The sequence below is a fragment of the Ptychodera flava genome, chromosome 10, assembly GCF_041260155.1.
Source record: "Ptychodera flava strain L36383 chromosome 10, AS_Pfla_20210202, whole genome shotgun sequence".
NCBI classification, from domain to species: domain Eukaryota; kingdom Metazoa; phylum Hemichordata; class Enteropneusta; family Ptychoderidae; genus Ptychodera; species Ptychodera flava.
Genome location: NC_091937.1, coordinates 7,509,396 through 7,633,459, shown reverse-complemented (window position 1 = coordinate 7,633,459; position 124,064 = coordinate 7,509,396). Strand labels below are relative to the sequence as shown.

Here is a 124,064-nt window from a genome sequence, read left to right as displayed (position 1 = left end):
ACATGCCCGAAGATTTGATAAAAATGAAATCGATCATATTCAGATGATTTTGATGACATAAAGAACGCCACTGATCGAAAAGAAGAGAAATTCAAGAAGGATGCAACAAGTGTGTCCCACGGTCTTTGTCTAAAGAAAAAAAAACATGTCCTTGACATATCTCTCAATCTTAAGAATTGAAGTTACATCATGAAGACGTATGACCATGCGATACTTGACAATACCAAATGCAACCTACTCAATAATTAAACACATCCTCAACGTAATTGGAAAGTGCTTCTCCCCAATGTCATTTGATGTAGTCTAGTAAAACCTACCGGTAATATGCATGGATAATCGTAGACTTGGTTAAAGTCTGTCATTTGTGAATGTTTGCTATAAGGGTGAACGTGATAATTTGTCTGCTATTTTCATGTGAAACACGTGAGTGGGGGAGCGCAATGAGTGAGGTGAACGCTATACAGCGGAGTTTCTTCCGGAATTATGGTGAATCCAACAGAAACTAACTCACTACTGCGCAGACTCAAAGGTATCGCGTTTCATCGCTGAGAAAACCTCTGGCCTGGGCTGCCAATTCCAAATAGGTTTGTATAAAATAGGTTTGTATGAAATAGGAGAGATGCAAGAGAAACTAGAAAAATGATTTTATTTTTGAAAATTCACCGACTTGAACAAAGTTTAAGATAGTTGAAAAAACAAACAAAAGGCAGGGTTCGACCCGTGTGCCGCGGCGCGTATGGGACAATACGCCCTAATATCTCTTGTGCATTATCCAAAATTTTAAAATGGCGGCTTCACCGAAACCGGTGACGGCAGCCGAAGCAGCCTCATATAAACGAAGGGATGCAAACAAGGTCATCGCCCAAGTCTTGCAATGACTGGGAAAGCAATAGAACTGATGAAATATGAACATGCATCAAATGCTGACTTTGCTGCATATTTAACCGACATCATTTCGAATTTCAGGAAAGAGGCAATATTTATCAACAAGAAAGTCGTGCTGCCGCAGACGGGACGACCCCCTTCCCTTAAAGCCTACAGATACAATGGTCAGTCTAATACACATTACATTTGGCAATCAACAGAAAGGAAAGAACCGAAAGCGAAGAATAAGTAAATCGCACTGAGTTCAATCAACATTTTAGTAAATGCATGAAGACCAACAGCGGAAAACACCAGCATTTGCCACGTAGGGTTTCAAAACTACACAAGATTTTCTCAAATGCTGCGAAATTAAGTTAAACGTGCATACTAAATATAACCTTAAATTCCCCCAAAGCCTGTGAGTTCATTGCAATCGTAATGGAGTGAATTGAAGGTTTGAGCACAGCCCCCTCCCCTCCTCCCTGCATGGGTGGAGGGACTGTGGTGTGGGCAGTGAGGATCGCCAAAACCCACGCTTGGAGAGGCAACATTACTACCGCGTACGTCCAAGAAGAGTCACAGAAAATGCTGAGGGAATAATGTGCTAGTCTGGGAGCAGTATCAACAAATCAGGCAATAAAAGGGTCATCGAACATAAATAAGCGCCCTCGATGGAGAATATAAAAGTAATAAGTCAACTCTGAAGTTCCAATCAAGCTAAAGGCGTCATCTACACTGCTACAGTTAGACGTGTTTGACGTCGATAATAAGAAGCTGTACATCTGTACAACTTAACTGACCACGTGTTTTATAGTGACTTGTAAGCCCGTTGGGCTGGATGACCTCTCATAATGTATGACTTATAATCAGTTTACTTTGTATTAGTGATGTCATAAGTCACTATAATAAACAAATCTACTACTTCTACTATTAGTATTCAATTTATGAACCTCTTCATCCGAACAGTAAACTTAGTCTACTGCTAGCTACCATACTAAACTAGAGATTCTATTGTACGAGGGGCTTTCATGTCATCTCTTACGAAAACTATTGCTTTGAAAATACGTGTCAGTAACATGCACCGCCAAAAGACACATACCTTAGGAGAACTTTGATTCACTGAAATCTTTAAATTTCTGAATTCTTCAATTCTGTGTGTATATTCTCAAAAACAATGCAGAAGCTGCTTCTACCCTTGTCTCCCAGTTTCTATGGTAAATGTCGATTGTTGTTTTATTCTTCATATTGAATCGAAATTATTTATCACAGTTCCCTTTAATGGGGACTTTATAAAACTCCACCATGCAAATTCAGTTTGTGTAAAGAATAATTTTATTGAACAGTTTTGCGAACGTTTAATCATTTCAAGATATGTGTATCAAACCTTAAACTAATCAGCGACCATTTAATGAGGGAAACAAATCAGAACCTATTCATAACTTTACTCAAACTTCCTTTTTTCGTTGTGGATAAACAAGCCAAAAGCTGTAAATATTTTTACTTATATGACACACCTATGTTTGTCTAGATCTTGTAATTGAACAGCTGTATTATAATTCATTCGTGAATGCTCCATATAACGTGACCACAAACGTAACAGAGCAGTTCGGATCTGAGGCTTTATTTGATGTGCGTCAGGCATCAGAGTTGTACGGAATAATTGAACTGCGTGACAAGGACGCAAACCAAATCTGACACCAGCCTTTACCTGACCAGAGTTAAAGTCTATCGCTTAGTTAATCTGTTTCATCATAGCTAATATCAAGTGCCATCTGTCATTTAGAGGTCACATAAATACAGACTTTAACAGACTGAGACCAGATTTTACAAAATCAAACAGGTCAGACGTATCGGGCCGCTGGTTGTAAACGGCAGATACACTCAAGGCGAAGTAAAAATTCCTGCTGGTGAGTAAACACCCTCCGACATTACTGTGTTAAACTTATGGCCGTTCAATCTTTGTGCACTAAGTATTTGAGCTTAAATATTTTCAAGAAGCAACAAACATCCAATGTGCTTGATAACTTAAAACATGAGCTTCGATTTTAGTATGTCACTGGACTATAGTTACTCAGTCTATGCATTGCGTGCCATACTTTACAGAGGAATTTTTAGCCGAATAAAATGTGCAGATAACGCACTTCGACCGGTGTAACTCTTATGCATATTGGTGCGACATTGAATGTCTAGACTTAAAAACATTGTCTCCGCATGGTATTATTTCTTTCACATTCAATTGCAACATGGCCAAAATCATAACAAAAGCCTTGGCTTGCTATCAACAGATATAAAATGACATTGTATCTATTTAGTATTCCACAATGGCACTCTTCTGACTTCTGTGCGCTCTCTAATACAAACAACATCTAGACAACATAACTTAAAGGGAGGAGGTCGTCGGAACTGCGCCTGTGCGACTTTCTTGTTGACAATTTTAGTATTTTGAACATCTTTTCTGTGTGTCTGATAAAAAGACTTAAAGGGGTATAGTCATCGGAACTGCGCTCAAAGGTCGTATGGGACCCATACGACCAATGGCAACAGTGTATCCAAGGTACTCTTGTGATTGATGAAAGTAAAAACATGTCTGTCATAATCTACACCGTATTGCAGCTATGATGATAAGGTGCATCTAGATATCGTGCATGAAATACATTGTTTATAAACAATAAACTCGCACAGGCGCAGTTCCGACGACTGTTTCCCTTTAATGAGCGCGTAACGTTAGTGCCATTAAACTGTTTATGGAACTCTTACGAAGCAAAACCCAATAACGTTGATAAACAGAATAAGTTATCATAAGTACGTCCCCTTCTTGTCTGTAGATGGTATGTCAGGAGTCGCATTTAATTTTTTAGATTGACTAAATATTTCAGAAAATGTTACTATTGAGAAGAGGACTTGCTGAGGTTCTCGTTAGATAACTTCTGCTTTAAACGGCGGTCGGTATGGTGTATTATGTTTGTTGATATTTCTAATCTGTGTTGAAATTGAGAAATTTGAAGATAGCTGAATTTGAAAATGAGTTTATTCAGTCTTGTCAATAGTGCAATGCGAAACCTCAAAGGGACAAACTCGCTCTTTTAGATATTTGTTTTCATGAATTTTGTTTGATATTACAAGTATAATTTATGTTGTTTGACTTCTTGAAACATGCTGAAATACTGGTCATCTGTTCACAACCTCAACTCTGCCTGCAGCAAGACAAGATTATACATTCCGCGAAACATTTCACGGTCTGTACCAAAAAATCCACTCACACAGTACAAGATCCTCATCTGCTGAACATACACTATTACATGGAATTTAGACATCATGCAAGATTTTGAAAGGAGATCTTGATTGGTGGTGCTTTTTCTTACATTCTGACATCGTTCACTTGTCAGAGGAAAACAATCTGGAATAGGTAAAATCTATTTAGTCTGGGGGTCACAAACGAAATCATCTGTTTAAATTCAGCAAAGCATATTGTGACACTTTTGCAGTTATGTACCGTCGTCATTTTGTACACTGAGTGACTTTGAGCAAGTATTCCATGTTTTCTTCAACATCACAAAAAAGTCAAAAACAGCGACTTGTCTGTTCAAGAAAAAAGGCTCTTTTCGCCCAATTTTTCTTTTCATAATTTCGCTTGTTGATTATGATAAATTTTTTTAAATATTTTTCGACTTTCAGCGGTGACCTGGCGACTAAATGCATTCATTGTGAAACGACAAATGTTTCCTTCTGTTCTGTTTGTTTTGCTTTGTCTTGGGGAGTTAGTGCTCTGTTTTCTATCTTTTCTTTCTTTTCGGATATTGAACTTTGTTACTTTGTCACTGGAAGTAATGTCAATGGTCTTCTGCATCAGAAAAATTAGTGAATCTTAAAACAGAAAAACACGATATCGTTGCGGAAGGTGTAAAAACTACTTGAACCAATGATCAGTACCGGGTGTACAATATAACCAAACATTTGGCCGCGACAATTGTATTTTTCAAGTATTATCTCGAAGTAATGTTTCAATATTCAATAATTTCAAACCAAAGCGCCATGTCATCTCCGCTGCCAGTATCACAGACAGCTTGTCAAACGGTTGAATATCCCTGACTTAGAAACACAGAGCCTAAGGTTTTTGCGTAGTGATGGCAATTGATAATAAAACTGTCGAAAAACTGACATTATCAACCCGCGATAAAGTACCATGAAAAAATCTGTTTATTCAAGGCAGTGCATTACTTGTAGTACCATGGCCTACAGGTCAAGTCGGAAGTTGGTACCTGTGCACGTATTCCGCAATTCGTGATCTGACCTGCTCATAATGCTCAAAAAGGGAAGTACGGGGTGTGTTCTATTTCAGACTAAACACTGGTGTGACAGATAGAGGCTATTAGTAAACAATTTTCATGTGGGATACAATGAACATGTCATTTTATGTGTTGATCTTTAAACTTATTTCAAAGAAACGTCATTTTCTGTTCTGTTCTCTGTCACTGACGATGTATACTGAAATTTTCTCATGCTTGTAAGGCCAAAAAATATGTGTGTTCCGATAACATACCTCCGATGATTAGGGAAGATAAGTAAATATGTGTGTTTCCGATAACATACCTCCGATGATTAGGGAAGATAAGTAGGGCGATTTTTTATTTTACATTTGTTGTCTAAGACGCACAAATGACGGTAAAGATTAGAGAATTTTTTCGGAATCATTCGGAAACAAGTAATGTCTTAGGTTCGGAGGGTTCTCTAGGGTCGATTGTGTTACTGAAACACACGTATTTTTTGTCTTACAAGTTTGTTGGACGTGAACATGGCATATTTAACCAAACTGGTATATACTTAACAGAACCATGCTCTTCCCATCACGGTCTGTGCAAGAACTGAGGACTAGCGTTCTTATACTGACTCGGTTATTTAAGCAATAAAGCACACCCGGCGATGGTATACCACGAGATTTTGACCCGTTCACGACATATATGCACGGGTGATAGCGAGTGCATGTATGGAGTGAACTGGTCAAAATCGAGTTACATACCGTCACTGGGTGTGATTTATTGCCTCTATCATAACAGTATATTGAAATTCCGGCATGGAACGTCAGAAAAGGATTTTTGCTCTTGCCGAAAGCTCGTGCGTGTACCAACAGTGGTATATTGTGAATATACCACGGTTCTTTTCACGTGTCGACTGATCAGATCGCTGCACTTGGTATTATACTTATTATATTACCATGCCCTGACCCTAACATTTTAATTGGTCGAGCTGAACCACGTGACTGACCACAAATACACAGTGATGGTTTGTTTACATGCCCGTGAATATGAAAAGTAATATTAACATCGTAACTTTACAGCTAAAACGTAAATTGCGATTTGTACAGGGATCATAATCAATCACTTGTCAGCCTTTTTCCCTAATTTTTTTACAGCGCGCGTGACCGTTCGTCAAGTATTCCACAAGTTCTGAGCCCCGTTGCCTTTCGCGTGGGAAGTTTTCGTAAATTTTAAGGGTTTTCATTGGTTCGTTGATAACATAACGGAAATAAAAAACTCCGCCCTGACCATTAACGTTTATCTATGGGCTCGGACGAGAGGAAAGCCAAATTAACGGGCTCGGCAAGCCCGTTAATTTTGGGTGATATTATATATGGTCCTAATCAGTATTGTTTCAGCGGCCCTTTTCTGCTAGAAAAGTATTTAGAGAGAGGCAAATAGTTTTGCCTATGCTAACTTTAAGTTAATACTACTGGTAAAAACTGGCTGTGACCATACATTTTAATGCTGTGTAATTTATCTATTACTGTACGGATCTCGGAGTCAATTTTCGTACGGGTACAGGCATGACATATCTATAAAACCCCTTTCCTCAGGGCAATACTAATTTATTTATTATTGACACGTGAGCGCTGTAAGGAATGTTTGAAACAGTACCTCTACACTATTTCTAACTGAAAAACATTCAAGAGATGTGAAAGGGCGGATATTGGCTTTTTTGTTGGCTAAGATTCATAAATTACGGTGAAGATTAAAGACTTTGGTCAAAATATTTCAAAAATGCGAAATACGCATGATTGTGTCCAGTTTCACAAAACTGCAGACTATTTACGACTGAAAAGCATACCCAGGAGATATTAGTGGGCAGAGATTGGCTTTTCCGCGTTCAACAGCCATGTCTTACTCTAGTGTCAAGAAAGACTCGTTGAAACGAAATATACTTTAGTGAAGTGCAATGATATTGGTGTAATGTGCTATTCGAGAGACTAGTTTTTTGTTCAAGTTCATAATACTTTAGAGAATGTTAAGTCAATTTTCTACAATCGCTTTTACTGTTCCTACACAATATCTTCATATTTCAGTCGAAAATGGCAAGTCGTCACCTTTTTCTGGGCTTATTTATTGTTATACTCTGGCATAGCGCATGGGGATATCAAGCAGATCGGCTTTGTTTAAATTTGAAAGAAGAAACAAAAACATACGATCGTGATGGTAAGTAAACCTTTTAAAATCAAAAAATGGATAATTTCACAATCAGAGTCCTTAGTCCATAGCGTTACAATTCACTGTCTGACTAGGAGGATATTATTATCACATGTGTGCTGTAATAATAATATCGTGTAGCAATTATGACCTTTCCAGTAAACGTTCTACGACGGAAATCATTCTTTCGATTTACATGTACCAGTCTTTAAGGTAATATGCACCTCGAAAGTGAAAGACTTAAACTTTTGCTCAAACTTTCCTCAGTGAAACTTTCTACCATTCTCTTACTAAAGCAAGAATAAAAATCAGGGGTCACCATGCAAACTTTGGTCCTAGAGAGACAAATAATTTGTGATTTCTCAATATTTGAAATTCAAAATGGCCGCCATCCCTGTGTTAACTCTATGGAGAAAAAATGAATTTTCGAATTTCGAAAAACTAAGCCATGGAAAAGTTTTCTTTCACCAAGAGCTTTAAAATGAACCCCCACAAGTGTTATATAAGAAGAGAATTGGTAAAGTTTGAGTGTCCGGATTTCTGTCTCTGAGGTGCATTCTACCTTAACATGTTAAGCCTTTTGGGTGAAAAGATTTGCCTCTTATCGCTCTTTACTTTGGGATTTACAAAATGATTATCCTGTATAACTGATATATCGCATGCAGAGCTCCCTCCCCCCCTCTCCCTCTCTCTCTCTCTCTCTCTCTCTCTCTCTCTCTCTCTCTCTCTCTCTCTCTCTCTCTCTCTCTCTCTCTCCATATTTTCTAACCAACTTGAGCATTCTATGTTACAGTAATTACTGTTGAACTTGACTACAAATTTGTGTGACGCAAATAGAGAAAACTGAAGGTGGCCAGTTAAATTGACGTGACCTGTAAAGCTCATGTCAAAAACCTAAACAATTAAAAATTCGAAGATTGATGTTCGATTTATAAGTTTTCTTACAAGCCTCTTTAACAACAAACCTAACCTGCTCCGTTTCTATGAACAATTTCACATAACAACTGATTAAATACTTATTTTGATTATTTTCAGATATACTTTTGATTGGAGACAACACCCCAAAAATAATCAAAACTTTCGATGCTAGAACGTATTGGCGATGTTCCCATCAAAGCAAATCAGAAATCGCAAGGCAGCTAGCGATTCTTTCTAAATTTTCACTGTTTGAACTTATCCGCAACCACATACAAAAACATACCATGTCTAGGAATAAAGATTTACTCAAGGGTTACTGGATAGGCTGTAATAGCGAAGACAACGTCGAGAAATGCCATTTCACATGGATTGACGGCATACAAGTTAAAATAAGCCAATCAACGTTGGCTACTGATACGGAAGAGAGTCAAAATTGTGACAGTAATCTAAAGTCAACATACTCACCAACATCACCACCCCTGTCGTCGTCACTGTCACCGCTATCGACGTCATTGTCGTCACCATCGTCGCCACCGTCGTCATCTTCGTTGTCGTCGTCGTCGTCATCATCATCATCAACATCATCAACATCATCAACATCGACATCATCATCATCATCATCATCATCATCATCATCATCAACATCACCGTCATCATTACCACCCCCAGCATGTTCAACATCATCAGATTCGTCACCATCATGTTCACAATCATCATCATCAGAAGAAGAAACGATCGGGAAGAAGAAGAAGCGGGGGGAAATGCAAAAGAAGAACAGGGAGGAGAAGGAGATGAAGAGAAAAGATACGAATCAACAGAAGAAAGGGAACAAAGACATACGGTTGAAGCGACCAACCCCATGGTTTGCTGTCGTATGCGGTTCGTAAACACAATTTTCAATATCGAATTCGGAAACTAAAACGTTGGTAGCAAGGCCACTGAATTTTAAGGTGATTACATGGTTTGATGAGAAATAAAGCCAGCAACATTTATTCGTATGCTGAGACTATGAAACACGTGAAGAAGTATGTCAGACGTTTAAACTTGGTTTTCGTGACAAGTCAATGATGAATGTTTAACCTTGGCCGAACTGATATTTATCTTAAATGACTCATATTCTCACAGGAATGTACAATCTGGGAGAGATCAAAGTACTTGTTTCGAGATGGAAGACGTTGACTACTCAGAATCGATCCTCAAGCCTTTCATCTGTCAATTCCGTGAGTTAAAACTTTACTCCCGCAATCATAGAATGTTCCCATACACAAAGCAATTTGGGAACTTATTACTCGTGCAAGCAGTCATTTCTTTTCACGTTTGTTTTATTCCAATGTCATTGTTCATTATTCGACAATTGATCGTTATCTTGAAGTTTATCAGTGTTTTGCATCATCATCATCATCATCATCATCATCATCTCCGAAATTCCAATTATTACCTCACTCAGGTTATGCTACAACGCGTATAGCGTCGCCGAAAACAAAGTGCCCGGCTGAGATCACTTCGGACCACAACGTCCTTACTTATTGGCAAAGTACTGTTGAATGTGAGGATGCAAATCAGACATGTCCCTATGGGAACAAAACCGGCGGCATGGCATGGAGGAAATGGTTTGTATTACCTTAATCCCCAACACGTAATAATCAAACAATCATGTAATACTAAACCAATATAACCACGCGTATGATTAAACATTACAACATTGTACTGAGCTAGTGTTACATATTTTGCCCGGCGCCATTACATATAAGGCTAGTGTTTAATAATTGGATGGTCATTGTAAACGTTAGGATGAGACAGATAAGAAGGAGAAACTGACTTGAGGAGTATGACTTTGCGTAAAGTGTACCTAGCGAACTCTTCAGATCTGGAGAAAATTATCAAATTATTGTACAATTTCAACAGAGCCACTCCTTGCATCTGAGATAGACAAACAAAAATGTATAAACATATCGTTGGTTGTCGAGAGTCTGAAGATGATGTAAAATGTCTTACGCTATTGCTTTTACAGCTTGTCTTATTAATGTTGCAATTACTTTTATCATATACCCATGCCAATATCGCTGGATCTCGGTGAAGTAAAATATAATGATAAACGTTATCAATATTGTGAGTGTTCACAAACTATATTTACAACTTACAAGTCAACAAAGTAAACAAAAACAAAATGGATGCCGCTCTCCGTCTATACGACGTTTGCAATATAACGATTTGAAGGGCTTTAAGGTACAAGGATATTTTGTGACAGTGTGACGTCGCGATACCTGTTGACGTCACGATGACTCTCAATGTAAACAAACAAAATGGTCGCCACGCTTCACTCCTAACGACGATCTTGCGCGATCGAAATCGGGAGGATTTTGAAGTAAAGGAGAGATTTAGAGGAATATCGATTGTAGCACTATATATTGAACAATAAATAGTTCTTTCAGTGTGACTATTGTTAGGTTCCATTATCTTTTCTTATGGTATTCGGTTAGATGCGTGAAGTTAATGAGTGAAGCCTGTTCACATAAATAGTTTCATATTAATGCGCAGCGGGATAAAAGTAGAGACAAACAAATTATGATATTTCCCCAATTGTTAAAATTCTGAGCATGTGTATAATATAAATTTGTTATCAGCAAATATCGTCTGTTCTTTCAGTTGTATCAGCATTTTTCGTGTTTACACTAACGCTGATACGATACAGGATCAAGCGATGTTGGGTATGTAATAACCTCAAAAAATCAAACCGTATATCGTGAATCCTTCGCCGACAGTCAACGTAACGGCGAGTGGGGTATGGCGAACACGTCGGCATGTACACCGCGAAGAGAGTCAACCATAGAGGAACGCCTGAATCATTTGGTTAACATCACTATTCCTCCAGGTAAGAAATTGCACATGCGCACATGAACGTGCGCTAGTGTATCCGCGTATTCGAGCTCGCATTTACCATACAGTGTCGAATACAACATATCATTCATACGTTTGTCTGTAAGCTCTCACTTGGTATTTTTGGGCATAGTCCGTGACCAGCTTTACAATTCTCACTCAGTATCAACAATCGCTAAGGAAATTAGCGTCATATGTATAAAGATTATTATATGGTAACATGAGAGTAGCTAACACAAGCAGGGAACTTGAATTTAATCCTTCGTTTTCGTCGAAATGTTAAACAAACCTTGGTGATAAGTCCCTACCTCTTATGCTTTTGCAGGGCAAGCTAAGAAGGTTGCCGAACAATTGGCCAACATCACCTCTGAAGCGGAACATTTTGGGGAGAATGACGTCACACTTTCTGTTGACGTCATAGATAACATTTTAGAAAGTGAAACAGACGGGACCGAGATTGGGGTAGCTGAAGATGTGCTTCTCAGTGTCGATAATTTGCTACACGTCGATCACGGAGTCTTGGTTGCCAGTCAACAAAATGAAAATGCTGCTGCAAGGCAACAATGATAATAATGTTTAATTCTAATATCAAGGCTACAGCCTAAAACAGAATTTTATACATTTACTTAGAGAATTGTTGATGAAAGGAGCGGGAATATTGTCACATAAATTGTGTCAACAGTGTACTAGAGCTCCTACAGTTTTCGCCAAATTTTCCTTTCCCCAACTATGTCAATCTTTCTTATCCTGCTTTAAGTTTCAGTAAATTGTTGGGAATTTGTTTGCTGGTAGTCAATAATTTTTTTGGGGGGAGAGGCTTGTTTTTGTTTTTGTTTTATTTTGTTCCCTGTTTTTCATGAGAAGCAAGATCATTGTCGATGTTTAAATACAAGTAAGTGATATACTGTAATGAATCATACTCAACTTACACAAATACAGAAATGAAACTGTAAAATATATATTCGTATCATCCACTAGAGCTGACACATATGTTTACAATGTACCATAAAACAATGTCACTTGCTCATCAACTTCTATCGTGTTTACCTTTCGACAATCAAGTAACCACTATCCATTAGATTAAAATTTACCTTTCACTAAAGTGAAAAATCCTTTTATCTTTCATATCCCTCAGACTCATCGAATCTGTGGAGAAACTATCTTTGATTGTGAACTTTTTAAATGATTCCATGGATACTGGAAACCAGTCTGTAACCATACAAACAGAAAACATCGCAATGACCTTAGCAGAGATAAATACTGAATCGTTTACCGGACTCAAGTTCCGTCACTCATCAGGCAAAGTAAGTTATGTTTCTAAAGGTTTACTCGACATGAACAATTGTGATTGGTACTGAGACCTTCTAGACAACGAATTTTCCTCAAAAACTGAGCTCGTAACTCCATTAAAGTATTATAAATATTTCTAAAAGTTTATATATTGGAACATGTTTCGATTTGCACTTGGCATCATTGTTCATGTGAGAGAGAATTTAGATAATTTCTATAATATTTTTCTTTCCCCTGAACAAACACGGCGATGTTTCTGGTCAAAAACAGCACAATAGTTGTCAACATTATCAAGTCAAAAAGGATGTGTCATATCGCGTTATCTGCCCTAGATCTTTTGTTACGCTCAGAAAGGCGTTAGAGCGGGGGAAATTGTCATGACATAAAATACGAACTATAGCCTTAAATGAAAATCACAGACGTTTTGCATGATTGATACAGCAACTTTTTAACATGTAAATTTCGACTGGAGCGTTGTACAGGGGAAGGAAAAATGCGTGTCAGAGATTATTTAATTTACTGTCATGTGATCCTAATGCAGACAATAATTACAAAATAAATTTAACGGTATTAACCAATATCCAGGCTTTCAGAAAACTTATACTATATTAAGTGCACAAATTCAGTGAGAATGAAATGATAATTAGAAGGGCCAAATACTTGTCCTAGAACCTTAACTCGAAGAATCTTCGTAATATACTGACGACCTCCCTCCCCCTCCTCCGCCATCTACAATTTTATATACTCAAACATTGTTTGTTGTCGAACTTGTATCCATGGGACAGGTAGAGTAGAAAAAGTTTGGAGGTTAAGGTGCGAAATGATTACACTGTGACATATTTCGCTTTTCCTGGATCATCAGTGGTCATGGTTTTAATGTGACTGCTGACTCATGGCCCTAAGAAAATATTCCAACAAGCTGCTAATTATACGTAACTTGATAATGACTTACAATACAAACTAGTGCCACACACTGAGCTAATCAGTACTTCTTTCCTAACTAATAGGTGATATCAAAGTGGGCCTTGATCGAGCGACAGGTCACTGTACTTCACATAAACACGGGGAATTTAGACCAGTTTACAGGTTCCTTAAAATGTGGTTTTACGAGTTAATGTCGTGATCATTTACTATAACAGAATTAAATTGATGAGGGATTATGCTTTGCTGCAAAGCACGAACAAGAAAACGGAATAACTTGCATTCGAGAACACTCCCTGGCTGAAAAGAGGACGAAGTTAGCCTTTGTAAACACAAAACGTAGGTAAAACATTTTGGCACTCTTTTTTCCTTGTACTGATCCAGAGTGAACTATCGAGAGGAACTGAGCCTAAAGACGTCATCGAGGAGACAGAATCATCAATCCAATTACCGATATCACTGCTTGATGGATTAGAACCAAAGGAGCGAGCTCAGGTCAACCGAGTACAATTTGTCGTTCACAAATTGAATACTCTCTTTAAGGTTAGTAGATTCTGAAACTGAAATGCCATAGATGTGATCATTTGTTTTGTATATTCTCTTTGCATGTATATTGGTGTGTTACTTCAACTGTACAAGTTAGGTAGAACTGTGTTTCCAATGATCGCAGACTTAATTTGTTTCCGCAATTTCAAATCAACAAGTCTTGCCTATAACATCTGCAGGCTGTTGACATTAATGGTACGCTAGCCAGATTCAGTCCTGTCATCGCAGCCAGCATTGGGGAGCTGAAAATCACCAACTTAAGGGACCCCGTCAAAATCCAAATACCACGTGATAATACGGTGAGTTTATTTATTAGCGTCTTTTGTGTTTTTATGTGTTCTTGTAGTCAAAGTGAAATCGAGTGTGTGACTAAAAGAGAAGGTCAAACAGCTATCTACTATGCGGATCTATGATAAGAAAATCCATACGTTGCTAGGAAAATGTTCAAATAATGTTGTTAGGAGTTTTACTTGTACTTACCGATAGTACAACAGAGAAGTTTTGTGAAATAATTAGTAATTACACATAAATATCCCACAGGTTGTCAACTCTACTTTTTATAATGTCAGCTGTGTGTTTTGGAACACTGGAAAAGAAGGTAAGATATTTTCTCTCTCTCTCTCTCTCTCTCTCTCTCTCTCTCTCTCTCTCTCTCTCGTTCAACCGATAAAACAATCAGTGTTATTTGTAATATTATAAACTTTTGGGCGACTACACAACTCGAAATATTAAGTTTTGATATTGTTTTGCGATTCGAACGGTAGTTAGGTTCTCATGATAGTTAGAAGAATTATATAATATATTGTGTTTCCAAAGTTAATAGCTTTCGAATTTTCGACACGGTTTAAGTTGATGACTTATAACATACAGGAATAATTAAATATAGAAATAATTAAATATTTGAAGAATTTGGTGCCATTTCTTGCTTTGGGTCAAAACAACTTTAACTATGAAAGCACTAGACAGTGACTAACCAGGAAAGACTGACTTTATTAGTCCCCACGGACACCGTCCGGGGGGACTTATAGGTTTGGTCATGTCCGTGCGTGCGTGCGTGCGTCCGTGCGTGCGTGCGTGCGTCCGTCCGTCCGTCCGTTCACGCAGATATCTCAGAGATGCCTGGAGCGATTTCATTCAAACTTGGTACAAGGATTACTTCATATGTCATACAGATGCACGTCAATTTGTTTTGTGATACGATCCAATATGGCCGCCAGGCGGCTATTTTATTACGATTTTTTCATGTACAGAGCCATAACTCAGGCATGTTCCAACCGATTTTATTCAAAGTTGGTACAAGGACATTGACCAATGTCATACAGATGCACGTCAATTTGTTTTGTGATACAATCCAATATGGCCGCCAGGCGGCCATTTTATTACGAATTTTTCATGTACAGAGCCATTACTCAGGCATGTTTCGACCGATTTTATTCAGAGTTGGTACAAGGACATTGACCAATGTCATAGATATGCACATCAATTTGTTTTGTGATACAATCCAATATGGCCGCCAGGCGGCCATTTTATACGATTTTTTCATGTACAGAGCCATTACTCAGGCATGTTTTGACCGATTTTATTCAGAGTTGGTACAAGGACATTGACCAATGTCATAGATATGCATGTCAATTTGTTTTGTGATACGATCCAATATGGCCGCCAGGCGGCCATTTTATTACGATTTTTTCATGTACAGAGCCATAACTCAGGCACGTTTCAACCGATTTTATTCAAAGTTGGTACAAGCTTATTGACAAATGTCATAGCTGTGCACGGCAATTTGTTTTGTGATACGATCCAAAATGGCTGCTGTGCGGCCATTTTATTACGATTTTTTCATGTACAGAGCCATAACTCAGGCACGTTTCAACCGATTTTATTCAAAGTTGGTACAAGGACATTGACCTATGTCATACAAATGCACGTCAATCTGTTTGTGATACGATCCAATATGGCCGCCAGGCGGCCATTTTATTACGATTTTTTCATGTACAGAGCCTAACTCAGGCATATCCGCATGTTTTGACCAATTTTATATAAAGTTGGTACAAGGACATCGACCCATGTCATAGCTATGCACATCAATTTGTTTTGTGATGCGATCAAATATAGCCACTGTGCGACCATTTTGTTACGATTTTTTTCATGTCCTGAACCATAACTCAGACATGTATCAAGCGAATTCATTCAAAAGTATTTTTATCACAGACCTAATGAAGAGGACTCTATCCTCTTTGAGGACCTGTAATCAAAATACTGATTAACAAGTGGGGACTGTGTCATCAACGATGACTTGTTATTTAAGAAATTGTGATATAATTTGGATATTGAAATCTTCGAGGCCTAATTTTCTCGAAACGTATCTCCCGGATTGCCTTAGAAATTCATTTACGGGTATTTTAGGGTGACTTAGTGTTCATTTCATTAAATACCCATGAACTTTTGCATTATTCAAATTTTCTGGACCAAATTCTTTTTTCAAATATACCCTCATTTCTAAATTTTCTGGCGTGATAAGTTTCCTATTTTGTACAGCAAACTTTATCATCTAATGAGATCAGTCTCGTTGGCACTATATTCAATGCATTAGCACTGTCATTTTCTGACAAACTGCAAAGTATGAGTTCATTTTGTGGTTTCGTTTCTCCTCATGCTGACATATTTTCTTCATATTAAAAAACCAATATAACTCCATAAACCATGCGAAAGGTCAGTCCGATCTGTTTATCGTAGAATGCACTTCGGAAAGAGATGGTCGGCCCATCAATATTGTTCAATTCTTTTGGGGTCTTCTGGTCGCTCATTTTAAAGCTCTTCCTGTGAGAAAAAAAAGAATTTAGAACAGAGGCTTTTGCATTCAAATGTGAAAACAACACCAAGTCAGATGCCATATAGAGAAAAATTACGCACTGCAATCTACAGGAATAAAAGAAATGATTTTAACTTTTTCACCTAATTGGCTTTGAATTATCAGTAAGACTTAGTTTCTGCCCAATATATTTCACAACAGATCAGTAAACGATTACAATATCCAATGCGTCACCGCTCTAGTATCGTAAGAATTATCCCTGGTACTATTTCACTTGCATACAATACTTCAGTAGAGTTAGAAGTACTGATAAACCAAGACAAGATATCGTTATCCTATATACAGTCTCCTACTTTTCCTTTTAGACGCTAGTGGTGGTTGGTCTGAAGAAGGCTGTGAGGTTTCATTGAACGGTACAGATGGCGAGGGAACTGAAAGTAACACTACAGTTTGTGAATGCAATCATCTGACGAACTTTGCTCTCCTTGTGGTGAGTTAAATTTGAAACCAATGCTTCAGCATGTATGGTATCCAATCTATGCTAAAAGTTATTACTTTATATTTTACTATTCTGAATTCAATTTTACAACTCAACATTTCTCTCGACTATCTTTATTCCTATTCTATACTCAATTTGCAACTCGACTTCTATGTCGTTTTCTATATTCAACTCTGAATTCAATTCTACAACTCAACATTTCTCTCGACTATCTTTTATCCTATTCTATACTCAATTTTACAGCTTGACTTTGTATATTTCTTTCTACGTTCTATTTTACATTCTGCTACTCTCCGTAATTCCACGCTTTCACAATTCAATATCATATTTCACAGTCCAACATTATCACTCTCCGTTATACTCTTATAAATTTCATTTTACAACACAACATAAGTAATTCCCATTTTGCTTCCCGAAACGCCACGTTGCACTTGTCATAATGGTTGAATCTGATGACTGCATATACGCGTAAGAAGAATTCAATCTCAGAGAATTGGAATTCTTCATGTTAGAGCGACCTCAGTCGATTAGAGTTGGCTTTACAGAAAGTCCGACAAGGACTCAGATTCAGACGCAGATCATATAAGTTAAGGGAATCCCTAGAACCTTATTCCATAGCTCTTCTGATGACGTGCTTTTATTTTGTTATCACATTTGTTATGTTTATGATTTTCATAATTTTTTTGTGAGTTCACTTTCCCAGAACAAACTAGGGAATATGGACTGAAACTATAGCTGGCCGATCTGACGTGCTGTTATCGATCCGAGATTTGTGTAAACCGTAGACCCTTTTGCACCAGTCAATTTGCAAGCCCCCTCCCGATCGGATAAAGCGGGTCATTTAACCTCATTAACAGTTACTGACTAAGCCTTCCGCATGTCGGATGGGTTTTTTTTGCTAAAATGTATAATTTCCTTTGAATGAAATATATTTCATACCCGCTTCCTCTTTTAGAACATCTATGATAATGACGTCGACCAAACCAATCAGAAAGCCTTATCGATAATTTCTCTCATCGGTTGTGTGATATCCTTACTTGCTTTGGCTGTCACACTTGTCAGTATCATCGTCTACAGGTGAGTGGACCATGATGCCTCGGTGTAATATGTCTGGTATCCTGGAAATCAGTTCAGTTATTGACACATGTTACACTTGCATACAAGCATACTTTCTGACACTTGCTACGGGATATCCAAACGTTCTTTCTTTCAACTCTAATTTCAAATCGTACTTTAAAAAACTTGACACTTCATGCACATAATTTGTAATGGTGTAGTTTTAGTGCAAGGTCTCTTTTTGTGTAGCGTACTCTGTGAACAAAGTACGAATCAAAATATTCGAAGTACGAAATAAAAAAATTAATGACTGTGACATTCATTTTGCAAGCTGAACTATCTCAGTAAATCCAATGCCTCTATAGATATACATGCGGTAACATCATAGCTAAGCACCGAATCGATAAGATGACATAGATACCTATATCTATTTGTCCACGTTTGCATTAGTTCCAAAACAAATTGGACATCGCCGAGTTTTTTCCACTTTTACGCCCATTTGCGGAAAGAAGTATGCTCGTATCCAATGAAACAATTTTATATTCAACTATATAACTATAACCGTCACTTCTCATGTATACCATTTAAAAGGTTGTTCAGAAATTGTTAGTGGCTCGGCTGGTCATTTCATTCCAATATATGGAAAGATTATCCGTCATCAGAACCACGAGCATGATTTTACTTCCATTTTCTATTATCACAGATTGATGTTGCTTTCCCAAACTATTCTCGTAGTTGTCGTGGATTTTAAAATTGATCCGTTGCCTGAGTCTGCCCCTATTTTTAAACGTTCAATTTAGGCCTATTCGTGAACAAGACTTTGACAGCAGATGTCAACATGACATTTAATGTCAATGTTACTCCAACAAGGAAAACGATGATATGAGAAAGTCCAAAACCTAACTCCTTACGGAAGGGCGCCCTCCATCGACAGACCTTTTTGTCGAAGTAGATCCTTTGCCATGCATTTGAATGACTGTCATAGTTATTTTCCTTGTAATGAATTAAAATTACTTTTTAAAACTTTTTAATCATTCTTTTCAGGAAAAAGAAAAATAAAGCTACCAAAATCCTGATCAGTTTATGTTCATCCCTCTTCATGGCGTTGTTGATGTTCCTGATTGGTGCATTATTTGTTTATTTTGGACCGAGAATACCTGGTATTTGTGCCACCATTGCTGTTTTACAACACTATTTCCTGTTGGCTGTCTTTTTCTGGATGGCGCTTGAAGCGGCGTACTTGTATCTTCAGCTGGTCAAAGTGTTTGAAAAGTACATCACGCATTTCATGGTCAAGTTTAGCCTGATTGGTTGGGGTAAGGCTTTGAGATTAGGAAACAACTCTCATTGTATACCTATCAGCATAAACTTTATATTACACATTTAAAGTAAAACTTCGTTTGAAGTATACAACTTATATTTTTTCTCGGAAATTATCATATAACTATCAATTCTGTTTTTGAGTCAATGCAAGTTATTTTGCAATCTCCAGGCCTCTCTCCGGCAGACTTTGGAAGAGAGGTAATTCAGATAAGCTGTTCATTTATTTAGTTTTCTCGGACACCTGAGATGAAAAAATGGAACTATTTTAATCATCCAATGAGGGCGTGATGTATTTCCATACTTACATATGTTCTATTAAGGTGGTCCTATTCCATTTACACCGTTAATGTTAAAATCACGAAAAAGACATCTTGTTTTTCTCTGATACGGGATATCTTATGCTTCTTATGTCTGCATTCGCTGTTACAAATTTACACCATGTATACATTGTCATATTGCGAAAGTTCGTCGGATAATAATTATGCTTTGGTTGCATAGCGATGGAATACGTATAGATAGTGGTACAACGGGAAGCATGAACTTGCTGTAACAATGTACCAGAAAAGAAGTGGTTTTTGACCCGAATAGGTATACATTTAATAGCTTAACAAATGGTGAAAGATCGTAATTTACAAATAATATCACTTTCAACGAGTCTTCCCTTTTAGTTTAAAGCGTTGTCGTTCATTTTCTTGGATTGTAGGCGTTCCCCTTATTGTCGTAGTCATTGTCCTTGCTGTAGGTGTAGACAACTATGGATACATGTATGACGACAGGATGTGAGTAGTATTATAATTTACGAGTTACTTAATATTTTCTATCGACTGATTGGTCAAGTTCAAGCACCTGCTTCTCCATATTCTGGTTGATTAGTCGACTGAGTGACAGGTTGTGTTTCTGAGACCTCCTTACTGCTCTATTCGGTGTTTTGATGGTGGCAGTGAAGCGATTCATACTTTAGTATATTGTTATCCTACTAAAGGAAACCTATGGACTCAGCATTTATTCGACAACTGTAACTCTGAGAAATCATGTCATGAATGAATTCCCCATGAAACTTCAGTTTGCTAGAGTTAGAATGAACATTAAGCACCATAGTTTGACGAATGAAGCATTTCATGGTTTTGATGTTTTATCAATTTGAAAGTAAATTTTCTCTTTTAAAATGATAGCAGTGTGCGGTCAAAATATGCTATGTGGCTACGATTAAGTAAATTCATAAAGCTGTCAATAGCAAAGGAAACACAATCATAGTAATTTTTGATTTCGTTGGTGGTAGGTAATGGCGGGCAAGCGTTTTAATGATCGTGCTGAATCCCTGGAATAACAACTTTCCTCCGTAACTTATGTTTAAAATTTAAGTTTTGCAAGTTTCAGTGAGCAAAGCGACATGAATAGTTGCTCACATAATGTAAATTAGTACAATATTATATTAAGTTTCACTGCTGAATATGTTCCGAAATTTACTTTAATTCCAGTTGCTGGTTGTCACAGTACGCCTTCTACGGTGCATTCTTGGTTCCTTTCGGCGTAGTTCTCATCTTCAACAGTGTCATCTTCTGTCTTGTCATTTATCAAATATGTGGACTCAACTCCAGAGCGATGACTTCTGGTGATCGATTCAGTATTCAAGCACAGTTGAAGGCAGCTATCGCGTTTATGGTATTGCTAGGTCTGACCTGGACATTCGCCATATTTGCTATCAGTGAAGCCAGCCTCGTTTTCATGTATCTATTCGCAATATTCAACTGCCTTCAGGGATTGTTCATATTCGTATTCCACTGCGCGTTGAAGACAGACATCCAAAATGGTTGGAAGAGGACTTTCTGTGGACAAGACAAAGCTCCTTACGAATCAAACGGTGTGTAAAACATTGGTTTTCCGCCCTAAAGTTCTCATATGATTGTATATATCATAAATTGCTTTCATAACTTTTCTTTGTGTGACCACCAGATTCTGGCTAGATACGTAAGAATCAAGTGACAAGACACTGAGACCGCGTATTGTCACCTCATGTACAACCACATAATGAGAACATTGCTGTGAGATCTTCCCATTTCTCACGCGATTAATAAGAATACATAGTCTTCAAATTTTGCTTGGATTGTTTATGTTTTTTGCAGAGAGTAACGGGACATCTTCCACTGGCATTCAAAGTGCTGCCAACAAATATCTAGTCAAGGACACTGAAAGCAAAAACATCTAAAGTCAGGTAAGTTTTGATATTGGAAACTGATCGAGACATATTCATTCAGCCATTCCACGTTACCGTAAAACGATTCGAAATAGCTACATTATGTGCCAGTTTTAGTGTAAGAAAATTTTTTCACCAAGCGATTGCGAATGTCAACGTCATAAACGAAGACAATGACGATCATTGTTATCATTTACTGGTCGTGATGTTCGAAAAGGGAGAGCGAAGTAGCAAAGTGTTTGGCTGTGTTTTACTTTTTCCCTTCTTTCGTTTTCTTTCTTCTCTATAATTTTCTGTCTGTTTCTCATCTCCGATTTCTTCGAAAAGCTTTGATTCCCTTTTTCTCAGACACAGCAAAATGTCATACCAATAGAAATACTGTCGTACACGATCAGTTAGCAAACTCCGCCATTGCCTTAAACCCAGATTCGTACCTTTTTCTAGCTCGAAAAATTATCCCTCTTTTAAACAGATAATGACGACTAAACAAACTTTTTTTAATTTGAACTCTCTGCTTTCCAGATATGTCGACGACAACGTGAGAGATTTGGCGTTGTCTTGATAACACCAACGTAACCAGTAGAACACTCTCAAACGCGAGACAAGCGTAACATAAACCGAGACCAGAAGATAAGCTCCTGAAACACCGAAATGAGGAACAATTCGTCTGTATTCATGATATTTTAAACAAACAGAAAGAAGAAATACACTCTGTATTAGAAATCTATCTTTAGACGAAGGGACAGAAGAACCCGTGGTGTTGAAGCAATTATGAACAGTCAACCTTACGAAGTTTCACCACGAGATCATGCTTATATCTTTTAGTTATAGAATAACAAAAAAACATAGCAATTATCTTCTCATTGCAGATGACTGAGTTATGTCGCTGTCTGACGAACACACTAACAGAATCTGACAACCAGTACCTCGTATAGATGGCATTGTTGCAATGTACCATAAACCGCGACACTGTGCATGTTTGCATTTTAAATCAACAGTATCTGATATACCCTTGTGTTTTTTCCACACTGCATATGGTGCATATCTGATAACATTTAAGACCAATTTATGTTCTTATTTCCTAGTATTTTGTCTGCTTATACACTGCAAGATCCGAGGTGCAAACTTTTTATAGACTACCCCTTCGCTACGTATTTAGGTGTTGCGATTGTAGCGAAGGCTAGGAAAAGAAGTCTAATTACAGTGAAATATATCAATGCGCAGCCTATTTTAGATGGGACTATTTTCACATAGAGAGTCTGGTATGGAACAGCTCGGTCTTGCCATCGATTTACATATCGTGAATAATTATGCCTTTAAGAAGAGAAAGAAAGTTGAGAGTAGTAAAAGAGAGAGGGTCATCGGAACTTCGTTTAAAGGACCAGGGACCCCTACAAATAATATAAGAACTATACTAGGGTACGTTGGTGATTGATGATAATTTTCAAGATATGTTGAGGTGATGCATGTAGATATTAAGTATGGAATAGAACAGTAAAGTTGTAAAAGAGCAGTCGCGTCGTTACTCGCCAGAGAGACACCCATCTTGTAGCGTAGTTAAGAACGTGTAGCGAGGTGTAACCAAGTGTAGGAGTAAAATTTTGTGAAAATTGGAGAAGGGGGTGTAGCGGACGTAACGAAGTGTAGCGAGGTGTTAGGGGCTGTAAGATGGTCACTTTTTACTCGCCAGAGAGACACCCATCTTGTAGCGTAGTTAAGAACGTGTAGCGAGGTGTAACCAAGTCTAGGAGTAAAATTTTGTGAAAATTGGAGAAGGGGGTGTAGCGGACGTAACGAAGTGTAGCGAGGTGTAATAGGCTGTAAGATGGTCACTTTTTACTCGCCAGAGAGACACCCATCTTGTAGCGTAGTTAAGAACGTGTAGCGAGGTGTAACCAAGTCTAGGAGTAAAATTTTGTGAAAATTGGAGAAGGGGGTGTAGCGGACGTAACGAAGTGTAGCGAGGTGTAATAGGCTGTAAGATGGTCACTTTTTACTCGCCAGAGAGACACCCACCTGTAGCGTAGTTAAGAACGTGTAGCGAGGTGTAACCAAGTTAGGAGCCTAAAATTTTGTGAAAATTGGAGAAGGGGTGTAGCGGACGTAACGAAGTGTAGCGAGGTGTTAGGGGCTGTAAGATGGTCACTTTTTACTCGCCAGAGAGACACCCATCTTGTAGCGTAGTTAAGAACGTGTAGCGAGGTGTAACCAAGTCTAGGAGTAAAATTTTGTGAAAATTGGAGAAGGGGGTGTAGCGGACGTAACGAAGTGTAGCGAGGTGTTAGGGGCTGTAAGATGGTCACTTTTACTCGCCAGAGAGACACCCATCTTGTAGCGTAGTTAAGAACGTGTAGCGAGGTGTAACCAAGTCTAGGAGTAAAATTTTGTGAAAATTGGAGAAGGGGGTGTAGCGGACGTAACGAAGTGTAGCGAGGTGTAATAGGCTGTAAGATGGTCACTTTTTACTCGCCAGAGAGACACCCATCTTGTAGCGTAGTTAAGAACGTGTAGCGAGGTGTAACCAAGTCTAGGAGTAAAATTTTGTGAAAATTGGAGAGGGGGTGTAGCGGACGTAACGAAGTGTAGCGAGGTGTTAGGGGCTGTAAGATGGTCACTTTTTACTCGCCAGAGAGACACCCATCTTGTAGCGTAGTTAAGAACGTGTAGCGAGGTGTAACCAAGTCTAGGAGTAAAATTTTGTGAAAATTGGAGAAGGGGGTGTAGCGGACGTAACGAAGTGTAGCGAGGTGTAATAGGCTGTAAGATGGTCACTTTTTACTCGCCAGAGAGACACCCATCTTGTAGCGTAGTTAAGAACGTGTAGCGAGGTGTAACCAAGTGTAGGAGTAAAATTTTGTGAAAATTGGAGAAGGGGGTGTAGCGGACGTAACGAAGTGTAGCGAGGTGTAATAGGCTGTAAGATGGTCACTTTTTACTCGCCAGAGAGACACCCATCCTTGTAGCGTAGTTAAGAACGTGTAGCGAGGTGTAACCAAGTCTAGGAGCCTAAAATTTTGTGAAAATTGGAGAAGGGGGTGTAGCGGACGTAACGAAGTGTAGCGAGGTGTTAGGGGCTGTAAGATGGTCACTTTTTACTCGCCAGAGAGACACCCATCTTGTAGCGTAGTTAAGAACGTGTAGCGAGGTGTAACCAAGTCTAGGAGTAAAATTTTGTGAAAATTGGAGAAGGGGGTGTAGCGGACGTAACGAAGTGTAGCGAGGTGTTAGGCTGTAAGATGGTCACTTTTTACTCGCCAGAGAGACACCCATCTTGTAGCGTAGTTAAGAACGTGTAGCGAGGTGTAACCAAGTGTAGGAGTAAAATTTTGTGAAAATTGGAGAAGGGGGTGTAGCGGACGTAACGAAGTGTAGCGAGGTGTAAAGGGCTGTAAGATGGTCACTTTTTACTCGCCAGAGAGACACCAATCTTGTAGCGTAGTTAAGAACGTGTAGCGAGGTGTAACCAAGTCTAGGAGTAAAATTTGTGAAAATTGGAGAAGGGGGTGTAGCGAACGTAACGAAGTGTAGCGAGGTGTAAGGGGCTGTAAGATGGTCACTTCATTGAGGGAGAGGGGGTTTAAGAATGTAGCTGCGTTTTCATGATGTTAATTCAAGTAATACAACAAAAAGTTACAGAGTGTTGTTAAAAATGTTTACAAAATTACTCGAACATATTTAATTTGAAAAATTGTCACTTGTATAGTGCCCTGTAGCCTCTATAGAGAACCTTTCAGATTATTCAAATAACAGAAAATTCCCCAAAACGTCATTCTTTCTTCTTCGACCTAAACCCTCGATCTTAGGTAAATTCTGTAACCTTCGTACGGAGCTATTTAACCTCTCGAAGGCATGGCACTGTGAAGCTCACCGAGCACTCGCACATGCGTAATTATTAACAAAAACACTTCATATAGTACGCAAATACAAACACAGCAACTAACTTATACATCGGTAAATTGTGAAATAGATAGCCTTCCGACTGTAAGTGCATAAATTGGTTCTTAAGTATCGATGCCCTTACATTATCAGGAAGAGCATTTTCAATAAGGCATATTTTTGTCAGAAAACACTGATAGTTTCATCAAAATTTGTGACATAGAGCAGCTTTTGAAAAGGATATTATTGTATTATTGCTCTGTGACAGTGATTAACTTGAAGAGGATAAAATCATCAAAGTAAACCGCGTATTTAAAGAAATGGCGTCTTTATCAAGAACAACAAGTGGAACTGAATTAAAGCGCAGTGGTCGTCGCACTGCGCATGCTCCTGAGGGGTCCCCCCCCCCCCCCCCCTGTTGACAACATATCCGAGAATGCCGCATGAGGTTACGGGTTGATTATTATGTTTGCGATATTGTCGATAATATGGCGGCTGATTTGTCACAAGCATACCACCTTTCCAAATCTAACACGCAATAAAAGGTCAATTAATCTGAGTTAAATATCTTCTGAATATTGAACAGTAATTACACGCTGGATTGAGATCACATTTGATCATGATTTCCTTGAATCAGTTGAACGGGCCTCGCTCGAGCCATGGAGCTGAGTGTATGTCAACGCGGTGACCTTCTCCATTATCGAAGCAACAACACCTCCCTTGTGCTGCTCTGGCTTGCCGATCATGGTCTTGAGTGTAATATTTGTGTTTAGGCATTGTGCTTGTTCCTGGTCTTCATATATATACAATGTTGATCATTTTAGTGATGCATTTTTACTGTGCTGTACATAGCATTGTGTACAACCAGCGTGACCGCGTGATCAAACCCATTTGTTCACTGTGACTGCGTGCAGTAAACTCGGCGACATAATGTGCAGAGTGTCTCAATGTTCGTAGCCTTACATGAGTTCATAGATAGAAATACACCACTGAAGTTCGTTTCCGATCTCAATATTTTACTATTGCATGATGTTGAGTCTTACAAAGGCGTTAACAAAGTGAGGGACCGCCCCCATCTCACTCCAATTGAAGTTGGCAAGACTTCTGTTTACAAACATTTATGTTTATCAACAAAAAAATCGCGCACGGGCAGCGCGACGACCACTGCGCTTTAAATTTCCTAAATACCACTCATACGTCATGAATCGGCTCTTCAATATATTTCATTTGCAATTTACTCAAACAATGACGATGAGAATGCAACATCGACGATGGACAGAGAGACAGACACTGAACAAATTAGGAAAATACATGTACAGCTGTTTTGCAGTAAAACAACGAAAACATCAAGAAGCCTCAGATCAGAGTGCCATGCACCAAAAGATGAAACTTCTCTATAAAATCATAAACATTGCGGAAGGTGGTACACGGATCGGTATTAGCTGTTCAGTGTTTCCTTACCTGCTCAGTGTCTGTTTTCTCTGAAACAACAGCACTCAATAGCTTGAAATTTAATTTTGTACATGCAGGTTTGGTCTATGACAGTTTTTCTGAGATATTAATGTTATAGCTCAAGAATATGAAATTGAGTTCGAACAAGAAAAGAATTAATAAAAAAAGCCAAAACTACCCGACCAAGATTTGTTTACATTTTCCCAAAATATAGCCTTACTGGGTGGCAAACCTAAGTTGTTTAAGGAAAAGCCAAGTTGATCAATTGGTATACAAATAAACATAGGGAGTGATCGCTCTATGACTTTAAAATTTTGTCATTTATTTTTATGTTGTTGTTGTGCTAGTTTGCTGAACCAAGTTGATGACATAACTAATAGGCAATGGTTCTACTCCGGAATAAAAAGGACGCGATGTGTTCTACAGACTCAGTACGCCCAAATAATCACGTGATGCCGGTACAAACAAGCCCACATGTGTACTAACGCGTATGGAAATACACGCACGTCTATGCGCGTTTGCGCACATGGCTTTGTTTGTACCGTGGTCGATTCGAATTCCGGGTTTGGCCTATTGTACAAACATAATCCTAATAGTAATAAAAAATTCTAAAATAAGAAAGTATTTTCGTCGTATGAGCAAACTGTCGTTGCAAACAGCATTTTCATCTTTTTGGTCCAAAAAATTTAGTTTGATCCTGAAAGGGGCTGAAAACATACTCAATTCCGTACAACTTGAAATTATAAAGGTGGGTTGATCATGTCAAATGAGGGAATGGAAGGGATAGGAACAGGAATACCCGTGGTGTGCCGAATATGACTCCGTTCTACGACTAGGGCGATGTTCGGCCTCTGAAATAAACCATTCCATAGACAGATTGAAATATATGTGAGATGACAACTTTCACACCTCGGGTAGCATTCATTGATTAACCGATCGACCGGTAAGTATAGGGTTGACCAGCTTCTTTGATAATGAGTCATGCTGTCGAGCGTCTGCAATGTCGCATTTGTCGTAGAAAAGGCGATACAATCTATACAAATAGAAAAAAGAAATTAGGCTAATCATCAATTTTCAAACGTTTCTTCACGTTGATGAAGCGCGCTTTGGCCCTTTTCGAAATGAACAAGTTTTCAACGCCGGTGAAACTATGAGAAATTGGTAAAAACTCTTGTGAAGATGGTACTTTGCGGACAGTCAGTATTTTCATATACAAATGTCATTGTAAATGATAGTTATCTTAGAAAAGTGTCTATTTTCATTGATGTTAGGTAACTTGTGTGATGCCGATCACCTTTCAAAACTGCAGGTGGGAATGGCGACTGCAACCTTATTTCCAATTTGCCATTTTCCGACTTCCTATTTGAGTTTAGGAGTGGTCTATGCTAAGAAGAGGCGGAGCACGAGACGAGTTATCATGACAACTAGATTGATGTCTAAGCATTCCGCGAATATTACGATTAAGCTAATCACAATTTCATGAATGTTTCATCGTTACATTCCTGGCACTTCGCCACCTAATTATGAATCAGCCTATTCCCGACAGTGTACATATTTGGAAGTATATCCGATATAAATGAAAGGATTGACATGATTTGAATTGTTCATTTTCGCCACCGGTATGCTCATGCAACTTCTCCGGTGCAAATTAATATATGAAGTTGATCAACGGACCGCGCTCTATCATTTCGTTTAAAATACTAGCGCTCCTTTCGTACCTTATTACTGTGATGAGGGAACTAATAAATTGTACATATTTTAGAAATATATTTTTTACTATAACCCAAATGGGATTCGAACCCCCACACACTCACGGCAACATCGCCTAGCTGCTAGGCCTCACACAAAACCAGTCGGCTACCGTTTCCAAGAACATTAATTTAAATAATTTTATTCAGCCACAGGAAGTTTTTCCTATATCTTGAAATGCCATGACGGTCAAGATATTTAACATCGGGACTGTAAAGATGTTCACCTTGACTGAGTTCCTGCTGCTCCTCCCGGTTTACGTTGAACCGTTGGCTGTCGAAATTGAGATGCCAACACTCCGCTGTTATCATCTGCTGAGCCGTAATATCCACTAAAAAATCAAATCTGCGAAAGTTGAAACATTAATTGACTTGCGGGAGGTCAGACTTGTAGTCAAAACGAATGACACCACACTAGATCCAAGCACACCTGATAGCCACCACACTGGTTGATAATATTAGTGATATATGTCAACGTCACTGTTTGGTTCATTGTTTTGATTGATTTCGAGGTGTCCATTATTTACGTTCCGAGGGAATTCCAGTAGACCACGCCTAAACTCTAATAGAAATTAGGATATGGTTGACTTTTGGAAAGTAAGAAAATAATCAGGTGTTAGCTAAGCAGCATTTTGAAAAAGATATGATTTTCAAATATTGAATGAAGTTTTCCAAGCAAAATTCTGATTTGCCGCAATGTACCATCCTCACCAGTCCTTTTCCCTATTTCTCACACTTTAACTTGTGGCAAAATTTAATATATTTAGAAAAAGGCTGAAATGCTCTTCATCTGCTCGCCTAAAATATTTTAAATTAAATTTTGATAATTACCCTTCATTTTATTTTTTAATTGAATAGCTACATTAGAAAATGAACTCACTGCAAAGTTCCACGGATTCGATACTCGGCGCGCTTGCCCTTTTTCTTTCTTTCGTTTAACACGATACACAGTAAACCGGCCGTTACAATTTCATTTGCACTTTTAAATGGTTTTCAAACCTATACACTCAGAGTCTAGTCTTGCGTTTAGCCGAGCGTTGTCAGTGGGTTAGAAAAACGAAGTATGTCTCCGTTCTTTCGAGTTGACAAGCAACCTTGCTATTTTAGTTGTACAATAAAACGGCTTTTGTTCCGTTTTTTCATGTAAGATTTACACCTTCAGATACGCATCGTGTGTAAGGGATAAGGCGAATATAATATTTCGTTTCTTGCGTTATTCAAGTTGGAGGATATGGCCCCAATGTTTTCGCCCATAAAAGCGTCAATGTTTCTGTAACGTTGGCTCAAGCAACGAGTTTTCATTCATCTGTTCAACTGTCAGGACTCAATGGGTTTATTTATAGAATGAAATGCGTCTATTTCCTTTGTAAATTCATGGAACCTCACTTGAGATTATTCTTGTTACAGAAGAGGAATAGGAGAAAGATGGACTAATGCAACTTTTAATTTCCTACTGTACTTATTTATTGTTGTACTGTTACAGTATGGGAAATAAACGACGTACTGTTATACAAACTTGAGAAGAGAGCTGGGAGGGTTATATTGGTAGTACATGTTACGGTGTCTTCTCGCTTCCTTCTTTCACGTCAATGGGCTATCTATGGATTTACTTATTAATTATTTTGTCGCTGTTCAGACATTTAAAATAATGAATGGTTTTTCACCTGATTATTTACAGTTTCCGCGTTTTTAGATGTATCATTTCAATACTCGAAGTTCTGGCAACGCTGATTTGTACATTCCAACTTTTCAGACAGCAGCTAGATATGTAGTTTGTACTTCTACAATTGGATATAGTATTCCTTCGTCTATGTAGGAATACCGAAAGTTTGCCACAGTTCAAAGCGCAGTTACGTAGTTTTGTAAATGATAAGTTTAAGAAAAAGGCTTCGATTAGATTTCATTTGTTATTGTTAACTTTTGTATTTTATATTAAATAAAGTCAAATTTTGTATTTTCCTTATTTTTGCACTCGGAAGTCTCTGATGTAAATTATGATTTCAAATGGCAGAAATGTAAAATATGTAACTATTTACAACCTTGATACACATAAACATCGATCTCGTCATCCCTAGAGAGAGAGAGAGAGAGAGAGAGAGAGAGAGAGAGAGAGAGAGAGAGAGAGAGAGAGAATTGAAAAGCCTATGGAATGTACTTGTTGGAGACCAAACCTGCTAAAATCACCTTCAGCTTTGCTATTTCAATACCAAATACAGTTTTAAATTACCATAGAAAATGCTTACTAAATAACCACATTGTATACTCTATGTTCCTGAAGGTATAAAATAAGAACAAGTTTTTTCACAGTATTTATTAATTTTGTTCACGTCATCACAATCTGAATATATAATGGTACTGAACTCAATGGAACTTCATGCCAAATTTCAACCAGCATCGGAAGTGATTGTTGTAGGGATATTTTTACCAAGATCGACAAAGAAAAATAATAAAAATATCAGAATTGTTTATCTCATTCTAACATGCAATGTATGTATGACAACATTTGTAGGGATTTACAAACCTAATTTCCAATCAATACAAGGAACTATTTCTGTATTTTTTCCCGTCAAAAATTCCGAAAAAAACTTCACAAAACACAAATTGAAGATATTTCTCTGAAGCTAGAGCCTCTTATGTTATATAGAGAACTTTTTGTGACATATGTGTTGATGAAGGAGGACATCTTTGACAACCATGCCAGGCTAGCCTGACCAAAAATGGCAAAAATAGCTGCAAAAATACTGATTACATATGTCATCATAATTTTGACATATTAAAATAATCGCAATCATACCAATCCAAGATCATCCATGGGAATATGTCTACTGAATATCAAAGTTATCAGACGAGTACTTTTTGAGAAACAATTATTTAAACCAAAAATGACAAAAATTTTCCCCAAAATACAAAATTGTGGATATCATCAGACTTTCAATACATCACATTTCGATTAAGCTTATGAACCATTATACCAAATATCAAAGCTATCATATGAGTAGTTTTTTGACCAAAAATTTTGAGAAAATGCCCAAATATTACCAACAAGAGAATTTCACTACAATTTGGATAAACTTGACTATAGTCATCCAATGGAACATGGATACCAACTTTCAAAGCAATCGGACAAGCCGTCTCAGGGAAATTTTTTTGACTAAACACTGAAAAAAAGCAAGTCATTGACAATGACATAGTCCCCACTTGTAATAGGAGTATTAGTCTTGATGGGGCAGGGAAATGTGGTCATTAAGAAGTATCACTGGAGTGTATATGTTGAGATCTATGGGCACATAGGTCTATGTCGTTGTTCCCAATTTGAAACACATGAGGCATGTCTAAGTTGTGGTTCTAAATCGGGAAAAAAGATCAGACCTCTAGCTGTATTGGCCAGCCAAGAATGGCATATGTGCATAATAAATGAGGTACAAGATGTGACATCTGAAGGTCTAACATCCTATCAAAATTGGAGGGTATAGAACTTGTATATATATATATATATATATATATATATATATATATATATATATATATATATATATATATATATAAATATGTAATCAAGGTCAAAGGTCATCGAGGTCACGTGACATTTTCAAAAAAAATTGTATTGCTAATTAATCCCTACATACCAAAAATCAGACCTCTAGCTCTATTCGCTTGCCCAGAATTAGATATGTGCATAATTAATGAGGTACAGTATGTGCCGTCATAAGGTCTCCCATCATACCAAATATGAAGGGTGTACCACGTGTGGTTACTGAGTTATGGACAAATATGTATATTCAGGTCAAAGGTCATTGAGGTCACATGACATTTTGTCAAAAAAATTGTATTGCTAAGTTATCCCTTTATACCAAAAATCAGACATCCAGCTCTATTGGCTCGCTCAAAATTAGATATGCACATAATTAATGAGGTACAATAGGTGGCGTCATAAGGTGTCCCATCACACCATATATGAAGGGTGTAGCACTTGTGGTTACTACGTTATGGACAAATATGTATATTTCAGGTCAAAGGTCACTGAGGTCACGTGACATTTTGTCAAAATATCCGAGATAACTGCGTGAACGGATGGACGAACAGATGGAGGAACGGACTGACATGACCCAATCTATAAGCCCCCTTGACTTCATCCAGGGGGACTAAAAACTGTGTCACTCCATCCTTTTTGCAATATGAATACGATGAGAAATGGAGTTTTAAACAAAAAAGTCCTCTAACACGGCCAAATTTGATCGCATTGTGAAACAAATCGACGTGCATCTGTATGGGGTAGGGTACTGTCCTTGTGCAAAGTTTGAAAGAAATTGACCAGGGCATGTCTGAGATATCTGCGTTAACAGACGGACGCACAGACGGACGGACGGACGCACTGACAGACTGACGGACAGACATGACCCAATCTAAAAGTCCCCCGGACTTCGTCCGTGGGGACTAATAACCCCCAAAAATGCAAACATACATATTTCACCTCAATTTGTACACTCCTTACTCTGTAACTTACTTAGTATACCTAAAGGAACCTGCGTACACCACGTTTCAACCCAATATGACCTAAGGTTACAGAGTTTTAGCAAGCTGCCGCATTTTTCCTTTATTCCCCTAATTTGCATATTTTGGCACTGACATTTGAACATATTCTCAACTACACCCCGGTGCACCTGTACTTGAAATGCTAAGATGGTAGGTGCTGCGGTTTAGGAGTTTCTAATCTTAATTGACATACATACAACACACACACACGCACACACACACGCACGCACCCAAACACACATACAGACATACATACATACTTACATACACAGATATGCAAATGAACTGATTCATCTTATAAGATAGCCTCTCACTGATTTTGTACATATACCAAATGTGAGGTAAAAATGTTTCTGTTTCCTGAAAACCATGGCTTTCTGAAAATCTTAGAGAAATTGCAATAAATTTGCCTGTTTCCATTGAAAAATTCAACAAGTGAAATTCCACACTGAAAGATCTACATCTGTACATCATTTTTTAGGAACTGTGCTGTGACGTGTTATCAAATTTGATGCAGTATTTCTTAACGTATTACGCTTATAAGTAAATTTCATTAAATATGCAAATTAGACCTTAATTATCATGATACTGATAAATGTCTTTGCACACTATTACAGGACTAGATTTTGTAAACTTTGCAGAATTTCTATACACATCTTAATTATGAAAATTCATCAAATATGCAAATTAGCAATTAATTGACTTAACACTGCTAAATGCCATTGCACACTATGGTGGTCCTGGGAGATCAACATCTGTACCACATTAGTCAAATTTGATGCAGGATTCCTTACATTACACTTATCATAAATATTCATTAAATATGCAAATTTGCAATAAATTGACAAAATACTGATGTAAATCTTTGTCTGTTATCAGAGTTGTGTGACAACACCAGTACTAAATTTCATCACCATCTTTCTAGAAACCTAGCTTTTTCAAAATTCACTAATCATGCAATTTAGTACTAATTATTCACGCCACGCCAAAAACAATGGTTTTGCATATGTATTTCATAGTTTTATGTCCTTGTACCAAGTATGAAAAGAATTGGCTCAGGCATGTCTGAGATACCTGCATGCACAAATGCACAGACTCATGCAACCATAAGTCCCTCACTGAACTTACCTCCGTGGGGACTAAATGTGTGTACACAATGCAACAAGACCTCTAATATTGATATTTCTTTGAAAAAATATCATATAGAAAATGTATTTTTACTGTACATAGAAAGATAACTGATATTTTTTTTGGAGAATATACATTTTCATGACACGTAAACGTTTACTTAAATTTTTCTTGAAAACATTAATGCTTTCTATGATAAAATATGCATAATATCTCTGACACATTGAAATTGGTGGGATTCAAGATTGATCAACTTGCCATTTGGCACAGTGTATGAATGTGATATTCAAGATGGCTTACATCTATTTGAATAATACATGACAATACATTTTAAAAAACACTAGAGAAATTAACACATACCCGTAGATCATCCTACGATATGACAGAGACAGAAATACATGTTATGCTGTATAAAAGCTTGTTAGGAGGTTTATTTACCATTAAAATATCTGTATTACATTGTAAAAGAGTGATACACAATCAACCAAGTGTTCTTACATATGCAGGCCTTGGAAAAAACTAACATATATTTTCCTTAATTACAAAGGTTACAAATGCAATGTAATTTGAACTACTGGAGGAATCAATTAAATCTTACATACGTGAGGAAGTTTCAAGTATACATGTACATCAGTGTACAGCTGATACAATGTCAATCCTGCCAATTGGGGATGAGATCATTATCCCATGTAAATCAGCATGCAGTATTGTGATAAAAGTCTTTACTGTGTAACAAGAGAATTTCACAATACACAGCTTTAATACTTGGCTGCATATTTTTACAGGCATACCAATGGGAACATAAAGCCTAAGACTGACCATTGTACATAATCTGAAATATTCTGAGGAAAATGATGCATCATACCTATAGCTGCATAAAACAGGTTCACAAAGTTTTCTATTCTCAAATATGTTGCTTTTAACCAACTGAACTGGGGTCCACTAGACCTATTCAAAGTATTGGTTGTTATGTTGTAAAGTTGGTTGTAAAGTGACCTAGTGACTGACAGAGCCCTGCTGTGGAGTCCAGAGAATAACTATGTGTGACAAATTTGTTGGTATAGTACCTGTCGGTTTCAGTGAGTGTTTTTCCAAGGATTTGGAAAGGTGGGACACTGTGATCTATGATGGTTAAATGGGGGGGGGGGGGGGTCACTGAGTGAGTGAAGCACAGCAAAGTCACTGAGGAAGAAATGTAGTGGAGGGCTTTTTCCAATTGACAATTGATGTCATGAATACATTCATTTCTAAACAACATGGAAACTGTCTTTTAATGGTTTGTGACATATTGGTAGCATTAAAAGTTCTCATTTGTAAGCAAGTGAATGGCAGCGGATAGAGCTCAACTAGTACTGTGTTATGTAGAGTGTAGAGACTATTTCTGACACTTATTGATGAAGAGGGTGGAAATCTTTGCTAGCTCATTTCAGGACAGCTGTAAAAATTCACAATGTCACATTAAGATCATCCCTAAGAACATGTCTGCCAAATATCAAAGCTATCAGATGAGTAACTTTTGAAACACAAATATTTTGAACAAAAATGGCAAAAATTGACCAAAAAATACGAAAATTGAAGATTTCATCAAATTTCAATATATCACACTAAGACAACCCCTAGGAACCTGTATACCTAATATCAAAGGCATCAGACAAGTACTTTTTGAGAAACACATTTTTTGACCAAAAATGGCAAAAAATAGCACCAAAAAACAAAATTGCAGATTTCGTCATATATTCAATATATCATATTAAGTTTATCTGTAGGAACCTGTATACCAAATATCAAAGCTGTCAGATGAGCGGTTTTGATGAAATAAAGTTTTGACCAAAATGACAAAAAAATTCCTTAAAAATACAGATTTGCACATATCATCACAATTTGAACAAATCTAAGTTGGGCTATCCCTTGGGATCTGTATATTAAATAATAAAGCTGTCTGACCAGCGGTTATGAAGAAGAAGATTTTTACCAAAAACGCCTTTTTGGCACTAATTTGGATATTTTCAACAAGATCAAAAAATTGAAAAAATCGGTTTCTCAAAATCATATAAATCATCTACACAACAAATATCAAATCAGTAAGTATGGCGGTTCTCAAGATATTTGAGAGGACGGACGCCTCACAATTAGACATACATACATACATAAAAGACAGACGCCGGACGGATACCCATCCCAATAGCTTCTATAGACTATAGTAGCTAAAAATAAGCTCATTCACACTAACTGCAGAGCTAAAATAGAATTTAATCATTTGATTCCATGTCTGTTCTTTTTAAAGTTATATTCCTTGAATACAAGTAAACAAGTACTGATAACATATATACTTGTAAATATCTATTTTTCATAAGCTTGTCAGACTGCTAAAGGTGTGCTTGTGATTTTCTGATAACATGAATTTTTACTTATTGCAAGCAATAGTTTTGATCTCCAAAGCAAGTTTCAGATGTAGTTTTGAGCTTTTGCTCTTGATAATGGAATGGGACTTCATGTACTGTATTCACGAGTTAGTCCAATTTGCAATAATCTGCAACATAAATCTCTGTACCCTGTCCACAAGTTGACATTGCCTGAAATCCATATCGCACAAGCTTGAAGATATATCTCCTTGGAAATCTCTTGTTTACAGCCGGGGGGGGGGGGGGGGGGGGGGGGATCAGAGGAATGTGAAGGGGGTCACTCAAAATATTGATAAGGGGGGGGGGGGTTACTCAAAATGTGAGAGAAAGAAGGTGCAAAATGTATTGAAACATGTACCTCTCAGATTGCACCACTTCACACATCAATTTCTACAAATTTTTACTCAGTAAAATTACACATTGAAACACCCCTGAGATTACGCCAAACTGCACCAATGCACACTACAATTTCTCAAATTTTTCCATGCAAGGGAGAGGAGCAAGCCCATCGGACACTTTCCCCATCAGCCTTCCGCATGTTCTTCAATCAGTACTTTCAAAGTCTACCCTATCAGATATCCCAGTGAGGACCCTGTTATGATACCCATCCATATTAAACAATACTGTATGTAGTTGTATACTGGTTATAGTGTGACCTTTGACATCTATGTTTTGTTGTTGTGACTTTGAATTTCATTTTGTTGGTTTCACCTTTTTCAACCGTCATGAGATAACCAATGATTATCTAGCAGGGTACACTAGGATTTGAATGGTCTTTACTATTGCTGTATTTATGTAAATTATAGAAATACATGTATTGAAATTTAAGTTTTCAAAAGTGAGTGTGGGGGGGGGGGGTCAGTCAAAATTTCCATGTAAGAGAAAGGGGTTACTCAAATTCATCATGGTTTGGGGGGGGGGGGCGGGTACTTGAAATTTTAGAGTTTCCGACAAAATTCCTCCAACATCCCCCCCCCCCCCCCCCCCCCCCCCCCCCCCAGGCTGTAAATAATGACAGCTCCCAATGAAATTTGGGCTGCAGTGTAGCTGTATCTTTTGATGAATTTTTCACAATTTTTTTAATATCAACTCTAGTTTCTTGTTCTTCTTCTGAAAGCTTACTGGGAAACAAAGTACCTATATATATCATACATGTGCACATTGCAATGTTATTGACCAGTATATGTAAATCTGGGTCCTGATTGACATGTACACCTCTGGAGCAGAAAAAGTGATAATGGAATGTTTATAAACAATCATCACAAGTGACAATTACCTACAGGTTTGTTATTATTACAGAGATCACCATGATACTGAGGGGAGGCATGAAATAATAATTGTGTTTTCTCAGTGCTCTGAAAGTTGAATTTTTCCTCTCTTTGAGCTGGACTACCTAAACAGTTCAGTGTACAAGCTGCAATATGATGATGCTTAGTATGCGGGTTATATCTGTTAAGTTGCCCACTGTTTGTCTGTGGTAGGTGTAGTGGCCTTTAGGAGTTTTTGATCCTAACATACATGTACATACAATCTGTGTGCTGAGCAGTGTAAGGGTTCACGTCTGTCCACCATACTGACTAATAGGAAATCCTCTACCAATGGAGGTGCAATCCCACTGTCTTCATCTTGAGAAAACTGTCCCTGGTAGCTGGTTCCTTTCTTTGCGTGGTAAAATGCTGCCTTAAAGTCGGTTTTGGATTTATCTTGCTTCCTCTTCTGCATGGATATACACACCTGTTCCCTAACATAGTAATAATAATAAACTCATGGAAGACAATCATGGACCAATCATGGAACATAAAACATATAATTTCTCTTCACAAAAAGTTAGTTTATTTGTGTGTTAAATATCAAAGAATTCTTGTGTAAAAAAACAAATAAATTTATTTTCTCTCCGCTATATACATATTTCTCTAACGTAGACATCTCAACCACACCGTTTTCTTCTTGCTCAACCAATGTCCTGCTCAGTTTAAGAATGAGAATTGCTGTAACATGTATGCTGTGTATAGTATCTGGATGGATTAGTGTTAAGCTGATGCACCTACATAGTTGCTGCTGGCAATGTCAATTAAATACAGAAATGTATCAGTGAACCTGTGTTTCTAATTAGTATTCTTGTAATCGTAAACATGCTAGCTATATAAAGACAATTAAAATACAGAAATGTATCAGTGAACCTGTGTTTCTAATTAGTATTCTTGTAATTCGTAAACATGCTAGCTATATAAAGACAACTAATATAAAACACTTTGTGCAAGTTACAAGATACCAGTTCCAGCACATCTTTCAACAACCACTTGTGTATATATACTTGGGAGTAAGGACTGAAAAGGAAAAAACTTACCTGTTGTTTGATCATTTCCATTCATCTTTCATTGTAAATGTCATGGCAAAGTCCTATTCAAAGCCCTCCACTTTGTTCTTTACTGCTCTTTGTCAAGGCAATGGTATTTCTCATCCTTGACATTGCAGCATTCACTGCTGATCCTGAATTGTAAACAGATAGACTCATGATTACTAACTCTTTAAATGACAATGATAACCTGAATGATTAAAATACATTTGATGATGGGATGTTAATGAATTTCAAACACTCATAATGTCCTTAACCCTAATGATGATAAGCATTACACACATGTAAACATTCTAAATAAGATGACCCAGGTCTATCCACAATACAATTACTCAGCATCGCAGGTGACCCCGGTCAACCATCAACAAATACATGTACACGCTATGGAGATGATCCTGGGCAATCCAGAATACAAATACAGGTACACATTATTGAAGATGACCCAGGCCTATCCTGAATACAATTACAAATAAAGGTACAGTGTTTTTATTGAAGATGACCCAGGCCTTTCCTGAATACAATACAATAAAATACAGGTAAACATTAATTGTTGAAGATGACCCAGGCCTATCCTGAATACAATACAATAAAATACAGGTAAACATTAATTGTTGAAGATGACCCAGGCCTATCATGAATACAAATACAGATACACATTATTGAAGATGATACAGGCCTATCCTGAATACAATACAGGTACAGATTGTTTGTATTGATGATAGACATTGGTCATCTCCCATTATGTATTCTACATAGGCCTGAGTCAGCTTACATGTACATACTGTGTGCATGTATGCGTATTGTGGATTGGCCTAGGTCATCTTCCGTTGCATATATTATGTGTATTTTGGATATGTCTGTGCCATCTTCCATACCATGTGAATGCATTTGGATTGAGGATAGCCCTGGGACATATTCCATATCGTGTGCATGTAGGCCTGGGTCATCTTCCATACCGTGTACATGTATTTGTGGATAGGCAGCGGTCACCTTCTGTCATGATGTGTACCAGTACTGAGTAACACTGTATTGTGGATAGGCATAGGTCATAATATTTGCATGAAGATATTGCCCAGGATATTGTCCAGTTGAATGTTTACCATGCTGAACAACAAGCAGCACACTGCGACATGCTAAGTCGTGTTCGATTACAAGTAAGCAAAAACGATAATTGCACAGGTTGTCCGCAGAGTTGCAGGGTAAGACTAGTTACAAAAAATGAGTGTACCAGGAATAGTTTGCTGAATTTCCATGGCTAGTGTTTGAATAAGAGACGAATCAGTTTTTTTTTTCTGTAAGACATCAAGTGGCCATTATAGGAAAAAAATTGTGAGACTGGAACGAGAGTGACGCTTTCTCACAATTGGTGAGAATCTCTTAATTGCCATTCTCACTGCTATCGGTGAGAATAGTTTAATTCTCACCATTGAGCACTGAGAAATGCACTTCTTGATGAGATAATAGATTCTCACCGATGGGAATGGAAATTCTCTCTAAGCACTGTGAGAATGGTAATTTTTACAGTGAGAATCAACCAGACTAATCATTCACTGGTGAGAATCAACCAGACTCATTGTTCACTTGCGAGAATTAACCACATTGTTTCACACCAGTGAACAACAAGTCTGATTCTCACCAATGAATGGTGAGTCTGGTTCATTCTCAGCTTAAAAATTACCATTCTCACAGTGCTTAGTGAGAATTTCCATTCTAACTGGTGAGAATCTATTATCTCACCAAAGAGTACATTTCTCACTACTCATCGGTGAGAACTTTTGAATTCTCACTGGTAGCTGTGAGAATTGACAAGAGATTCTCACAAATTGCAGGAAAGCGTCACTTTCTCTCTCCAGTCTCGCAATTTATTCCTATACACCCAGTTTGATTTTGAAATTAAAGCATTCATTGTTTGGACTACCAATAGAAAGAGGCGACTGTTTACACCTAGTGTACAAAATGTGATTATCTGCAGTACACCTTCTCAAAGTGAACAGTTGGTTTAAAAATTAGACTCTGTGATTGGAGAACTGAAAGCACTTGATGACTGAGGCAGAAGGGAAAGGGTAGAAAGGAAACATCTTGAAGTTACCCTGTAAATAATGCAATACTTATGATACGTCTTGATACATTTACAAAAGTGCAAGTCACATAAGTGTGAAGCACACGGGAAATAAAATTTGTTGTGAATCCTATAAAGAAAGCAGTTTGTTCCATAAAAAAATAGTTGTTTATTTTCATTGCCACTAGCTATCTGTGGTTCAGGATGGTCCTACTTAAATTTGAAAATCACAAATGTCCCATGGACCTGGTAATGTATTACTTTGAATGGAAATGATTATGGGACCAGTTTAATGTCATATTGTTACTGTAGCAACTGATAGGACCTGAGTATACAGCTGTCAGTTGGCCAAAATCACAGATGAAATTATATGTAATTTGGATGGCTATAGTTCTAGCTAGTCAACGTTGGTCTCAATTAGCCAGAATGGCTTAGTGGTAAATTTAGCCAGTGGAAACACTGAACAGGATATATGTAAGTACAAACCTGTGCCACAGCAAGGACCCACTGCCTTAGGAAAGTAAATATATTGATGAAAAACTCCCTCAATTCCATGGGTTTTTGCACTGCATTGATGACAACACCACCATCTCTGTTCAGTGTTGGCTGTTTGCATAGCCACACACTGTGTATTTGCTTTGCAATGGAGGATGGTATTGTCACCATGTTGTTTTCACCAGGTTGTCAGACCAGTATCCAATGACAATGGGACGCACTGCCTCAGTAAGGGATCTCGAATCTGACTGGGTGAAAAGAAAACATTAACAAGGATGTAATGTAAATATTATCTCCTGCACATTGCTGAAATTACTTTACACATCAGTTCATCCTAAAACATGGCTTTTTATATTCATTAAGATAAGAAAACTTGATTGTTTATGACTTCTGTAATTTTAATTAAACCTTTCATCACTGGTATAACTTTGCACCAAACCCATTGTAATCACTGATGATTGTGCACCTTTTTAAAGAAAACTATAATGTAGGTCAAGACGTGCATTCAAGCAAGTAGCAATAAATTCATTTATACATTTATTTCAAGGGAAGACCTGGAACAGGCTCCATAAAATATACATAAAAATATGAATGCATGAAGTACAATAAAACAATAAACAACACACAACAAACTATGTGAAACTATTAAAAATATGTACAAATTTAGGCATGACATTCTGACCAGGCATCTGAAACTTTGACAAGATAATGTGTTGTCAATGGCAGGGTTGGAAATGCACACATCAAAGTAGCCATACATCTTTGAAGAGCCAAGTACCTAAAAACATTGAGTTTTATACTGTGAGTCTAAAAAACAGTGCGAGTTCTAGTATTTGTAGTTTACTGAGGAACATCAAAATAACATGAAACATGATTGGGGACAATCATACATATTATTAAAATATTCATATAAAAATATAGTATATAAAAACAATCTTCGATGATAAAGAGGCTAAAGGTTAAAACGCTTGCAGAATTCTTCATAATTATTTCAGCTGTTAGGATGCTATGTTTGAAACAAAGGAACTTCATGAATTTCATTTGCACTTGCTCAATTTTTTCCTGTTGATTTTTTGCCAAGGAGACTACAGTACAGACACATATTCTAAAATACTTACATGTATTATATAAGTTATGTACAGAGCGTCAAGGGAGTTGATGTTGAAGAAAGAACTACAACTCCGCCAAATATAACCGAGCATGCGAAAATCTTAACTGATAATGAACAAGATGTGCAGGAAATTAAAAATAAAAAATGACTAAAAATTTAAAACAAAAAACAAATCTTACCTGATGAAGGATTTGTAAAAGATCAGTTGTCAATCTTTTGATTCTTGTTCCTTCTACGTTCCACATACATATACCTCTGAGGCTTTACGACCAGGTTACATGAGGTATACTAACAGCTGTAGACAAATGTCAATGAATACAATTAGAATCTTGAGATAGTCCTATTTCTCACTGTCTGTACAATGGATACTCAACTTTATAATCATGGATATGTGTCAAAAGATTAGTAAAATCATATACTCATTCATTATGTATTACCATGCCACAAATACACAGTAATCATGGTTTGCTTTTATGTCCGTGAATATGAATAATAATGCTAACATTGAAACTTTTCAGCAAAAATGTAAATAGTCAATTGTACAACGATCATAATCAATCACAAAACAAAATGAAGTGCTTGTGGGCCAAATTATACACTTTTTAAAAAATCTCCAGATTTGCCAATTTTTAGGGTGGGCATGACTGTGCATCAATGCTTATTACATGCCTTGATGTGGGTGCAAATCAGTGAATTGATTTGAAAAGGAACATCCGGGGAGTTAGCGGGTCGGTGAACATAATGTACTGACCGGTTTTAATGGTTACCCGGGCAAGTGAAGCCCTTCAACGTTTTTAACATCCAAGTAGACACTTAATGATAGATGTAAATATACATGTGCACACTTCTATTTTGACTTTTGTTAAAATCCTTTCGATGCTGGTCGATAATGGTAAAATGTGTTTGAAAATGTCCTGCATATATACGCATGTAACTAAATGTGATACAGCATTTATAACCATGAAGATATTGTTGCCTGAATACATGGGTTTATGTGCCCTCGCAGCAGGTTGATAATATCATGGAAATAACAGACTCTGCTCTGACCATTAATATTTATCTATAGGCTTTGGCAAGACTGAAAGCCAAAATAAGCATGCTCGCCAAGCCTTGTTAATTTTGGACTTTCCTCTTGCCCTTGGCCATAAATTAATGATAATGGTCAGGGCTTCTCCCATTTTTTCTATTAATTTCATTTATTAAGGGTTAAAATAAGTGTGATAAGGCCATTTGTGTACAAGAAATTAAATTTTGGAATTTCAGCAAATGCACTTTCATGTATGTACACAAGGCTGCCAAAGGAACAAGGAACAATTTTTTTCCAATACAAAACTGACAACATTTTTGCACTCTTTAGACTTTCGCCAAGTCTGTGGGCATGTAAATATCAAAAATGAATACATTGAAGCAATGAACTTCGCAGACTGGCAGGCTAGGTGGTTGGCTGGTGCTCAGATAGTGGGGTGAATGCCATTCCCTACAGACTTGTGAACCTTGCAGGGTTTCAGTAGCTATAAATAACTCATATAACATCAGGTAATAAATATGCATGACTAATCTTAATCTTAATCAAGCATAATTTTCCAACTCATTTAAAGTTGGAATAGAGAAGAATAGTGAGTATAAATATGCTTTCAGAATTTTTAAAACAGTCTTGTGAATCTTTCTAAACATGGGGGATATTTTTGCCTTCCCTGGGGAATCGCAGCGGTACAATTACAGCGCTTGTCTTTTTAGTGTGGAGTTTCAGGGTTTAGCACACACGGTTTCTTGACTGTAACGTACAAGTTGTTGTACTCCGACACATAACATCAAAGGATGCGTCGATTGCCGCACGTTCTCTTATCATGCAGAATGTTACGGAGCTATAACACTGTAGCAGAACTTTTACCTAAGAGTGACAGTAATCTTTCCCGATACAGGCGTATGATTGGTTCAAACCTTCGCAGTCTCGGTCAAACACACCGGAAGACTATTCCATTTAACACCAAGGGATGTGATTTGCACTAAAGGGCGTGATTTTTACCGGGAATATTAAAATAGCCTAAATGCAAAAATTGAAACTATTTGTTATGAAATTGAACACTCACTCAGTGTAGCCAGGTTTGACTTCCATAACGGAAACCACCTGTGTATTCAGTGTTCATCAAAACTTGCACTTGAAAACTTGTTTCCGCCAACTTTGCTCTCTGAGAGCAGCGGCGCAGATAGGCAGGCACAGATTGAACTCATTGCAATAAACAAGCATGAGTCTAGTACGTACCAAGTCCAAGTCCAATACAGGTGAAAACGCAGACAATTTTACACAACCCTTTGGACTCGTACCACGATTCCTAATTAACAGACGTTTGCATGGATGTGGCTAAGAAGTTTGTGCACTGGCATCTCTGCTACACGAATAAAGTGCGCCGCGTACCGTGCGGGTAAATTTGACATATGTGTTTTGGTTATTTTTCATCGGGGGGGGGGGGGGGGGTCATCAAATTTTTCGTCTGACAAAGGGGGGGATCATCTTTTTTCACGAAAAATGCAGGGGGTCCATATTTTTTGAACACCGGCGACAAATTTCGACAAGATTTTGCCGGCCCCCAAGGCCGTAAAAACTGAACGGTCGCTAACGGAGGGCTTCTCAGATTTGATGGCTTCTATGAACTCAACTTCAACGTCCAGTAACACACTTTGTCGACCACGGCGATAGATTCTAGGGGATTTACTGAACCAGTCTTGCAAAAATGTACCCAAATCTTCTTTTAATAATAATACGGTCGTTGCTGCCAATCGCAATTCCTTCGCTGTTTGTACATATGATCCACGAGGTACAAAACCAGTCGCCTGATCACCACCTATCTCCTCTATTTCGTGAACTACTTATTGCCGGAGATCACTGCTGGTTGCCTTTCCACGGGTGTAGGTTCTTCCCCGTGTATTTTGCATTATTTCAATAGATTACTCCAAGGCGATAGCTATACGAAGATACGACGATCAAACGTGGGTCCTTTTCTGTTCAGACCGACAGTTGTGACCGTTAAAACAAATCGCTTAAATTTGCATGCAACAACACTGCACTGTGCGGCATTCTCAGACGAAGACAGAAATGAAAACGTGTCGTCTGTCTTGGATAAAATGTTGCATTTCCGTCTGGTATTTCTTTGTGTCGACCTGTAAACCTTGGCTGTGCCAAACAAAAAATCCGTGTGTGCCAAACCCTGAAACTCCACACTAAAATGACAAGCGCTGTACTTCATAATGAATCATGGTAATCTCCAGTCGTATGAAGTATCAGTAAATTTCACAATTGCAATCACCTTCCCTGATTTTTGTACCCATCACAGCTCTGCTCGGCTCCATACCCAAACCGGGTATTTGATTCCGCTCTTGCTGAAAATTGTAATTTTTCAATAACATTGTTTCCAGAGAATGTTATCGTAGGAATTATAACAAAAGATGATTCATTCACTGGCAATTTTTAGTAATTCTGGGTAAGAAATACATATATGATTGCAGAAGATGGCATAGAATACCAAGGATTCGACAATTTACAATAAGGGTATATGCAAGAAAGAATAACGGTAGAAAAACATTATTTTAGATTCAGCGGTGAGAATAAGAACAGATTCTCACTAATTGCGAGAAAGCGTCATTTTCTCGCTCGAGTCTCACAATTTTTCCCTATGATGCTGTACGTGTTTAGGCTTACAGACCACAGACGTTCTGTTGAGTGGATAGTTTGTAAAAGTGGAGTTTCCGCTACGTTCCGACGTTCTCCTCCGTAGCCTTATCACCATTTGAAGAAAAGGCTACAGAACAGAACGTCCGAACGTAGCATAAACTACACTTTTACAAACTACCCACTCAACAGAACGTCTGTGTTACAGACAAGCTGCAGTACAGTACTCAGTAGCTCGCGCTCGAGGTATTTGGGTCGGACGGCAAAACGTGACCTCGAGCCACTGTGCAGTTACACACACTGCCACACCAGCAGTGCCACGCAGAGCTAAAGCGGCAGCATACTGATACCATGGAGGTAGATATACTTACGTGGAAGAGAGGACTTCACCAGTCGACGAAAATACGTGATCATCAGCTGCTCCCCTACAATGGTGAGACTTGGCTGCAGTACGATGTACGGCTGAGTCGCCCCACGATGTAACAAACACAACTCATACGCGATCGCGTGGCCGCGCATTGAAGTGACTTGGGGATTCCTCGTACAGCCTCCGGTCACCTGGGTGACCCAGGCCTGGGGGTGACCGGGCGTTTGTGACAATAGGGCCGCTTTACACAGGCATATCCTTCCATGACAAGCAATCAAGTACGCCATTCATGGCTTTATTTTGACAATACATCAAAGAAACTCGATGTACAAATTTTACAGAATGCTTTATAAAATATAAACCAACACTCCTAACACATTACGCTTTCAAGTGTAGTGTTAATTTAGCTTCGCTACACTTCGCGACACTTGTTCTCATTTGCATACAACTTCCCACCTCCTTTCTTGAATTAGATGGTATTTTGTCTGCTTATACTCATCTAAAGCTTAAAAGTTTTACTGCAGTGGACGTGGAATAATTTTACTGATTATTTGCTTATTTTCGATTAATTTTAATAGTTTTAGGCATGTATTTGTCTTACATAATAAGAGTTATAAAATGTGTTGATTTTCTGACATTGAACTTCACAGAGGGATACGAGTGTAACCGCAGCTCGTCGATGTGATATTTGGAAGTTGCGATCGAGCTAGGGTGTTCGTGTTGGTATGACTGTATATTCTCACATACATGCCCGACTATTTGATAACAGTGAAATCGATCACATGCGGATTATGGTTTTGATGTCCTATAAAGAATACCACAGGTAGCAAAGAAGAGAAATTCAAGAAGGATATTTAGATATTATTCCCTAATATTTTTTCTTCGTTCAGCGAAGGAAAATACGAGTGACGTAATGACCGTGTCACCACTAGTCGAAGACGAGTGGTGACACGGTCATTATGTCACTCGTATTTTCCTTCGCTGAACGAAGAAAAATATTAGGGAATAATATACTTATCACATGCACAAACCAAGAATTCGTTGTTTTTGCAAAATAAAGTAAGTTTTCCATGACGATTCCGCGTTTAAACTTTTGAACTACTTTAGGAATAAATATCAGTACGCCGTGCACAAGTTGTCAATCATTTCCAGTCGTCCGTCGTGTGCGTTAGCGCTAACGTTCGTTCGTGTGTGGAGCAAATGACAGCTCTCGGTCTACACGTAGGCTACCTTCCGCAAAGTTATTCTCCATTTCAAAGATAGCATAGTCCTAGAAATTTATCACAGACGAAGATACGCTATTTTTCGGGAACAAATATCGACTGAATCTCGACGGCGCGAACACTGTAAACGTCGCCCGCCTGACCCTGTTTGCAATGCGTACGGAACCCACGGTATACGCGACCAGCTTCGAGTTCGTTGTTTCCGCAAATTATTCACGTAATCTTCGGAATATACAGGCGATACACTCTTGTGTTTACATCGATCGTTCGGATTAGTAATGTCGTAGTCTGTGAAAATATCGATTTCATTACATGACTTTTGATCGTGGGAGAAACATCGGCCGCCATGTTGTTTGTTTACATATTTACGAGCACACCGAAGATCGACAAAAAAAAGGTCCGACGCACCGAAATTGATGACATAGACGCGGGTTGTCGTGACGTAGAACGACCAGAGAATAAATCCCGTATTTTTTGTTCGGAGACGACAAACTTGGCTTGTGCATGTGATAAAACAAAGGTGTCTCACTGTCTTGGTCTGAAAAAAACAAACGAACAAACAAAAGGGTCGTGAACTTCCTTGACATAACTTTCAATCGCAAGAATGGAAATTACAACATGCATGACCATACGATACTTGTCTACACGAAATCCAACCATCCTTTCTTCAATAAGTAAAGACATTTTCTATATAATTGGAAAGCGCTTCTCTTCAATATCAAGTGATGTAGTCTTGTCCAACCATGCATAGACACATGTAATCGTAGAAAACAAATGAAAGGCAGTGGTCGTCAGCGCGTATGACACCCATACAATGGGTCTGCTGCGATGTATAACATATTTCAAATATCTCTTGTGCATATCCAAAATTTTAAAATGGCGGCTTCACCGATACCGGTGACGGCGGCCGAACCAACCAAATATAAGCGAAGGGACGTAGCTAAAGTTTATTCGCCCAAGTCTTGCAGTGATTGGAAAGCTACAGAACTGATGAACTATGAACATACATCAAATACTGAATTTGATTCACATTTGCTCGACATTCATCGCAAATTCCTGGTAGGAGGCTATGTTCTTCAACAAGAAAGTCGCGTAGCTGCGGACAGGACGACCCCCTTCCTTTAAAGTGTGTGGATAAAATGTTCAGTTCAATAAACATATGTTGAGCAATCAACAGTACGTAAAGAACAAAAATCGAAGAACAAATAAACCACACTGAGTTCAATCAACATTTTAGTGACTGAGTGAAGACGATAGCGGAAAACACCTTTTTCATTTACTGGATCAGCATTTGCCACGTAGGTTTCAAAACTACACGAGATTTTCTTAATTGCCTTGAAATTAAGTTACACTTGCATGGGAAATAGAACCTTAACTTCCCAAAAGCCTGTGAGTTAATTGCAATCTTAACAGAGTGAATTGAAGGTTTGGGCACAGTCCCTCCTCCTCCCTAGGCGGGGGACTTTGATTTGGGCTTCGGAAGACTCTGCCGCGTTGATAATGACGATCACCAAAACCTACGCTTGGAGAGGCAACATTACTACCGCGTACGTCCAAGAAGAGTCACAGAAAATGCTGAGGGAGTAATGTGCAAGTCTAGGCTAGTATCAACAAATCAGGAAACAAAAGGGCCATAGAACATAAGCAAAGTGCCCTCGATGATGAATATAGAGGTAATAAGTCAACTACACAGCTACAGTTACATGTGTCTGACGTCAATAATAAGAGGCTGTACATCTGCAAACTGACTACATGTTTATAATACTCTATGCAAATCATGTAGAGAATTTCCGAAACACAGCCTATGATAATTGTACACACATACACTGTATCAAAGTACATGGATGTAAAATCTAATGACTAACCATTCAACATCAAGGTTGATCCAATCGACAGCAAACATTTCTGCCAAACTTTAGCAAAGAAATGCAATGTTTTTCTAGTTGGGAAACTAATTTACTTATCGAGCTTCCTCTCGGACAACCATCAGAAATAATATGACTAAACGAGGAAACATGAGACTTTAGCAAAAAATTGTCTGCCTATCTGACGATCGAGTGTGTGAAACTCGAGTAACAGGTAACAATTATACTTGATTTGTTCTCATTTAGTGATATAACCCTGTGACCCTGCATCGAGCAACTGAATACTGGCATTAAGTGATTTACTGAGGTCAGGCGTTATAAACTCAAACATACGGGTTAGGAAACGACAATCAAAAAACTCTTTAATGTAATTGAATGCCCCTTAACTCACATACTAGTAAATTGTGGCCTTGTCATCGATGCACACGTAATTCCACTAAATTTGTAGAGGTAAAATAGACATTTAAGTCTCGGAGAGAAGGCGTCGATTTGTCCGACGACAGTAGAGATACTTAGTCTTTGCTTCTAATAATAATAAAGAAAGAGGAAGTCAAGTGCAGATGTTGATATTCAAAGGCTTGACTTTATACAGAACGTAAACATGAAAACTGGAGGCTCTTTACAACATTACTTTTAAACACTATATGATATACATATATACATATATATGTGTGTGTATGTGTGTGTGTGTGTTGTGGGTGTGTGTATGTATGTATGTATGTATGTATGTATGTATGTATGTATGTATGTATGTATGTATGTATGTATGTATGTATGTATGTATGTCGGAAATCTTCACATTTCTCAATGTCAGTATGGCAGAGCGATTTACGGTAAAAATTGATAACAAGGATTTAGGCGTTACTCAAAGTTTCACGCTATCACTAGACGATGACAATCATCATAATTATCTACTTCCAAAAGGAAAAAAACACATTCATCGCATTATAAGTTTCTTAATCTTACTCAGAGATGTGAATATCTTGATCAAGAAACATCTGCTATATGAACTCATCTGATCTGTCTTCTAAAGCTGATTTAAAGCTTAAGAGTTGAAGGTATCGGTACAATCTTAAAGGGGAGGTCACTTTTGTTTTGGATTTTCTCGTGCAGACCGTAATGAGTAAACGTCTTTACATTTAAAGATCCAAGGCAATAATTACAATAACAGAACTACTACTAAAAGATATCACATAATCACGATTTGTGTTCAATTTGTCTTCATTTATTCTATGGGATTGCTGACAGTAATTTTCAACGCATGAAGAGTCACAATTCAACCAACTTGACTCACGATACTGGTATTTTCATAAATTGCAAAAGAACCACATGTCAATTTGCTATTAACAATTAAAGTTTCTAAACCATTAATTCGAAAGATAACAGGGAAAACCAAGATAGAAAATTTATGAATTACTCAATACCTTGGAAGCAGCAAAGGCACTCTATTTAAAGTACGGACAATTTAAGAAAACAGAAAGAATGCATAGTCAGCGTAACTGACGTTTATTCCTAAATTATCATGAAAAACACAGCGTTAAACTAGTGTTGTCTTAGCTCTCCTTTAAGGGAGGGTAGCTGTAATTTCTGACAATACTTAATATTTGTCATTTTTTTTCTGTATTATCAACCAGTATCTTGTACTCTCTTAACCTTTTCATCCACATTTACCTCTGTAGAGGTCCACCATGACGATGAAAGGGTTAAAGGTACATTGCAATGCCCAGTGTTAAATTTCTTGAAATAGCATGCATATGTACTGGTGAAAAATGAATTGTCAGTCCAGGTAAAAATTCATGTATGAGCAATAACACAACACTTCATGCATACGTATGTATACTATATTGACAAGCTGAAGTGTGGGCAATAATCACTGGTACCTTAAAGGTATACAGTCATTATGCCCATATATGGTCAAAGGGGCGTTCCTTGGTACTCAAAATGCCCATGTGAGGGCGCTGTTTTTAAAAAGCGGCCACCCGCTGAAAATCTGTAATTGGTTAGCTTTTCTCTTTCCATGGTAACTGTAGCAAAATTGGAACAGGTTACAGTATGCCTTTAAGCCAACTTGTGTTAGGGAATGTGATCCAGAGATCTTGAAACTTTTCACGCATGCTCCTCTTATCGCTGGTCAAAGTTCGAAGTCTTAACCTAGCAGTTGCATGCCCACGAACTTCGCCATTGAGCATTGGCCAAGTATAGTAGTTTTTAGAAGAAGATATATGGCCATAATAGAGTATATCCGGGAAAATCGTAATCTTAACTGATAATAATCATTCTAAATTCACAAAAACGTTCGAAAATCCCCGATTGCACATTCAATATTCAACACACACCAGTCGAATAAAACCGACCAGTGAACGTCATCGTGTGTATGTTAGCTTATCACGTCTTCCCTATATTGTATGATAAAGAAGGCAAACATGACCTGAAATGCCCTGCGATTGTTGCAGCCAAACAATGTTTCTCTGCTGGTATGCAGGAGTAAACAGGCGTCAGAGTCATGAGGTACTCGACCCACGCCAATCAATCTTGATCTAAAAACAGACACAAGCCTTCCTCTGATGTAAAGTATATCAGCAAGTTGAGCTGTATAGCGCTAATCTTACGGTCATGTCTCCAAAAGTCTCGTCCGTCATCTGTCATTGAGACGTTTTAAATACCAAAACTTACAAACTAGCTCTTGGCCGTCATCAGCAAAGTCAGACGTATAACGGATCTCAGGCTAGTAAACGTGATAATCAACTTGAAGGCACGGTAAAATTCCTTCAGGTAAGTGATCGCTTTTTTACTTATACTTGTACACTTTCTAAAGAAACAGGAAGTCAAGTTACATGGTTGTAACGAGAAAAAGACATCTTTACATTCGATAAACCTTTCGGACGTTATGCGCCCTTTCCTCGCTTAAACAAACGATGTTTACTGACATTACGTATTAAAATACTCCCAAAATGAGCACAAGGCTACAAATGCAAGCCCCTGATGATCCTGTGCAAATTCACTGAAGCATCAGTGATATTATTTCATGTGCGACTCTGTCTGGATTTAGCGTAGGAAGATAATTCTGTGTAACAGAATCACTATGCAGAAGTACCAGCGGAAAAATTATGTGTTTACAATCCCATCAGCGAGGATTCCGGTTTTCAGTCAATCTTTGTTGCGTTGATTAAATATGCCTTGCTGTCGGACTTGTACCCGGAACCACTCTCGCTCGGTCAGGGAACTTCATTATTCACGGGGAGGGGCGGTACAATGCAAGAAACGTACGAAATGTAGAATTTTAAAGTATTCATCGTAAAAATATGACCCCCCCCCCTTAGTTCATCGATTGAGACATGTGACCATAGATCAAAATTATTGATCTGAATTATTTAATGAAAAATATTATAACGAAGTTATGATGTGCCATCAAGACGTGGCGCTGGAATCAAAGAGCACAACTGTACAACTTTGCACTATGGACACTATCTGTAGCTTAAGGCTATTTTTTCAGAATTATTTTGGTCTACTCCCCACATAATCCTAAAATATAGATAGTAAACATACCCTCCACATGTTGTTCTGTGCAAATCAATTTGAATGCAATTTTGAACAATAACAATGCTACTTGCACATATACTGCCTTTGTTGAAAACCTAAACTGTGACGCACCCTAATGTTCCAGGATAAGTATTGGACAATTCCAAGCAATAAATTCTCTGCAAAAACTTGAGCCTGTAACCCCATTAATGTAAAGTCTAGATATTGGCAGTGCTGTGATTTGTACTCCGTAACTACTATTTACACAAGGATCACGTGACTGTCAATGTGTTTTCTAAAAATCGGTTCCTACCTTCCCCTGTACAAACACTGTGGCCTCTCAGGTCTAAATTTAAACTAATGATTGACAACGTATTAAACTCAAAAACAGTGCCCTAGATTTATTTTATCTATCTCAGGTTTTTGTTACACTCTTACATAATATAGTATAAACTAGGGATCAACCAACTGTCGGAAAATTGTCGCATCATAGCAAAATATCCTCAACAAATATCTTTCAATCACGCAAAATTGCCATGCAAGCATGCGCCGAAAAGGTCGACAATCATGAAGAGGTAATATGGACGTCGCTTACATATAGAACACAGGTGAATTTTCTGGCACTTGGCAGAGAACAGTCCGCCAGGATATAATTGTATATACTCTGCAGAATGTATTGCATTCTTTTCCAAATAGTTTCTTAGGATCTGCATTTCTAACACTTTCAGAAAATCGGAGATGAGTAAACCTCAATCGCTGACACTGGTAATTCTTAGATAGATTTTGAGTACGTGTAAATATTCAGTTAGCAATTGAAACTGGTAAGAAAGCCTGGATATTCATACTGAAGCCGCCAGCGAATAACCTTATCATCAAGGATCGTCCTCATAACTCCTCGCTTACTAGGAAACTCTGGCACCAAAGTTATTGATTGCATACCTTGGGTACCGGGAATGATGGTAATTTGGCCATGCTACCGCCAAACACTAGGGTTAAACTGATAAATTCAACTCAAGTTAGACATTATTGGTTTATGCCTGCGGGCTATTTGAATTAAACTGACTCAGTACATTGTATTTGGCATGACTGCCTTCAGTGCTTTTAGGTTTCATTATGTTGGCATGGACGTCCATTCGTCGCTGTGATAGTAGAGGCTGGTATGATAAAAATCAGAGAACTAAGCATACATATCTTAAGTTTATCACATTTGTACTGTATGATGTTTGAGCCAAACGTGACCCCAGATGGCTCGCAATTGTTACTGCCGGATAGTGTCAACATCTGTTGATACCAACATAAATACTTGACATGAGTCATAATATATGTCATAATTATGCGCGTCATTCGATTTTGATCAAAATGTTGATATATATTAGTAGTGATCAGCCAGCCTTTACATTTGAGTATTCTGCCAACTTTAGCTGTATCTTATAAATCTTACGTCAAACTCTACAATTACTCAAAGTTTGATCGTCTTAGATCTGCCATTATTTATCCACACCGTACAGACATATCAGATCACTGGTTGGTAGACGAGAGATAATCATCAACTCAATAAGTAATTAGCCACCTCTATCCCAAAACTCAAAAAACAAGTACTTTGTCACTTACAGTCATGCCAAATACAATGTACAGAGTCACTTTAATTCAAATGGCCTGCAAGCACAAAGCAATAATGTCTCTAACTTGAGTTGAATTTAACTGTAGTGTTATAAGTATACAACATGCACAGAAAGTAAACGTAATATATTGGCAGCTGTCCATGATCTTTCCTGTATAATTATATGACAAACATTTCAATTTCTGTTATTTTAAATTACTTCTCATTTCAGTAAAGATGATCAACAAGTACCGATGTGTGGGCCTATTCATCGTCTTACTTCACGATTTTCTACTTGGAGTAAAGCAGAATTGCCCCGATCATAGCATTTACGATTGTAATGGTAAGACTCTTAATGAGAATGAATTTTCTCAAAGTGCACTTCACGCACATTTAATTTGATTGCAGAATTTGTACACATTGCTGAATTGTATACTTACATTTGCAACTCACTGCCGCTATGTTTTACTCCTCACTGGAAATTTTTCCTCCTAAAACGGTCAATTTTGTTATCAAAGTGTTGTGCTACTTTTAAAAGTGTCGTCATTATGAAATATGAACAGTATGAAACATGAAAGGCTAATAACTGATAACAGACCATAGATTTGACAACAAAGGTTCTTTCTTTCAGATGTACTGTGGATTGGGAACGATTTATTTCAGATTATTACTAATAGAAGTATGAACTGGATTAGCGCCCAAACTCACTGCGAGTGTATGTACAAAGCCAGTTTTGATATTGTCGGCCATCTGGCGAATCTCTCTGAACCTTCACTCTTTAACATTGTGAGGCAACACTTAATGAACAACACTAAGTACACTGATATCACTGACATCGATGGCTACTGGATAGGATGTAGGAACGATACAACAAAGGATTTTAAACGGCTGGACGGGACAGATCTTCCGATAAATGATCCAGCATGGTTTCCTGACCAGCCAGATTACAGTAATCAAGACTGTCTATCACAGGCATCAGACACCTGTGAAGATGTATGCTGCTTAATGTGGTACGTATCCGTATTCTCATGAAATTTTGAATCCACGAAATCGAAATAATAATTAATGTACGTCAGTGTGTCGTTATGATTTGACAAGAGCTCACGTCAGCCGTATTATAAAATGAATTGTGACATCCTCATCCAAATTTCTGTATATATCATATAAGAGTTGATTGACTCAAACAAGCGCTTCCACACTTCGGAAAATATTTTCCTTGATAAGTTTGAATCACCACTTGCGCACACGCACACTCTAGAGAATGTAATCGAAGATGACGGTGTCGTCTGCGAGAATACTGATCTATCGTATTCGGTGTTCATTCCCCTCCCGGCCTATGAATCTCTGAATAAAAGGCTGTATACTCCCGTCTATTGTCTCACCCGACAAACTGTTTTTTGGGTGACTCACAGGCCTTCAGGGAAAGAGACATGCTTTTGTCCTGAAAGCAGATCAACATATGCACATTACACAAGTGCTAAAACTACATAAAGAGGAAAAAGCGGAAGCTATGATATGACTTTAAAATACTATTTTTGATAGGGTTTCAAACGACGGGTCAGCGACATATCTTTTTTCGTGCACATATAATACGCCTTTTTCATAACAGCATTTTGAATTTTCTTCTTTTAGGCCCCACTTTTCTTCTTTACTCTTGAATTTTCATGTGAAAAGTAAGCCGTATCCGTGATTTAATGTCCCCTCACTGTTATTACTCAAGAACACATACGTAGCCAAGAAGTTGAAACAAGCTTTACAAATACATCTTCAGGGCTCGATGATTTTCAACTTTTTTCAGTGTGGTGACTGAGCATGGCATCTTTGAAATTCATATCACTCCCCTTTCTTATAGGAATAAAAACGGGAGCCTTTATTATAATTTGAAGATAGCTGATACGAAGTGTGAAAAGCAGAACATGCTATTCATCTGCCAGTTTTGTAAGTCATCAACATTGTTCACATATTTTAAATGTCACAATAAATTGTGTTGCCCTATGCGCTTTATTCCCCTGATAATTTGAAAAATAAAACCTTTTAGAGTATCTTTCACGTAGTGTCTTGAAATTCAAAGGTCAGTTTCTTTAATCACCTTATTTCTTAACGAAATACATCTATAGATGATTATGATCTGTGATTTCTATTTTACAACAATACGGACCATCTCAGCTTACCACCGGTGAGAGAACTTTAACCAAGTTTTACTATGATAAACAAGACTTTTGAATCATAGCAATGACCCATATCACCAGTTAAAATGTTAAGGTTTTAATCAGTCGTTGGCATTTCACGAGTCATTCTGTCTGTTTCGCTTCTTGGTTGCTTTACTTAGCAAATGGATGGAAGGTCGATCACCTACGTGACTGTTCAGAAGTTGATTGGCCACCGAAACCGGAGAAATGCCAGGCTCAGTTTATTTCAGGCGACTACGGGATCATACATTGGCCGGCTACAATGTATGGGGAAACAGCTGAGAGAAGATGTCCCTACAGCAAAGGCAATGATTACAAAGCATGGAGACATTGGTAAGCTTTGATTGTTGCAAACGACAAACATCTTGCATTTGAAAATAGAAAGTTTCTGTTAGGGTTGTTCCCGCCTCGGAAGTGAAAGACTTAAACTTTTGCTCAAATTTTTCTCAATGTATCTTTCAACCACACTATTACCAGGTCAATAATAAAAGATCGGGGTCACCGTGCAAAGTTTGATGCTAGAGATATATACCTGACATTTAAAGATATTTGAAATTCAAAATTGCCCACCATCCCTTGCTAACTCTATGGGGAAGAATACAGTTTTCAATTTTCGAAAAGCGAAGACCGTCACGGTAAACATTTTTCTTACGCAAAGAGCTTTAATGTGAACCCAACAAACAATAGATCAGAAAAGAAATTGTATAAATTTCAGAATCCGAATGTCTGTCCCCGAGGAGCATTCTACCTTAAAAAGAAACTCATGGCTCCAGAACAAGACGAGTACACTATTACTGGTTTTAATATCCGACATCAGACATGTAAATCCATGTCTATGAGTTGGGCTTAAATTAAATCTTCATAAACTACAATGATAAATCATTTGTTTTGAGATTAGAATACTTCAGTCAAGCAGCTCCTATCCATCGAGGAAATTCACGTCAAAGATTAATCGACTGTCGTCGTCGGTCTCTTGTAGTTCGTTGCTTCGTTGCTCCGAGTTTACTCAGTCTGAAAAGAGTCAGGTAATATCTTAACGTCATTTTTCCTTCAGTGGATTGACACCGTCTGGCGTTGCATGGGGGGAGGCTAACACGTCATCATGTACTGCACGGCGTCAGGCTGATCGACGAGACCACTTAAATAATCTAGCTAACACCACCATTCTGCCGGGTAAGTTCATTTAAAACAGATCAACAGATATCCGTACGCCCAAATTACGCTTATTTTTTATGCGTAACTCGCAAATTTTCGTTCGCGAGTTAGAACTCTACGAAATCATTTGGTATGTCCCATATACTGCCAGGTGTTTGTCTACTTGAGTCTTTTGATGCAAGTTCACTAAACGAACTTTGCCTACATACTTAAAGGGACAAAATCGGCCATTTTTCATGAATTTTGTTTGATACGATACTACTTACATTGTTTGACATGTTGAAAGATACTGAATGAATGGGTGACCCCGATTTTAGACAAATTAAATAAAACCATCGCGAAAGTGAATTAATGGTCATGACCATTTATTCATTTTCGCAAATGTTTAGTCTATCGTGTCCAAAACCGGGGTCGAATATATGCATGGTCACCCATTCATTTAGTATCTTTCAACATGTCAAACAATGTAAGTAGTATCTCGTATCAAACAAAATTCATGAAAAATGGCCGACTTTGTCCCTTTGATGTTACTAACTCTCTTGTTGTCATAAATGCCGTTTTAGTATAGTTCAGTATAGAGTTTGAATGCCAATGTTATTGGTATTATGAATACCGAGATTAATTGGTATATTCTAAACCTTCAAGGGTGACAAAACCACTTACAGTACCTGTCCCCTTTGTTTCAGGATATGCGAAGAAAGTCGCCGAACAACTGACAAACCTCACCTCCGAAGCGGACAGTTTCGAAGAGCATGACGTCACGCTTTCGGTTGATGTCATCGATAATATCTTAGAAAGTGAAGTAAACGGCACAGAAATCGACGTAGCCGAATATGTACTTCTGAGTGTCGATAATTTGCTACACGTCGATCACGAAGTCTTGGTTGCCAGTCAACAAAATGAAAATACTGCTTCAAGGTAATGATCGAAGGATACTGCCAACACAGAGATTTTTCTCTAGAAAACTGCGGACCGATTTTAATCAATCCATTCACTGAGAAACGAACCCGTGACTAGGACGAAATTTATATCATTCACAAACTGGAGAGTTATGCTTTTGCATCTACTTTTGGAAAGGAACGTTTTGCAATATTTCTATATTTGAGTTTGTCTGAATCTTAATTATTTTCTAATGCAAGGAATCTGACAAGAATCGTCTTTACTTTGACGAAGAGTTAAGTACTGTGCCATGGATAAATAAACTGTGGCAAAATACACATGTCGAAGAAGGTGGTGCATGTCATTTCAGATTAAAGCAATTTACTGATTTAACTAAAAGGTTATTCGCTCAACTCTTATAAAAGATGAATCTGTTGGCGAGTTTGAGGATAGTCAAGTTTTGTATATTCAACCGATCGATGCTTATCTACGGAATTGCTATGTTAATGAGAATTATGATTCTCTATAGATAGACTGTCTCTCTAACACACAACATAACTACATGGTCTTTTTACTTTCCCGAGCAGAAGACTGGTATAGAGGAGTTTGACGCAACTTGTTTCTTATTGCCCTCTTTTTCAGACTCATTGAATCCGTAGAGAAACTGTCTTTGATTGTAAACTTTGTCAATGATTCGATGGAGTCAGGAAACCAGTCTGTATCCATAGAAACGGCGAATATCGCAATGACCTTGGCAGAGATAAATTCTGATTCCTTTGCCGGTTTGAACTTTCGCTTCTCAGCAGGGAAAGTAAGTCATGATTTTGGAGCTCCACTTCAAAAGCACGCCCCTTCAATAGACGTGACACATTAATCATATATAGCCCTAGAGACCTACCCAAGTATTTCACATTAAACAAACCTGGTTTCCAGTATCATAGGTACCCATGCCATACTTGAATAACAACTTCGGAGATGAGAGACAATATGTGTAGAACGCCATTGGATTTCGTATTTCGCCATGTTTTCATCACTTTGCTTTCGCTAGGCAATTAATTGTATGATGTTGGTTGAAACGTACATTTTTGTTTGCTCAAAGAATTCTAGTTTTAAATCTGCTCTCACAACGGCACAACTGACTCAGTCAAGAAAATACTTTCCAAACAGATACTATGCGAAATAAGAATTTATGGAATGAGAAATAAAAATTCACATGATGACAAAATATGACAATGTACATTCAAGGACAACGTCTTGCAGTAATGTGGATAAATGTACTAAGAAACATGAAAATTGTGGAGTGGGGATTTCTCTTTAGAGTTTTCTTCGTATGACAGAGATTTTTTGTTATCTGACACTTTCTACTGATTCTGATCTAGAACAAGCTGTCGAGAGAAACGAAACCAGATGACGTCATTGGGGAGACTGAATCATCCATTCACTTACCGATATCACTGCTTGATGGATTAGAACCAGACGAACGATCTCAGGTCAATCGAGTACAATTTGTCGTTCATAAATTGAATACTCTCTTTAAGGTAGGTGAAAACGACTTGCTATACTCTTTTGTATATTTTGACACAGTTTTCTTTGTGTAGGGCTCTTGATGTGTTTTGAGGGTCAATTTTCTGATTGATATCTGCAACTTAAATCCAAATTCAATAATCTAATCGAAAGTTCAGGAAATATTATGTCTGCACTGCCGACTAAAGCAAATGTTTCGCATTTTAATAATACCAAATTATTACTACCCGATAACGTCCGCAGGCTGTTGACATTAACGGTACACACGCCGGGTTCAGTCCTGTCATCGCAGCCAGTATTGGAGAGCTTAAAATCACCAACTTAAGGGACCCTGTGAGAATCCACATAGCACGTAATAACACGGTAGGAAGATTTATTGGCGTTGTGTTTGTTTTGTCATTATCGTTGCTGTTAATGACGTCATCGTTGAATCTGAGTCGATGCTACCTTCCGAATACACCTTCTGAGAGACAAAGACAATTTTGCACTTTGCAATCAATAACGATTACATGTGACAAATACTGGCGTCGCTGTGCTGCCATAGTGTTATCAAAATTCCCAATTTGCGTTAAGGTAGTATGCGCCTGGAAAGTAAAGGACTTGACCTTTTGTTCAAACTTTCCTGAATGAAACTTTCAACCATTCTCTTACCAAATCAACAAATAAAAATCTTGGGTCACCGTGCAAAGTTTGGAACTAGCGAAACAAATAACCCAACATTTTGCGATATTTGAAATTCAACCTGGCCGCCATTCCTATTTTAACTTTGGAAAAACCATGACGGTGAAAGTTTTTCTTTCTCCAAAAGCTTTAAAGTGAGCCCCCACAAGTTGTAGATCAGTAAAAGAATTGTAGAAATTTGAGAGTCCGACTATCTGTCTCAGAGGCGCGTTCTACCTTAACAACAAAGAGCAAAATGATGATCTTATGATTGCTGACGGTGGTACCCATATTCTACAGGTTGTCAACTCTGCCCGGTACAATGTCAGCTGTGCCTTTTGGGACTTTAACCTTGGAGGTAAGCGATTTATGTCATACAATCGCACGTATGATAAATCCCTGGCATACTTTCTGAACGCGATTGTTCTAAGCATATCTTAAAATCGACGTGTGTCAAAACTTTTATTAGATACGGTAGATATACATATACCGCTACTTCTGCATTTCTTGATGTGGGTTTCCATAACGACGAGGATATTCTTAATAAGTGCTGTCAAACTGTGACGAACGTTCGTTCTATATACAGCACTTAAAATTTCACTGAGCTATCGAGTTCGCAACAGTTTTCAATCCTAAGCTTGTTTAATCCCAAAGAGTTATGATACGTCTAAAATAACATGTGTCAACGCTTAAAAACTAGAATGGAGCTTTACTATACATCTTGTTTTGCCGATGTAAAGACATAACGTCAAATTACCGAGGCATAATATACAATATGAAGATTCTATCATTTGTTCTTTAGCTTGCTGATCGTGCTTGTTTGTTTCAAAAAACGGAATACCCAGCTTTGAAACTTGGACCGGGACAACCTACCATTATAGACGTATCATTGTTAACAACTGTACATACATACGATTAGTCGGGTTGTTCTGTTTTCCCATACAAATATTGCTTTCACGGAAAAACAAAGATGGCTGTAAGATAGCAGTAAACTATGACTATCTTCAGCAAAAGAATAGACTCATATTCTTGCCTATAGATGGCGCTGGTGCTTGGTCTGTAGAAGGCTGTGAGGTTTTGTCGGACGGTACAGATGGCAAGGGAACTGAAAGTAACACTACAGTTTGTGAATGTAATCATCTGACGAACTTTGCTCTTCTTGTGGTGAGTCAAATTCAAAACACCAATCTTTTTTGTTACTGAACATGTTAGTTTGGCAGGCACGTAGATACGTCTATATAGTACGTTATAAAGATGTCTTCAACAGATGATTTCCGTGATCGACTGGATAACCTTTCAACTCTATCTGCACATCGTGCAATGACGTGGAGTAGCACCCTAACTGTGTTTGCACTGTAATGTGGTCTGTATTAGAAGTGTTTTTCGAGATAGTTTACTGTTTGAACAAGGGTGAAATTAGACGGCATGACTTTCCGAATATCTGAAACTTACATAACATTTCTGTTATGATCATAAACATTACAATTTTTATACCTGTATTAGAATATCTACAATAATGACATCGACCAAGCCAACCAGAAAGCGTTATCGATAATTTCCTACATCGGTTGTGGAATATCTTTACTGGCGTTGGCTGTTACACTCGTCTGTGTTATCGTCTACAGGTAAGTGAACGTCTATGGTCAGCCACGGTGTTCGTGTGGCCTATCGACATTCTGAAAATCGGATGAATAATGGAAACATGTTACATGGGAAAGCATGAGTAAAGTACCGACAGTTCATATCAAGCATACTTAAATTTCCTTCGAACTTGATCTACCAGAGAAATTAAAATTTCGCTTCTCGCTCAAGGTTCAGGGCACATAGCGCCAAGTCGCACTGAATGCTGTGGTACGGTCGCTCTACTTCAAAACTGAAATTTGTTACTTCGACTCTACTCTATATCCTTCATGTCTCACGTATGTCCTCTTACGTCATGAAAAGATAGATGGAGCCATATCGAGGCATTGAAAGGATTAAAGGAGCATATTAGTTGACGTTATTCTCATAACCTTTCCCAGTTTCAGTGATATCAACAGATAATTGCGCAGTGAACATCTTGACTTGAATGCTTACAATCGATAGCAGCGAAGTTTTCTGACTCTAAACACACTTTGTGCACTATTTCCTAACCACAAAATGAAAACAGGTAACTTTTCACGCTCTGAAATACCAGAGAAAAGTTAACAATATATACTATGCTTTATGATAAAGGTTATATTTTAATCTTTTTCATCACATTTCAGGAAAAAGAAAAATAAAGCCACAAAACTCCTAATCAGTTTATGTTCTGCCCTTGCGATGGCGCTGTTGATGTTCCTGATTGGTGCATTGTTTGTTGACCTTGGACCGAGAATACCTGGTATTTGTGCCACCATTGCTGTTTTACAACATTATTTCCTATTGGCTGTCTTGCTGTGGATGGCACTCGAAGCAACGTATCTGTATCTGAAATTGGTCAAAGTTTTCGAGAACTACATCAAGAACTTCATGGTCAAGTTCAGTCTGATTGGTTGGGGTAAGATGAGTAAAGATTGAATGACAGATCGTAGACCAAAATATCAGAATCAGAATGTTCTCTCACACGTTCGATCATCCGGCACAAACTTGGTTCTCCTTTCTTTGTGCATTGTATCAACACAAAAATAACCAAGGGAATTGAGATTTAAAACTTCATGGAATGTTTGAAAAACTATTCCCGATGTTTATTTCAATTGTTGCAACCCGCCACCACACGCCACGGTGCGGCTGTTTTATCGATTTCCTTAATCTATTCTGTATATCTTTAACCATTTCACTGCCAGGTTATTTTTATCAAACATTAGTCACGTGAAACTCACGATATATTTATTTTGATATTTCGTCAACAGTATAAATATTTGAGTAAGTTACAGTTGATAGTTTACATACCCTGATGACAAACGAAACTGATAGCGCCAAAGAGGAAATGTTTTAGCTCTACTTCGATTACTGAGTGCAAAGTCGCACTAACTATGTGTGTTAGGGCAACTGCATGGAAATCATACGCACTGCCAATACTCAATCACCATTCTGATTTTGTTTGAAATGCTGTTCTTCAAGAACTTGTCCGCAGTTAAAATTTTAACGATCAAATTTCAACTATTTATAATTTGAACCAAAATATGGCTAGTAGAGTTTCCCCAGTACAAAATGGTTATAAGGGTAGGGAAAAAAAGTAGGTCAAACGTAATGGGTATCCTTTTTATCGTCCTTTTGTTTAAATTATAGGTAGTCCTCTTATCATCGTGATTATAGTCCTGTCCGTTGATGTGAAAAACTACGGATACATGTACGAGAAGAGGATGTGAGTAATGCCATATGTCACGTGAATGCAATTTTTGAGAAATCAATTGAATAGGCTGATCGATCGATCCATTACATGTTTCCCTGTTTCACAATAAATTAGTAGAGTACTTTATTATTAATGAATGCTTGATTGATTGCTTGATTGATTGATTGATTGATTGATTGACTGACTCATTGTTGGTTGATGGAGTGATTAATTGATTGATTAATAAATTGACAGGCAGGCTGATCTCTAATCGACAACCGCGTCGACAGCGTTGAGTGGATTAGCAATGTAATGACTGCAGTGCAATAAATATGTTCATCTATATGCAGTTTTTAGAATGTTGAACTCCATTACTTTTATCTTTCGTAAGTGACATGCCTTAGCAGGTCTTATTAAACGCCTGAGGTTAGAATTAAACGATAGTTGTATTATTTTTTATGTTTCTTTCACAATTAAGAATTCTCCTTGATCTTTTATTTTTCCAGTTGCTGGTTGTCACAGAACGCCTTCTACGGTGCATTCTTGGTTCCTTTCGGAGTAATCCTTATCTTTAACACTGTCATTTACTGTCTTGTCATTTATCAAATATGTGGACTAAACTCCAAGGCGATGACTGCGAGCGAAAGATTCAACATTCAAGCACAGTTGAGGGCGGCTATCGGGTTGATGGTGTTGCTCGGTCTGACCTGGACATTCGCCATATTTGCTATCAGTGAAGCCAGCCTCGTTTTCATGTATCTATTCGCAATATTCAACTGCCTTCAGGGATTGTTCATATTCGTATTCCACTGCGCGTTGAAGACAGACATCCAAAATGGTTGGAAGAGGACTTTCTGTGGACAAGAGAAAGCTCCTTACGGATCAAAGGGTAAGATTGCAAGCATGAAAATTCTATCACCATTCTAAATAACGGGCAACAGACGTACATGTAAAGTTTTCACATGCCTGTGAAATTCACCATTAAATGACCACAGATTTTGTAGAAAAATAAGAACAGAGTGACTAGCCACTGATGAGGGCACGTATCTTACTGTAATCTACAACAAAAGAGAACACATCCAGGGTACAATTTGCATTTCTCATTACATAAACAATTAGATAAAAATATTGAGTTTGTTGATGTTGTGTATTTCTTTCGCAGAGAGTAACGCTGGCATTCGCAGCGTTGGCCACAAATATCTGGGCAAAGATGCAGAAAGTAAACACATCCTGAAGTCAGGTACGTTTTGAAAGTAAAACGGGGCGATACACCTCTACGTCATTACATATTTAGGTATAAGACTTTTATCTCGTAAATTCTTCATCGTGATCAGCTAACAACCATCTTGAAATCAGCATCGCAATTTGTTGAACGTGTAACTACGGCAGTGATAAATTAAATTATCAACACACTTGTTGTGGTTTGAAAAGGAAACGCAAAAATTGCAAAAAAGTAGCTTGTTTTCATTTATTTTATTCTGTTTTATTTTCTTTTTATTTCTACCTACATATCTACCTATCTATCTATTTATCTACCTATCTATCTTTCCTTCTTTTCGCTCCTTGCTTTTATTTTATACTCTTTTACGATTTACGCAAGCCTCTTTTCTTGAAAAAAATTGGCCCTCGGATAAAATAATATTTTCTTGGTCTGTTCGTTAACTTTACAAATTAAGCCAAACTCCTGAAAAGAGCCTAATTTCTTAATTAGCAGTCAATAACGTTTATGTGAAGAGTTGCTTGATTTTCTGTCTGTCTTCTTTCAGACTCCGACTCTACGACGACAATCTGAGAGTTTCGGCGTTGTCTTTGTGACTCAAAACTAGAAAGTTACTGCTAGCAAGCATATTTACACAGACCTGAAGATGTTTATTCTTCCTCAAGACAATGCACCCATAACGAAGAAAAATGGAATATACACACAATACATAGTAACACTGATGAAATACTTAGTCCACTTGTGCAAATTTAATACGCCCTTGACTTTGGAAACGTACATATACATATTCAGTGACCACTGTTATTACCCATGTGTGACCTCATGTCTTAGTATTTTTGGTTGCGCCCATTACTTCAACGTTCAATTGTTTTTGTTATGTTAACGAGGAAATACCTTTCGTCACAGTTTTTTATTTATTTGTCTTTATTTATCAATCTCGATAACTCCATAGTTTTGAAAACCTCTTTTCATGAAGGTCGAGACACATAACATGTATCAAGGACAATTATATGCTGTACATTTACAATATTTAAGAGACATGAAAATTCTTTAAGTCGACAATAAAGCCTCGAAAAGTACACCAAAAGGATTTTTGTTGTTATTATTCATTTGTTTCTCTTTTTTTAACTGGGCTCTTCGTTTGCGTGATCTTCTGTTCAAACACGAATGGAAATGACTATTAAGGTTACAGAAACGGTTCTTGCTAAAATTGTTATCAAACTCAGAGGACGAAGAGTTTATAACTGTAATCATTATTGTCTGCGTTTCCGTTTTTTCCTTTCTGGTGATGTGGAAATTCATTCGGTAACGGCCGGTGACGTCATTGCAGTTCATTCATAAAATCTCTCAAAAAAGAAGAGAAAATTAAGGTGGGGGTTAAAAATTTTGTAAGTCAGATAACCAGAAACACAGGATGTTTAAGGAGACCTATGGGCAAACATGACCTCAAATGACCTGCCACTGTTACTGCTGAACAATGACCGAGTGCCGGATGCAAATAAAGAGACGTCAAGAGTCATGAAAGACTCCATTCACGTGATCGGATCAAAAATAGACATTAATTGAAGCGTGTCGCCGGTTTAACTTGTATCGCTGAAATCGTACGTCAGATTCTCAAATACTCGGGTGAAACTTGCCATTAAGACCTTACACATACACAACTCTAAGTGACAGAGAACTGAAATTGCCAGCTCAAACTTCAAACGTATCGGCCTCGTGTTGAACGAAAGACTCCGTCACATTCTGTCGGGTAAGTGATCGTCCATACACTATTTTTACCTACACATCGCGGTCACGCCATCACTTTCAACGGAATTGAGCTTCACCCTTGGAAGGTTTCGTTAAGCATGTGTCATACACTGTTCACATAATAAATGTCACTGTTCGGCGGTTTACGTCCTGCCTTATCACTTATATGGAACACTGCCTCCACATAGGAGGGGCACAGTGTGTGGATAATATCTATGACAAACCGTATACTGACATTCTGAACGATGTATTCTACGAAGTGAGGACCTCAAATGACCCTGCACAGATCAAGTGTAAGTTCAGTGAAATTTCTGCAAGTTAGTACGTGTAACATTGCATGGCTTAAGCTAATGGGAAGTCCATAGTGTGTCACTGCAAAAAAGAACGGCAATGTATGTATGAAAGGACCATGGTGCTATTTCGGTAACAAAATTATGTATTTACAGCCTATGATATATACATTCATTTCTTTAGCACTTATTTTTTTGTCGATATGTTTGTCAGAATCTGTGGCTTGAACCCGGAACAAATCTCGTTCGGCATAATTCCAAAATATTTGTACAACTCATCCGTTGCTCCTAACACACACGACGCAGCGGTAAATTTAGTGACGTTATAAGTTACGGTGATTGTTCTGGCTCTTAATTACAGCCCCACTAGCTGCCAAATTCAATTTTATGCATAATTTTTATGATTTTTATTTTCAAACCAAAGTTGGTTCGTGTAAATGTGCTAACTGAAGAACATGAATAGAAGTATCAATGCTCACTGATTTGGACCATGCCTACACGTTTTACCAGGCTGAATAACGAACGGCTAATAAAATGCCCCCCCCCCCCTGGAAAAGTACAAAAAAACAGTATTTCCTGCACATACACATCGTGATCTTAAAACAAACAAGCATGATGCCATTTACTTGAATGCACAACACACGATGGCCAACATTTTGTTGCTGTAATATTTATTTTCTCTGTCGTATGATGATGTATTTGAAAATGGCCGGAAATCTAAAATGAGGTTAAAACTTTTCAATTTACATGCCACTTTCGACACCTATAATAGTGTTATACATAATTCAGTCTTTATTGGGTCTTATTCTGAGAAAACTCTTGGAAAACTGAGGATACTTTGAGATAAGTTTATTACACGTTCGCATCTATTTGGGCTTCAACAATGGTTCTAGCCTTGAAAGGGATAGCTGTACAGCCTAGAGCCTGGGGTGTAACGGACATTTGTACCAACAGTTGGGTTTCATAACTACAGATCAGATATCTTCGATTTGCAGTGCGACATGATGTATCAAATTTCGAATTCGATATACTTCCCATTTGTGTCTACGAACTTTTGACATAATCGTTTGGAGCGTACCATACAATGACCTTTCTTTTCTGATACTTGTGTGATTTTATTTAAAAGCGTGTGCAGCTTCCCCGTCTTGTTCCTATAGAAACGAAAAACTGAAATTTTCCCTGCACGGTAATTTTTTGAGTAGTTTGTTTTTCCAATCCAAAACATTGCACGGTGACCCAACTTTTCATTGCCGTTTTAATAAATGATCGAAAGTTCTTTGGGGAAATTTTGGTAAAAGTTGAAAACTTCCTCTTTCGAGACATGTATTACATTGATAATAAATTAATGGGCAAAATACAAAACGGCCTAAAGTTACGCTTTGTATTTCCATGGCGGCTTAACATGACTAGGCGACTAATAGAATCTCACACCAAGGACCTAGGATCAGAGGTCCTCGGTGTGTAAGATTCTTTTTCTCACATGACCACAAAATACATTAAATTCACACTAGAAACATTGAAATGATCATAAATGTATGAGACTCAGTGACTATACTATTTCGTGGCCATAGATTATTCAGCGTCAGTAACACAAACTCCGTGGCGAGATTCACCGATATTCCGACTTCTGCTCCGGACTAGATATCCATCAGAAAAAAAAATGGCGAGTCTGTCACCAATGAAGTACAACGTTATCAAAAATAGTGAAAACGTTGTCGTCTGCCACTGCACTGCATGTGACCTGCTTACTTTGTAACTGTACCGGAATGTCAGGGAAAGGATGAACACGGAGTGTAGCATAAAAGGTGCAGAACATTCATTTTGAACATAATTTGTATTTTAAAAGAATATTCACATCCTAACAAGATGTTTCCCATGTTCTTAAGTTTCTTTAAAACACCTTTGACCAACAATGCATGGTGCAAAATCTGAGTGCTTATAACATTCACAAATTTAATCAGTCTCACGACTGGGGGTAGCCCCTTCTGCCCCCATACTCAGAACGTTGACATAAAGTCAAGCTAGGGTCAGTAAATGGACAAATGCAACATTGTTTTTAACGGAGTTACTTGTGTCGAAGAAATCTAAACGCTTTCTACAATCACCAACGAAGTACATGTAAATGATCTTGTTCCGTGATATTTTTAGTGTCTGGACTCAGCACATGCATTTAGAGTTGGGTACCGCTGTTCGATGTCAGAAATCCCATCGTTTTGTTTGATGTATCAGCAATTGCTGTTCAGGTTCTGTTTTGCCAATACGTTCTTTTGAACTTTGGCTTTTTCCTTAAAGCAATGCATGCTTGACAAAGGTGGTTTTCGAAAAAAAATATTGTGACCCTCTAACTTTAATAAACTACTCTTGATTCTTTGGAGAGTCGGTCCTCAATAGTCCTGGTTCTCGTGTTAGTGCTTGTTGGTACTGACTATTTTAGTTGATGTTTGTTCTTTGTTCCCCTTTGTAAGTCGTGCAAAGTTAGTTTGGTTAGGAATACAGCCGACAAAAACCTGCCCGTTTTATTAAAGTGCCTCGTTGTGCGTGGCTTAAAGGGGCCGCGAGGCGACCTTTTAATCAACGAGACATGAACCAACCATTTTACTCTTGCCTGAACTGTAAATGTCTTCTGGTAACACTACTCAATTGTTTGGCTTCAAAAGAAACAAAAATACCATTGCATATATTTATCATTCGATAAATATGACTGTACGTACAGCAATTTCTTCTATCTCGACAATTTCTTCAACAGACTTAACAAAACGTAAAAATACTATCCAAATTGAGCACAAGATGTAAGGCTCTCGTGAACCTTCGCAAATTTACTGAGAGACCAGAGATATTGCCGCCGTTCGATGTACGACTTTGTATGGATTTAGCTTGAGGTGATCATTCCGTGTGATTTCATAAGTACAAGGGTATGTGTATATCCAAGTACCGTACAATGTTGTTTTGGGCGGCAACATATGTTGACAATCTCGCCGACAGGATCCGAGAGTTATTTCAGCGCTCAAGCTTTGTCGGCCTGTCATCTTGATTAAAAATATCTTCCACTTGTTACGACGATAGGCTTGTACGCGGAACAAAGCTCGCTCAGTAAAGCAAACAATTTGCAGCACGCAATCACTCTTGCTCTAATAAAACAACGGTAATGTGATCGTTCTGGCAGTTAATGAATGTTTATCAGCTTGAACAGGACAAACAGAAAACTGCTGAGTGTGATGTGATTACAGGGCACACAGCAAGGTTTCAAAACAATTCAGATATTTTCAATATGAAGTTCAACAAAGTTCACTGCAAAACTCACTTCCATGATATCTTTCCCAGTAAATTAAATTGTTTGGAGCATGTCACTCAGACATCATAAATGCAATGAGGCGTTTCTTTTTTTTTAAAATTAGAATGATAATGGGTTCAGATAGAATGCGCCGAGGGGACAATTTTTCGGACTCTGTTTTTAACAAGCCCTATTTTGAGTCTGATCATCGCATGGTTTTAAGCGCATTGAGTAAATAAATAATATTTTTACTGCCTGTAGTCATTAAAGCCACGATAGCTGCGAATGTGTAATAAACCAATCTCAAAATACCCTGAGTTTTCCAACGGTTTCTGTGAATAATACCACATAAAGACTGAAAAAGTGTATAACACTACTGTACCATACGTGTAGAAAGTGGCATGTAAATTGAAACGGTCGATCTGAAGAGATGTGCATAAAGCGCGAGCCTTTTGGTCACAATATCGTCGTGAACACTTTCCAGAGTGCACGCAAATGCATACATAAACAGGGGAAAACCACTTCATACTTTGATAAAGATTCGTCACATTGTGGCATATCGACACAATGTAACTTGTAGACTTATGTTATACAGGGTAAACCAAGATAAATCGTCTATTATTTAAGGGGTGTGAAATCGATTTTGAGGCGGAAAAAGTTCCTCGCATTCTCAGTTTTCATTTTATAAATTTACTTGTTTATTTTGTTTGTTTGTTTGTTTGTTTGTTTGTTTTGTTTGACTGTGTTTGTCTGTTTTTGTTTGCTTTGTTGATTTACTTATCAGTTATCCTACTGATTGATGTATTTATTTGTTTAGCATTATCAGAAGAAAATAACATATTTTGTGATCAACATACTCCAAATCAAATTTTCAAACTTGATTTGCGTGAGGGACAGACACGTGGTGCCAGTGATCTAGAGAGCGCTTGCTCCTATACCGACACCAATATATTCATTGAAAAATATTCAGGTAATATGAAAAATCCATCGCCGGTAGATGAGAAGAAGTGTAATAAATTATGCATTGCCATTTTATTACATATGATTTTCTATTAATTTTATGTGTTCAGGCTTGCCTTGATTTGTATACATATAACAAGGGCTATTTCGTCCTTTACTGTGGCTATCTCGGCAGACATGTGTTTCCTGTACTTTGAATTTACTACATTTCTTTTCACTACAGTTGAACGATGGTGACAAACTTCGGATGTACGGGCTTATTGATTGTGTTCATTGCAGCATTTCCACTTGAAGCAGAACAGTCTTGTCAAAATTCTACAAAGCGAAAGGAACCGCATTGTGATGGTAAGACTTTTTGTGCATTGATGTTGTAATCTGTATGGAAAGTCCAAGGTCATATTATCAAATCCAATATTGTTATCGAAATGTGGTCATAACGGGTGTTTTCAGCGCTGTTCATTCTATATGACGACGACACCACGAAATTAAATTCTCTCTCTCTCTCTCTCTCTCTCTCTCTCTCTCTCTCTCTCTCTGACATATATTAAACCGTATTTTACTAATTGCAACTTTGCCTAGCCATACAACCGCCGAGATTTTATTTTGTAATTATCGTGCTCCAAGGATTACGTTTAATTCTTTTATATAACCATAAAAGATTAAGCAATTGATGGGCCGGAAATTTAACTACTTCTTTCAGATATACTCTCGATTGGAAAAGACGCGTTTCAGATATTTGCCGACATAAGTTTACAAGGTGGATGGCAAGAAGCCCAAACATACTGCGAGTGTGTTTACAAAGAATTCGATATTGTTGGTCACCTGGCGGTTCTTTCCGACAATTCAGTCTTCGAAGAGGTGCGAGGGCACTTGATGAACGATAGCATATACACCAGTGCCGATTGCGTTAGGGGTTACTGGATAGGATGTATGAATAGAAAAGATAGCTTCACATGGATAAACGGGAAACGTCTTGCAACAGATGATCCAGTATGGTTTCCCGGACAGCCAAACGACATCGCAAAGTGTGCACCACAAATATCTTATCAGAACAGCCAATGTCCCAGCGTTTGCTGTCAAATGTGGTTCGTATATTTTCTTGTGATTTGGAATTGATGAAACTTAGCTCTAATATATCACAATAGAGCTGAACCGATGGGTTCATGCAGAGTAACATTTGCAATGTTCAAAAGTGAGTTCAAAATTAGATGTTTTTTTGAAAAAAATCATTTTAAGATACTCTATTTCGTCAAAGGTGATAGGTTTTAATTGCTTCGCTGGCTATGCGTACTACAGCCGACCGAGTGTACTGTGCTCCTGGACGATGACCCTTGACATAAGTCATGACTGCTGCTATCCGGAACGCTGTTATATGTTTAATCCAAAGCAAAATGATATTGATGCGTTTTAATTTAATGAATATTTTATTTTAGAATCTTAAATTCATCAATATAGCTTTATAACTTTATCGTAGCAAAACTCTGATCAGAGTAAAAATGTTGTAGCTGGAGTAGGGGCATGCAATGACGCAGTCAGAAACGTTGTGAGATTGCAATGACGGCGACTACGAAGTCAAGGAAAAATTCTTATTTTACTGCAGTGACATGTGCATATCAAGAAGCCGCTTGTGGTTGTCTTCTCTGGCACACTGTGCAATCTATTATTAAATAAGTTTTGATTTTGTAAGCAGTAAATTAAGAAATATCGTGTAGAAACATATGACATTATTGCTTCTGTTTGGAAACCTTTCCCGTTGTTAGAATTTCATATTCTATCATCCGCGATAAATATTGCTTAGAGGCTGACACGGAACACACACAAATCTAATGAGAAAGAAATGTCACTCAAAACTAATTGGTAAAAATATAATGACAAATGATAACAATAAAAATTTACGGAATGTTTCACTCAAACTGTTACGAACATTTTGGAAATGAAGTCAGAACTTTACTGCAACAGCTCATAGACTTTAGGGCGCTTTTGAAGTCATTTTCGTAATTTCTATGGCAAGTGCTCAATTTGTTCAATGTACTACTTCTAACAATATCACATTTTTTGCAGGATCAACATCTTCAATGATAGTAATTTGAAGATTGATGACACGAAATGCGACCATAAAAACAAGTTTTTCATCTGTCAGTTTCGTGAGTTATCAAAATTGTTCTCCAAGGGACAAAGTCGCTCTTCTTGAGCTTTTTCATGGAAAAGTAGTTTGTGTTGTTTGACTTTTTCAAACATGCTGAAATAATGGTCATTTTGTGCATAATCTCAACTCCGCTTGCAGTTAGACAACATTAAATACTCAGAGGAACATTTCAAGTAATCCAAACAATCCTTTTTGGAGAAATCTTACCGTGCATGGCTGTGCATACACTGTTGCACAAAGTTTGGACCTCAAACAATCTTTTTAATGGCATCTTAATTTGCGGCATCTTTCACATAGATTAGGGTAGCAGTTTTCATGTAACTGTGGCAATGCTTAAATGCCATAGGAAAGCAAGTAAGAAAGGAAAAATCCCTGTAATCCACAGGTCATAAACGATATTGGCTTTTGCACTCAGCAAATTGGGAATTTATAATGCTGTTGTAGTTATGTACCGTCGTTTTTTTGTATACTTAGTGACTTTATGCAAATATTCCAAGTTTTCGTGATATCACCAAAAGGGTAAAAAAGAGCCACTCTGTCCCTTTAATGCGCACATCATGTTGGCGTTGAATCTGTTTCACTGTACACTTTTGCCACACAGTGAATTATTCATAAAAAATCGATAAACAAGATACCCAAGTAATTCAAAAATATAAATGCGCCATTCGACAATAGAAATCGTCCTTGTTTTAATTGATGTTTGCTTATTATTGAAATGAAGCTTGTGATTGTCATTCGCAGATAAACCCCAAAATTTGGAGTGGAAACTGTGTGAGACAGGCATGAAATAAAAAAATATAGTAAAAGCTACTAACTATGTGCCTGCGAGGAAGGAGACCATCTGCCTTCCTGACGTCAAGAATAGGGTTACTGGCTCTCTGGCACATAATCCCCTGTTTTGGCTATAATAAACAGTATCAATGTAGCCAATGACAAAATTACCTAAAATCTCCTTGATTCGGCAGTGCGATAGGTTGCATGTGGGCAACCCTAAACTTTACCGGCAATGTTCAAGAAACGTGAGTCCCCAAAACTTTAAAATGCCAACGTTTACAATCGCATTAAAAGCAATATGATCGCAAGCTTGATATGACCGAGTAGAGATGGGTGGATAAGTGTCATTGTCTCCAGAGAAGTTACATCTAAAATCTCTCAAAGAAAACGTTCAGAAGTACCCTCTTTGGCATCAAATAACAGGAGCCAATGGCTCTTTTGTCTTTGTTTAAGCTACTGCGTGGCTGTCCACGAATGGTATAACTTTCAACAATTTTGCTATCATCGCTAACAAAAAATATTCACAAGAGCATTTAATATATATTATGAAAAGAAATTGGTCAGGAAATTATTCAGTATACGTTCTCAGAAGTATTGCCACCTCTCCGCGAATTTTACTCCTTGAAATAATATCCATATGTTCAAATTATATCAAATTATGAATTTTTAAAGTACTGCTCCGACTATCAACAAAGATCGGACTTCAAATGCTAGCCATGCCTTCCTAAGTATAACGATCATTTGTAAACCAATTATCTCCTTCATCTATAATGACTCGTTATCTATCGATTTGCACTTTAAAAACAATTCTGACCAATAGATGCATTGATGTATTTACGAGAATTAGATGAACTACGATGCCTCTATCATGCATATGGTGTAAGTCAACATAGTTGTGCGGATAAAAATTTTCAAGTCATCGCAAGGAAGGTTTCACAAATATTGGCATTTCTATATCACTAAATACACTGTTATCATCTCAGAAAGGTCATTTTTCTCACAAATCCACAAATTTCTTTCTCAGCGAATGGAGCGCAAATCGACCACTTTCAGAACTGTTCAGAAGAAGAACGGCAACCACACAAGCCAAAATTGTGCCCTACGGACATCACCTCTGACGACAAAGGTATCATACATTGGCCGGATACTGATGTCAGAACAACACGTGAAATAAAGTGTCCGTACAGTAAAAACAGTACGTCCAAAGCAAAGAGAGAATGGTAGGCTCCAAACGCTGAAAACGATAAAAATTGCAGCTACATTCAACGTGACTGTATTCACTTAATATTTACACACTATAACACCGTCAAGCAGTGTTATGTTTATAAAGATAAACCTTATGTTCTTAAGCGAACAAAGCAGGTTTTTATAAATTATTTTTCTACCATTTTAAAAGTTGATTTAATTTAACCATTCTTAATCAGGTAATAAAGAAAACAATTATCTCCACAAAGAGCTTCCTCCAAATTTAACCGATTGGCGTTTCGCATTTGATGACGTTTCGTCACTCAATTTTGTCATTTTGTGATTTTGTGATGCAACATTGTCCGACTTACTTTTAATGCAGTGCAATTTTACTATGTATATCACCCATTTCATATTCACAGTAAGTGTAAAGTGAGATCGCCGAGGGCTGAATGGGATCCACCTGTTACGTCAGCATGTACCCCGCATAGTCAAGTTAACCGAGGAGAACGCTTAAACCATCTAGCTAATACCACCATTCCGCCTGGTAAGTTATCGACAACCACATCCATACACAACTTAAAGACCAAAGACATTTGCTAAATATTGCTTACATTTTTCTGTCAATTGATACTTGTAAATCGATTTATCTCGATCCGTTTTACGTATCCTAATTAGTGTGTAAGCAAACAGTGGTACATTATACTGTGCACGTCATAATTGTGTCCGATGAAAGGAATTTGCCAAATGATGAAAAAGTGACAGAAGTTCGCAAAACCCCCTATACCAACACAAGTATATCGTGTTGGCTCTCTATCAAGCCGATCGCAAATGACCGATAATTTCTATGACAAGTGGAAAACAAAAGTGTAATCGTTACCCACCCTTCTCAATTTTAAAGTTGCCGACCAGAAATACATTTCCAAAATTTAAAAACTTCCTTCGATATCAAGAAAGTTTTCTCTAGACTTGAAATAGCAATTTGATTACCTTCTTACACCATTCAGAAGTCACTTTATCGAAAATATTTATATTTTAATTTAGAAGATGTTAGTGTGCTCCAAATGTCATGAGAGAGCGAAACTGTTTTCTTTTTCAGGACAGGCAAAGAAAGTTGCTGAGCAATTGGCCAATATCACCTCTGAAGCAGACGATTTTGAAGAAAATGACGTCACGCTTTCTGTCGACGTCATCGATAATATTTTAGAAAGTGGAGTAAACGGCACCGAGATTGAGGTTGCCGAAGATGTGCTAATGAGTGTCGATAATTTGCTACAAGTCGATCATGGAGTCTTGGTTGCCAGTCAACAAAATGAAAATATCGCTTCAAGGTAATGTTATCACGATATATTTACAACGAAAACAAGATTTTCTCTCGAAAAATATCAGGCCATCTTTTACCAGTTTAGATTTAAAATTTGTATCTATCTCGATCGGCATAGTGTACTTCATGCAATCAGCAATTAGAGGTTCAATACTCTAAAATTCTCTCTTGAAATCTGAATCTAAATGTTCCCAAACCTGTGCACGTTTGTTTTATTCTTATATACTCCTTCGTATTAGCAGATACATTTCATATACTTTCTATAAACGAATGAATAACGGAGTACACCAATACATATTTAAAAAATATAATGAAGAAGGAAATTTGCAAAGAATTATAATAATAAGGCAGTGCACCGATTGAAGGATTAAATAGTTACTTAAACCCCTTGCAAATTAAGAAGCTATAGTAAGCATCCGGGGAGACAACTGGCTTAAATAGCCTTAAGATCTGACGTAACGAATCATAAAAGTTTATTTGAAACAGTAACACAATCTTTTAGTCTTGGTTATTGCTATCCACACGGCAAGTTTAAATTTGTTTTCAAACCACACTATGACAACATAATTTATTTTGCTTCTCTTCCAGACTCATCGAATCGGTTGAGAAGCTTTCTTTGATCGTACAATTTATTAATGAATCTATGAATTCTGGAAATCAGTCTGTTACCATAGAAACGGAGAATATCGCATTGATCTTGGCAGAGATAAATTCCGAATTATTTGTTGGGCTTAACTTCTGGTTCTCATCTGGGAAAGTAAGTCACGTTTTCGACGCTCTGCATCAAAGCGTGTAAGATACAAATATATTTTATGATAAATGCCAACCTCAGCATTGTAATTGTAGCGCGGCTTGGATAATCATGACCTAGCTAGGCTTCCCTATCTTCGTGTAGATATAGAGACAGGTTTTATCCACCCTGCACCTTACATATTAACTAAACTTGTGTTATCCCTGTGGATATCAATGGGAAAGCTATACTTTGGTAGACAACTTCCTTGAGATGAGAGGTCCAAATTGGCAAAGTCGCTGTTAAATTGTGAGTTGCAGCACAGTCTGATAATTTTGATTTCACAGGGCAACCGATTGTAGCGGTTACTACAAGCTTACAGTAAAAACTACAATGTTACGACAAACAAGTAATTTATATTTCAGACGCCCTCAAATTCGAAATAAAGTGCGTAACAAGGAAGAAAATGACTACTAAATAATTCAAAATGATGCAGATAGTATATTTTAATTCTACTTGTAATAAAGTTATAGAGAATGAAAAATAAAGCAAACGTCATCGTGGTTCACGAATGGAAGAATCTGTGGAGGAATCATTTTAAGACTGACGAGAAAAATCTACTAGTTCCCTTTGAAGAGAGGATGTACAATGCGAAGTAGAATGTTCAGCCTTCCCGCGGCATCCATGCTCATATAATGAACAAACTAAACATTTATAATTGCTTTCACATTTTTTCTGATCCAGACTGAGCTTTCGAGACGAACGGGGCCTGATGACGTCATCGAGGAGACTGAATCATCCATTCACTTACCGATATCACTGCTTGATGGATTAGAACCAGATGAACGATCTCAGGTCAATCGAGTACAATTTGTAATTCACAAATTGAATACTTTCTTTAAGGTAAGTGCAAGAAACAGTGTCATCTTTGGGGCATATTTGATATTGTTTCCTTGACCGCTCGTTGATTTTTTTTCAAATGAGCTAGCCCACAATATTATTGAACACACTCTTTAGCCCATTCTCTTGATGAGACTTTATACTGGACGGCCTTTTCTGCTTCATATCTGGACATTTTACTTGAATTTGACTCTGATGGTCACCTTTCTACTAGGCTATATGACAAGAGAGATGATTTCAACTTTAGTATAATCAATTTTCCACACCTCATAAGTAATATTCCACTCTCACCAGCTTATGGAGTAAACATTTCCCAGCTTATTCGATATGCAAGAGCATGCAGTTCATATGGTGATTTTGTACAGAGACATGGCCATCTCTCTTACAAACTGTTAAATCAAGGTTACACCAGAGCAAGGTTTTTTTTGACAGGTATCGCAAGCTGGTAGATAAATACAGCATCTCTCTTCGACAAATGATCACTGATGGCATCGGTGACGTGACATTGGGCCTTTGTTAGTGACCACTACCTATCTGACTTATAGATTGATATATGGCGGGTGCCACATGTGGGTCAGGATGCGCTTACTATTTTCGAAACACCTGACATCACTTCTTGGTCTTCTAGCCAGAGGTCCATATATCTTTATTTCATGAATATGACTTTGTTTGTGTACCGTCTATTTGCTGTCTGTTCTGTGCTGTTTTGTGTCTATGTTTACAACTATTGTCTTACGAATTCTGACCTACTGTCATTGGATTATGGATTGGTATGATTGCGATTATTTTTCGAACTATCTATAGTGAAGTCAAGTGTTTGCATTTAAAATGTATTGTTGAACTTTTGCAGGCTGTTGACATGAATGGTACGCAAGCACAGTTCAGCCCTGTCATTGCAGCCAGTATTGGGGAGCTTAGAATCACCAACTTAAGGGACCCTGTCAGAATCCAAATACCTCGCAATAATCAGGTAAGAAGATTTGTTGGCGTTGTTTTTGTTTCGTCTTCCTTGCTATTCTTTATTAATGCCGTTGTTTATCTCAGCCAATGCCTCCATTTGTTTGGAACGTGTCCCCCATACAGTATACTGGATGAGTTGTATAGACAATATTTGAGTGCAAACTACATAAACGTTGTAAATATGATTGCCACAGCAAAATAAATGGCTTATTTCGCACTTAAAAACTGGAACCATATTAATAATTGTATGATTGCTGGATATACACGTATTTTACAGGTGGTCAATTCTACCCTTTATAATGTGAGCTGTGCCTTTTGGGACTATAGCCTTAGTGGTAAGTGATCTACTTCACATTTATCGAAGGTCGACATGAATGTCTGGTGTATTCGCAAAATGAATAAGGAACACGTACCGCTACTTCTGCATATATATATTTATAAAAACAAGTCGTGCTAATTTTGATCTGAAATATGATTCGAGTTTATTGTATCGATATAGCTATATGATGATATTTTTGGTTCATGTTTAATATATCAACATTTTTTAATATATCAGTTTATGTGAAGTATATTAGTTCTGTGTTAAAGTACCAGTCTACATTATGCAAACACTTGCACGTTTTGGTCGCCCCTTTCATAATTTTAAAAATTTAAAGAGGAAGACAGAGACCAACGACTGTGTACATTTTGTCAACTGAGTCAGAATATGAGTGTCATTTATCATTTGTGTGCTCTTTCTTAGACTATTTGAGGAAAACATTCAGAAATATTACCGTTGTAAGGTTTAACTGGCAGTGCGTACACATTTCATGTATTGAAAGTACGAAACGTGTTCAAGGGAACGTCATTGTGACTTTATTCCTTAAATTATGGATTGTAAAGTTTTATTATTGTTGTACAATGGGCGGAAGGGATTGGATACAGAATATGTAACCCTATTAATATTGATATCAACAGTGACGGTGTCAATTGTTTGAGAAGCTATCTTGTCCATTCCACCACACGTATGTCTTCTCTTTAATAAAGTTTACATTTAGCAATATCTATTACTCTTCTGTCGTTAGAAAGAAGCGTTATTAATTATGTACTGAGAGTGGCATTAAGGGGTCATTGTCTTTTTGTAACATTTTGAGTTTTTTTGAATTGAATGAATTGAATTGTTTATTCAACCAGATAAACGGACAATTACAAGAAAAATATTACAGTCACTGTGAAAGTATGACTTTATCTGGTTTGGACCATAGAAAAAGTCCATAAGGACTAGTCGAGTCCATGGCCCACTACTCAGCTAATAACTGCAAACGATGATGCCATAAAGGGCTCAAGTAAGACAAAAATACATATCGGAGATAAAGAGGAAATAAAATACATTAGATACATAAACAACTCAAGAAAAAAGATACATATTGTACGGAAGCGCATTCGTGCTATTTTTTGTAAGAAAAAAATTAAAAATCTCGTAATTACGAGATTCTGATTCTCGTAATGACGAGTTTTTGATTCTCGTAATTACGAGTTTTTGGTTCTCGTAATTACGAGTTTTTAAATCTCGTAATTACGAGTTTTTAAATCTCGTAATTACGAGTTTTAAATTCTCGTAATTACGAGTTTTTAATTCTCGTAATTACGAGTTTTTAAATCTCGTAATTACGAGTTTTTGATTCTCGTAATTACGAGTTTTTGATTCTCGTAATTACGAGATTTTGGTTATGAGATTTTAATTCTTGACATCACCTTTCTTGTGATATTTCTGCTCAGCAAATAATATTTGCGTGGGCTTCTTGGGGTTTTGTTTTATTTAACACTTCTGTTAGCGTCTATTTGTAGCCGACTTCTATCTCGTTTTGATGACACGTGATGAAAGAGAACGCAACAGGCTTCAAAGGGACGTGTCCTACCATGCCGGCCATTTGATCACAACAATAGTGTGACATGTTCGAAGTCAGTCAACAATTACAAACATTTTGAGAAGAAGAAACTTCATTGAGGAGTTGTTTGAGTGTTACCAAACCGAAAGGTAAGATCTGCAATAGAACGGAATTACATGAGCATACTACATCGTCGACTGTTTTCACTGCCGCCATTATCGGTGAATGAGGTGTTGTCAAGGTCACGCACAGCCACAGCTAAGCTAAGCTCAGATGGGAAGTTCTTGTCTGAAACGCGGTGTAGTTGGCCTGAATTTTCACTGAAATGTTTCTTTCTAGATTGGTCAGTTTCCTGTTAGGGATAATAGATGCATGCCATCCAATGATCACCGATGTGCTAGCCACGAATGCGCGGCATAAGAGTGATTGACCTGTATGACCCCTACTTCAACAACAACCCACCATGCTGTATGAACAGCTCCATGTTTGCAGTGCGCTCACATCTAAGTTGATGCAGGCGATCTGTTTGTCCCTATCATTTGATAAGTAATAGCAGGAATTAATTAAAAGAAGTCAAGTCAATTCCTGTTAAAGACCATTGTACAAATTACCTACTAATTCTGCTTAATGTAGTTGCCAAATATTTTCATTGTACTGCTTGTCTTGCATTGTGCGTTCATGCGTGCAGTGTGCGTTGTATCGATGGGTTTGTTAATACATCATGTTGTGATGGAATTATGTTCTAAAATATCTTATTTTCCCATCAGTTTCAGATTGACCGGATAGTGATCCAAAATATGGATGGTGAACTTTGAGTAAATCACATGGAAACGTATTGCGATAGGCTAGACACCATTTAACAAACGCACGTGTTTGAGAATGCCAATGCCATTTGCAATCAATATTTGACAGTTTTCTTCTTGTAAGTTTGTAAGTCGTCAATTGTAGTTCAGTTTAATTTTATTTATTACATTTATGCTGTGAATAAATGCATTTTTTCAAATATGGTTGCGATGTATCAAACTTTTGACATTCGGTGCAAGTGAGAACTGTGAATTTAAGTTTGATTTGCTGATCCACTAAGTACAGAGTTTACAGATTACAAGCTGCCCTTAAATTGGCAAACTAAGCAACATGGCTGAAGTGTTTTGTTTCTATACAGGCACAGACTTCCTTAACACTATTGCAACGTTCTCATGTTAATGGCTATGCTATATCATGCCCCCAGACTGACCAAAGTCGTGTAATAATGTAGATAGAGGTAATAATGTAGCTGGAGGAAAACTACAATGTATAGAGGCCATGTCAGTACGCCATTTGAGAAGATAACGAGAATGAAGACACAGATTACGAGAATTAAAACCAGTAATTACGAGATTCAAAAATTCATAGTTACGAGAATTAAAACTCGTAATTACGAGAATTAAAAACTCGTAATTACGAGATTTAAAAACTCGTAATTACGAGAATCAAAAACTCGTAATTACGAGAATTAAAAACTCGTAATTACGAGAATCAAAAACTCGTAATTACGAGATTTAAAAACTCGTAATTACGAGATTTTAAACTCGTAATTACGAGAATTAAAACTCGTAATTACGAGAATCAAAAACTCGTAATTACGAGAATCAAAAACTCGTAATTACGAGAATCAAAAACTCGTAATTACGAGATTTTAAAACTCGTAATTACGAGAATTAAAACTCGTAATTACGAGAATCAAAAACTCGTAATTACGAGAATCAAAAACTCGTAATTACGAGAATTAAAAACTCGTAATTACGAGAATCAAAAACTCGTAATTACGAGAATCAAAAACTCGTAATTACGAGAATCAAAAACTCGTAATTACGAGAATCAAAAACTCGTAATTACGAGATTTAAAAACTCGTAATTACGAGAATTAAAAACTCGTAATTTCGAGAATTAAAAACTCGTAATTACGAGAATTATCTTGTCATGAGAATCTATAGTCCGTCATTGTCATTGCGAATAAATGAATACATGGTCAAAAACTACAGTCAAGTAATCGCAAATTTCTAAAAATCTCAAAATTATGAGGTTTTCAAATTGCCAGAATGTTTGCATAATGATGATTTTGTAATTTCAATGTTTATGGAAGCATATGAAAATTAACTATCACAGCGTTATTTCAACTCATCGTCTATTTTGAGATTTCCTTTTCACTTCTACTTGATAACATCTGTGATAAAAATAAACATATTTTCGCTTTTATTTGCCATTTTCAATCATTTCTTGGGTTCTTGAAATGAGTTGCACTTCAATTCGGTCATTCATCCTTGATCATAATCAATGTTTGTGTACTATTCTTTTACATTAGGAGGAAGCAATGCAAAGACACGGATTTTTAAACTTTCTTTATTTTATCTGTCTCCATACAAACTTTGATTGTGTAAATCTTTGTTAGCAAATAATACTAATCTGAAAGTTCGGAAATCTGTCCGACTTCCTCATTCACTGCTGTTTTGGATAATGTCTTTTTCACACATGAAGGGGTGTCAGAAGATGTCAGTTGTTCGTCATAATTTCTAGTGCAAACCCAACATGATGGCAACTGCCAATCTATGCTGGATGTAAAAAAAATAACATCACATCGGCAGGTATTCGGAGTTCGGGGATTATCTCCTGATGCGGGGAGGGGCTGTTTATCAGGTTGTGAGACTCTAATCAAGGTGTTGACAGATGTGAAATATTTGCATAATGTCATACTATTGATATTTCACCCTAAAAAGAATGTTTATCCAGCCAGACAAAATCTACACGCTATTATGCTTGACTTTTGATCTAATGGACAACATACTGAATATCTACAATTGTAGCCATGTAACAGTCCAAAGTTCATTCATTTATTTATTCATCTACGAGTGTATTATAATTGCTTACTACACCTTATAAATCAAGATAATACCATATTGAAAACACCATATTGAAAACACCATATTCTCGTTGAACAATAACCAACAATATGTATGAGAAATAAAAGCTCAAAACTATATAAGGACTGAGTTATCAAGGATTGTCTGATAACTAAGAGAATCAGGGCGTATAGTGTCGAGAATCAAAAACTCGTAATTACGAGAATAAAAACTCGTAATTACGAGATTTTAATTCTCGTAATTACGAGAATTGAAAACTCGTAATTACGAGAATCAAAAACTCGTAATTACGAGAATAAAAACTCGTAATTACGAGATTTTAATTCTCGTAATTACGAGAATTGAAAACTCGTAATTACGAGAATCAAAAACTCGTAATTACGAGATTTTTAATTTTTTTTTCTTACAAAAAATGGCACGAATACGCTTCCGTAATATTGTTATATGTTCATTAAGTATTTTCTTAATTCTACTTTAAACCTTTGTCTACACGTTATTTGCTTAAATGAAGAAGGTAGAGAATTCCAATGTTTGATTGCTGCATACTTAATGTTGTGTTGTGTGACTGTAAGCCGTGTTTTAGGAATACAATAATTGCTATGCTCGACTGATCGTGTAGAGTACCCATGGCGAGGAAGTTCAAAACAATTGTGATAGTGATTGGAAAACGCAAAGGGTCAGTATCTAACGTGTAATTCTACAATCACTGGGTTTAGAACAATTACAAACTTTCTTACTCAGAATAGGGAAGTGACAGTGGGGAAGTGACAGTGACAAACATTCGATTCACGGCCATTCCGTCACAGACATTTCCGATCTGTGTGTGAAATGTTGATAAGAAATAACATGTGCTACAGATATTACAAAACGGTAATGAACTTCACAATATATCTTACTTTGCTGATAAAGGGGCGAACCATGCTAATGATGGAACGTAAAATTAGATAATCAGATACCATATGCAACATGGATAATACTCATACATGACGCTTACTCATTGTCTTGTAACAGTGCTAAAGCTTCCTAAATTAAAACTTAAACGATTACAATATTTCAGTCGTTGATCGATTTGTTGCTTCCGTCCATATCAATCGGGTGCGTTGTTTACTCTGGTAGATAAGGTGTGTCGACCTTTCTGTTTTCCAGTACAAACATATTTTTAGGAAAAGCCTAACGTAGCTGTCAGATAGCAGTAAACCGTAATTAGAAAAAATTCGTATTCTTACCAATAGATGGCGCTGGTGCTTGGTCTGAAGAAGGCTGTGAGGTTGCATCGGACGGTACAGATGGCGAGGGAACTGAAAGTAACCTTACAGTTTGTGAATGCAATCATCTAACGAACTTTGCTCTTCTTGTGGTGAGTCAAATTCAAAGCCTCAATCTCTTGTTTGTTACTCGGCATGTATGTTTTTGAAAGTTCGGCGCTAATGCACGTAGTGATGGTAATAGTTACTGAACCAACCTTCAACCATAGTCTTTGTTGGACATCGGTCGGATTAACAAACACAATATATCATGGTAACGTGGAAAAGAACCGTTGACTTGATCTGCATATTGTACGACAGTGTGGATTGTTAGGAGTGACTCTCATACAAGTTACACTTCTTTGTGGTTAATGTTAATCTAAGACTGATTTTCTAGCATCATTGCTATTTGCACAATGCGAAAGTGGACGCCGTGAGTTTCCGTATACACAAAGATATTAATTTTCACAAACTTCTGTAGTGGTTACGCACATTATATATTTTCATTTCTGCATACTGTGTTAGAATATTTACAGTAATGACATCGACGAGACCCACCAGAAATCTTTATCGATAATTTCCTACATTGGTTGCGGAATATCATTAATTGCGTCCGCCATCACGCTCGTCAGTGTCATCGTCTATAGGTGAGTGTGATTGCAGTTATAGATTCTGAATCTTTGCTATGTGTTTGTCTTCTTAATAATGAAATGTGTTATATGGGAAGAAAATAGTACCATGTGCACCAACATTTAATATATTTGAACGTTCTTGCTTCCAAGACTGAGCGAAAACAATCACATCATTGTGTAATAACGATGAGGATGCGGCAAGCTTGTTGCAGAACCAAGTCGCGTGTACGCTGAATTGTGACTGAGCAATGCTTTGTTTTTCATTTATTTTATTTTGAACCTAGGGTGTAATATTTTGCTGCATCCGTAATTTTGTCGTCAAGTCCACTTCCTTCACAAAATGAATATGTACTGAGGTACTGAAAGGGTCAAAAGAATATTGTCGCCATTTTCAACGAACATGTCATTCATTGCGAAAACACAGCGCTCGTACATCTTTAATGTTGAAAGGTGACAAAAGGAAAAAGAAAAATATTGATAATAATATTATATAGGGCTCAGCCCTTGGTGTCGCGCCAGGGGTTAAGATTGGCGATGTTATTTGTATTGATTCATGGTAAAATATAATTAATTGTTACTTCATATACGTTTATATGACAACTATGCCCACTTTCCCTCTGATGAAAACAGTTCACGTACGTACACTGACGTACACGACGTCAAACCCTGCAGCAGTGCAGGAATAGATTTTCTGTAATGTGTAAAAATGTTGGACAAAAATTGGCAATTTTTACCATGATAACAGCCTATTGTGTTAAACAAGGGACGTATTATGTAATCGTTACCATTGCAATGGTAACCGCACTGCCCACCTTCCACTTGCAAGCTGAAAACTAGAGCGTTCCGTCTAAAAACTGGCAATTTTTGAATCTAGTTATTGACACAGGGGGCGCTTTTCTAAAATTCAATCCCAGCATTCTCTGCGTATGCCCCCGTTCATATGCACGACAGTTTTCTCCCATTTTCTACTTTTTACGCGTTATATATATTAACGATATTTTATATCAGCGACAAGGTGGATAATAACACTAACTGGCTAACAAAAGATATATTTTATAAATTGCATGTTATAAAATAATAATTTGCACGTTTTGTATTTGTTTATTTACGAGTACTCAAAAAAACATGGCGGCGCCCATGAAGGTAGGGTACACTTCCGGTTAGTCGCATATTATATTATGAATAAGCGCAGGCGTATACGTAGTCAGTAAGCCGCTGGCGCGACTATTAATAACGAATAAAAATGCTGGTAAATCTCTTTAGTTGAAAGCTGACAAACTATGCGAGTGGTGTTTTTATGATTCTGACATACTGTATAATGCTTTGTAACAGTCAAAACAACATACAGCCTTTTCACTCGTAAAGTGCGTGCGATTATAAATAATATCAGGAAACAGTCACGTGGTAAAAACGTTAGTGTATTTGTGTCTTCATTGTAATTGATCCTGACGTTATCTTTCCATAATAACTGTAACTGCCATAGAGATTCTCACCCTGCATTTCAGCTTTCTTTTAAAATCATAATATATATGATCATGTAGGATAAAACTTATATTGCACATCCTTGAATCACATTTCAGGAAAAAGAAAAATAAAGCTACGAAAATCCTGATCAGTTTATGTTCTGCCCTCTCCATGGCGTTGTTGATGTTCCTGATTGGTGCATTGTTTGTTGACCTTGGACCGAGAATACCTGGTATTTGTGCCACCATTGCTGTTTTACAACATTATTTCCTATTGGCTGTCTTGCTGTGGATGGCACTCGAAGCAACGTATCTGTATCTGAAATTGGTCAAAGTGTTTGAGAAGTACATCAAGAATTTCATGGTCAAGTTCTGCCTGATTGGTTGGGGTAAGGTGAATTGAGATTATATGACAATTACTATCGTGCATGTCACCATAATCATAATTCAAATTTGTTTTTCTCTGAATGTTCCATTATCAGCAACAGAATTAATTTTTGTTTCTTCGGGTGCGACTCAAAGTAAAGGAACCCAAGACGGCAAAATGCTTCGCAAATATTCCCGCGTTTTCTTTTCTCAGACAACGGGTTTTTTTGCAACGTACAACAAGTATTAGCATCCAAATTGCTTTTATAAATTCTTAACATTTGCTCTGCATATTCCCAATCATTGTGATGTAAAGTCGCGCACGTCAAACGTAAGTAATATTCAGAAAAAGGACCAAAATTGATCTAATAGTTTTCGGCAGAATGGAATCTCTTAATTGACACTTTCGGTGTGAGTTCTAAGGCTAAGACTTCTTTTGCATTCGTTAGAGTTCATTGTCTATGTTTGTTTTTAATTTTAGGTGTTCCCCTTATCACTGTGATCGTTGTTCTAGCCGTGGATGTTAAAAACTATGGATACATGTACAATGACAGGATGTAAGTAATGTCATGTTTCAAACTCCTGACGTGCAATTCAATACTCGATCAAATACGGTAATCGGCCAATTACATTAAGGCACTTGCTTTACTGCTGTTTAATTAACTGTTCTATTAACTGATTGATCGACTCACTGACGGATGGACTGGTTTGTTTTGTTGAGTTATTTACATATAAATTGACTGACTGGTTGATCGCCTGACAAATTGGTGGACTGACCCAGTGAATTTATCACAGTAGCAACGGTGTGTCTGCATGCATATACCATCGAGATCGAGGGTCTTTGCTGCAGGTTTGGAATTTTTCATGATTTTAAGCCCCATTACTTTGACCTGTATGACACAGCACTCACATTACTAATGTATACTCCATTGGTCTCTATAAAAGAATAAGGTTGGAGGATTAAACACAAGTTTGTACTTTCACTGATAAATTAATGTGTTTCTCTATTATGACTGTATTTTTCCAGTTGCTGGTTGTCACAATACGCTTTCTACGGTGCATTCTTGGTTCCTTTCGGCGTGGTTCTCATCTTCAACAGTGTCATCTTCTGTCTTGTCATCCACCAAATATGTGGACTCAACTCCAGGGCCATTACTAAGAGTGAAAGATTCAGTATTCAAGCACAGTTAAAGGCGGCTATCGGGTTGATGGCATTGCTTGGTCTGACGTGGACGTTCGCCATATTTGCTATCAGTGAAGCCAGCCTCGTTTTCATGTATCTATTCGCAATATTCAACTGCCTTCAGGGATTGTTCATATTCGTATTCCACTGCGCGTTGAAGACAGACATCCAAGATGGTTGGAAGAGGACTTTCTGTGGACAAGAGAAAGCTCCTTACCAATCAAAGGGTAAGCATGCAATGGAAATTCCCACAATCTCCAAAAAAAACAAACAAGTAACAGGCCTACAGTCCTCACATGCCCGTGAAAGTCACAACTTGTTAGCATCACTCCCCATTAAATGACTACTGAATTCTGTAGACACATAAGAATGAAGTGACTATCCACGGAGGATATCTTGACTTAAAAGTGAAAAATACTGAATGAATAGGTGACCGTGCATATGTTCGACCCCGGTTTTAGACACGATACATGAAACCATCGCGAAAATGAATTAACGGTCACGACCATTAATTCATTTTCGCGATGGTTTCATTCAATTTGACTAAAACCGGGGTCGAATATATGCATGGTCACCCATTTATTAGCTCTCGTGTTCACACGTGGGCTAATGTCAAAGCGATGTCTGTCTGTCTGTCCCGTGTGTGTGTGTGTGTGTGTATGTTAGTGTGTCTGTCTGTCTGTTTGTCTGTTTACACGATAACTCAAAAACGCCTGAACAGATTCAAGTGAGATTTGGTACACAGGTACTATATGCTACTTGCAAGAAATGATTAGATTTTGGTTAGTGTGGCTTGCATATTAATGAAGTTATGCGATGTCATTTTTTCCGCACAATGTTTTCCCAATGGAGACGGTAATGACAGTCTAGACATATATCAAGAAATACTGCAAAAAAATTCATGAAACTTTTCACAGATGACAATCTCAGAACATTATGATGATACTGTGAGTGTCATGTCAATTATCTGCTCATTTGCATATTTAATGAACTTTTGTTATTTGTGAGAAACTCTGAAATTCCCAAAATTGATGATGCGTGCAACAAATATTGATCTGATATATATCTAATTATACTGCATTGGGCAGTGTCAAGTTAATAAATAGCTCATTTGCATATTTTATGAAGTTTTATAATTAGTCATATAACTCTGATATAACTGCATCAAATGTGATGAAATCTGCTGCAGATACTGATCTGACTGATATCTAACTGTGGTGTAAAGCACTTAGTAGCGTCAAGTTAATTAAGGGTTCATTTGCATATTTAATGAACTTTGTAATTAGGTATATAACTTTGAAATTACGGCACCCAAGTCAGTGAAATCTGGTACAGATATTGATCTAATAAATATCTAATTGTACTGACAAGCATTTGGCAGTATCTAGTTAACAAGTAGCTCATTTGCATATTTTATGAAGTTTTGTAATTAGTCATAGAACTCCGAAATCACTGCCCCAAATCTAATTGTGGTGTAAAGCATTCAGTTATGTGGAGTTAATTAAGGGTTCATTTGCATATTTAATGAACTTTGTAATTAGTGATATTACTCCAAAATTACAGCATTACATTTGATGAAACTTGCTACAGATATTGATCTGAAAAATATTTAATTGTACTGAGAAGCATTGGATGTGTCAAGTTAATAATTAGCTCATTTACATAGTAATTTAACTCGGAGAGTAGTGTGCGAAAGTTGATGAAACCTGCTACATATAATGTTATAACAGATATCTGATTGTTCTTATTACACGCCTCACACGGATGTTGATTATATTGGTATGAATTTGGTATACTGACAGGAATATTGAAAAACATATACAATAAATCCTCGTCAGAGATAGTTACTCTGGCAGTAGACCGTATACACGTCTAGTCTTATCAGAAGTCTGTCTTCTACTCCGCGTCGTGTGCTCAATTGAACTGCTGTCACAATGTCTGTCTTTGTTCTTGTGTTTTGGTTAGTGATTATCCTGAGGTGTGCAAATGTTACGTAACATCTCCTTGCTTGTTGTGTGTCACTTTAAAACGCGACAGGTCAAAGGTACAATTGTTTTGCACAACTTCATAACAGTCAAAAAGTATGCAGTAATTCATGTCATACTGTATTATTTCAAGCGTCCAGTAGTGTCTGATAAATGTCAATACATGTCGAGTCATCAGCAGTCAATTTCAATGCTTGATAACTAAGTTTGTAATTTTGTCAAACTCAAAGTCATTTCTTCCATTCAGGAGTCACATTAGTAGGTCAAGTTGTTGAGTAAATGTAAAAATTTTCTAGTCTGTTTACTGGATATCCAACATTCTGTGAAGCGAACTACTGTTTAATGAACCTGTTGTACAACACGTGAGCACCTTCGGTTCATATCTGGTTCAGTATCTTTCAACATGTCAAACAATATAAGTAGTATCTTGCATCAAACAAAATTCATGAAATATGGCCGACTTTGTCTCTTTAATCTATCACCAAGAAAGAGAATACATCTAGTGTAATATTTGCATTTTTCATTACTTAAACAAGATTTAAAAATTATTTAAAAAATATTAAAGTATGTTGATATTTTGTATTTCTTTCGCAGAGAGTAACGGGACGTCTTCGGCTGGTATTCGCAGCGTCGCCCACAAATATTTAGACAAAGATACAGAAAGCAAAAACATCCTAAAGTCAGGTACGTTCTGAAAGAAAAATACGGGGAGATACATTTTCACCTCATTGACCTATTGAGGTGTAACACTTTTGTCTCGGAAATTCGTAATTGGCAGACAAGCGTCACGAAATCAACTTTGCAATTTGTTAAACTTGTAACTATGACAATGATAAATTGAATTATCATCCACTTGTTGTGGCTTGAAAGAGCAAAAATGTCAAAAATTTAGCTTGTATTTTTTGTCATGTTTTATTTTAAGTTTTCTCTCTTTCTTTCTTTCTTTCTTTCTTCCTTTCTTTCTTTCTTTCTTTCTTTCGTACTTTCTTAATTTATATTTTTCAGTTTCTGTATATCTATCTTTTCCCTTTTATTTCCTTCTTTTCCTTCTTTCTTTTCATTTCTTATTCTCTTTTACGATGTACTGAAGCTTCTTTTCTAGAAAAGAAAACATACCTTAAGATCGATGAAATAATATATTTAATAATAATATATAATAACAATATATTAATAATAATATAGTTTTCGGTCTGTAAGTTAACTACACCAATTAAGCCAAAATCCTGAAAGAACAATTAACCGGATCCGAAGATTCGCATAATTTTCCTGTAGAAGCAGTCAATAACGTTCATATAAACAGTTGCTTGATTTTTTCATCTGTCTTTTTTTTCAGATTCTACAACGACAATCTGAGAGGTTCGGCGTTATCTTGGCGACACAAACCAAACTAGAAAGTTACTGCCAGCAAACATATTAACACAGATCTGAAGATATTCTTCCTAAGGACAATGCACCCATAACGAAAAAAATAGGGGATTTACATGCTACATAGTAACACTGATGAGGAACTTACATTATTCCCCTTTATAGGCCCTTGTCCTTATGCAAACATATACATGTTCACTGACCACTGTGTTACGATAGCTTTTATTGTAAGCTGACGAAGCGAATGTATTGTTTCCTTTTGCGTGACCAAGTGAGCGTAGTTTTGGACAATCTAAGAGTGACCACGTGTGTTCATTTTTGATGCTATAAAAGCACACGCATCGCCACGTCGTTTGTCTTCTGTGAGCAGTGTGATCTGCAGAAGTCCATGGTTCGTTTGCCTCCCAGTTGCTATTTTTATCGGCGAAATTTGGATTATTCGGTGACAAAGAAATAATGCCAAGTTGTCTACTGGCTGGACTGTTCTTCCCCGAAAACGCTCAAGATTCTGGTAAGTGTGTGTCAGCGACTTAGGAAACGTCCTATCGTGGGAGTTGATCGCTGCTATATCTGCGAAGTCAATTTGGTCGGGCGACCGAAGAACTGCATGACCGCTGTTACGTCGAAGTTCTCCGTCAAGAGTCGCACAAGAACTGTTCAAGAACTGGATCCAGTCTGTTCGACTTGTGAGATAGCGGACTCTGTTGTGAGATAGCGGAACCTCAACGCAGTTCGGACTAGGGAAGACGTCTGACGGTTCTGAGCACTATTTTTATTGAACCAATACTTATCTCAATTTTGGTCACTTTAAGTTGCCTGGTCACGCCTAGTCATTGTGATAACTTGCATTTATTTTCATTCAATAGTTAATTTTTCATTAAACTACACGTTTTACATAACATTTAGTGTTTGGAGTGATATTTGTTCGACCGACATCCCGTCTAGAAACTTTGGTTTACTGTAGTTCGTAACAAATTGGGGGCACATCCGGGATTCTTTAACAGAATGAGTTCGTTTCCCTCTGTACCGTCAAGCAATGGCTGCCTCGGGTGCCATTCAATGTCGTCGAGTTCAAGATTTGGAGCAATCGTGAAAAGCGGAATTAAGACTCGTTGCTGATCAAATTGAAGTCTCTCTAAGCAGTAGTGTGAGGAAACTCAAAATTATTGATATTTGATCTCAAATTACAGTTCAACCGTCTGTGGATCAAACTTTTACTGATGTTTAATGCACTTGAATTGCTGAAAATATAACCTGAAAAAGAAAAACTGAAATTTGAGCAATGCAAGAAACGTGAGGAATATAAAAGAGAAAGGGAAACGGAAGAAGTGAAACGTTTACGAGAAAAGCGTACTGTAACAATTTGAATGAAGAAAATAGAGTTGGAAGCCCAACGATCACAAGAGCGCACATACCAATTAAAAACTTTCAAAACATAATTTTTTGTCGCCAACAATATTACGCTTGTCCCCAGACTTTGTGAAGATAAAGTTGACTCTTATTTCTCAGCGTTCAAAAGGATAGTAAAAAGGCTTGACTGGCGTCGTAGATCCTGGACCATATTACTACAAAGTGTGTTGATTGGGAAAGCGCAGGAAGTATATATTATTTTCTTCATTGTCTGATGAACAGTCCAAAAATTACGAAGTTGTTAAAAACCCATTCTGTCTGTTTACGAATTTTTCCCAGGGGCCTATAGACAGAAATTTAGAAATTTACCAAAGCAGACAGGTCAAAATTTTGTGAAGGGTACAAAGGAAAACGGAATTATTTTTCTCAAGTGGTATCGTTCGCTCCAAACTGCCAAAGAATTTGATAATTTAAGGGAATTGATTGTAATAGAAGAATTTCAGAACAGCATCCCTTCGCTATAAATACTTTTTTAGATGAATCTAAAGTTCAAGATTTGACACCTGTAGTAGCTATTGGTGATGATTACGTGCTTACTCATGAGAAATTTGGTAGTGATCCACACAATTTCAATAAATACGTTGATAATAAAGGCTTGTCTACGAAACAGCAATCTAATTCCAAACCCAAGTCAAATATACAGGATAAAAAGGGTCATTCTAATTAATGCCATGAAGATGACGACTTTTGCTTGTTATTACTGTGGTAAACTGGAAACCAAGTGTTTTCAATGGAAAAAAAGATAATCAGAAGTTGAGTAAACGCATGGCTCTGCTGATAATCCATTGGTTAAAGAGGCCCAGATTTCTGTTTTGTCAAACAAAGCAAATCATCTTAATATGTCCCAGTCTGTCCCAGAGGGCTGTGGAAGTTTTGTTTCCCATGGGGAAGTTATGTCGTTATCTGGCGATTGAGAAATTAAATGAGGAAAATCATTTCTTCATAGTTTTTTATTAATTGATCTTTATCAACTTCGATAACTCAATTTAAAAGTTTTGAAAACCACTTTTCATGGAGGTCGAGACACATAACATGTATCAAGGACAATTATATGCTGTGCATTACAATAAATAAAAGACATGAAAATTATTTAAGGGCCCTGTCATACCTTGACGATTTAGCCAGCGTATGCCGACGTATCAAAATTTCTCTAAAACGCTGGCTAACGATGGATTTTTCAATTTTGGGCGTATACATAGCGTATTCATAACGTACTCATAGGTTAAAATACGTCTTGGGTACACTAGACAATTATCTCGACGCTATTCGACTTACGAGTAACTTACAAGTAACGTGTAAGAACGTGTGTCAATCAGGGCATAACCTATCTATATCTCCTGCCTTGGAGTATGCATCATTTGGAAAGGTATTGAGGGTCAGTAGCTGTACATAATTTGGCTATTTTTTAGTACTTTGTGTTCTGTGTGTTTCACTTGAAGTTCTTATTTTACTCAGAGTATGATGAAATGCACAATATTGAGCTTGTTAGACTAACTTGGAGATGTGCAGTGAACACTGTCATCATTAATCATGTCTAAATAAATGCTTCAACTATAACAGCACTAGATTGTTTATTTCTAGGTATTTGGTAATTTCATCATTCTTTGAGATTAAAATAGCACAACACAATACTGAAAAGTAGCTGTAGGTGTTACAAGTAGTAAAGCTTGAACATATATTATTTTGTTTGTTATTATTTATATATTTATTTGTTTATTATTTATTTCAAGAATGCAAGAATGTTGTTTTCACTAAAGCATATATTACTGTCGCATGCAGATAAGAATGGACAGTGAAATTGATCTAAATGTTAAAACACTTGCGTAATTGGTTTGTAAAGTTGTTTCAAAATTTACTACTGGATCAGTAACTATAGTTGAGTTGCGGTAAACAACAGACGGATGATAGTGTTGTTTCACAGTAGGCTTCTGCTGTAATTGTTGATATAAAGCAATAAAGTAGACACTGATTAGTGTCTGTGTGTAGGGTAACGATTTCCTGACTTTCTATACCCGTACATTTCGACAACTTTCTCACTTATTATTTCTGGCGTATGTACACCTCTTTTCCTGTAAATCATGATATTTTTGCCAAAGAATTTCTACAATGCAAAGGCAACAAGAGTCTAATGACAACTAGACTCTGACTCGGCTGTCACAGTGCTACAATGTAAGTCAAAGCAGTGGTATATAAGGAATGTAATATGAGTTTGTGTATGTGGAGTGCACAGCAAAGTGTACTCCCTGGTGTGTGTTTAATATGGGTCCATAAAAGCTCTTTGATTTTCACCGTAGTTATCACAAGTCAGTGCAACTTCTGAGGCAAATTTTGGAACAACTTTACAAACCAATTACACAAGTGTGGCAAGATTTAGATCAATTTCACTGTCCATTCTTATCTGCATACGAGTGTAAAAGTTATAAGAATTATATATATGGACAACTTTGTACCTATGTAATCTTTCTTTTTGGGGAGAGGGGGCCACAAAAATTTTGTTGCCGGTGATGGGGGGGGGCCACTAAAATTTTTGCTGGTGTTAGGGGGGGGCTGTAAAAAATATATGCACCACATTTTCTCTTCAGCCCCCCCCCCAGGGTGTTGTTATTCAAAAGGGGAACATTAAAACGTGAAAATGGATAAATCTTCATGTCGTTCCAATTGCTAAGGGCAATTTGGGAAATTACAAAGCACCTTAAGTTATGTTCGTCAACTGTTTATGAGTCAATAATGTCATTTTTAGACGTCTTTCTCCCCTTCTTCTCTCTAGTGGACAATATCTTGAGCAAACTGTGTACTGACATAGTGCATCAACATACTCTCCGAAATAAGTATTATACTGCTGATGTATGCCGCTGTTGACCCTGAGAAAATTTACTTAAAGACCAGTAGCATTTTGTTGTCATTTTATGTGCGACTTCGTATTGTCTTATTATCTGGGGGTGATTTTTCTGCGTAGCTGCATGAGTACAAGGTTGGGTTTTCCATTTGCATTCATAGTTTTCGACCATTTGTGCTGATAAAGAACGTCCTCCTTTATTGCGTCACAAAGTCACCCCAGTAATCGTTTAAATGGGCAAGTAATTTTTTTTTGTTTATTTTTAGTAAATTTCTATAGCCTAGACCAGGATGGCTATACAGTGTAACTGTCACAAGTTATGTGTGACGCACTTTTGAGACTTACAGCTAGGTTTCAGAACAACATATCAGGTATTCTCAATATACAGAGCAACATAGTGACACTATTCCATTGTGTGCTTTCCCTAGCGTAAAAATATTGCTGCCACATTTCTCGATAATCAGAATGATAAAAGGTAGAACGCCTCTATTGTTCTCGAAAATTTAGGAAGACCTTTCAAGTCTAATGAATGTGTTGACTCACTTGATACCTGTGGAGTAACTATATTTCTATGAATGTTTTAAATTTTCCCCATAGAGTTGTTTAGTATTTCAAATGTCGGAAAGTTTTAAAGTATCTTGTTTCTCGTATTCCAAACTTTGCGGAGTAGCTCCGATATAAATTATTGAATTTTGGATTACCTCAATGTAGACCATTAGGGACTTTAATTTTAAAGGCGTATTTTTTAGATCATAAGATATAAGTATAAATCAGGATACTCAGTGCCTAGCACACCTGAAATATCCATTCACTTAAACATCTTTTGCAAATGATATTTTTGCAAAATCAATATACGTCAGCTGTCCGTCGTCGGGCTTTTCCGGTACTCAAGGTTAATTTTAATTAATTTTGCGCAAGAAATTCCTGGTAGTCGAGGGGTTAATAATAGGAACGCTGTAGGTTTTGTTGCTTCAGCTTGTAGATCGAAGCATTTTTATTATGTTTTGTATGCGGACTAAGTGTAATGTAAAATTTACACATGTATGCCTTGTGTGTCTAAAATTAACAGTTCATCGATGGAAGGAGACTTTAACTTTTCGGGATAGGTGTTTGGAATGCAGATCCGCACAGACAATAAATTATACTGTCGGACTGTTCTCTATCAACTGCCAGAAATGTTACCTATGGAACACAAATATCTATGGCTGATTACCTTTTCATAGTTCATTGCTTTTACCCATTTCCATATCATATTAAGTCTCAGCAAGCGTACATGTAATTCCCCTTCTAGAAATGCTATATTTCCTAATTGACAACATATTTATCAAGTTTGCTGGCATGACATTCAGGCAAACCATAGGCATTCCCATGGGCACAAACTGCGCCCCACTTCTTGCAGACTTATTTTTGTATTCGTATGAAGCAGAGTTCATGCAATCACTTCAGAAATCTGGGTGTAAAAGGATTGCCAAGCGATTTAACAACACCCACAGATATATTGATGATCTCATCAGTTTAAACAATCCTGGTATATCCAGTTATCTACACCACATCTACCCAGATGATTTAGAAATAAAAGAAATAACTGAAAGTGTGGACTCGGCATCATACCTAGACGTATTTTTTGAAATTAGACAAAATACACTATATACTAAGCTGTATGACAAAAGAGACGATTTCAATTTTGAAATCATAAACTTTCCCTTTTTGTCGAGCAATATACCATCATCTCCAGCTTATGGTGTGTATATTTCACAACTCCTTAGATACAGTAGAGTATGCAATTCATAATGAAGACTTTCAAGTTAGACACAGCCTATAAGCTCAAAAGTTAGTGAGGCAAGGATACTCAGAAAGTAGATAAGTGAAATCATTTAAGAAGTTCTACAGTAGATACGGAGATGTTGTATCAAAATATGACCTGTCTGTTTCTCGAATGATGAGTGACAGCATACCAAATTTTGACTCACAAAAGTAATTTGGTGAATTCACCAAATAACAATGGATTTGTCGCTTTGGGTCAATCTTGACGGGTGCAGCTAGCTGGCAGGGTATGCTTACCCATTCCGGACACCTGGTACTACCACTATTTCGTGGTTCCAGATGACCCCATCGCATTGCCTTTGTCATTTTCGATATGTTCCTTGAACCTGGTAAATTTCATAGTTTCGTTCTGTATGCTTAGCAGACGCGCTGAACGCGTCCCTCGTCTGCTCGCGACCGCTCAGTGCAGTGCGCGACGGGCATCCAAAAAAAACGCTGTAATTTTGACTTTTTCCCAGTGGTAAAATTTGACTAATAAAGGTGTATAATAATGAGGTTTTTCCCCAAATACCGGGATTTATGTCCGAGTACATCGTGCAGGAGAGGTATTGTCCTCGTCGCTACGCGTCTCGGACAATACCTCTGCTGCACGATGTACTCGGACATAAATCCCGGTATTTGGGGAATAACCTTATATTATATTCCATTTTATATATCAACTAGAGTTTCTCGGTCTACTTCGTACAGCACAATGAAATGACCTGTACATAGTTTGTCAATTGAGCGTATTACTGTGTGACTTTGATCATTATTGTTGAAGATTGAAATTCAAGTTCGAGTTTTAATTTGATTATCAATGCTAATGATAGTTAATGACAGGGTAGAATTACACAGATTACGTTGATAGGCTGAGTTTTCAGTATTTAACCACAGTTCGGAAGCAGACCAAATACTGTTCACAGAGAAATCCTTCTGTTTTACCTATGTTGAAATAAGCAGTATTTGCCCTGACATCACAGCCTGTGTTTAAACTATAAACTACAGATTACGTGCTGAAAATGTTCCGAGTGCCTTCACTTATAAGTATACATACAATTCGACGGCAAATAAGTAGAAGCCCTGTGTGGAGATGTCCTGTTATGCTTCATATGGTTCACACAAAAAATCGACGATAATGGCGTTAAGTACAATCAGCGTATCATTTACTATAAAGAATTGTCACCAAACAAGTTATAGCGGAAAATCATTTCCGATTCAAGTGTAACGGGTCACAAAAATCATTTCCGACTTGAACGTAATTGGTCATTCATGCAGATGACTTGAAAACATAATTATCAGGGAAGAAGTCTTACGTCTGTCTTGGGTTGCCATGGCATGGCTGAGATAATTGAAAGCGATTTACAAGCAACTGAAGGATGACAAATTGATACATACAATGATTGATGTCATCTGGGCTCTAATGGTCCATCATTGGCGAAGGTGAAACACTGGCTAATAGCATACTATCAAATGGAGTTGAATTTAGAGACATTGACGTTTTATAATATTCTCATTACATTCATTTAACAATACAAAGTTTCAAATTAAGTCAAAAAGTATTTAAAATACACTTATGGACTCATTGCCTCCTATTAAGGTTATCCGTATTATTATGCCCCCACCTGGATCTTTTATCAATGGAAATGAATGTGATACTAAACGAAATTTTAGTATACGATAAGCCATGATGTTTTCAATGTGTTTTGTCAATTCTCTTGAAGTGGCATTTTTACTTCTTTTTGTGAAGAAAAGGCCGCTACCCTGACATGTTGTAAATGAAAAAAAAAATTTCTGCTGTGATTGGGGTGTGCAGTTAAGATTTGCATATCATTGTCTTTTGGTCAGGACAGAGTCACTTTTGATGTTCAGTAAATTGAATGATGAAATGTGTCTGCAATCTCCACAAAGATCTCAACTAATTACTATCGCAGGGTTCATCGAAGCTCGCAAATTAAACGGCTCAACCCTTATGAAATTAATTGAAGTTGCTAGACGACTTGAAATTGTAACAATTATCAATTAGATCAAACTTAGCTGAGACCAGCATCAGCCTCGATAGCATCCTTCACAGCAGATCTCATGTATACACGGTATATCCATACACGGTTAAACACACGTTAGGGTGCTTTTAAATGTGCACAAGATCTGATTGTTTTACTCTGATTGAAGAGAGTGAGTATGTACAATTAATCTGCAATGCATGGAAGACCTGCTTTGAAGACGTTTATTTTTCATGGCCGGGGGTCATGATACAAGTATCGGAATAATGCACTGTTGTTTACGAAATGTTCGCGAAGGTCCGTATCTGGTAGATACATTCAACACGATGTAGAAACGCTAACAGTGTTGATATTTTAAATCTTCAAATTCACCTACATAACAAACAGGAAAAAAATCCACCTCTACGTATGAACACGGTGATTAAGCTTTGTCCATCAAAGATTTATTTTTCAAATTCAGAGTGCACAACACATTTTTCAAATAACATTGAAGGAAAGTTGTGTGACTGATTTTGTCGCTCTAATATACTAGTATCAGCTATTACTCAATGACTCTAAGGTCGGGACAATGACTAAAACGTGTTAATATACAAGGACGTAGCACGTATACGTAGACAGCTACATTTACAGTGACGTCAGCTATACAGGACGGAATCCTTCCGGATGGACATTTTTACTTGTTTCTATAGTACTCTTTCAAGAAAATAACTTTTAAGTGAGAAAAAAAAACTCAATGACATTAATGAGATTCTGAGCAATTTCCGTTTTGTCACACCACCCGCATGCATCTTACGTGGATCACGCTTTTATCAGTCATCTCGTTTGTCTATTCACAGCAAGAGGACGAGTCGGGGCGGAAAATCACTTAGCAGAAGATACGCGGTATAGGGTATTCACATTTTTGCGGACCAGTCAACGACAAGCAACGATTTGGTGACAGATGCTGAATGAAGAAGCGGAATTCTATTGATTCCGTACATTTCCTGAGTACATCCGAAAATGAAACATAGGAAAGAGGCGTTCATGACACTCAGAAATGCAAAATTTAAAACCTTTAAAGGGACGTAGTCGCTCTCGTTTGATCTTTTGCTTCATGAATTTATTAGAGCTTAAACTGTAGTGTTTTTCTGATTTCTGCAAACATACTGAAATGCTGATGAAAAGTACACAACATAAAAATAGGCTAGCTTACAGCAAAAGAAGAGTAACAATTGAGTGAAGCATTTTACGGTATCTACCAAAAGTTCTGTGTACATCCCTAGCTATGCACGGTTAATAGGCACTGTTATAATAAAGTTTAGAGTTTCATACAATCTTTGTAACGTTACCTCTGTTGGTAGTGCCTTTCATATCAGCGATAACACTTTTGACGTAAATTGTGGCAATATTTATGTGTCAGAGAAGGCAAGTCGGAACGGGAGAAGTTCGTTTTGTCGAGAGGTCACAAACAAAATCATCTGTTCGCATTTATCTAAGGGGTGATTTATGACAGTCACTCTTGCCCTAATGCATTATTCTCTTTTTGAACACTCTGTGACTTTATCAAATATCCCACGGTTTCTCGATATTGCTGAAGGGTAAAAAAGACTGACTCTATCGCTTTAATATAAGGCAATAGAGTCAACTCAAAGCCTTGCTGTTTTTTTACATTTGATAAATTGCGGGCAAGTTTGGTCTCAAACTACTTTTCCGTCAGATTTATACTGAATAGAGTTGATTCACTTTCGTGAAAATGCTTGCAGGATTTTGAGCTCGTTTTATTGATGAAGGCAAGTATCTTGTTACCCGTAGGGGTGTTACGCTAATAGCAGGAGCTATTGTTGGCTCACAACAAAGTGCACTAGAGGAAAAACCATGAAACTGAAATACGTTATTTTTCATCTGCGAAAATGGAGACTTTACAGTTTACGCTACTGCGATTCCTAAACTGCACTTTGAGGCTTCGACAGTGTAAGATCAGTTTCCCAAACCCATGGCATTGACCACTCATGTAATTGGCTTTCTTCGTTATATTGTCGTCACTGGACTAGAGGCAACACCGATATGTTTTTTACATCTCTAGCGATAACGTTCGCTATGCAAATTCAAATATTGTGCAAAACAAGTAGCCATATGCTAATTGGTATATGTAACAACAAAACCCAAGTCTCTTCCTAATTAACTTTCAAGTTGCTTCCCACGCTTGCGCACAACGAGAAGTGGGGAAAAGGTCATGGTTGCCCTGGCAACATTCGATGTTAGGTAAAGAGACTGAGCGAAATTGTTGAATTTCTAGGTAAGTTAAATGTGTTTTTACCCATGAATCTAGCGTTACGTGTATGTCTTTAGGTAAAGGTATAGCATGCGAGTCTTCCACCAATTGTGCAAGCCGTAATATAAATGTGTATAAATATATTTCCATCGTTTTCGCACTGCCTTTCAGTCCTTCTGCACATTCTTACCCTAACACCGAGCGTGGTGGCCGTCAAGACAAGGCACGCGGGCAAGACGTTTTGGTAGGTGGCATTCTCAGACTTTAACATCTTTACTGGACTTTGATTTCTCCTGCATTTCGCTACCTGGTAGTTTTTAGACGATGAAATGCTTTGGCAACTGTATGACAAATTGATCGTGGAGTAGACGAAATATCGCTGTTTATTAGGCCTTTGTTGTTCACGACTTTGTTTTAAGCTATTGTGGTAGCTGTTAATTGTACCAGCCAATGAACCACAAAACTGCTCACAGAGCTAGAGACATGGTCATTATGTTATCCGAGACATATTGGTGTTTATGCAAAAGATTGTTCACATTTGACAGAATAATCGTCTCCAAGCTCTTGTTTCCCGATGCACTTACACATTGTCAACCTGTTTCCCACGCTCTAAAAGCCGAGCCCCGGAATCATTCCCTTCATAGGTAGAATGAGTTTCGGGGCGAGATTTTCTTACTCTTAACTTTTTAACACTATTTTCGATGGTAATTTTTTATTCATTTTTAATCTACTGGAGTGAATTATCGCTCGAGGTCTTTGTCTTGTGAAAATCGATGATCCTCATCATAGATAATTAGAGATAACGACCATTTTATATTTTATTTCCAAATAACGGTACTTGTTAAGTTCATTAAAAGAAATTGCATGATAAACATGACTTTCATCCTTTGTTTAAACGAACATAGTTTGAATTTTCTCGGAAAAAATGAGCAAAACTCTAATCCGTCAGTTTTAGAGCCGCTACCTAAATTCACCGCAGGCTCCTAAATTTCGTCATATTAAGTAAAGTAATTACTTAGGGACTGTAGGGACTTGTCAGTTTCTTCGGCCTTTGGGATTGTGGATTAGTGCGGGGCTTATCATGTTTTTGACTCTGGTTACGGGGATCACCATGTTTTGAAATGCTCAATAGAGGAGGAGATCAGTGTGTTTTGATTGTGATATATCAGTTCGAAATATCGAAATGAAATGGATTGTTCAATCGCAGAGTTCGGCAAGCCTTCCGGGCACCTAACTTTTATTTAAATATATATATGAGATACATACAAGGCGTATCTTTATTAAATTGAAATCCTGTTCTGCATATTATAATCATCAACGTAAAATCTACAAAGTATGACAAAGTCCTGATTGTTGACCATGCCTTGTATGAGGATTCTGTATAAGAAAGCAGCATGAATAAGTATTTTATAGTTATAATACATTGATACAGTCCCATATATTACAATGCAAATGTGACAAGATATGTGATATACCTGAAAGGGAGCCCGCATTTCTTCCGAATTCAGATTTTCAAGTAAAATGTGTATTTTGCCCGGGTAAAACTGATAACTAACCTTTTCCACACTCGTGCTGTTCAACGATATAAGAAAACGTGCTTTTAGTAACTCTGCTAAATCAGATTTGGCTAAATTTTATGACTTGAAATCGTTCATCATATTTTGTATCTTCTCTCTTCTTACAGTATGATTTCAGTGAAGTACCAAAATACTCAGTCTCAGGGCAGCGGATTCTTTGTTTTTGTTACATCCTTCGCTGATATTAGCCATATTAGAATATACACTGTGCTACTCTGTATCTGCATATCTATCAACAAAATAAATCCATTCAATCTATATTTGCCTGTTTAAACGTATATATATATATATATATATATATATATATATATATATATATATATATATATATGTATGTATGTATGTATGTATGTATGTATGTATGTATGTATGTATGTATGTATGTATGTATGTATGTATGTATGTATGTATGTATGTATGTATGTATCTTCATATGATAGTTATGTGTATGTGTATTTTGTGTTACCTTTGGCTCAGTGGAAGGGAGAGGGTCACCCTGTTTTAGAATTTTAGCGTAGGGATCACTGTGTTTGGGTTTTTCATACTTTCATATGAGGGGGCCGGCCAGTTTTTGATATCGGCAAATATAATCCACCATCATCCTCCCTGCCGAAGAAACTGAAACATCCTTCAGTCTATTACGTTGTGCAGGCTAATATTGCCAGCCACGGGTAAGCTCTCCAGCATTTCAATTAATATGTGAATTCCTTCTTCTCAGACCAGCAGACTGTAAGGACAAGGTTTTTGAGAATAGAAGACGTGCAAAGAGCATTTTCCTCTACCATGAACGCCACAGACTACGTTTACACGGACGATCACGTCCAACGGGTCGACAACGCAACGGCTCGGACATTTGACCAGTGGGATACGTGGAATGAAACATCAACGAACGGTGATGCTGCTGTCGGTGAATCGATAATCGATCCAATCGATAAACCTCACGAACTGTTCCTTGTTATCGCAAACGTCATCATATTGTCCCTGACGATAATTGTCGGTGGCACTGGCAACGTCGTGGTGTGCGTACTCGTAATTTTCGTCAAAAAGCTACGCACGCCGTTTAACTTCCAAATAGTAAGTCTGGCCGTCGCTGATGGTCTCGTTTGTATCCTCGCCTCACCGATGTTCCTGTCACACAACGCACGACTGTTGCGCCATGATTACTACTATGGACCGCGTGAGGAAAGAGCATGTCGCGTCCAAGTATTTATCGCTTATGTCTCGATATCCATATCTATATCGACCCTAGTGAGTCTGGGTATCGCTCGAGTTGTCGCCCTGTCGAATAAATTTAGGCCAGCCAGAGTAAAATATTTCATAGTGGTTTGCATTTTTATTAGCTACATTATTGGACCTATCTACGGATATTGTGAGACCGATGAAGGACATTTCAGTGGCTGTTACGATTTTAGCGCTCCAATCCCGACAGCTAACTACAGGATTAAGAGCACGGTCGTTTTGGTATCATGCTTTGCTGCAATTGTCGTATCCTACGCCATCATCTACACGCAGATCCGCAAACACCAACAGAGCGTGATGCCATCCCTTCAGAACAGTAACTCGTCAAATTCGGGTGCGGTGGCGAGAGTAGACATTGCAACGGCGAAGACTGCAAGCATAGTGACTGGAGCATTCTTCATCAGTTTTCTGCCTTTCACAGTGTATGCTGCAGCCGTGGTGAGTGGCGTGGCGCCCGATTCAATATACATCAGTGCGTTTTTCTGTACCATAGCTTACAGCGGCAGCGCTCTTAACCCTGTTATTTATTCGTTGAAATCGAAATCGTTCAAGAAATACCTTGCAAACCTCCGCAGATGCCTCAAAGGGGAAAACGCATAGTTTTCCCGGAATTGTATTCAAGTGTAGGGTAGCATTGGTCAGGAAGTCAAGAGAAAATGTAATTGAGATTTTGGACCAGATTTTCTCTATTGTCTATGCTAGGGATTTGAAAACGTGATACATAAAAATTTAAAACATTAATAGCGAAGAAATTCCTTTGCAAAGCTGTTGTAGCGTCGATGAAACTAACCCGAAATATGTCACAATACCAACCCGTTCGATTTACATTTTGCGATAGATGTTGATCAGAGAGGAATCGGTCATTGTACAGCTTCCCAATTTAACAGCTTATGAATTTAAGCCAAAGCAATGCTTATATCTAATCGCTTGAAACCCGATTAGTGTTTTAAATTGGTTTTTTATTGATTAATAAATATCGTACGTTTAATCGTACCTCGTCTAGATTACTCATCGGGCCTTTTTCATCTCCTATGGGTGACCTTATTATTTGGTTTATTCGTCGGTATTCATATAACTGTTTTATTGACTGAACATTCTGTAATAAATTACTGAATTAACTGAATTTTGTATTAAAGTTTATCTGTTGCTTATTTGATGAGACTATAAAGTTATATTTTGCATGCAAAAAAACGTTTGGTTTAAAGACCTATATGTTTGCACCAGATTGTCTCCTAAGAAAATTTACCAACCAGATTACAATTTCAATGGAAAACAAAAGGCTATCACACCTCCATAATCCTCTTACAGACTAGAACAAAGGCGATAGGAAATTGTACACGCACACAGCCCTATATTTGGGGTCATTTAATGATCACAATTCTTATATATATATATATATATATATATATATATATATATATATATATATATATATATATATATATGTGTGTGTGTGTGTGTGTATGTGTGTATGTGTGTGTGTGCGTGTGTGCGTGTGTTTGTAATATGATGTATCTAAATATCTTTATATCTATGTATCATATTTATCAATTTATCGACGTATCTATGAATGTTATGTTTGTCTGTGTATTATTCCATGGAGAACATGTTATTTATGTCACTTGTTTAGCATGTGAGGCTAATCGATTTAAAAATAGTCACATAGTAGTTTTAAGAGCTGAAGAATAGCTGGACGAAATCACAAACTGTAATATCAGATGAAAATATTGACGATACACTGTAGATTTATTTCTACAACTTGCGATTAAGATGATTCACAAAAATATTGTATGTAATTTTACTTATTTGATGAGCAATCTAGTGTAACTTTGCTTTAGTTCTATCTGCCAACTTGATAATTACGATTACCACTGCATATGTATATTTTAAGTGTTGATCACAAAGTTTGTGTACTGCCCGTATGTGTATTGCAATAAAGTAATCTTGTCTGAGCAAGAGGCTAAATGAGTTTGTATTTCCAAAAGGCTAATTCTTCGACCTTCACACATTACCGTCTGCTTGGCTCAAATGGATACACGGATGACGTACATTGAAATCATGGTAACCTTCCTGTATCGTCGTAGCGTTTTATTGTTAAATATCAAGGCAAACCAGTAGGTGTATTTTATCATAGCCTGAACCTCCAAGGTCTCCTGTTATACACAACGTACAATATAGATACCTGGAGGAATAATTAAAAGTAAGAACGAGGCTGGAGACTATCTGTAAAGCTTGATTAGGTTCATGCTGAAAAGCAAAATTCAGATATCAGGCAATGTTTGTTTGCAAAATCACAGCATACGACCTTCTAAGTTGTAAAATAGGAAAGGCAACGCTTAAGATGATTGGCATTCCACGTTTTAATGCGTCGACCATTTGCTTCTAATCAACGTAGCTATGGAGATTCTGTTGACGAGGGGATGTTGTATTTTGAATTGACGGTTGAGAATCAAGTTCACGGGGATGACTAGTACACAGTATTGAGGAAATAGTCATTTCCTTTTAAAAAGTAGCTTTGATTGAAAAGAGAAGATGAGATGTTCCCATCTCGCCTATTGAGATGCATTTGGTAAAAACAAACTGTTACGGAACATTTTAGCTTACATCTGGCAACGCTTGCAATTCTTCATGACAAATTTAAGCATCCCAGGAGATACAAAGGACTGAATTTTATCTTCGCATCTGACAAAACGACTCTATTGAGTTTTACATAATTTTAGAAAGGTCTTACAATGAAGTCTGTCGCGCATTTGTGAGGAAATTTTGATGAAAATATCAAATTATGATTTCTACTTTCACGACAATGCAATAAGATAACATAATCCACAAAGGGTTATACTTATAAAACTGAAAACGAAAATGTAAGGAGAAAATATGACAGTGCAATCAATCATTATGTTCTGGAATGATTTATCTTGTCTATTTCCTGTAATGTGTTGTACACTTCAGAAATTATCGCAGCTTGCCGTGCGGACAGTGGCATGTTTGTAAATTGACTTGAAATTCTGAACGTTTACTTTGCAACAATTATCGGTGATTTGAATTTCGGCGGTCATAGAAACACCTACACACCATGGCCAGATCTCATTGTACTTTGTATGCCCTTTCTGCAAGTGCGTTTTATCTGATACCTTTCTCTCTCTGTGATTTTGCTCCTTTATGTGTTTGCGGTGGTGGTGGTGGGGTGGGGGCTAAATAGAAGTTTTGGCCAAAAATTTCGGAAAAGACGAAAATAATCGATGGTTGTCGCAATTTCAATAAATCTCCCAGCTGGTAAAATTGAAAAATAAGCCAGACAATGTGAACGGTGAGCTGCGATTAATATGTCTGTGGTCAACACAAGTTCATGGTACGTAACAGTGATCATTTTGCGTCTAGCTGTAATAAAGAGTTCTCATTGGCGTGATTTATGAACATCTACCATTGATTATCATACGCGTCTACTGAAACGTCATATGATAATGAAAGTCAAACACTGAAGATAGATCAAACAAACTCCCAGGTCCCTCGAAGGATTCTTTTGGCTGGGCATAACATAAAAGAAGTTATTTTCACTTCTTCCGAACACGATAAATAATTAAAATTGTTTTAAATTATAGAGCCGGTAGGTTTTTGAGAAAGAAACACTTTTTCAAAACGAAATCAAAACGGTGATTGCAAATTCACATGGTGTGTTTCGATGGTGTAGCCGTGGGACATACGTAATGTGACGGAGTAGAGCAAAATCCGCATGTGCACCGTTGTAAGCGCAATGGATTTCCTTTGCCGTGGTTATTTTTTGAACATGCGTTGCCCCCAAGGAATGTACGATAATGCATGAACATGTCGACTATTGGTCATCTAGGGAGTCAGATGATTTCCCCTTGAAAGAACCTAAGACGATACTGAATAAATCAATTTAATAATGCTGTAAACGTTTCAAAGTAAGGGAAGCACGTAAACGCTCAGATTTGATTTAAAATTTGATTATGTACTTTGTTTGAACAAATACTTTAGAGAAAGACACAGTATTGTTCACATGTCTATTTTATGCTCGATTTGTTTTCCTCTGTCAGTCATGATACTAGCCGTTTCACACTTATCGAAATTATACCTGTTTGTTTAATTTTGAAATGTAGGCAAAATCTGGCTTATTTGCGGTAGAAAGAACTCAATGAACGATGCCACTGTAATATATATCAAAGCGACGGTTGCAAACGTCCTTGTATAAATCAGAGACTGTAACAGCGTTTTTTTTGGTTTTTTTTTTAAATCGAAGACTTTATTGGCATTTCTTAAAGCATGTTAACAACGTCAAAACTTGTTTACATCTTGATTGCATGAGAAAGAAAAAGAAAACAAAAGTTACTTCAACATCTGTTTGACACTTTTACAGTAAAAGTAATTTGTATGAAAAAACAGCAGCACATCGCCATAAATCCATCACTTTACTAAGCTTGCAAAAATAACCGTCGGAATAAACAAAAACAAAAACAAAAAAACGGTGAAGTCAACTTCAACCTGCTCAAAGAGAGCAAGTAAATACTTCAGAACTCTCACAGTCGAACAATAAACTCATTAATTACTTTTTTGTGTTTTTTGAAAATATATCTCACTACAGAAAGTTCCTCAACAAGGTGTGTTGTTATACTATTAATTTTGGTTAGCTGTCCCTTATATACAGCAAAAGTAGCAAGCATTAGTAGCAAATTTAATAATTGAAGATTGTTGCATGTTATATGATATCCATAAATTATATGAGACCAGGTAATTGTGATTTTCATGTTGAATACTTCATTACAGATATCATTAAATTGTTTCCAAAACGGCGCTAAAGATACACACTCAAATAAAAAATGTTTGTTATTTTCTATTACGTTACATTTTGTGCATAATGTTGATTTTTTCACTTTCCATTTAAAAAGATTTACACTGTGTGGTAATTTGTCGTATAACAAGAAATAATTAAATTTTGCTACTTTCTTTATTGACATGTTTTTAATTTTGACCTCCCACAATAACTTCCAGTGTTGGAAATTTTCTATTGATTTCCAAATTAAGGGTGCATAAGATTTTGTACACTTTTTCTGTATCAAGGACCAATAAAAATCTTTACATTTAAATTGAAATATATCTTTCTGTTTTCCGGAACTGTCTTTTTTTAATACTGTTGGTTTCGTTTTATTGACAACAATTATACCCCTTGTTTGTGACATAATCCGTATCCATTCTTTCGGTAAAGCATGTTTAATTATATTATATTGTATTATCCAGTTTCTTTTATTTTTAAGTTTATGGAATATTTCCTGTTTGTTTAATTTTGAAATGTAGGCAAAATCTGGCTTATTTGCGGTAGAAAGAACTCAATGAACGATGCCACTGTAATATATATCAAAGCGACGGTTGCAAACGTCCTTGTATAAATCAGAGACTGTAACAGCGTATATTACTGTAATTGGTTCGACTATTGTCAGTACTACTTTGCCTGTATTCACTGCGCCCGATAATAATACTGTACATTAAGGATGGAGGTCTTTCCAACACAAAATTGCTATTTCTACCCAAGTTTCAAGGTAAAGTTCCAAATGTAAGACATTACTTCGCAATGCCCGCGGTTAGGTACAACTTTCACGTTTTTTTCTTAACATGGTATTTCACAATACGATCACATAGGCAGTGAACAGTAATCTTAATTCAGAAGTAGCTGAGGGTAATTCAGAAAATAAGAGTGTATCAAATTTTCTTCCTATCTTCATAACATATGGGAGTGGATATGTAGTGTTGTGAACTTGATATTCTGTTTTCTCAGTTTGTTCAAATTAGTCCCTTTTCAAGAGTTTTTTTTTTTCGATATTTCGACCCATCCACTCTTTCCAGTCGGGATGAGTCCCAGAAAAGCCTGATCAATTTAAAGGCAAGTGGGTTTAAGCTTATGAGATAGCAATACACGGTCGTCTTAATGGCATAACTAGACACTCTGAACGTTTAAGGTGGAGCCGCATGTTGCCAACACAGTTTGTTTTCAAAGCAATATTTCTCATCAAAGATGACAAGGAAACCCCTCATACTATATATTTTCAAAAATCAGAGACTCTAAAGTTCAGTATGGTAGCAGTACTTTACCCAAAGGATGAAGTGGGTGTATATTTTTGGTATTAATGATAAAAATTATTTTAAGTCAAAAACGAGACTCTATTTTCTGAAATGTAATATTTCACTTGAAAGAAGAGTATATGTAGAAGAAAACGACCATTTTATTTGGCATTGTCTATCCTCATTCTAAAATGGCAAGAGTTGAAAGACTGACACTCAAAAGAATTGATTAAAATCATGATAAGCAAAAATTGAAATGCCTCTTATTCAAAATGTAAGAACTTTATTGATAATCAAAATGTTTTTTTGTTATATAGCAATTAAAGAACAAAATGCGAAAATTTCAGAAAATTTGACCCAGCCAGAGTGGAGTTTAGTTCTTTGGAAATTTCGAAATTGGGAGGAAAAAGAAGCCGGGAAATCGGGTGATTTACATAAATTTACACTTATTTATCACGCAATTTTCGACTGCTTGACAAGCTAACAGGTGAACCTAACCAATATTTTAATCTTGGGTTGACAAATTAATTAAAATTAAATAAATATTTGCAAGTGATTTTTGAGAAAAATATGCTGTGTTGGGTGCAACGCCCCCTTAAGGGGTCACGAAGAAAACCATATTTCAACAACGGTTCTTTAAGACTTGACTGGAGATAAAATGTTTTCGCCTTGAAATTACCCATCTCCCAATACAACCCTGTGGCGAAACATTGAAACAAGGATGCTTCGTTTGCCTCCTTTGTGTTATAGTTACGCCAACGAAAGCCATAAATGCTTGAAAACTCTCGTACGATGCGAGAAGATGCACCGTGTTATTGACCGGACAAGTTATTTCGTCTACACACAACATTTCATGACGATTACGTTTCCACTGCCGTCTTCCTGGATCGTAAAAAGATTGATTTTATTTATAACGTTGCAGGGCAACTTATCATTTTGGTATGAATATTGTTATCTTACATTCGGACTTACTAATGCTGAATGAAGTCAGACATACCGCTACATGTCACTTCATGAATGTTTTTTTGGTCGTATGTCATTGCGATATTGTGCATATTTTGTTCATTACCCGTCCTCCAAAAGGTTAACTTACTCAGATTTCCTATCGAGCAATTAAATGTTCAATTTTTAAAAGTAATATCCGCTTACATGATGGCTTTCATTGTTTCTTCTCCGACTCATTACCGTTACAACCCTGCTCGTTATATTATATACATTTACATTAATTTTTACGGCCCAGATACCGAACGGCTTTTACGGACCGAGGTCGTGCGACGGAAGGGCCCGAGCGTACGCCGCGCGACCAAGGTCCGCAAAAGCCTAGCAGAGCCGTAAAGGTTTTATCATATACGTTATGGAATGATAAATTTGTAGTTTACATAATATTAAGCTTTGTTTTGGAGATAAAAATGCGTGCGATATCACAAATTCGTTACCATTTGTCTGGAATTGGACGCGTTCATCTAATTTCGGGCACCGGGCCGGGGCGTGGTACGTAAAAAAATGCACGGATGTGAGGGCGCTCTCCCTATATATAGAAGAAACAGAATAATCTGCAGACCAGTGCTGTAGTGACCTGCCACAGTCACCTGTTTTCTAAAATTCTGCCCTGTGCCTATGCCTATGTGTACATGTGCCTGAGAAGAAGAAAGTCAGGAAACAAAATGGCTATAAAGTATAAGGACTATGCCGCCATGTTATCTTCGGAGTTCGATTATACTGTGAAAATTAGCAAGTTCATTTATCATGAACTGTCAATCGTTCTTCTTCTCAGGCATCAAATGTACACACTATGGGGCGCGTAGGCGCAGAGCGGAATTTTAGAAAACAGGTGACTGCGTGACCTGCTGAGAAATACAAGATGTGGTTTGATTGATGAACATTGATGTTTGCCTGATGGGGGGGGGGTAGGTTTACTGTGTACCACCAACTCATCCATAGCCTGACTGTGATATCAACTTCTGTAAACAACCAAGGGTAGCCATTCATCACAGGTATCATCTTAGAGATCTTACATCCAGAAATGTTTGCAAGCATCCTGCATCACCAACAGAGTTGCAGTCAGACTTCCTATTGTCACTAGACTTAAGGTCTGTGTTTTGTATAAATCATGGAATTGAAAGAGATTCAAATACAGAGAAGAATCTAGATGTGACAGAAACTAGAAAGCAAGGCCGTCTTAAAAACATGTTCCAGTTTATTGTTAATTTGTTGTTCAAGATGTATGTAAATCCATATAAGAATTATAAGCACTTTCAGAGAATGTTTTTATTAAACATTTACAACATAAGAGAAATGTGTAGGTTATCTGTTTATTGTTCAAAGTTTGATCAAAATATCTTGGTATTTGCAATAAAGGACAAAATCACGCAAAAACGACAATTACAATTGGTACCCGAATTGTTCGTGTCTCATGATGTCTCCGGTGTTTGGCTTAATTGCTAATGAAACTTTTAATGTTAATTGTTTTCCAAGTCAACTATACAAGCATTTTAAGAGGGGTGATCAAAAAGGCCAGAACAGCCAATTTTGACCAACCGGGTTCAAGAACCCGGGAAAGGTGTTAAAAGTGTGCGATAGATGTGTTTACAACATAAACATTACGAACAGTAGGATTAAGATAGGTATGAATAATCCAAACTGCCCAGTTTCTGTGTGGGGAAAAGTTGGAATGAAGTTTTCACATGCCCATGAAAATCACATCTTGCTAGCATCACTCCCCATTACATGACCACAGACTTCTGTAGACACATAGGAATGAAGTGACTGTCAATTGAGGGCACATATCTTGACGTAATATATCACCAAGCCAAGAAAAAGAACACATTTTGTGTAATATTTGCATTTCTCATTACGTAAACAACATAAAAAAATATTTGAATATGTTGACATAAATGATTGTGTATGTCTTTCGCAGAGAGCAACGGGACGTCTTCGGCTGGCATTCGCAGCGTCGCCCACAAATATTTAGACAAAGATACATAAAGCAAAAACATCCTACAGTCAGGTACGTTTTGAAAGTAAAATACGGGGAGATACACTTCTACATCATTTACCTACTGAGTGTAACACTCTTGTCTCGGAAATTCGTAATTGGCAGACAAGCATAATCAGAGTTGCAGTTTGGCGACAATGATAAATGGAATTATCAACACACTTGTTGTGGCTTGAAAAGAAAGAGCTTGTATTTTTTTCCATGTTTCATTTCAATAGTTTTCTTTCTTTCTTCTGTACTTTCTTGATTTATATTTTTCAGTCTCTATGTATCTATCTTTTCCCTTTTACCTCCTTCTTTTCCTTCTTTCCTTTCATTTCTTATTCTCTTTTACGATGTACTGAAGCTTCTTTTCTAGAAAAGAAAATTGGTTTTCCGATGAAATAATATATTTCTCGGTCTGTAAGTTAACTAACAAATTAAGCCAATCTCCTGAAAGAACAAATAAATGGATCGAAAGATTTGCATAATTTCCCTGTAGTAGCAGTCAATAACGTTAATGTAAACAGTTGCTTGATTTTTTCATCTGTCTTTCTTTCAGATTCTACGACGACAATCTGAGAGGTTCGGCGTTGTTTTGGCGACACAAACCAAACTAGAAAGTTACTGCCAGCAAACATATTAACACAGACCTGAAGATATTTATTCTTCCTAAGGACAATGCACCCATAACGAAGAAACAAGGGATTTAAATAGTAACACTGATAAGGAACTTACAATATTCCACTTTTGCAAAATAAATACACTGTTCCTAATAGGACCTTGTCCTTATGCAAATATATACGTATTCACTGACCACTGTGTTACGACACCTTCTATTGTAAGCTGACGAAGCAAATGCACTGTCTCTTTTGCGTGACCAGGTGAGCATATATAGTTTTGTAATATTTATGCGTGACCAGCGTGTTCATGAACTATTTATTTTTTGATGCTATAAAAGCACACCCATCGCCACGTCGTTTGTCTTCTGTGAGCAGTGTGATCTACAGAAGTCCATGGTTCGTTTGCCTCCCAGTTGCTATCTTTGTCAGCGAAATTTGGATTATTTGGCGACAAAGAAGTAATGCCAAATTGTCTACTGGCCTGACTGTTCTTCTCCGAAAACGCTCAAGATTCTGGTGAGTGTATGTCAGCGACTTAGGAAACGTCCCAGTGATAGGAGCTGCTCGCTGTTGTGTCAACGCAGTCAATTTAGTCGGTCGACCGAAGAACTGTATGACCGCTGTTGCCGTCCCCCGGTACTTCGTCAAAAGTCACACAGGAACTGTTTACTCCGTATACGGACATACGTGCTCTCTCTCTCTCTCTCTCTCTCTCTCTCTCTCTCTCTCTCTCTCTCTCTCTCTCTTGTCTGTTCGATTTGTTGTAAGATGGCGGAATCTTAACGCCGTTCAAGACCAGGGAACACATCTGACATATCTGAGCACTATTTTTAATGAACCACAGCCCCTCGGGAAGGTGATTGAACCAATAATTATCTCAATTTTGTACACTGTTAGTTACCTGGTCACGCTTTTGTAATAAATGATTTGCATTTTATTTTCATTCGGTTGTTGGTTTTTTATTAAACTACAAGTTTTATGTAACATTTAGTTTTTGGAGTGATCTTGGTTCGACCGACATCCCTTCAGGAAAGTTTGGTTTACTTGGGGTCGTAACAAATTGGGGACTTGTCAGGGATCTTAACAGAACAAGTTCGTCTCCCGTCTGTACGGTCAAGCAATGTGTCGCTGTGGTCAATTCAAAATGGCTGCCACGAGTGCCATTCAAAGTCGTCGAGCTCATGATTTGGAGCAATCATGAAAAGCCGAATTAAGACTTGTTGCTGATCAAATTTGAGTCTCTCTAAGCAGTAGTGTGAGGAAACTCGAAATTATTGATATTTGATCTCAAATTAAAATCCCCCTGTGGATCAAACTTTTAATGATGTTAATGCACTTGAATTGCTTAAAATTGCATTTGAAAAAGAAAAGTTGAAATTTGAGCAATGGATGAAACGTGAGGAATATAAAAGAGAAAGAGAAACGGAAGAAGTGAAACGTTTAATTACGAGAAAAGAACCGTACGGTACGAATTTGAATGAAGGAAATGGAGTTGGAAGCACAACTATCACAGGAGCGCACAAACTGTGGTCCAGTTCAAAACAGAAATTTGTGTCGCCAAGAATATTAAGCTTGTCCCCAACTGCGTGAAGATGAAGTTGACTCTTATTTCTCAGCGTTCAAAAAGATAGCAAAAAGGCTTGATTGGCCTCGTGGGTACTAGACCATATTACTACAAAGTGTGTTCAATGGGAAAACGCAGGAAGTATATATTATATATTCTTATTTGTCTGATGAACAGTCCAAAGTTACAAAGTTGTAAAATGAGCCATTCTGTCTGTTTACGAATTTGTCTCAGTTTCGTATCTAGTCCCCCTTTAAATTCCCTAAATACCCCAAACATACCAGTGATGTTTTAAATCCAACCTTCAGAGGTGTTTGCGGGTGCGGCCGTCAGACTGCGACACGGTTAGTGTCAGGAAGGTATAGGCAACGTATATGAGTAATTTTGTAAAATCCTCTACTCAATTCAAAGTAACGAAAACTGAATCTTTACCAATCGATGATATTTTGATTTTATATTATTATGATAAATTTTGTATGTTGAAAGAGAGGATACAAAACTGAAAAATAGAGTTTATTAGATGCTATGAACGCTTTGCATTGTCTGGTAGGGGTCAATCGTTTTACAATGGTAAAGACCACAGTCATTTCTATGCTCACGGGCAGTATATTCTACCCATCTTGTCAGTTCCCTTTTCAAATGTGGAACAGTAGAGAGATCAAACAGTTGTGAGTTTGGTATCTAAGCAAATACTGGATGTTGTTGTTTTCAGCGTGTCAAAATACAACATTTTCGGAGTCTAACATCCATACAGGTCGAGTTGTGAGGTTTATTGCAAACCTTTCTTCCCAAAATCAACGTTTTATTTTTATTTTTATATTTTTGTTTCAGATTTCAAAATAAATGTTTGGTTTTTCCGAAATCAAATCCCCTTTTAAAATTTTAAATTTTTTCCTTTTAAAGTTTCTTGAAGAGACAAACAAACAAACAAACAAAGTATTTACCAGTGACAGCCCTAGGCCACCACCAGTGACCGGCACCATTTTAAGGTAAAGAATGTAACAAACAGCTATTACACTTATACCTCATATGGCACCAGCTCCTTCATCAAAATAGTCCTTCAGTTGAACGATCTATGGTCCAAAGGAGGTCAAGCTGCCATGGGAGAGAAAATATGCCGCTATGTGTGCTGCGGTGTGGCTACGACCCAACCAAATTCACTACCGGTTGGTACTTCTTCGTATTTGTGCTGATCTTCATTTGTCTGTTCATCCTTGTCGGCAAAGTTGTTCATAATTGATGACTAATGTATTAAACTGGCAATGACTGTAAGACGATAAGACGAAGTTATTAGATCTGTTAGTTGGGGGTACACTTACATTTGCGTTGCATTGTGTGAGGTAGGGTCATCCTGGGTGACGACCCGCGACGGAAGTCAAACAATATAGCGCTGATAGCAACTCGAGCGCAACCTGGTTACCATTTTGCTGCTGCTGCTGACGGCAATGGGGACAAATTTTAACACAACAATGGTTTGACCCCGATGTCTGTAATAATTATAGATTTTTCCAGTAAAATAGAGGGAGAAACCGGATTTGATACCATTTGCATTGAATGGTTTATAACTCTAAATAGTTGAATGATGTTCGTACTCCAAACGGAAGAAAAATGTGATACGGTGGTCGTAATGGTGTACTCTCCCTTTGCTTCAATTACAACATGAACAGCAACAGCGTTCCGAAGCCAGATAATGATATATTTTGTCATGTGATGTATACATTAAAATTTTATTTTATCATCAGTCATCAATACAATCGCGATACTAAATGTTCACATTTCCATGTACTTTCAAATGCTACGATTGTAGAGTAACTGATCGAGAATATCTGATGTAACTCGTGTCACCGAGGTCATCATGGGGATTCACTTTGATGACCACTTTGCTATTTCTACGTAATACATACGCTTGTTACCTTTGACCCACCCTCACTCGTTACTTTTTGCCTAGTGACCTGTAAGTCGCGAACAATGGATACCACTGTCTATGCAAGCAAGAACTCATAAACAAAACCATAAAATGATTTCAGTGTGAGAGCGTCTGATCAGGCATGATATCCACGTATACAGAGGATGATATGAAGATTTTGCAGTTTTATTGTATACAAATAAGCAATGAACATAAGAGGTATGTTTACGAATAGAGGTGAGGTGAGCAGGCAGACAACATCTGGTAATATGTAACACCCGTGTTTTAGAAAATAAACGATGTTATCTTTGAAGACTTAAACTTGTGGTGCAAAGCGTTTTGCAAGAAAGGGTGAAGGTGTCTGTAGAATTTGGTTTCAAGATCCGTGGAAGGCATCTAATGAAGAATGCGATGAACTGATCACATTGTGTAGTGCATTAAAGTCAAACTAAACCCTGGTAACACCTCTGACCCTGCAGTCTGACAAATTACCCAATCATTGCGAAACTGGGTCAATATTTTGCTGCTGATCACGAGATGACCTGACCGTGTTGCCTGACACCAAGGTCCACAAATACAAAAGCCGTTGAACCAGTCCGCGCAAATCTAGCTTTAGTTACGACCTGTTCAGTTCACATCGTCGACCTTACAAGAGCAGTTATTACAAATGGCTCAAACTGAAGGCCTTTCTATTGTAGATGGATACTTACTACAGTCTCACTATGACAAGCACAAACTGGAAACCAGAGTAGCTGATACATTCAACTTCAGACCCAACGACGTCATAGTCGCCGGATTTCCAAAGTCAGGCAATACGTGGCTGGTCGAAGTTTTGAAAGCCATGTACACTGACTGGGGGCTTGAGATCTTTGACGAGGCAGCATCCGCAGTGTTTTTCGAAGAAAGAACGGTCTTTAACAGTTATTTCTGCATGAAACGACAACGGCTTGTTGAGACAATCAAATGCGAGGATATACCGTCACCACGTCTCATGAGGACACACCTACCAGCTACTTTATTCCCCTGTGCTGTGCTGAAAGACAAGGGTGCCAAGGCGATATACATATCTCGGAATCCAAAGGATGTTGTCGTATCTACTTATTATTTCTATAAATCACTTCTGCACGGTGCGTTGTCTACAGGCAGCTGGGAACAAACTGTGCAGAGCTTTGTTGAAGACAGACTACTGTTCACACCGTGGGTACGACATGTAGGAGACTGGTTCAAGAAAGGCATTGAAGATGATACAAGATCTGCCCAGCGCCGTCATGAAAATGGGGAATTTTCTCCAGCGTCCTTTGACTGAAGAAGACATCGACAGGGTTGTCAGAACCACTACCACCGATGCAATGAAAGATAAGATGTCAAAAATGATCGTGGTTGATGACGACATGATACCGAAAGGCGAAAATCCGTACGTGCGAAAAGGGATTGTTGGTGATTGGAAGAATCATTTTACAGTTGCACAAAGTGAATTATTTGATTCTAAAATAGGGGAGGCAGTTAGGAGCATAAATCAAAACATCCCTTATCAGTAATATTTGCAGGAATTTTTGCGGTTTATCCACATGCGGACAACATTATAATCACTTTCTTCGTTCAGAGTTCAGCTTGTTTCCCGCTCAAAATTACTTTACAGGCCTACCATCTTATTCTAATGTCGTGGTGATTCCTCGTCGTTCAGCATGAGAGTGAATAATTTACTCAGTGGTATGACTTGAATGCTTCTTGGCTTTGCTTTAATCCTTCCTACTCTGGCATTACTAGTTACCGTGTTAATTGGATACATATTATGGAACACCGTTGCTGCCTGAGGTTTATTTGCTGTATTTGATGAGATGACATCAATATATGATTTAGTAATGCCTTTATATGATTAGGTCGTATAAATATATGATTAGGTGACGCCTTTATATTATAAGGTGGTATCAATATATCATAAGGTGCTGTTATTATATAATTAGGTGACATCAATATATGATTTAGTAATGCCTTTATATGATTAGGTCGTGTCAATATATGATTAGGTGACGCCTTTATATTATAAGGTGGTATCAATATATCATAAGGTGCTGTTATTATATAATTAGGTGACATCAATATATGATTTAGTAATGCCTTTATATGATTAGGTCGTGTCAATATATGATTAGGTGACGCCTTTATATTATGAGGTGGTATCAATATATTATAAGGTATTGTTATTATATAATTAGGTGACATCAATATATGATTTAGTAATGCCTTTATATGATTAAGTCGTGTCAATATATGATTAGGTGACGCCTTTATATTATGAGGTGGTATCAAATATCATAAGGTGTTGTTGTTATATAATTAGGTGACATCAATATATGATTAAGTAATGCCTTTATATGATTAGGTCGTGTCAATATATGATTAGGTGACGCCTTTATATTATAAGGTGGTATCAATATATCATAAGGTGTTGTTATTATATAATTAGGTGACATCAATATATAATTTAGTAATGCCTTTATATGATTAGGTCGTGTCAATATATGATTAGGTGACGCCTTTCTATTATGAGGTGGTATCACTATATCATAAGGTGCTGTTGTTATATAATTAGGTGACATCAATATATGATTTAGTAATGCCTTTATATGATTAGGTCGTGTCAATATATGATTAGGTGACGCCTTTATATTATAAGGTGGTATCAATATATCATAAGGTGTTGTTGTTATATAATTAGGTGACATCAATATATGATTAAGTAATGCCTTTATATGATTAGGTCGTGTCAATATATGATTAGGTGACGCCTTTATATTATAAGGTGGTATCAATATATTATAAGGTGTTGTTCTTATATAATTAGGTGACATCAATAATGATTTAGTAATGCCTTTATATGATTAGGTCGTGTCAATATATGATTAGGTGACGCCTTTATATTATAAGGTGGTATCAATATATCATAAGGTGCTGTTATTACATAATTAGGTGATATCAAGATATGATTAGGTCGTGTCAATATAAGATTAGGTGACGCCTTTATATTATGAGGTTGTGTCAATATATCATAAGGTTCCGTAAGATATAATTAGCTGACATCCACATGTGAATAGGCAATGCCGTTATATTTCAAGACAATAACAGTACATGATTAAGTAGTGCTTATATATTGTTAGATCACAGCAATACATTAATTGAAAAAGCCATTATATTATAAGGTAATGTCAATATATTATTTAGTAGCGTCAATATATTATGTGCGCACGCCATTATTATTATGTGTAACGTCTGTATTATTATGTTTAAAGTCATTAAATGATTATATAGAGGGCGCACGCCTTCAGACTCTTTTCTTTGAGCGTGCAAATTTTCATCCGCTTTGCCCAACGCATAAGTTCTTGCGGGGTACATCGCTCAAATCTCAATGGATGGAACGGATTTATGGGAGTTGGGACTTGGAAATCTCTTGCAGAAATTCATCTAGACGAATGAGTCGTGAAATCATCAAGTCCCGAAACTAAACTCGTGAGTATCTCATCTTTGCATAACCCCCTTACATTTTTTTTTTCAATTTCAAGATGATATTTAGAGTGTCTCAGACTGAAACCAGATAAATATATTTTGTCATGTGACCTAGATTATGAAACGTGATTTGTCGACGGTCATTTGAATGCAATGATATTGTCATGTATACACATGGGAATCTTGGGAATGTAGAGCAACTTAATTCCATCTTTAGGCGACAAGCCCCTGCACCATGTCAAATAATTGTTCTGACACAACGTGACCTGCCAATGGCGATCTAACCTGTAACCTAACTTTTCTACAAAAAATATGAAAGTTTGTCTGAGGGAAACCTCAATAACGGATCCATCCGTAAACTAAGGGACTTGTCAGTTTCTTCGGACTGTAAAGGGGGGGGGCGGTGAACTTTTTGCGGACATCAAAAAGTAGCTAACCCCATAATGGGAAAAGGGAAACATGGTGACTTACTATATGCTAACCATCGAGAAAAGGGTGCAGCCCCTACCAAGCCAAATGAATAAAAAAATTGAAAAATTATCTGAAATACCTCCTGCAATACTTTGTAATAATTGTCATATTTTAAACATTCTGTTCTAAAATTGGTGAAATTTTTGACATATCAGTTGGCATAGGAATTGCCAAATTAGAAAAATGTGAATACAGTAATTTGAACCTGGGGAATTTGAACGAGCCGTGGATGTATGTCACACTTTTTGTATAACCAGATGTCCAGAACTGCTGTACATATTTCATGCTGAGAGAAAAGCAGCAAACCGAACACTGAAGAGGGTGATTACACTGTAACGTTACAAGCCATCGATTGGAATTTTGATTAACCATAGGCATTAGGCACACCGAGATTAAAACCTTGACAGATAAAAAACACGTCATACATCGACCTTACCGCAGCCCACGTAAGAAGACATTTTGTCG

The 124,064-nt window shown here is 37.4% G+C and overlaps 5 protein-coding genes and 2 long non-coding RNA genes across 9 annotated transcripts; 6 read left to right on the top strand and 1 right to left on the bottom strand.

The window, feature by feature from the left end:
- Positions 1–2,516: 2,516 nt before the first annotated feature.
- LOC139141887 (uncharacterized) lies at positions 2,517–8,758 on the top strand. Its single transcript, XR_011554268.1, has 3 exons — positions 2,517–2,771; positions 7,202–7,331; positions 8,358–8,758. It is a non-coding gene; the product is annotated as an uncharacterized lncRNA (long non-coding RNA).
- An 80-nt stretch (positions 8,759–8,838) lies between these two features.
- LOC139141886 (adhesion G-protein coupled receptor G6-like) lies at positions 8,839–22,853 on the top strand. 2 transcript variants are annotated; one of them, XM_070711643.1, is made up of 15 exons: positions 8,839–9,119; positions 9,366–9,460; positions 9,688–9,850; positions 11,003–11,112; positions 11,443–12,421; positions 13,713–13,871; positions 14,054–14,173; positions 14,415–14,472; positions 17,052–17,176; positions 18,141–18,262; positions 19,286–19,557; positions 20,268–20,343; positions 21,043–21,425; positions 21,688–21,776; positions 22,281–22,853. In XM_070711643.1, the coding sequence occupies exons 5-14, from the start codon at positions 12,308–12,310 to the stop codon at positions 21,768–21,770; spliced, it is 1,512 nt and encodes a 503-aa protein (XP_070567744.1). In that variant the 5' UTR covers positions 8,839–9,119; positions 9,366–9,460; positions 9,688–9,850; positions 11,003–11,112; positions 11,443–12,307; the 3' UTR covers positions 21,771–21,776; positions 22,281–22,853. The 2 variants fall into 2 exon arrangements, with proteins under 2 accessions (XP_070567744.1, XP_070567745.1); XM_070711644.1 differs by having other exon boundaries at positions 9,106–9,190.
- A 15,467-nt stretch (positions 22,854–38,320) lies between these two features.
- Positions 38,321–47,411, bottom strand: LOC139141879 (uncharacterized). 2 transcript variants are annotated; one of them, XR_011554267.1, is made up of 5 exons: positions 46,957–47,411; positions 43,098–43,213; positions 41,799–42,051; positions 39,245–39,387; positions 38,321–38,638 (listed from the first exon to the last, which is right to left on the bottom strand). It is a non-coding gene; the product is annotated as an uncharacterized lncRNA (long non-coding RNA). The 2 variants fall into 2 exon arrangements; XR_011554266.1 differs by having other exon boundaries at positions 38,322–38,638; positions 41,799–42,055; positions 46,957–47,408.
- A 5,132-nt stretch (positions 47,412–52,543) lies between these two features.
- Positions 52,544–67,160, top strand: LOC139141885 (adhesion G-protein coupled receptor G6-like). Its single transcript, XM_070711642.1, has 18 exons — positions 52,544–52,812; positions 55,392–55,502; positions 55,791–56,169; positions 57,012–57,097; positions 57,489–57,681; positions 58,403–58,521; positions 59,190–59,421; positions 60,025–60,193; positions 60,762–60,920; positions 61,150–61,269; positions 61,867–61,924; positions 62,606–62,730; positions 63,070–63,191; positions 63,813–64,084; positions 64,816–64,891; positions 65,365–65,747; positions 66,021–66,098; positions 66,625–67,160. Exons 2-18 carry the CDS (start codon positions 55,397–55,399, stop codon positions 66,648–66,650), a joined length of 2,703 nt encoding a protein of 900 aa, XP_070567743.1. The 5' UTR covers positions 52,544–52,812; positions 55,392–55,396; the 3' UTR covers positions 66,651–67,160.
- A 467-nt stretch (positions 67,161–67,627) lies between these two features.
- Positions 67,628–94,268, top strand: LOC139141884 (adhesion G-protein coupled receptor G6-like). The gene is made up of 18 exons (XM_070711641.1): positions 67,628–67,827; positions 72,571–72,692; positions 73,048–73,432; positions 74,409–74,491; positions 76,292–76,487; positions 76,875–76,999; positions 77,552–77,783; positions 78,365–78,533; positions 79,251–79,409; positions 80,257–80,376; positions 80,644–80,701; positions 86,364–86,488; positions 86,901–87,022; positions 88,588–88,859; positions 89,318–89,393; positions 89,864–90,246; positions 92,599–92,688; positions 93,338–94,268. The coding sequence occupies exons 2-18, from the start codon at positions 72,578–72,580 to the stop codon at positions 93,355–93,357; spliced, it is 2,730 nt and encodes a 909-aa protein (XP_070567742.1). The 5' UTR covers positions 67,628–67,827; positions 72,571–72,577; the 3' UTR covers positions 93,358–94,268.
- A 9,469-nt stretch (positions 94,269–103,737) lies between these two features.
- Positions 103,738–107,830, top strand: LOC139141396 (trace amine-associated receptor 13c-like). Its single transcript, XM_070711019.1, has 2 exons — positions 103,738–103,913; positions 105,965–107,830. Exon 2 carries the CDS (start codon positions 106,030–106,032, stop codon positions 107,083–107,085), a length of 1,056 nt encoding a protein of 351 aa, XP_070567120.1. The 5' UTR covers positions 103,738–103,913; positions 105,965–106,029; the 3' UTR covers positions 107,086–107,830.
- Positions 107,831–120,291: 12,461 nt separating this feature from the next.
- LOC139142977 (sulfotransferase 1 family member D1-like) lies at positions 120,292–120,930 on the top strand. The gene has a single exon (XM_070713169.1). The coding sequence runs from the start codon at positions 120,292–120,294 to the stop codon at positions 120,928–120,930; it is 639 nt and encodes a 212-aa protein (XP_070569270.1).
- Positions 120,931–124,064: the final 3,134 nt, after the last annotated feature.

What these genes read in the sequence shown, in the direction of transcription:
- LOC139141886 (XM_070711643.1), top strand. Translation starts at nt 12,308, where the DNA reads ATGGATACTGGAAACCAGTCTGTAACCATACAAACAGAAAACATCGCA. An exon ending in GTCAGTATCATCGTCTACAG is followed by an intron (nt 18,263 to 19,285) that starts GTGAGTGGACCA and finishes CATTCTTTTCAG; the next exon opens with GAAAAAGAAAAATAAAGCTA. An exon ending in TACATGTATGACGACAGGAT is followed by an intron (nt 20,344 to 21,042) that starts GTGAGTAGTATT and finishes CTTTAATTCCAG; the next exon opens with TTGCTGGTTGTCACAGTACG.
- LOC139141885 (XM_070711642.1), top strand. Translation starts at nt 55,397, where the DNA reads ATGATCAACAAGTACCGATGTGTGGGCCTATTCATCGTCTTACTTCAC. An exon ending in ACATAGCACGTAATAACACG is followed by an intron (nt 61,270 to 61,866) that starts GTAGGAAGATTT and finishes CATATTCTACAG; the next exon opens with GTTGTCAACTCTGCCCGGTA. An exon ending in CGAACTTTGCTCTTCTTGTG is followed by an intron (nt 62,731 to 63,069) that starts GTGAGTCAAATT and finishes TACCTGTATTAG; the next exon opens with AATATCTACAATAATGACAT.
- LOC139141884 (XM_070711641.1), top strand. Translation starts at nt 72,578, where the DNA reads ATGGTGACAAACTTCGGATGTACGGGCTTATTGATTGTGTTCATTGCA. An exon ending in TCTGGTTCTCATCTGGGAAA is followed by an intron (nt 78,534 to 79,250) that starts GTAAGTCACGTT and finishes TTTCTGATCCAG; the next exon opens with ACTGAGCTTTCGAGACGAAC. An exon ending in CGAACTTTGCTCTTCTTGTG is followed by an intron (nt 86,489 to 86,900) that starts GTGAGTCAAATT and finishes ATACTGTGTTAG; the next exon opens with AATATTTACAGTAATGACAT.
- LOC139141396 (XM_070711019.1), top strand. Translation starts at nt 106,030, where the DNA reads ATGAACGCCACAGACTACGTTTACACGGACGATCACGTCCAACGGGTC.
- LOC139142977 (XM_070713169.1), top strand. Translation starts at nt 120,292, where the DNA reads ATGGCTCAAACTGAAGGCCTTTCTATTGTAGATGGATACTTACTACAG.